The 114,878-nt window shown below is 43.1% G+C and overlaps 12 protein-coding genes, 1 non-coding gene and 1 pseudogene across 17 annotated transcripts; 8 read left to right on the forward strand and 6 right to left on the reverse strand.

The window, feature by feature from the left end:
• Window positions 1–26,190: 26,190 nt before the first annotated feature.
• On the reverse strand, window positions 26,191–51,039 carry tbcd (tubulin folding cofactor D). 2 transcript variants are annotated; one of them, XM_056406093.1, is made up of 39 exons: window positions 50,436–51,039; window positions 50,283–50,333; window positions 50,076–50,173; window positions 49,784–49,885; window positions 49,513–49,659; window positions 49,044–49,099; window positions 47,703–47,835; window positions 46,910–46,955; window positions 46,253–46,385; window positions 45,737–45,879; window positions 45,590–45,650; window positions 45,389–45,463; window positions 45,122–45,216; window positions 39,626–39,782; window positions 37,284–37,341; window positions 37,164–37,193; window positions 36,761–36,846; window positions 35,993–36,073; window positions 35,665–35,738; window positions 35,399–35,516; window positions 35,081–35,141; window positions 34,954–34,976; window positions 34,831–34,862; window positions 34,650–34,712; window positions 34,499–34,557; window positions 33,803–33,884; window positions 33,599–33,717; window positions 33,418–33,509; window positions 33,045–33,185; window positions 32,257–32,340; window positions 31,630–31,788; window positions 31,329–31,467; window positions 29,000–29,121; window positions 28,528–28,605; window positions 28,355–28,441; window positions 28,196–28,283; window positions 26,809–26,918; window positions 26,585–26,669; window positions 26,191–26,491 (listed from the first exon to the last, which is right to left on the reverse strand). In XM_056406093.1, the coding sequence occupies exons 1-39, from the start codon at window positions 50,608–50,610 to the stop codon at window positions 26,471–26,473; spliced, it is 3,564 nt and encodes a 1,187-aa protein (XP_056262068.1). In that variant the 5' UTR covers window positions 50,611–51,039; the 3' UTR covers window positions 26,191–26,470. The 2 variants fall into 2 exon arrangements, with proteins under 2 accessions (XP_056262068.1, XP_056262067.1); XM_056406092.1 differs by having other exon boundaries at window positions 26,191–26,494.
• znf750 (zinc finger protein 750) lies at window positions 40,600–45,068 on the forward strand. Its single transcript, XM_056406095.1, has 3 exons — window positions 40,600–41,320; window positions 42,777–44,059; window positions 44,164–45,068. The coding sequence occupies exons 2-3, from the start codon at window positions 42,798–42,800 to the stop codon at window positions 44,750–44,752; spliced, it is 1,851 nt and encodes a 616-aa protein (XP_056262070.1). The 5' UTR covers window positions 40,600–41,320; window positions 42,777–42,797; the 3' UTR covers window positions 44,753–45,068.
• arl16 (ADP-ribosylation factor-like 16) lies at window positions 50,515–56,004 on the forward strand. Its single transcript, XM_056406099.1, has 6 exons — window positions 50,515–50,600; window positions 54,139–54,295; window positions 54,625–54,680; window positions 54,792–54,908; window positions 55,014–55,129; window positions 55,295–56,004. Exons 2-6 carry the CDS (start codon window positions 54,220–54,222, stop codon window positions 55,458–55,460), a joined length of 531 nt encoding a protein of 176 aa, XP_056262074.1. The 5' UTR covers window positions 50,515–50,600; window positions 54,139–54,219; the 3' UTR covers window positions 55,461–56,004.
• Window positions 51,572–54,131, reverse strand: fn3krp (fructosamine 3 kinase related protein). Its single transcript, XM_056406098.1, has 6 exons — window positions 53,859–54,131; window positions 53,476–53,627; window positions 53,246–53,337; window positions 53,006–53,088; window positions 52,781–52,903; window positions 51,572–52,670 (listed from the first exon to the last, which is right to left on the reverse strand). Exons 1-6 carry the CDS (start codon window positions 53,997–53,999, stop codon window positions 52,332–52,334), a joined length of 930 nt encoding a protein of 309 aa, XP_056262073.1. The 5' UTR covers window positions 54,000–54,131; the 3' UTR covers window positions 51,572–52,331.
• Window positions 55,820–66,067, reverse strand: epn3a (epsin 3a). Of its 2 annotated transcripts, XM_056406096.1 has the most exons (11): window positions 65,137–66,067; window positions 62,620–63,334; window positions 60,310–60,428; window positions 59,782–59,859; window positions 59,237–59,350; window positions 58,620–58,703; window positions 58,183–58,312; window positions 57,734–57,892; window positions 57,550–57,624; window positions 57,224–57,460; window positions 55,820–57,081 (listed from the first exon to the last, which is right to left on the reverse strand). In XM_056406096.1, exons 2-11 carry the CDS (start codon window positions 63,176–63,178, stop codon window positions 56,801–56,803), a joined length of 1,836 nt encoding a protein of 611 aa, XP_056262071.1. In that variant the 5' UTR covers window positions 63,179–63,334; window positions 65,137–66,067; the 3' UTR covers window positions 55,820–56,800. The 2 variants fall into 2 exon arrangements, with proteins under 2 accessions (XP_056262071.1, XP_056262072.1); XM_056406097.1 differs by lacking the exon at window positions 59,782–59,859.
• Window positions 66,068–69,085: 3,018 nt separating this feature from the next.
• rasd2a (RASD family member 2a) lies at window positions 69,086–70,422 on the forward strand. The gene is made up of 2 exons (XM_056407584.1): window positions 69,086–69,657; window positions 69,822–70,422. Exons 1-2 carry the CDS (start codon window positions 69,108–69,110, stop codon window positions 70,331–70,333), a joined length of 1,062 nt encoding a protein of 353 aa, XP_056263559.1. The 5' UTR covers window positions 69,086–69,107; the 3' UTR covers window positions 70,334–70,422.
• Window positions 70,423–72,498: 2,076 nt separating this feature from the next.
• Window positions 72,499–77,332, reverse strand: rsad1 (radical S-adenosyl methionine domain containing 1). Its single transcript, XM_056407013.1, has 9 exons — window positions 75,934–77,332; window positions 75,690–75,823; window positions 75,399–75,603; window positions 74,954–75,319; window positions 74,199–74,262; window positions 73,970–74,117; window positions 73,721–73,775; window positions 73,486–73,589; window positions 72,499–73,167 (listed from the first exon to the last, which is right to left on the reverse strand). Exons 1-9 carry the CDS (start codon window positions 76,084–76,086, stop codon window positions 73,014–73,016), a joined length of 1,383 nt encoding a protein of 460 aa, XP_056262988.1. The 5' UTR covers window positions 76,087–77,332; the 3' UTR covers window positions 72,499–73,013.
• A 407-nt stretch (window positions 77,333–77,739) lies between these two features.
• On the forward strand, window positions 77,740–79,451 carry LOC130188567 (GTPase IMAP family member 4-like; annotated as a pseudogene).
• A 917-nt stretch (window positions 79,452–80,368) lies between these two features.
• Window positions 80,369–83,778, forward strand: btr02 (bloodthirsty-related gene family, member 2). 2 transcript variants are annotated; one of them, XM_056407994.1, is made up of 7 exons: window positions 80,369–80,517; window positions 81,897–82,169; window positions 82,259–82,336; window positions 82,419–82,667; window positions 82,751–82,898; window positions 82,997–83,023; window positions 83,129–83,778. In XM_056407994.1, the coding sequence occupies exons 2-7, from the start codon at window positions 81,900–81,902 to the stop codon at window positions 83,671–83,673; spliced, it is 1,317 nt and encodes a 438-aa protein (XP_056263969.1). In that variant the 5' UTR covers window positions 80,369–80,517; window positions 81,897–81,899; the 3' UTR covers window positions 83,674–83,778. The 2 variants fall into 2 exon arrangements, with proteins under 2 accessions (XP_056263969.1, XP_056263970.1); XM_056407995.1 differs by lacking the exon at window positions 80,369–80,517 and having other exon boundaries at window positions 81,695–82,169.
• A 311-nt stretch (window positions 83,779–84,089) lies between these two features.
• On the forward strand, window positions 84,090–86,574 carry cldnk (claudin k). Its single transcript, XM_056407996.1, has 2 exons — window positions 84,090–84,468; window positions 85,456–86,574. The coding sequence occupies exon 2, from the start codon at window positions 85,655–85,657 to the stop codon at window positions 86,300–86,302; it is 648 nt and encodes a 215-aa protein (XP_056263971.1). The 5' UTR covers window positions 84,090–84,468; window positions 85,456–85,654; the 3' UTR covers window positions 86,303–86,574.
• Window positions 86,575–88,078: 1,504 nt separating this feature from the next.
• hgs (hepatocyte growth factor-regulated tyrosine kinase substrate) lies at window positions 88,079–101,823 on the forward strand. 2 transcript variants are annotated; one of them, XM_056406809.1, is made up of 20 exons: window positions 88,079–88,695; window positions 90,688–90,772; window positions 90,888–90,963; window positions 91,127–91,219; window positions 92,110–92,227; window positions 93,010–93,062; window positions 93,441–93,509; window positions 93,660–93,784; window positions 95,958–96,069; window positions 96,287–96,385; window positions 96,465–96,560; window positions 96,721–96,759; window positions 96,864–97,028; window positions 98,621–98,834; window positions 98,916–99,088; window positions 99,176–99,316; window positions 99,606–99,783; window positions 99,924–100,060; window positions 100,158–100,340; window positions 100,476–101,823. In XM_056406809.1, the coding sequence occupies exons 1-20, from the start codon at window positions 88,659–88,661 to the stop codon at window positions 100,599–100,601; spliced, it is 2,319 nt and encodes a 772-aa protein (XP_056262784.1). In that variant the 5' UTR covers window positions 88,079–88,658; the 3' UTR covers window positions 100,602–101,823. The 2 variants fall into 2 exon arrangements, with proteins under 2 accessions (XP_056262784.1, XP_056262783.1); XM_056406808.1 differs by having other exon boundaries at window positions 88,080–88,695; window positions 95,958–96,075.
• Window positions 101,824–101,871: 48 nt separating this feature from the next.
• zgc:103625 (methyltransferase-like 26 B) lies at window positions 101,872–103,391 on the reverse strand. The gene is given in 7 exon segments (XM_056406962.1): window positions 101,872–102,092; window positions 102,179–102,248; window positions 102,331–102,420; window positions 102,422–102,490; window positions 102,673–102,773; window positions 102,775–102,855; window positions 103,326–103,391. Coding segments are annotated over 7 exon segments (576 nt in total). The 3' UTR covers window positions 101,872–101,993.
• Window positions 103,392–103,622: 231 nt separating this feature from the next.
• On the forward strand, window positions 103,623–107,268 carry mrpl12 (mitochondrial ribosomal protein L12). The gene is made up of 5 exons (XM_056407211.1): window positions 103,623–103,791; window positions 105,067–105,265; window positions 105,357–105,419; window positions 105,630–105,767; window positions 106,421–107,268. Exons 1-5 carry the CDS (start codon window positions 103,733–103,735, stop codon window positions 106,535–106,537), a joined length of 576 nt encoding a protein of 191 aa, XP_056263186.1. The 5' UTR covers window positions 103,623–103,732; the 3' UTR covers window positions 106,538–107,268.
• Window positions 107,269–107,714: 446 nt separating this feature from the next.
• On the reverse strand, window positions 107,715–107,786 carry trnae-cuc (transfer RNA glutamic acid (anticodon CUC)). The gene has a single exon. It is a non-coding gene; the product is annotated as a tRNA-Glu (tRNA).
• Window positions 107,787–114,878: the final 7,092 nt, after the last annotated feature.

Below are 114,878 nucleotides of genomic sequence, written 5' to 3' on the forward strand. Positions count from 1 at the left end.
TGAATTTAATTACCATCGTGATTACAGCTGGCTTCCTGTAAATTAAGGAACCGAATAAATCGTTCATAAACTGTCACCAGAGTAAAGTCATATTATATTTAGCTGCAGTGTTTCTGACAATGTTGTTATTGCTCAGTTCATATGACGAGTGAGGAATGAAAACCACACCACGCATCTCAGACAACTCAGCGGTCATTTCAGAATATCAAATGAGGATACTAATCCCTATTAAAACTTTGACAATTAAACGTTTTCTTTATGACACAAACCCCTCTGAGCTGTATAGCTCAGCTCTGTTTCCAAATGCAACAAGAGCTGCAGGGACTTGTAGCAGCGGGGTCCGTTAACCATTGAGTGCGTCTGTAAACATAAATTAGTTATCACTCAAATCCTGAATCCTGAGTGTTTTTTTTAAACAAGATGTTTTACGTGTGTCTGGTGTTTGGCATGGGAAAGAAACCAGTCTGACGAGGAAAACCAGGGCAGTTTGTAACTGCTACTTTTCCTCTCTGGTTTCTCAGGACTTGGTTGTGGCTGTTTGGTGATGGACATCTCGCTATAACCCGGCATGCAGGGTACATGTCCCAGCATGGACCACGCGCCACCAATAAGGCCTCACAAAGTTCAGGTGCAGAGTGCAGAGGGTTTTTAAAAATGTACAATAGATTCTCTCTCTTTAATAAAACTGCTCAAACTCTCTGCAATGCATCTTCCAGACTTGAGATTGAGCAATGTTGTTGTGTTGTTTGTGTAAATGAGTCATTGCGTTCGTTTGTCTGGTTTCTGTCGTCCTTGTACCGCACGCTGTCTGGATGAGGTAAAAGAACCACACGGCGTGTCCGAACATGATGTCGGAGGAGCCGTCACAATGACACCTGCACGGTTACACCAAAGTACCTGTAAGAGTTTCTCGATCATTGTACCTGTTATATTTGAAGATTAAAGGAGATTCCACCAACATTATTTAAAACAAAAAGTTGTTTAAAGCTTTTTGTGGCTCCAGAACGAGGCGAAAGCTCATAAATTGCCTTCCGTGATAGCTTATAGTCCGCTGATGACGACAAGTTTAAAAATTAGAAATATCTTGGGTTTTGGAGCAGTGAGTTTGAGGCATGGCGGTGTGAGGTTACATGAGCTGACTAAATCTCTGACCAAGCTAATGGATGTCAAGTTGTATTGTGGGTAAGGTAGTTTTTGTTTTAGTCCAACAGTGTTAAAGTGGTCTATGCATCATTTTAACAGTAAGTTGACAGTAACATGTTACTTAACTGTATTATACTGTATCATGTGTGCAACAATGATTTGTTGATAAGTATTTCAGCTCTTAGTCTGCACACTGACCTTTTTTGATGGACTTTAATGTCACAACTAGATCTATCAATCATTTACGTCAATAGCAAACATTGAGATTTGCTGTTCCAACATTGTAAAAGGAGTATTTTGGCTTTTTAAATGTCTGCCAGACAAAACAACCCATTTGAAAACTTCTCTTTTTCACAATCATTGACATTTTATAGACTAAATGATTCATCGACAAATATAATTAAGAATGAGTCTGTTGTGAACATAATATGTTGTTGCAGCCCTTCTCAAGTCCTGGTTAAATGACTATAGATTACGCAACACATACTTAATCTCCTCCAGGACTGAAATTAATCTCTTCCAAGAAGAGGGTGTTTGCCCTTTTCTTGTTATTCCAGTTGCTTGATCACTTGCTGTCAGTGTTTTTTTCTTTTCTTAAAAGAAGCAGGTTTAGCTCTCTCACCCTCCACCTGTCAGAAGTTTCACTGGTTGTGGGAGTGGAAAGTGGGGAACGAAGGCGGGAAAATAAATAAATCAATGACATTTTGAGGAGATGGGGACAGCTAATCATACAGTGTGCTCAAGTTTTGATTGAAACTTGGCAGAGAAGCTGTCACATCACGTTTAACAGAGAAAGCTTCAGATTTAACTAGAGGATGAGGTGACACTTGTGAGTTTTGTAGTCTGGGATCGTCGAGTTTATTGGGAGTCAGGGAGGGGGAGGCTGCTGAACTCTGAGGGGGAGGGGAGGGTTGTTGTTTTTGTCGTGCCTGTTGTCCCAAACTCTTGCTGAGTGTGAGTCGCTTTTTATGCCCGGAGCTCGCCTCCAGGTGAAAAAGCAGTCATAAAGTAGATTAGGCTGCTGACAGGATGTGATGTTTATGTGTGTTTGCATGTGTGTGTCTTCGCCTTCCCCTCTTTCCTTAACTCTTGTTTTTCTTGAATGTTTTCACTGTGGTAAAACAAGAAACCAAGCTTGTCAATAACTAAACAAGAGAACAGTTTTTCTGTTTTTTGTAAAACAGCAGACAGTGAACAAACCCATTGTTCTTTCCCCTCTGGGCTCCAGAGGATCCTGTGTATGCATCCATTTCGCTGAGACCGTTGGTGTTGGTGGCTGAAAGCTTGTCTGGAGTTCTCACAACCTTCCCCTGTGAACCAGTTGGATGAACACCGAGACCCCTGCTCTGTTACAGAGCTAGTCTCAACCTGTTTCTTTTACTCTCCTATCTTGGACAGATAAACTGTAAAGTCACACAAGCATGTCCGATATCTTGTGGTATGCAAAGGCAGAGGCTGATATCATCGAGAGGCCGTCCGCCTGTCATCGTCCCTCTCTGGCTACTTTCCAGACTGTCAGACAAGGAGCTGAGCTCAAACCTGCATGAACATTTCTCTTCGTAAACAGGAACTAGTGTCTTCCAACACCTTGCGATACTTTATTGCTTAACCCTTGTGTTGCCTTCGGGTCATTTTTTTGAATCAAATCAATCCCCCTCCTCCCCCCTTAGGATTAATTTTCAATGTTCAATGTTTTTGTTCTTTCGGTTCTTTCACAAAACAACAAACAAACATAAAGTGCCTCACACTTAAACTTGGAAATAAATATTAATTCTAATTTTTTTTTTTTAATTTAAAAAATTGTCAAATTGAACCCAAAGGTAAAAATATATAAAAAATACAAAAGGGTGAAATGAGGGGAAACAAAAAATCGGTGGAAAATGAGGTTAGGAGGGGAGGGTGGATATTGATCAAAATGAAACACAAGGGTTAAACAACATCAACACACATTCCAGCTGTCAATCATGAGCCCTGGTTAGTGGTTGCATAGCTCATCGTGCAGTCCATACATCAATTGAGTGTGAATATATATGTGGGAGGAGGTGACATGTTAGAAGTCTGCAGCAACTGGAGCATCTCTCTCAAAATTCCCCAAAATTTTTGCAAGCCAGGGAAGACAAAGCCTGTCTTTTGTTTCAGCCCTGTAATGGTGATGTAGAGCTCTAACGTGCTTGTGGGAGGAGAAGAGAAACAAGCTGACATCCAGATAGAAGAGGAGAACGCCAGGAAACGTCACGGTCGTGTTCCTTGGTGTTATATTGTCAGCAATGTGAGGAGATTAGTTGCTGCCAAGGCCTCCGCACTGCGACATGCTCAAGTCCACGTTGAATTAGTCCCGATGCCTTCAAGCTGTTTCCAACACCATGCTATCAGCTCCTTCGTATCCCTCACTCAGCAGCAGAACCTTGAGGAACCACAGTGCTCACAGGAGGAATTTGGGTCAGAGCTCATTTTGACAGGGCAGGTGGGCAACTCTTATGAAAGCAACATCATAAAAGTGAACCCAACTGCGCTCTGCTTTCGAGTTTCACAGAGATCAGATATGGATTAGGCCAGCCGGTCCAGGTGCCTTTGAGGCCTCAGGATTAGCCAATCGACTTTGCAAGGGAGGAGGAGGGCAGGGAGCAGCACTGAGGGTGAAATGAGGCTCACTGAGGAAAAGCAATTCTTGCCTTTACAGCAGTCGCTTTCTACCGGACGACTACCGCTCCACACATTAGCCTCGCTGATCTGATTCTCATGGCTTCTTGTGGAGAAAGAGCTCACGTCCCTCTTGTTTCTTCAAGGCCGTGTGACATGAGAGATCCCTTGATGGGGACACTCATTCTTTGATTCCCTCGATCAGTCCAGGATGCTGTACACAAAAAGCTTCAGCCATTAGGCTCCCTGATGCTGGGTGACAGCCATGATAGACCCAGAGACTTTGGGGGGAGAGAGAAGCGGGAGCGCCTTCTTTTGTTAATGCCCAAGTTCCCTGGCTCACACAGGGAGCTCCCTCTCTCAACCCGAGGACTCTGGCGTAATCCCTGTGCACCGCTTTGGCGCTCTCTTGAACACTGCAGGAGAATATTTAAACATCTGACTATCCAAATAATGTTGATTTCCCGCAGGGCGTGTCGATCTCTGTGTCTCTGAAACAAAGCAAAACAGAATTTTAGAGAGCTTCAACATTGCAGGAGATGTCGTCTGTCTTTAATCAGAGATTCGGTAATCTGCCAGTGCAGATGAGGTTCAGCCAGACGCCTGGACATTTCCAACTGTTCGCTGAAGTTGTGTTTTTTAGTCTTTACACTTTGAGGATGAGATCTTTTCGGTGATATCTCCTAGCCTCCTTAGCCATGTGGTTTTAAGGGTTGAAAAGTGAACAAAGAACGCTGCTTATAACCACTTGAAGACACATTTTAAAAGTGTTATTTACATGATTGGATGCATTTCTATTTCCTCTCAACCTGGTGATGGCTGCGCCGGTGGCTCCCAGCTAGCGGTGCTAATAGTGCAAACAATGCAAACAACGGCAAAAATGCTGGGAAAACTGGTCGAAGCAGCGTTATCAGCTGTGACCGCCATCTGAGAGCAGAACCAGGAGGGTACACTCACATGCACTCACATGCACTCACATGCACTCACATGCACTACCAGCACACGCTCCGGGTGCTCGGATAACAAAACACACACACAAAGAGAGACTTCATTATTTCTTTCCGCTTACGCTATCAATACATAACTTTTAGGACTCAATCATTAGTAGATGATTACTTAGCAAGATGGAGTTGTTCAAATCTGCTCCAGCTTCACCAGCATTAACATTAAAATGCTGCTTTTATTTTATTCTTAGTGTGTTATGTTTACAATGAGTTATTTTAATCTTGACACTTGAATCACATTTATCTTGTACCCTTTGTAAACTTACAAAAGTAAAGTTTGGATGCAGGACGTTTCCATGTAATGGAGTATTTTTCCACTTTGGTATTGATATTTGTTGTTCCACCGATGCACAGCTGACACCGACAACAAGCACATCAATTCACATCACTAGCTCATGTGTTTGCATAGGGAAGAAAAGGAAATGCAGGCGAGGAGAACAGTTGGCCTCCTGTGTCCATCCAGAAGCAATGTTGTATATTAGCACATGGTTTGCAACAAATTATTAAGAACACAACACTCATTAAACTAAGCACGGTGGCTCTTTATGGAAATTCTGACCCAATGGTCTGGTTCTTGGAGCGCTCATACAGAGGGGTCTTTAAGATCCTCTGGCACGCGTCTGAATGCATCTCATTCTGCATGCAATGAGAGCTGGATTTCGGAAACCCCGAAATCTGCCGGTGGAGTGGTCTGCTCTGAAGGCGACACTCGCCTCATCTGCTGATTCACAAGCTGGTGACTGCCGTGGTCACAGGTGACAGGAGGTGGCAGATTGATGGGAAAGGTAGTGTTCAGGGGAAACCATATGAGGGCCAATGAGGAACACAAAGAGTTCATGTTGGGGTTAGTCGTAGATACAAACACTCAGTCCTGAGGTTTTCAGACACTGAAATCAAGACACACAGAAGCACATACTTAAAACGTGCATCTTATTGTTTTACATGTTCCGCTCCAGTGCAGTTATGTTTTTATGAGCCTATCAAGAGTCTGCAAGTGATGATCCAACTGTTTAGTATAGCTCAATGTAAAGGAATAATGAAAAAGAAGCAAGGCTTAATAGACACATGTCTTGTGTTGGCTCCATCTGTTGAATATTGTCTCCAAGATAAGCCTGTTGCACAAATATCATTTTTACAATGATGTTTAATCTAATTCATCTCAAATGTGCATGACACAGTTGCAGTTAGACAAACTCCCAAAAAATACCAGGATGTCAGAGCTGTTTCTTGTATCTCAGTTTCAGCTTTGAGCAGACTTAATGTGTCGGGTATTAAATTAGGTTCCAGTGCCTTATTTAGGTTCCTGAATCGTGACTGCAATAGCTGCAAAGCTGAAACTTTCAGGCATTGCAACTAAATCTGCTAGTAAATCTGTAAATAAGTAATATTCACTCAGCAGATTTACTGGGGAACCTTTGTTTAAGCTACAGCTTTTTAAACTTTACAACATCTTTTCTGGCAAGGAGCAAGCTGGTTAGCCCGGATATGAACATGTCATCATCATCAGTGCTTGGTTCACTGATGAGGAACATGGGAGAAAACAATGTGTTATCTGGGCCAAGACATTGCTAAACACTCACATGTCTCCTTTGTTTTGTGGTCTCAGAAAAGCATGGAGGACCTGCTGAGACACGAAGCATTAATAAAAAGCAGGACACAACACACAAATAACCTGTTAGGTCTGTATCTTGCTGTATTCATCTGAAGGTTATGTCAGGTAGTCTGCCAACAGAGCTTGTGGTGAAACAAAGAGACATTATACGTTGCACAGGTATCCAACAAGCAATTATCAATTATTATCAATTATTCTCGGTGAATGACTAACCTCTGACGAATACAATAAGGCATCCAGTCACCATTCATATTAATACTGTTCGTGAACAATGAGCCATTAAAGGAATGAGGCTTGGTCGAAACACCTTGGATTAAACCACCTGATTATTACACTCCCACTAAGTGACTCCGCTGAAAGGCCATGTCCGCATCAGGAGATTATTTCAAAACTGAAGCAGGGGGCGCTGAACGCAGAGCACGTAAACATTCAGTAACCTGGATGAGGTTGAAAGCGGCTGATGTGCTGACTGAGTACAACATGGAAGCCAGATCAGCTGAGGGATCATGCGAGCTGGGCATTGAGTCTGTACTCTGTGATCTTATTATTGTGCTTCGTGTTGCTCGGCACTCTGCTCCACTCTTTGCTTTAGACAGGCTAAGTGGCTCAGCGTCTAACACACACACACAAACACACACCTGCGGAGTTGAACCAGCAAGTTGTTTGGCCGGTTTGTGTATCTGAGTCACACAAACACACACATATCTAGATCCTCCCATATACTGGCTGGCACACTCCACACGCACTCCCAGGGTCATATGTCCTCGAACACCGACACGCTTCAGCAGGTCAAAAGTCGCGTGGAGCCACATGTGGAAAAATATCTCACCGCAAAGCACAGAAGGGCCAGAATGTGAAGACAAGGGTACGATAGAAGTCACACTGATGTCACGTCACTGGCAATCACACTCTCAACAACACATAGATATTTAATCTAATTATATTTAATAACTCAAAGATTTAAGAAGATCACGAACTCAGACCGTATGTATTCTAGTCAGCATGTACCTTCAAATTAAAGCTTTTGTTGTGTGTATGCCTGCTGAGTATGCCCTCATGTCAAGGAGTTCATATTATTGTCCTGCCTGACACCTGTTGAAACACAGGAGACTGTCATGATGAGACATGCATTTATGCAGGTGAAGAGCTGCAGCAGGTGACACCGCCACAAGCACACACCCACACCCACACACACACACACACACACACACACACCCTCTCACAAAGGAGGCACGAGCAGAGTGCTCAGAGCAACACTGTCCAAAACAAAGCTACAACTCCATCAAAATCATGGCTGAAATCCGACTGATCATCATCAGAAATCAAACATAGCTCACTTTCCCACAACCTACACAACTATTTAACACTGTGGAACATTATTAAATGCATCATGTGTGCCTTAACCTGAATCCAGATGGATTTGGGAACTGATAATATATCCATGAAGCTTGATTCAATGTGCTTTTACATGTGTCTGACAATGTGCAGCCCAGACTCCAAGCAAAGCTAAGCAGCTTGTAGCCCCGGCCATTTCAACCGTATGATCAAAATCCGAGGAGCCTATATGTGTGCAAACAAAGCCCGCGATTCAGCGGTGGACTCGCTCTGCACCTCCACCCCATCCCGCTCTCCTCTCGCCAAGCCTCAGATCCACCAACAGCGGGGAGTTGTACGTCGCACAATGCTCCCATTGTACGTGCTGAGGTAACACCGCAATTGTTAGAATCTTTCCCTTCAGGTGAAAAACACACCCACTTTTGACTCCCAGTGACATCTTGAGAGGTTTGTGGCTTTCGGTTGTGTAGCACCAATCAGATATAATGGGGGTAAATGTGGGTGTTACCTGAGGTTGCGGCTTGAGCCCCAACTATAGTGAGTTCCTGTTTGTATCTTCACGTGTGTCTGTGTGTGCGGAGGTGCAGACCACAAGCTTTGAGTGACAGATTTAATAACAGCCAGATATTACCACGAGGTGGGTCGGTGATCTGTGACGAGAGAACAGTCCACCGGAGAAGTTTAATAATCCCTCGCTGCCAATGTTAAACCCCAAATGAGAAATACTTTTTCCACCAGCGGGCCATTCTAACGACGCATAACCAGATGAAAAGAGAACATCTATACTCTCCAAGATTGGGTTTCTCATTTGGTTTTATTTATTTATTCTACTATTCCCCTGGACCGTCTCTTATCATGCGGCGCTGCATTTAACGACAAGGACGTCAGGCCCGGCCTCCTCCCCACGCGCCTTACACATCCTGGGGAGATAAATCTCAACCATGGCTCTGTGTTTGGGAGGGGCCGGTGAGGAGGAAACACTATGGAGGCCTGGGTGGTTCCAGCTGGTCCGCTTCCAACTCTTAGTTGAGCCTAATGCAGCCTTGTGAGGAGCTTTCATCCATTTAGGAAACATCTGGAATCATCTGCCGGTTGAATGAAAGCAAGCACATGCATGTGTGTGTGTGTGTATTTCAGGAGGTTTTCCAGGAATGTTATCACTGTGTAAAAGATTAACCTCACTGTCCGGCAAATAAATTAAAGAAGCTCACTGGTGAATTACCAACAGATGTTTGGGCTTTGACATCATTTCCAGTGAGCAAATTCCTGCTGAGCATCAACAAGTATTTTACAATCAGTCCCCTCCTCGTTACTCAGGAAAGGACGGCCCACCATGTAACTGCGGCATTATCTGCTGCACAGAGGAGAAAACTGAAATCTCTATACGCTTTATGCACAAGCACATTTTTCCTCAGGCATTTAAGTTGTCAAAGACTTACTTACAAGAGCTGCATAGTCAAAACCAGGTACACGTGTGTACTGCGGTTATTGTATCCAGGTGAGCAGACAAAGTCTGTGGTGGAGCAGCGTGTCTCTCCATGCCCGAGCCCAGACATCAGGCCTGAATGTGTTGACAGAGGTCAAAAGTCACACCTGTCGGTAAAACACCTCTTTCTCAGCGCACGAGGCGTCGCCACCTCAAACACTCGACACTCATAGCTGCCTCTGCACACGAAAACATCTTTTGTGTCAAGGCTGAAGAATGACAAGTGAAAAACATCACGAGTGCGTCTCTTTGTGGTGGAAAACCTCAGAAATGTCAGCTTTGAAGTAAATTAAAAGAATGGCCCTGTTTTCAGTTTTTGGCCAACGTGTTTTTTAGCACATTCCACTTATATTTAAAAGCCCATAGTATCCTCTTTATTCAAAGTTAACACATGAAATATCCCAAAGCGGTTGAGATAAGTGGCTTCTCAAACCACCACAACAACATACACACATATCATGCACACAACTCTTCCTCTTTTGCTCCTCTATTTCATGTACAGTGTGTAAACACCCTAAAAGATAACAGACAGACATTATAATCTGAACGTTTTTACAGCTGAATTTCCCTCTGCAGACTCGGTGTGTAGGGAAGAGAGTTGCTGTGTTTGGACCGGGGAGAGGATGCTTCGGTCTGGCTGCAGCGACACCAGGGGATGTGATTCTTGGGAGTATTGCGGAGGATGTTTTGCCTCCTGTGTGATGACTCCTGACCCCCACCTTCCTCTCTCAACCTGCTTCACCTCTGTCCCATTGTAGCTCTTCACAAAAAGGCTGCATGTTGTGCATGCATTCAGTCCACCAGGAGATAGCACTGCCGCCGTCTCACATCAGAGCAGCCAGCCTCTGGACTCATTATTGTTGAGTGAGTCATTTGACCCCCATCATGTCCAGCATCTATTCCATAAGTTCATATGTATAGTCATATACATCTCGTCCCGTCCACATTGGTTGGCCAGCTCTCCGCCTGTGCATGGCTGTTTTGTTAGACTTGCGTAGCTTTCTCGCCTGCTAAGACAACACGGTGTCGTCCTGAGGGTGCAACGCGGCCCCTGCTGATCACACTCCGCTGACTTGCGCCGGTACCGCTTCTCATCTTCTCTAACGCGCACTGACACGGCCCTTTGAAGTCATAGGGAGCAGCGTGGACCTGGGACCGGCCCCAACAAAAGCAATCTGATCCTCGGCTGACGTGTCCAAGCATGCCTGTGGCCCCCCTAACAATGGACTAGGACAGCAGGGGCCCCCTTTGCAACGTCTGTGTGTACCTTGGAGTGGACCTGCATGTTGTTCATGGGGGAACTGGACACATGAAGGATCTGATGAGAGAAGCTGCTGTTACATGCAGATCTTTATAGATATTAGTGTTATCTCGACTGAGAGTTGATTCCTCCTTCACTTTAGATTGTTTCATCGTTAAAAAAAGACTTCATCATTTAAAGTTGACCTATACTTTCAGCCTTTTATTTGAAATATCTTTATTAAATAAATACCCAGGGGCTGGATCCTGCATAATTTTGTTCTGTTTGCATGAATTAAAAAATTGCAACTTCTTTCTAATGTTCACATTGGCAGCTATTGAAAATTGTGAAAAGGAATATTAGTTGAATACAACCTTTAACCCCTCTACACAATCATGTTCACAGTCCCTTACATAGCCCAAACAATTCAAACTATGTACTCGTTCAAGTGATTGGCAGGTGCATTACAGCCTAGCAATGTTTTTTTATTTTCATTCTCACCTCGTTCCCACAGTTTTTAACAGATTAGTGCTCTTGTTGCCTGCAATTAGAGGTTTAAAGCGTGACACTTGTTTGTTTTTAGAGCAGTGGGTCTTTGGTCAGGAGACTCAGGTACGGTAACAACCACAGCAACCGACGTCTGTAAACCCAAATCTCTAAACACACATGTGGAAACGTATGCAAAGCTAAGCTTCAACAGTATTTGCATACAGAGTAACAGGAACCTTGAGTCACAAGACTGGCATGCTTTTCGTTATCTTGACTTTGCGGTCTTTGATGTGTGTGCTTTGCATTTACATTTGCTGATATGTATGCGTTGGACAAGTTACAACAGCTCAACACAGCTGAACGGTTTGTTCTGGACTCAAGGTCTCCTCCTGGACAGTATGAGTGAATAAAAGCGCGTCTCCTACCCGCAGCAGCAGTCCCTATCTATGTCTGGGACCATTATGGACACAAGGACATACAATAACTCGTTTATCAAACAAGTGGAAACACTTGTAATCTGACCTTCACTGCCTCCTCTAGAATGATTTGCCAAGAAAATTGTTTGGTATTTGATACAAATCCATATTACGTAATGTTAAAAGACCAATGGAATAAGTCAAAATAAAGAACAAAATATATTTTTTTATGAAATAGTTGAGGAAGAATCTTTCAGCTATAATCAGCCAACGTCTCACTGTAGAATCTACCATTAACTATCTTTTGACACTGCAGTCTTCAACGTCTCAAACAAGTAGTTTCTGAATAAGCTATCTGTATTCACTTCACCTTCAGTAAACCGAAGGCTCTGGCTGGAAGGTATGCGTTCACTCTCACCATGAATTAATCCTCAGGATATGGAGCACAAACCTGCCTCAAACGTGTCAATGACTGCCAAAAAAGACCAAATCGGGCAACCCGTGCTCAAATCAAATCCACTTTTCTGCGTTGGGATTACTCAACACACTGGCACGAAGGGCAACACCTCATTCACACCTAAACACTTCCTTGTTTGTCTTCAGAGTTAACACCAATGCGAGAGTGCAAATGATGTACTATTGTCAAAACTCAGCCCAAGAATGACCTCAGCGCAGAGCAACGCAGCAAATCCATCCACGACATCTGGTTCACTTTAGCTCCAGCATCAACAAGTGCTTCCACCTCCATAGCGCATGCATTTTCTCTCTCTTGCAGAGCACACGGGAATCACGGAGGATGATGTGCTGCAAAGCTTGAGAGCATAGCACCCGATGTATATTTCATGAGGCATTAGACGCCGTTTTATTCATGCTGGTCTGTTTTGTTTGGGAGACAGAGAGCTGAACAATAGATTCACGGTATAGTGATGGAGGATTAGAATACCTACAGTCCACAACAGCTCACAAGCACTCTTTATTCCCTGGAGGGGCCCATTCATAATTGTATTAGGTGATCTTCTGTGAAGGATTTATTGTACATCATTCAGAGGAAGATTTTTGCATGATAAAAAGTCATGTTTTGGCGGCTGGATGAAAGAGGCGGTTCAGTTGTGGACTGGAAGATACTGTAGCGTGATGAAAACGGACTCACTTTACCCGGGCGCTGTGCATGTTCAGAAGAAAATTACACATTCAATGAACCACCTTAACATTGACCTAACCCCATGAAGCTGCTTCTGCTACGGTCTCTGTGTCCCGAACAACGCTCCCTTTGTTCCCCGTGTGAGGACTGAGGAGTGAGAAATGAAGGGGACCACGGTCCTGCGCTGTAAATCATTTGAAGCAGACGGGGTCGCAGGTTTTGGTTGTAGTTTATAACAGCTCGGCATGCTGAGTATCACAGCCCCGTGAGCTCTTTTCTCTCCGCCAGCTGCAGAGCTCACTGCAGGTAGCTCAGCAGAGAGCAGTCACTACTCGCTCCTGTGGTATTTATATGAACGCATGAAGTACTTCTCGACGGAGGATTGAGAGCTGCCATACATCTCCTCGTACATTCCAGTGGATGAGTGCTTGATGACAAATAGTGCCTGTGGCAGATTTTAAAGGAGTGTTGTTTACATCGAGAAAATATATTTTTCCTTTGGTTGCATTCAAATGCACATCTAAATGACTGATTTTCCTTAAAGCAGCTTTTCATTATTGTATAAAGGATGTTTGAAGCACTTCAGTTACACCAGTAACGTGTGTTGTAATTTGAAGGCAATCTTCTTCTTTTTTTCAGTATGGTTTTCTAATTATAATTGACAGTGTAAAATCAATACACATACTATATTGAACCCACAGTTACAGTGAGAGGTTTTCCTGTTATGGCTGCGATGCTGTCACAATCACAGCAGGCAGCTGTTTTCAGCCAAAGGCTTTAAAAGAGAACCTCCAGTAGGCTGGTGAAAACTAGAGCTAGAGAAGACTGAATATTGGACTTATGTTCACCTGGTGAACAGAAACAGGACCAAAAATAAATGCTAGCTTGATGAGTAACTACGTAACTAGTTAAATATCAATTCAAAAGGTGATACAATGTCATATTTAGTTGAACTGCTTGTTTATGCTAGCCCCGTGGTAGAATTCACAAGTTCACAAGTAGGTCTACTCTTGTGTTTTAACAGTTGAGAAGAGAAAATAATTTTAAAAGTGTGTCCTTCCTGCAGAGACGGCCAGAGAGCATTTACATTTCCACAAGAGGAAAGTAATGCTCTGATAAAAACATGTTAAAAACTAGAATGGGCACTCGGTAGAGCGCATACCTTCGCATATCACAAGATTGGGCATTGAATTATGAAAATGTTGGCATTAGTTGCATGCCAATTGGACAAAAATGTATCGTGCTATGGTAAAAAAAGAGTTTGACCTTTCCATGACCTTGACCTTGACCTTTGACCCGATTGATCCCAAAATCTAATCAAATGGTCCCCGGATAATAACCAATCATCCCACCAAATTTCAGGCGATTCGGTTCAATACTTTTTGAGTTCTGCGAAAGATTTTGACCTGTTCATGACCTTTGACCTTTGACCCGATCGATCCCAAAATCTAATCAACTGGTCCCCGGATAATAAACAATGATCCCATCAAATTTCATGCGATTCGGTTCAATACTTTTTGAGTTCTGCGAAAGATTTTGACCTGTTCATGACCTTTGACCTTTGACCCGATCGATCCCAAAATCTAATCAACTGGTCCCCGGATAATAAACAATCATCCCACCAAATTTCATGCGATTCGGTTCAATACTTTTTGAGATTTGCGAATAACACGCATACAAATAAATAAATAAATAAATAAATAAATACACGGCGATCAAAACATAACCTTCCGGCATTTTCAATGCGAAGGTAACAACTGTAAGAACACATGCACATCATCTATCTGCACGTACCTGATAATCGCTTTACGCATTTAGACCCTCTTGTTCTAAACAAAACACTGCCTCTGATTTTAATATATTTCTCATGTCTTAGGTCTCTAAGAGATTCTCCATATTCTCTTGTTACATTCCAGTGAATGAGGGGTTGATAACACATATAGTGCTCGGGGCAGAGCGTTTACAGCTTAGTTTCTAAATACTTTCTTTGTTCCATTCAAATACAAATATTGTAAGTGTCACTTGTGTTTTTGTTCGATACAATACTTTATCTCTCTAACTTTTGTAACACGTGGCAGGTGTTAGTATCCCATTCATCATACGCCCTAGAAAGGTAAACATGTACTGGCAGTAGAGAAGAGAGGGGGGGGAGCAACATTGAGAAGAGCAAGAGGCAGCGACACAGAGAGGGAAAAGAAATAAAAAAGGAGCAGAGAAAACAAAGTGAGCAAATCCAGTTTGTCCATATGTGATCCCATCGCCACAGCAACGCTTTGTGCTCGCAGCGAGCAGCTTGTGAGCTTTGGCACCGACCGACTCGTCTCCCCGCTTCCTAACTGCCTCCCTGAAAAGACGAGCAGGCGAGCTCGAAAAAAGGGAAGCGATGAGCGCAGGACACAAAATGTGATGCGGGCCGACGTGGAGAGAGGGGGTGAGGGAGAAGAGGAAAAATGAAGAGCGAGTGGGGGATAGGGATGTGATGAAGTGAGTGGAGCCTTGAGAGGGGAGTCAAAGGACATTCCTGAGCCAGCTGTGGGTTGGAGGGGGAATTCTCCCTGAACGCCTGACAAATAAAACAAGACGTAGGCTATTTCAGTGTTCCGAGCAAAAAAATAACGCTGGAACATCACGGCGAAATGAGGGGGAATAAGACATTTTGGATGGAAAAAGAGTCAGCTAATGAGAGAACCAGCAGGCTGCGTGGTCCTGGAAGGCCGGCCTGGAACCGCAGTAGTCCAGCGGTTAACCTTTCGCTGCCTCTCCCTCTCCTCCAAAATGGAGGCAGAAGCTGGCAGCAGCGGCGATTGTCCTCCTCCCTGACAGCGCACGCATTCCTCTTGCACAAACAGGTGGTGGGGCTGTTTAATAAATACAGGATTTGATGGAGGGAGTCAGCAAAGGAGGAGTGGGGGGGGGGTCAAAGGCCATCGCAGACTGTAAACAGCAGAGTTGAGCAGCCATAATATGGCTCCTGCTCTTCAGGGGATGCAGCAGAGGGGACGCTACTCATAACTCCTCGTTAATGACTCACCCATTCAGACTGACTGCAGATGGTTCACTAGATGAAGTGGTGCTCGTCTACACAGCGATGAGGTTCAAGGATGAGCAGTTAAAGTAGTGAAGTTCAATAATTCTGGCGGATTGGCTCAAAGGCTGAACATGATATTTCCTCCAGACCACACGAGCTAGACCGGTGCTTCCCAGCCGCTGTTGTCCGTCTGTCGATGACGATCACATTGAAATGGATTTCAAAGAGCACGTTATCTAACACGATTACTTAAATATGGATATTGGGACACACTTTTTTTTTTTTTTACAGTTTAATGTGTCTGTTTGGTTTGCATTTGAATAGGAAGTAGTACAAGTGGACATTTTGAACATTTTACTTTTAGCAAACTGGTTGATCTGTTGAGTACTTTTTGCTAATCGTTTTCACACTCAGTGCGTTTACATGATGGTATAATTCGAATCTTGCTTTAGTCGGACTATGCTATCTTTTGGGGGATCTGCCGTTATCCCAATATACATGGCAGTGAGTAATTCGAATCATTGGCCGAAAGCATGTCATATCCGATACGATAGGCTGCGCTGTTTTCATTACAATTCGTGGTGATACAGCCATTTCCGCTTGACCTCTTCACCACTACCAACAACAACCAACAACAACAACATCAACATTTCGAGAAAGATGGCGAACAGAGAGCAAGGTGAAGCATAAATTCTGTCTGCTCTTCGGTTCAGAAATGTGTTGTGGCTCTTGTGTTCTCCATAGCGTTGTTTGTTTGTTTTCTGCCAGCCAGGCTCCCGGCAGTGACAACTTATCGACTCTTTCGACTTCCGGGTCACGACATGGGAGGGAGGAGGGCGGCGGGATCTCAAGCATGCGCAAAAACGCAAAGTCCAGTTCCTAATCCAATTCACCGCTACATGCCGCGATAGTCGAATTATCAACCGGATCGGATCGAGTTATCCAGGGGTGTTAATCGGATCGTAGTCGGACCGCACATAGTCGAACAAAGGTGTTTACATGAAACGGATAATTCGATTTCAGTCCGACTAAGCCAGTTATTCGAATGCATGTAAACACGGTCGCTATAAGGGGAAGTGGTTATACTTTTAGCTAATGTTGCTTAAAGGCACAGATAACCTGAAGATAAAAGCAGTCATTTAATAAGAAAGTGGAATCACCCGTAACAGCCCAGAGTTGTGATCTAAATGCCATTTGCCCCCCCCCCCATTCATAAGACAAGTAAACTCAGAGTGGACGTCAGTGGGCTCATCTGGATGTCGGTTTCTTCAAGATACCGTAAAGTGATAAACATTTGGTTAGTTTTTTAAAGGATGAAAAAATCATAAAGGACCACACAGTAGAAGAAAGGAAGTTTCTGCAGCACTATAAGCCTGATGGTTTATAGTGCTTGCATTATGTTGATCTTCATGGATTTCTTGCCATCATGACAAACACTTCTCGTTCCATCCGCATGCAGAGACTCGCCCTTTCCCAACAACCAGCGTGGAGTGTCATCGTGCAGGTCGGCCGGCGGCGTTGAGCTGACAGCCGGCGATAAAACACGACGGACTGGTTCTCTTGAATGAAGGCGATGGAGCGACTGCACCACCTGCATGACAGCACTGACTAATTGGTTTCATTTCTGGTCATGAGAGAAGATGTTGTGTACGTGATGGATGTCTTGCATTCGGACTGAACGTGTAAACCCCATTGCGTCACCGGTTGTCTCGTACCAGATTGGAGGCCCTGCGGTGGCTCCGAAGTGGAGAGGAAACACATCCACTGCTGTGTTGAAAGCACTTTTTGTGTCATGCAGCGGGAAACCGGGGCTTTCCGACGAGCGGCGCCACCCGGGGACAGACTTGGTGGCTGTGTGTGTTTGTGTCAGCCGGCTTCCACATCACAGACGGCCTCCCGCCAACGCCTTTGTGATCTTCCCAACAGCATGCGAGCCGGCCTGTGCCCCTGCACGCGCTCGTTCCTTCCTCGGTCTGCCCCCCCACCCACCCCCGACCACATAGATGAGAGAGGAAGAGGGATACTCATTTCACAGGGGGGGATCCCACATCCTGCAATTTCATCTTCTTGTCTGTCTGAGGAACCTTTGGAAAATATGATACGTTACTTAAAGGGGAGAAGAAAAAAGCGACGGCGTAGAGTGGACGTCAGTGACAACACTGCAGCTCCTCAGACACTGGGCACATTGTTTTTTCATCAATAAAGTACAGATGAACAGAGCAATGTGCGCACTTCCTTTACACTGTCAAAAGCCACTTCCAAGAGTTGAGTCACTCATTTGGGATGACAGCTGCTTGTAGACCGCTGCCACCGCATCCAATGTCCTACTCCTCTCTCTCTCTCCCTCCCTCTCTCCCCTCAGCACTAGAATTAGTATGCACACTCTGCGCCGCTCTTGCAGGGTCAAAAGCATGAGTGACGCAAATCACGGCTGATTCCAAAGGCGTCTCTACAAATGGCAGTTGTGCGGTGATCGTCTCTGAACCCGCTTGAGGACATTAATGTGGAGAGGGAACGCGCCTCATGGAAACAGCCCCGGTGCGGCAGAGGAGTTCAGGCTCCGTATCCAACATCACTGATGGAAATGATTAAGTATATTGGAGTGTAATTCCACCCCCCTCGGTCTGGCTCTTAAAATAGAGAAATAGAGAGAGTAGGGCGGCTGGCCCGGGCGGATGTCTGAATTCCTCTGATTGGAGCAGAGCAGCAACTTGTTATTAGTCTGATGTCGACCCATGACCGCGCCAGCAGGCCTGCCATGTGGGGGAGAGGGGCATGGCATCACTCACTCAGAAAGCCCTCTCCCCTGCCAAAGCTCCTGCTGCCTCTTGCGTTGCCAGCCTGTGGTTTTCTGTGTGTATTATATATTTTCAAAGACATTCCTTACATTTGAATGGAAACATAAACATGTGCTAGCAGCGGACCCAGATCACGGGTAGATTCCAACAACACAGGACGGGGATTTGAGAGCCATGTTTCGGTTGGTTCAGCACCTCTAAACATCTCATTTTATAAGCAAAACGTGTGTGTGTGTGTGTGTGTGTGTGTGTGTGTTTGTGTGTGTGTGCTCTACAAGTGTGAGTGAATGGCAGCTTTGTAACTCGTGTGATATTTATCATGTTAATAACCCACACACGTCTGGCACAGTGTAAGCGCTCTGGTCATTGTGTTCACTGGAGGCTGGAGGGAAATGAGGCATGAGCAGCTGAAGGATTTCAAAGGGAACGGAGGTTATGCCGAGTGCTCCAACCACCTGAAAGTCACAGCTTCCAGCTCTGTAATTTGGGCCGCTGCTAAAAGAAAAAGCGATACAATAACAGCAGAAATGTTTTAAGAAGTAAAGTACTGGCGCTCTGTGGTGCTAACAGACGGGCGGCTTTTGAACACAAGATATTGATTAAGACTAAACAATGGCCTCAACCACACTTCCGATGCTAAAACTCTTGATACAGAGACAAACAAATGGATTTTTGAACTGAGGGAAGGCGTTGACAACATACCCAAAACCCCCGATGGACCAAACCACAAAAGAGGTTTGTGTTTGTAGCGGTTGAGATCTGTTCAGAAGATCCAAGGAAAGAGCAATTTGAATCCTTCCCAATATAGTTCTGAATGACTCTTTGACTTGAACTCTTCTGAACTCAACAATCCTAAAGCCCTGAAAACAAATATATATATATATATATATATATATATATATATATGTAGGCTATATATATATATATAATATATATATAAGCACGCAGGAATGACTCTTTGACTTAACAAATATAAATATATAGGAATATGGAATATGGAGGACACAACTGTGATGAAGTTGTCAACACAACAAGAAACAAAGACTTTAACAGCCACCGTATCATCTGACTTGAGAGTCCTGTGATGCTCGTCGGGCCCCGCAGACGCAGAGAGGCCGTCTGTTGGCACGTCACAAGTTCAAGAGCAGCCACGGTTAATACACCCGACGCATGCTGCCTGCTGATCACATGCTCCAACCACAAACCACTGCGCCGGCTATGACCCCGGGTGTTCACGCTGCTAATTTGGTGGCCTTTAGATTTGCAAGGAAAAATTGGCGCAAACTTTTTGTTTCAACCATGCAAACTGGAAATAATCATCTGAGACCGCCTGGCTGAGTCCTGCAGATCTACACACAGATATGGAGCATGCAGGAGAGGGAAATGAATCACAGACATGGAACGGATGCTAACTGATGTGACTCCTCTGTTTTTCTAAGTAATGAAAAGTCATCATGACTATTTTAGTTTTGCGTGATATATATATATATATATATATATATATGTCTCATGTGATTCATCAGATAAAGTCCCCCCCACCACCGCGTTTACACTTCATTTCACATTATTTATGAATTCATTGAACTGAATGTAAAATGTGTGGCCAGAGTTTTTATGTTCCTCCTGGCTGCCATCAGCGATGTTGATTTCTATTCTCGTATAACGTGGACATTGGAATATTGGGTAATTTCTTTGTAATCACAATAAAAAAGTATATACCCGTTTAAGCCAAGACCTAATAATAATAACAAAGTCATTGCTGTCAAACACAATTTCAGAGACGTGGGATGAACTCAACCTGACCAAGTGCTGGGATGGTTTTATGATATTGTAGCAATAAGCTGCAATCCCAGTGTTTCTGACTTCTGCCCAACACTGCAAGCAAATCCAACTGGATCCAGAGTTGACCCTCGGATAGGACTGCCCAGAACAGGACTGCACTATGCACAGTTGTTTTGGATAGATTTTTTTGTTTTTGGCAAACCACAGTTCTGGCCTCCTCCAAGTTGTACCCCAGAAGAACATCTGCAACTCAAGACAACTTGGACTTGGCCCACCACCATATACCTATCCCCCACCCCGAGGCCCTTTCCTTCCATCGCAGTAGTCTCCAGAGCACCCACCTCCCTGCTGAGTCGGCCCTGATCCCAGCGAACAGCCGCTAATCTGAGGGAGAACGTTGGAGAAAGTCTCCTTTTAATTATCAAAAAACTCAGAGCCGGGTTGGATAATAGTTTCCAAATGGTGAGCTGGGGCAGGACCGGGTGCAGGAGGAGGTGGCCCCTGAGAGAGCGCAAGCTCAGGAGGAGGAGCAAAGAGATATGACTCCATCTCAGGTCCTGACCTTTGGCTGCACCCACGCTCATGTGCTCAGCCACAGATTGAGACCAGATTGCCTGCGTTAGCCCAGGAGATCACCGAGTGACAGAATAATCTCAATCCCAGAATCGCACACAGCCCAGTGGAGCCGTCTTCCCCACAGGGGCTATCGTTGGTGGCTGTGGATACCTCATACACGCCATCTTTAACTGAGGCTGATATTACTGATCGGGTGGCACCTCTCCACTCAGATCGTTATTGTGCTGGAGCGAGCCACTCTGTCTGTCTTTGAACCAACACGACCAGAAGCCTGTCAGCATTGATCTACACAGACAAGTTGAATGAGTGAGAAGGATAATCCTTCATGCGCCGTCCTCCTCTCTATTCCCAAGGCGCTCAGGGGGCTCGACAAAGACACAGAGGTCTTACAGCCCGGAGGCTTCGCGCTGAAGCAACAAATAACAGAATCACACAAAAACAAAACACAAGCTAATCTACATGGCTCCAAACACATCACACATGCACATGCATTCACACACTCGGACTACAAGACCACCCCTGAGAGCTGACCCGGCCCTGCCCCCTGCCGCTCAGTGCTGGCGTGTGTCCAGAACAAACTGGGCCTCTCCATAGGGAACGGCGGAGGCCCGAGGCCGTGCTGCTAAGCAGGCGCCGAGGGGGCGGCAGGCTGCCTGCCAGTGGTCAGTCGCTGCCGGAGCTTCTGGGAACGGCGTCCCGCTCACTCTCACCAGCCGGCTACTGGGTTCGGGGCCGGGTGCAGAGGTTGAGGGAGACGAGCTCCCCTACGACCGAGCAGCTGGATTCACTGTCATGGATGAGCTCATTTTGGCCACCGTCCAAAACGAGAGTGCAATCCAGGCCCCCGACGTCTGAGCCGTCTCCATACAGTCGGTCTCTCGCAGCAGCACAGTCTCAGCGGACAGGACCGCAAAACATTGAGAACTAGTTCAACCGAGGCCAGAGCGATGACAGGAGCGGGAGGTGCAGCTTAGAGAAGGGTGTTTTGGCAGCAGGGAAAGAATGAAAAGTGTCTTTTGGGCTAAATGTAGCCGTGTCATACCCATAACCAGGGTCATGTGAAAAAATAACAACAAATCTTATTTGCAAGAAAGACCTTGACAACTCCAAGTCAGCAGCCCCGAGCATCTTTCAAGAAAGGAACACGAGTCCGTCAGCAGGCCTCTCCGTGTAATGTCCACCCCAACGGACCAGCTGGCCCACGGAGAGCCTCCTCTCCTGCTCTCTTCCTCAGCGATAACGCAAGAGCATCTGCCCTCACTGGTCAGATATACATAGCACGCACACACACACACACACACATTACAAATATACATCAAATGCAATAAGGAAGGAAGGCTGTTTGGAAGCGACCTGCTCTCCATCAAGGCCGGCCGGTCCTCCAGAAACACACCAAGGAAACTGTGTATCTATAAAACACATATAAAGCATATACAGAGTGCCCATTGTAAAAAATGTAAACACATTTTTTTTTAATGGAAGAAAATATTTAGCAGTGAGACATTATCACGCTTTACCCAAACCAGTTTGGTCGACTTTTAACAGACACGTGTTTTTCCGTCCCGCGGGGAATCAAGAGGAACAGCGAAGGAACAGAGGTCAACAGCTGAATATGTCATTTATATTCAATTAGCCACATTATTTAGAAACTAAAAATCAGTGTGCCGTTCATATAAAAACACACACTGCCCATTAACCTGTGGTGTATAAAAGGACAGACTCTTAGTAATTAGCCCACATTCCCAAACGTATTCGGCTGCCTCCATTCCACAATGACTATAATTCTAAACAACGTGGTGATTTACAAGGCAGAGAACGCATGCCTGGTGCCGGCTGATTACGGCTTCTTGGAAACGTATACAGACCGTGGTTTCCTGGAGGGAGACCGCATCAGCTGTCGTATTCATAATTATAGCATTTCTGCTATTTCTAACAATCATGCACTTTTTTGTATCTCTGCTATTTCTACCAGTCGTGTAATTATCATATTCATTCACTTTTACTGGACACTTTGTTTTCTGCAATTTCCCGACGTTCTCTTTACGGGTCAAGATCCATGACGGGCGTTACACTCTGAACAGTGTCTGCAGATTTACTTCTCCACCTCACTTTCAGCAGGAGCTGAACACGCAGTCACCTTTCTGTCGACAGCTCCCTTTTTAAATCACATACGTGATATGATCAAATGTAATCTCTCAAAACTATGGCAAGTCAACCGTAAAAACTATGTATGTTAATATGTTTGAACTTCATTTGGAGGACTGTAAAGAGCGCTGGACTCAGAAGCCAATCCAGTTGTAACAGCTGCTCCACAGTACCCTCACTCCATAAATTTAGGGCAATTAAGGCCTGAGCTCCACTAATGAACCTGACCAACAAGCTGGAGGAGGGCTGCTGCTCCGACACCAGGTGTTGAGGCCAGTCACAGGAAGTCTCAGCAGGAGTAACACCTGGGAGCAATAAACTCCTTCAGCAGACAACAGCTCCATCTCAGGGCGGCGCCACAACGGAAATACGATAAAAGCTTCCGTGTAGAGAACATATAGTGAATAATCACCGTGATGGAAACCGTTTAACCGCAATTAGGTGCACGTCATAAGTACCGCTAAACTGTGATCAGGAACAACTTACATATGATTGTTCAAAGAGTTTGCAACTGCATAATTCCCAAATTTCTTTTATATTTATAATATATAAATTATATATATTATATATATAATATATTTATTTATATATATAATATATTGTATATATATATAATATATATATATATTATATATATATACATAGTATAAAGTAAAGTAGTCTAAGTAGTTCCAAAAATGTATTCAGATATAGAAAATGAAATAGCCGTATAAAGAGATGGTTATCTGGAGGGGAATTAGACGAACATTAGCCGATGTGTCAACCACAAGTCGTGGGTTGCTAAAGGGGAAATGATTAATCATAAAAGCTGCTGTAACGCTGATACCAATCAGTGGACCATGAGGGATATTAGAAACACAGTTTTTATCTGAGCAATAACAGTAACAAGTTTTTCTGTTTTGGTAAAATTGCACAAGTAGTCACGTTGTCTACCGGCGGAAGAGAAACAAGGTTGAAGCATCATCAGAGGAGCTCTGGCAGGTCTGTAATCTGATGTATGTTTGGGAGATGCGGCTATGATCTGATCTGTTTATAATATAAATAACAGCAATGCTACCAATGTGTGTTATTTAATTTCAGAAGGAATTCAGTATAGAAATAAAAGCACAAATCAAATCTTAATGCAGTATCAATATTAACAATGCCGTAGACACCCTGACCGTGTTGTGTGGACAGATCTCACAACATGACTGCCCTCTCCACTCCGTGATCATTCACTTGGGCAAACTGCTGTGGGTACCACTTCATCTCATAAGCAGAACAGTGGAAAGGGAAAAGAGGTCTTTTCCTAATATCACACCAAGCTGAGTCAATGAGGGAGAAGTCCCCTCCCTTTCCCCTCTCCTCTAAAAGGCCACCATTGTATGTGAAGAATCGCCATGGCTACTGCCTGCGAACTGTAAGCCTTTTAGAATTATTAGCATTCCTCTCTACCCCGAGCACTGTAGCAAAACTACTCGCTTTACCATCAATCCGCCTTGAGAGAAACACACCATTTCTTTTATTAGAAACTAAAGGAATTTCCATCTGGCCGGGAATTAATTAAAGTCGAATTATGGGCTGCAGCATTATTGGACGAGCCAGACAAATTCAACAACACCCATGGAGGGTAAGAGTGAATGTGGCCTTGTTAATGAGCACAGCAAGAGGCGAGCACAGCTCTCTGCAGCTATAGGCCAAGATCGCCATAACACAGATAACAAGGTGACTATTGATATGCACAACACAAACTTCTTTATCCCAAATGATGTTTTGCAAAATGTGTGCACGCATATTCTTTTAGCACCATCAGCATCATCACCAGTCCTCCTCAAACACCCTCTATCTTTTCTTCTTAATAAAACAAACGTGGCACTTTTATTTAAAAATATATACTTGTTTTCAAGTACTGTTATCTGTATGTTATTTAACATATGTAGCTTTTATTATATGTATATATATATATATATGTTTATTGTTTTTATTATATCTGCATTGTTTTATGGCTGCATGTTGGTGTAGTGGCTAGCACTGTCACCTCACAGCAAGAGGGCCGTGGGTTCAATTCCCGGTCGTGGCGGTCCTTCTGTGTGGAGTTTGCATGTTCTCCCCGTGTCAGCGTGGGTTTCCTCCGGGTTCTCCGGCTTCCTCCCACAGTCCAAAGACATCTCAGGTTAATGTGAGAGTGAATGGTTGTGTGTCTCTATATGTGCCCTGAGATGGACTGGCGGCCTGTCCAGGGTGTCCCCTGCCTTCGCCCTGTGTCAGCTGGGATCGGCTCCAGCGCCCCGCGACCCTAATGAGGATGAAGCGGTATTGATAATGGATGGATGTATTCTTTTATTCTAGGTCTAAGTTTTTTGTGATGTGCCCATCAGTCAAATTCATACTTATAACCAATTCTGATTTTGATCATGTTAAGATTTATATTACAAGTAATATGAGCAGTTTCTTATGGTGCAGGGATAATATCTAATGAACCTTATAAACAGTTGATTGGAATTGATAAAGTAAATCCACAAGTTGGTGAAGACACATTTTAACAGTGTTTGGAATCCGTCAACGCACACTAACACAGTCAATACACACCAACAGTCAACACGCACGAACACACAGTCAACACACAGTCAACACACTAAAAGCATGCAAAGCATTTTTCTACCCAGTTTTATGAGTCAATATGCGCGGCAGTTTTCATGGGAATGGATTATACCTAGTTAAATGAATCATATTCCAGAAAAATGTAATGCAATATAGTGATTACTCAGATGGGGAGTTCCTGCAATGTAGGAGAAACAACCAGAAACCACCGAATTCTGAAAGAATGTAACATTTGAAACGTTGTCAGTGTAAGACAGGGAAGCAGGCGGAGACAATGTGGCCACTATTCGACTGTAACCAGGACACCTGGACCGATGGTGACACAACAGGCTCTGTTCCACAGGCCAACAGGGAGGCTCCGCTATCAGGCCTGGTACTCCTCCAGCGCCTGGCACCTCCACCGATGCAGAAAAAGTAGGTCTGCGTGGGACCCGAGGGGAGCAGGGCCCGTGTCATTCCACGGGGCGTGCCAGAACGGCTAAATGGCAAACCATTTCCCTGGAGGACACGCTCACTACAGTTTCAGTTTCACGGATCTGTGTTGTTCCAGGCACAGGTTACAAGGAGTAGTTTCCTGAGAGAAAGGCGGCATGCGCAGAAAATGACAATGTAAGCGCTTTACGGATGTGTGTGTGGGTTTGGAATACCAGAAGAGAGAGAAGAAAATCCAGCACACTGATTATTTGTACTGACTTTAACAATAATGTGCAGACTTCCTGAAGGGAAGGAGCAAAGGGCTAAAGCATTGTGAACAACCTAAGTGAGTACGAGTGAGTGAGAGTACGCTGCATTTTATTAGTTGATCACATTCAACAGAGTTCAGATACCAGAGTTTTAGATCCGTCAAAAAACATTTGGACGTGCGCATCAAAATAACTTTGTAGTAACAATAGCAGATGTTTGGATCCCATCTATTGATACTGAAACTGCCCGATCATTGTGTGGGTTTTTTTTGGCAGACGTACAGACTAACGATCCAGGCTTCAGAAGAGCAGCTCATTGCGAATGATAACGGCCCTTTGTCCACATACATGACCGATGACCGCCGCAGGTGATCAGGAAACCTGGGCAGAGCTCTGCTGATGAAAGAGAGTGAGAGTTAACTCAGTCCAACATGGTGATACACGTACACATATCAGCTGTTTGCTGACGAAGGTTATCCTGGTTACCTTGGTAACAGCCTGTGGCCTGGCCACTCCCAGCCAGTCACAAAGCTGATTCCTCTGGGGGCGAATAGTGGCAAGGTCACTCTCCCTGGAACACACACCCAGCACAACAAAGTGTTACAGATTATATATATATATATATTAATATATATATATATATAGATACATAGCAAAAGCATTTAACACTGAAACAACATTTAGTAACCGCATCCAACGTGACAACTAACCAGTTAGCATCACTGAGCAGGGTCATGACATCATCCAACACTTCTGGATCTATGACATCATCGTAGGTCAGAAGCATCTCGTACATCTGGCTGGCCGTGGTCTTTCTGATCTAGAGTGTGAGAGGAACAGTTAGTCATGTGTATGTTGGAGCTGATGTTACATACATGACTGACGTGCCGTGTGCAGCCGTGGTGGCGGCGTGTTGAGGCCGGACTGACCAACACGTTCACCATGATGCTGATGTTGAGCAGCTCTATTGTGTACCACGTCAACTATGTCAGGTAAGGAGGCGATAGACCGTAAACTTATCATTCTAAATGAAATGTTGATTGCAACAATGTAATATTATAGAATAAAGACACAATCAGCATTTAGATTGGGTCCCTGTTCTACTCGCTTTTACCACCCAGTTCTGTCTGCAGCCCCCCAGGGTGACGGCTCCATTTACAGCAGTAAAGAAAGTGCTTCACCTATTGCGTCTGCAGCCAAAACAGAAGGAAAATAGAACTCGTGTTTTCCCCGTTTGACAGTTATTGGTCGACATCCCCCGGGTTAGGGTTAGTGCTTCGTAGTTTCTATCCCCAGTAGCAGAAATAATGGACGGGGGAACAATCAAAGTAACCGTGGAAAACGAAATGCAGTCCGTCCTGCGTTGTTGGAAGTCGCTCTAAAGAAAACAGCCAGTGGGCCAGTTGTCTTTTTGACAGCTGTGCCAACATTAATACCATTTGGAAACGCAAGGGAAGTTGACCGTTGCCACTTTAAGAGTGTTAGCATGCCAACAATGGCGAATAAGCATTCAACACAAAGTGCAACTGAGGCTAATGGGAATGTTAGTCGTCTTGCAGTTATTTGATCATGAACCAAAAATACATGACAATTTAAAACCTCGACTCGATGATGGAGCTCGACAAAAAGGGATCACTAACGTTATGACTATTCCTCCTGACGGGGCACATACATGTCACAACCAAAATTCACGTCAATCCAGCCACTAGTAATTGAAAAAAGTAACTCGTTGTTCATTTCACTCAAAAGCACAAATATCAACCGTATGGTTGGGGTTCGGTCAGGGGAACGCCAAAGCCATGAGGATTAATCCTCTCGAGAGGAGCCGGTGTGTGTTGAGCAGGACACTTAACCCCGACTCTGCCGACGGTGTGTGATTGTAAGTCGCTCTGGATAGAAGAGTCAGCTAAATGAAATGTAATGTAATATTAGATGTTAAAATATCTCAGAACGAAGACACATTTCACTGGTATTCGGAGAGTGTGAATGTTTTACCGTCAACCAGAGTGGTTAAATGTTCTAATGCTGAGAGACGGCTTGTCAATGCGTATATAGATCCAGGCGGGACAGGTGAGTATTCCTGTCCTGTGAACTTACCACAGGGAACGTATGGCAGAGTAGCATCAGCAGCTGGGACAACACTCTCTTCCTCACTTCCCCCGGGAACTGGATCAGCCCACAAAAGCTGCGCAGACGCAAACAGAACAGTCATCAGCGCAGTTCAGAACCGAATAAGTCACGGCGATGGAGACTTACACAGAGATACAGGCGCGCAGCTTGGAAATATCTTTGGCCTTCCTGAACTCTTTGCAAAGAGCCAACAGGTCCAGACAGAACTGATGACTTCACGAAAGAGAGGACAGAAAAACACAATCTCTCACACATATCATTCATAAATATTTCCTTTTTTAAGCTTCTGCACCACTCACTTCTCTTGTGTCGTGAAGATTTCAAAGCAGCTGTTGGCTAGCATCTGATTGAGCATCTTCAGCAAAGGAATAGACACCCTAAAGAAAGAAACAGAAAACACTGAACTCAGTTTATTATGTTCGGGGTATTTTAAACTATTGTTACGGTTGCATTTTAAGTGTATTTGTTAAGAATGAATCCCTAAATGTATTAATAATATTGACAAAAAACATGAGCGAATAAATTGGAATTATACACACACACACACACACAGACAGTATATCACAATTCAACCACAGAAATGTGGCTAAAACCAAAGTGTTCCATCAAAAGTAATAATGTACATAATCATATACAAGCAAATCACAAAATAAAAGCAAAATGAAAACATTGCAACACATAATGATGAACAATTCATTCAAACTAAAAGACGGACACATCACAGTCCAGTCCGAGATGGAAAGGGAGTCACGCATGTCGGCGTGTGTGTACCGGTCATTGCGGCGATTGTCTCTGAAGATGCTCAGCAGCGTTTCTCCAAACGGCGTCAGAGCGGCGCTGTCGTCCTGAATCCCTCTCAGGTAGTCAAACAGCGACTGGGAGGAGAAATGCACCTGAATGGACGCAGCAGAGGGGAACAGGTATTAATGTGGAGCAGCCCAATATTCAACTGTTCATTGTGGGGAGGTCGGTTGTGAGCCAGGGCTGCATACATTCATATGTTTTTGTATCTACATCACAATGACAACTTGAGTCGTAAAAAATAACATTTTTTCGAGTTGAAAAAGAGTTTACGTTAAAAAAGGGACGCTGCAGTAACAGAGCCATGTTCCAACATGGTGTGCTCAACCGGTAAATAATAGTTAAAAACAGAAGTAAACATTAGTTTGAATATAAATGACTGATAAAAACAGAACATGTGGCTGTAATAACTAACTGTGTATGTGTTAGAACCTGGAGGCCATGAAAAGAAAAACAGTAAAACATGATATCATCGGGCAGCAAGAAATAAAGTTTCTTGTTGCAACATAGCAACAAAACACAGCAACACAATGTGCTAAAAACAAAGTTGCATGGAAACGTTGTGTCTGATATCCTAATCTACACTTTAAGCCATTTGGAAGAACTTTTGATATTGTATTTGCGTTCCAATGCCTACAAGTTACTTCAAGCTTTTATAATTCATACTACCAGATATAATACACGTAAACACTTGGTAAAGAAGACGTTTTCTCATCCTGGGACTGACTGACAGTTTCCGCTGTTTGGCTTCTGCGAGGCCTCATGATCTCTCTACACTTCGGCAGGCCTTCAAAGAAGTTCTTGGAAAGTTCATGGATGCTCCATCTCTCTCTGGCCTGTGTGAATATGTGCCTGTGGTGTGAGAATGGTCATCTTGGCTCATGTATGCATGCAGCATTGGCTCAGTGTCCAGCATGCAATCCAGAACAAACATAATGAGTCCCTTCCCGTCCTTGAGAATCTGTGGCAAAGATATTGGAGGTAAAATCAAAACGAGAGCCAGATGATCGTCTCCGATGGAATATGTTCACGGCCTTCGTTGGCAGACGAGTTGAACTTCACGGCCGCGACTACAGGCTTTAAACTTAGCTTTCTTTTTGTTACGTCCACTAAAACTAAAAGTTAAAAATAACCCAACCATCACAAATCTTTATGAGCAGGACAATCTTTCCAATGATTGGTTTTAACAGGTCACACTGGAACAGGAGGGGGAGCTTGCTGAGCCCCTGTGGGGCCCCTGTGGGGCCCCTGCTGAGCCTCCTGAGTGATTCTGTGTAAGGGGTCAGGAGGGGAAAGTGTCAGACATGCTTTTAATCTGTTATTTACCAGCGCATAGTGAAGATTAAAATGATGGGAAATTCTCGCTTGTCCGAACCACGAGGGACTCGTCTGATCAATTTGTTCTGAATAAGTCGGGATGCTTCAAGCTCAGGTGGTTGCTACAGTTTTACGAGTCGTGACATGGTGGAGATAAGTCAGAGTTACACAGCCTGATATCTGTGATTAAAACAATATAGAAAGACATTCTAGAGTATGGCATTACAGTGTAAAGACTAAGACTTCAGAGGACACATGGCTCCCCCTGTTGGCCGACATGTAACAGCCACAAGCTGACGGTTCCAACTCGATACAGGCAGCAAGATCTACCGACAAGTCAGGCCTTACTGTGTGATACATGTGAATATCTACAATGAAATGTGGTACGTCACAGCTTGTTGGTAAGAAAGGTACAGCAATATAACATTTAATGTTTCCCTTATTTGTCATTTTCAGGTGTTCTAAATGTTATGCCAGTGGTGAAATGTTCAAACAGCATCCTTAAAAAGGGAAATAAAATGCTAAAATCAGCTATAATTTCTACTAAACTCTATACACTAGATTGTTCATCGTGTGAACTTCTTGATTCTGGCCTTGAAATGTGAATACACTCATGGAAACCTTTACTAAAGCAACTGTAGGTTAAAGTGAAGTTGAACAAAAAAAAAGATTTAATAACAAATTAAATGTCATTACAACATAAAGTGTCTTAATAAGAAGAAGGGAAACCATGAAATGGATAATCTAGTGCTCCTTATCATAGAGTTTACAATCTGCTGCAGGGATGGAAAACCCCTATTTCAAAAACTGTAGCCTCATCTGGTGTTTTGAGATCTTGTGAAAAGACAAAGCATATGAATGCATTCAGCGACCACCTTGCCCACATCCGTTTTCTGTTTTATCTTTCAAAGTAATCGCCCATCTGTACATCCTAATGCTCTGAATTGACCATGTTCTACTCCTCTTAGCACAGTTGGCCTACCGTGGTCTCGGTGATCCCTCCCACAGACACAGTCAGGCCCAGCAGGGTGTGGTACTGATACTGGGGCAGCCCAAGAAGTTGGGTGATATACTGGTAAGCTTGTGATGGAGCGTTCCAGTTCAGACTGGTTATGGTCTCGCTGAAAGACATAGCAAGTGGAGGGAAAGATCATCAAATATCTTTATTTTATTTTTTAAAAGTCTTTGCGAACACAATGCTGATGAAACTTTCATATTTTATGAATATTTGACAAAACAGAAAAAACAGTCCAGCCCACTTGTTGAGGGCAGCGGTGACTCACACAGGGAAAATGCTCAACAGCTCCTCCTGCTGTGGGATGTGAGGTACTGCAGGCTCTGTGCTGTGGAGGAGGCGCAGGAAGACGTAGCCAGCGTGGGCTCTGTAGCGGTCAATCTTCTCTGCTGCCTGCTGGCTCAGGCAGCACATCATACACTTCACCCTGCATGCAGCAAAGTGGGAAATAACGTAAATAAATGCAATCATTTATTGAGCTTAATCAGAAATTCATGTAGGCGCCACTTCACTGAACTTCACCAAGGTACAAATTGGCTCTTGTGTTCTAACGTTTACCAACTTCTGAACCTGTTTTAGCTAGTGTTCTGGTGACAATAAATTCATCAATATTAGACAATAAATAAACCCAAAGGAAAGAGTGTCTGTGTGAATTCATTCATAATCAAATAAAGTAAAAGTAAATGCTGCATTTTCTTTTTTTTGCCCGTTCCTTTATTATCACTTAACAAACTGCATGATCCCAGTTGGGTGGGCTAAGGTTGAGGTATTGTGGCCACAGTGAGAAAAAAAAATGACAGTGAAGACTACGGTCATAAACTGACTGACATAAAAACGTGTATGTCACCAGCTGGTGACATTTAACTCGGCGTGGAGTTCTCCATTTGCTACTCACAGATCTGGCTGAAGGATCTCTGGAGCGCTGCTGGCCACCAGCAGAGTCACCTCCATCAGACTGGTCATCGCTGCCTCTCTCACCCTGGTCACAGCACAGAAAGAGTGAAGACTTTATGGGCTGGAAGCTTCCCTACACACACTGACCTGGGTCAGTATGATCCGACTCCTTACATGAGCAGCAGCTCCTTAAACAACATCTTTTCAAACAAAAATGACAAATGATACGTTTACACATACAAAACACAAGATGGCACAAGGACGCATGACGTCATCGGAAGATCATGTTTTAATGTCATTGAATTTGGCAGTTTCCTTGTCAAATTAGTTTCATGGCCGCAGGTTACACTTTGTTTATGCGAAATGTTAATCAAGATTCAAATGTCACACCCAGAAACATGTGCACGGTGGAGAGAAATCTCTCTCTATAAGGTGTGGGCTGAGAAAAGAAGTAGAAAAGTGGATAAAAACCGAGGAGATAAGGACGCAAACAAGGTCGATTCACGAGAAAGAATGAAGGAAAGAAAAAGACGACTAGACAGTGTGAGAGGAGGTGCCCATCCCATGAAGTAAGGACAAGTGACAAGCCCGGTGACATTCCTGGCGAGGCAGCAAGCATGGCCTGGGGCTACTAGTGAGACAGGCACGCATGTCATGTCTTTGTGTCCCTAGGTGGAGGGACGGAAACACACCGGAGGCCTCAGGCGGGGGAGCATTCCTAAAACCTGAGGCGCACGAAAAGCACATGTGTGTTTTTACGAAAGTACGATGAAAGGGAAGTTCACTTACCAAGCGCCGACGTCCCCTCTGCTGTCTGTCGTGTAGTCGTTCATACTATGAAGCAGAGCGCCGTACACCTCTGCTACATTCTCAGAGCAGAGAGCAGAGTCTGGGGAGCCGTTGGCACAAACAACCACCTTCCCACACACTCTGATCATTCGAATGTTGAGGGGTTAATGGGGGAGAGAAACAAAAGGACGGACACGTCATTCAGGTCGTGCAGGTAGTCAGGCGGGTGTTTATTTTAGCATTGCTGCCGACACCACAAAGAACAAAGGAGAGACCGAGGGTCCTTCAGAACATAAGCCGGAACCACAATACCTACATTAAATAAGAAAATATGAAATAAAATGAATAAATACAAATGTTTATGGGAACTCACTGAGCAATTGCTCTGACTGCATCTCTCCTCGACTCTGTAAAAGTCCCCTCCTTCTGGCTGACAGTGCACATCTGCTTCAGGCCTCCAAGGATCTAAAACACACACACACACGCATGATATCTATATACTGAGGCAGCGAGTCCTAAAATGGCTAGACAATGTAAACATCCTCCACACAGACCTGCTCCAGTTTGCTGTGGATCATAAATCCTGGCAGACAGCCGAGGGCAAGGGCAGACCCACAACGAGTGAGCATCTGGTGACTCTTCAGCCCTTCAATGTACTGAGATACCAGGACATCTACAAACACACACACCATATAGAGAGTACCTTCAAAGTCAGCCCCAGTATAACGAGTGGAACAAAGAAATACTATCCAGCTCACCCTGCATGTGTGAGTCAGCCTTGCCCGGCTCGGCCTGGTAGTACTCCTCACACAGCGTGGACAAGGCTGACACGACGGCCGCCTGCAGACAACAGAGGATGAAGCAAACAGAACAACTAATCGTCTTTCTGAATGAAAAGCAGCATTATAATAACTAATAGTGGCCGTCTTGACTTACAGTTTTGAAAATGATGTTCTTAACCCTTGTGTTGCCTTAGGGTCATTTTGACCCGAATCAATATTACACCCTCCCCCCGCCTTTGGGTCATTTTGACCCGATTCAATGTTTCACCCTCCTGTTACCTTTATATTTACTAACATATTTTACCCTTTGGGTTCAATTTGACGCCAGCAATTAAAACCTCCAGAAAATTATTAGAATTAATATTGTTTTCCAAGTTTAAGTGTGAGGCACTTTATGTTTGTTTGTTGACTACCGAAAGAACACCGACATTAAACATTGAATGGGGTCAAATTAATCCTAAAGCCGGGGGAGGGTGTAATATTGATTCGGGTCAAAATGACCCTAAGGCAACACAAGGTTAAGAGAAAATACTTCTCAAACGTATGTTAAAGAGCTGCATTTAATTTAAAAAAGGTGAAACATTTAACGACTATTCAATTGGCTAGAGAAAGGGAAGATTTGTATTTTATTTGATCCACAATGTTAATTGCATTTTATAAAGAAAAGCTCACCATATTTCCGTCCTTCACACTGCTCTTTATGGTGTCGTCAATAAGCCATTGCCATGCAGCTGAAACAAAGTGTCACAACTTTAGAAACTTTGAGCCGAGACGTGGAATAAAAAACTAATATTTAAAAGCATGAAAGCAAGAATAAATTTACAGATTACAGGGTCGTTCTTCAAAGGCATTTTGGACAGCGACAGCTTTTCGATAAGACGGCACACTGTAAAAAATAAATAAAACTGATCACATGTATTATGTGAACTTAGCACATTGCTTATCATCCGTCCTCATGTTGGTTGCTTTGTGGAAGCCAGTTTTCTAATTGCTGTGTGACTTACTTGCTGGCCTCATTAGCTCTCCACCAAAACCCCTAAAACAAAGGCAGAGTTGTGATTAAAACCAAAATATCTTTTACATTTTGAAAACATACTGCTAATATAAATGATATCCTTTCCACTAACCTGTACTGTTTTTTATCATTAAGCTGAAAGTAAGCCAACAAATGAACATCAGCAACAGGGAGCATTACGACCTCATTTTATCCAACTTCGAACAACATTATTATTCAGCCCGTTTTGGTACACGTACCTTCTGGTGAATGTTCTTTAATGCATCCATACATTCTGAAGAGATGATGTCCACCACAGTCCTGTCAGACCAATATAAAGGGACAACATGTGAGACTCATTCAAATTCAAAGCAACAATTCATAGAATGGAGAAGGGAACAACATTATTTAAAAAACCTACAGTAGCTGCTTCATGAGCAGATATACAGTGTTCTCATTTTTTGAGCTACACGGTTTCATAGCTGCCTCGTAAAATGTCCCTTCTTGTAAAATGCTTAAGACTTTTTTTTGTTATGTGCATAGACTAGTTATTCCACTAACTGGGTATTAAAGTCTACCTGTTGGTCTGAAGGCCCAGTTTGTACAGAGCGTGTGTGATCTCTGCACATGCTAGGATGGCTCCATGGCGACCGTGGAGGTCTAAACCAACTGCCACGGGCAACAGCTGGGGCAAAACTGAAAAAGAAAAACAAGGGAGAAAAACTAAAAAGAGCAAATCTACTCAACTAACCATTATAGGTTTTTGACAATTTCCAAAAGGCACGTCTCATGAGCAATTGTCTTTCTCCATTGCCTGTGGAACAGGTACGGTGACATTGTCTACCTGTGGTTGCCATATAATCAGGTGCTTGAGGCGTCAGGTTGTGGAGTGCTTTAGTGGACAGCTCCCGGATCACTCTGGAGAACACATGTAGAGAACACAGCATTTTGGGTAGACCAACTATAACTCCATATTTGGTGACATTTGTGAAGACGGGCAAATACGTCAACTAATTTAACATAAAGTGCACATTAGCCAGAAAGTCTCGTTATACTATACACGTAGTAAGAAACCCAAAAAACAACAGAAAAGAAAACACAGGACATGCAAATGAACAAACACACACGTGCACACAAACTCACATCCAGAATACATAAACACAAGTACGTACCCGTCCCAGTGGTTGATCTTCATGGCTACCAAATGATCGATCATGGCCTTGGTGTACTCTGGGAAACTAGCTACGTAGACACTTTGAAAACAAAATAAACAGCTTTAGCTGCATCGCTGCCAACTGTAACCATAGAACATCCACTTATCGTCCTTTTCTACATCTGTATTCGGTTTTCTTTGTTATGTGCCGTTCATAACCCGAGGCTAGCATCTTTCTTCATGTGTTCTGCTCCAATGTTTGTTCTACTGGTGGTGACACACTTACGCCAAAGGTGACACTTTACTGAAAGGGTTTTTGGAGCTTTTCTATGTTTGTTATGTTGCATTTATATCTTAAATGCAGGAAATGCACTTATAAAAGATGGCAAAAGTTTATAAATCAAATTTTTTTTAAACATATTCTTCATGAGCAGTAAACTGCACAGCTATAGCAACATTAGCAAAGGCTTTGTTCTAGGGAGGATAACAAGCTTCACATTTCTGGGTACTTTACTAACTAGAAATCATGTAAGGTCTGCACACAACTCCCAAGTGTATTTTTCTCTTTGGCCAGTAGGACAGGAAGATGAGAAAAAAAAATCTTTTGGCTGCAAGTTCAGCCATGAAGTTGGACTGGTTTCTATTTGTCACTTCCTTAGTCAATGAGGAAGGATGGGACACGAGCTGTTGCCACACACTTCATTGTTTTGGCTCTTGTAGCATCTATTTGATTATTGTGCGACTAAGACAATACGACTGCCACTGAGCAGAATACACAGTTCCTTACCTGATGTTCAGATAGCAGTTGTTGAGATTCCCAACAGCAAAGTAGTCTGCTGCAGTCAAGATGTCAATGCCGTGAGGAAATGTCCCCTATTGACACAGAAGCGAGCAACAAAAGGCTGAGACGCGTCAGAGCATTGTGTAGGAATGACCCACGTTGTTCAACACTGAGCAGATTCATCTGAGAAGGGACATGAGTGATTTGGTCCTAACTGTATGTGATGACCTACGATATAAAGAGAGATTTATGGCTCATGGACAGTCGTCATATCGAATGTCTGCCGGTGCCCTGTAGCTGTATTGGGAGGTTGTCGCTTTGCTTCAAAAGCTTTCACTGACAAGTTTGAGCAAGACCCGGGTGACTGGCAGCAAATAAATATCAAATCACAGTAATAGTAGTCACAAACCTGTCTGCCAACATTCTCCTGGAAGGCAGCCTGGGACAAAATGATATAAAAAATTAAAAGCCGTCATGTAACTGAACATCTTTAATGAGGTTGCAGTAGGATGTTGACGGGAGAACTTACAGAGGCAGCTCTGCGGCAGTTGACATTTCTGTCGAACACAGCCGTGATCACCAAAGAACTGAAGGGGAAAAACACAAAGTGTGAATTAGACTGGAGAGTATACTTCAGATAAAAGTGGTGTACATAGAATTATCCACCGAATGCAACAAAAAGAGTGTTTTCAGTCACAGAATGCTTACAAAATAAGTTTAAAGGGGAGAGAATGTACAGAAAATGCTCCTATGTGCATTGGTTTATGACAGTTTAGTTTCAATATTTATTTATTCTCCTTATTCTGTAACTAAAACTTTGGTCCATTATCTTGCTTCGCTATCATCCCTATGAGCAGCTTTAAATGTAGAAACCCTATGTGTGTATAGCCCTGTCCTGTTAGAGCCTCTCAACATCTTAATGATTAGTTACAAACCAATGACTCAGATTAAAGTGATGTTTAAATCTAGATTACATCACCATGAAACGTTGATTGAGGTGCACAGGTTCCTGGAAAGTTTTGGAGTGCAGCAACATTATGATTAACCAGGAGTCTGCAGCAATACTGCAGGCTGGGTGTGAGTCTGTTTTTCACCCCAATATCCTCTCCACACTGCCTCTACAAGTCTCAGGAGGGCGTGTGAATGTCAGTTATTAAAGGGGAGCCAACTTACTTTTACATCACAGCGTGACAGCCTGAGAATAACTGCTGTTGGCCTTGTTTGCTCTCCTCCCATATTCCCTGTCTCCTAACACTCAGGCCTGGAGCTTTACTAACTGTCCCAGCCCTGAGGACTTGGAAACAAAAACTGTCCTGATTGCACTCTGGATAATGCCCTCCAGGATATTTTTTATTATGTCTGTTGTTGCTACACTTAAATAAGCGAACAGAGATAGAACTGTGTGTGCCTCCAAGTCACTTAGTCACACGTTTCAGAAAGTAATTTTTCTGTAAATGTCATCAAGTTGTGATGAACAGAGCAGGAACCAGCTTGTCTGAGCTCGGTTGCCAAACGGCGACCGAAACCTACAGCAACAGGCGAAACCTGGCAATCCTGTAGGCTAGGGAAAGGGAGGGTGTTGTCACGACTGCTGATGGTAATGGTAGTCACAAGGGGTTCAAACTGACACTGCAGAGCTGGTCTGCACAGTCAGAGGCCACAGGTTCATACATGCACACCGAGAGAAAGGAGAGGAGGAGGAGGAGGAGGAGGAGGATATGGCACCCTTGTTGGTGTATAAATGTACATGTTTTAAGAGGTTACTCATTACTGTTCAGACTGGCTCCAACTTCTGGGCCGAGAAAAAGTCCTTCTTAGTCATTATTTATTTTAATCTACTGACCAAAAAAGACCATTTATTTGAATTCACAACAGCTAACAAACTGCACATAAAACTGTTTATTGACCCCAGCTGCCAATACATCGTAAGCCCCTTACAGATATGCACCCCTGACGATAATCTGATGGTTATTTAAAATGTTACATGTCGCATGTCTGAATGAGCAACCTGGTTACTTTTATGCTGAAGTCTTCACGGCAATGTAAAAACAGAAATGCATGAACGGATAAATGTCCATCACAATGTTTTACATACAGCGCGTCAGCAAACGGGAATAAAACGAGTCCCAACTGCCACTCAATGCTCGTGTGCTGTGAGTTATCAACGTTAAACTTGAAAATGCAAATAGGTCTCCCTGCCTCTCTCTGCCAAATATCCCGTGAGCATTCAGAGCTTTTTTACTTTTAAACCAGAAGTTGTCATGAAAATGAATAGAAAAAAGCCAACAATTAAACAGGCACATAAAGCCAGCAAAGTTAAATATCACATGTTTAAAACATGGCTATGCAGATTACATTTATTTTTTATCTGAAGTAACTTAAAATGACATTGTGTAATTAAGACCTACCGCAGCCAACTTTAATATAAAGAAGTACAAAGAGGGCCACATATCAGCTGGTTACGTGGGGACATGCACGACAGATGCAGCACAGAAAACGTTGGAGGCAGTGAATGACTTCCTGAATATTAAACAGTAGAGGAACATATTGAGAGTGGATGTACATACTGGTGGGTGATATTAATGACGGATAGTGGGCTTGTCACAAATACATTAATGTTTGTACGGCTCCATTGATATTTGACCGGTAAGGAAAGATAAAAGGATTATGTTGTTGAGGGTGACAATTATGGCGTACGGGTGATGTTATACTGATGTAAAACATTGCTGTCAAAATGTACAACACATTCACAGGGAGAAAAAGGGATTGTATTATCAACAAACTAAATTTAAATGCATACAAAAAGCGTCTTCTTTTGGAGCCAACCCTGACTTTTCAAATGAAATATTATCACAAGCTTTTGAAGATTACCTGGAAATCTGAGTGACAAAAGGCTCGAGCTCTTTGGGCTCGTACGCTCTGGCGAAAGACCAGCACACGTAGCAGGCGGCGTCACGCACATTGGAACCAACGCTGCACGCCCCCCTCTTCTCGTCGTAGGTCAGGGATTTGACAATGAGTGGCACAACTGAAAGTAGACAACAGACATGGATGACCAACACAAAGTCTTGAGACCGCAACCAGTAACGACTAGCTGGATTAAGGTCGTGAAGTCAATGTTTACGTTGCATAAACTAGGCCTCCAACTGTGGTAAACCTTGTGGACTATAGTAAAGACTTGCATATAGAAGCGACAAAAAAGTGTCATAAACTGTTCATTTGGAAGAATTTATGAAAAACACCACAGGTCCAAGCAACTACCAAAATAATAAAATTAATATTTTAAATCACAGATTATCATCCGTAAGAAGAACATGGCTGATTAATCATTGTCAGACTATTGGAAACCTAACTGAATTCCCAGGTAGTGCCTGCCCACCTGTTCCTCTCCCACTGTGAGAGCGTCAGTGAAATAAGTGTTCATAGTCCTTTAATACTGGATCATTGTGTTGTATCAGGGGAAAGAAAAGCACAATGCCAATAACACTGTTAGGACTCGGAGGCAGCGTCGGAAATACACAAGGGGAAAGGGTAAAACTGCCGCTGAGAAATATTTGTTTGCCCCTGATATCACGAGGAGAGGGGCGAGAAATGCCCATATAATTTCGATGATTTAATAACGTTTTATTTGTGTTCATTGTTGTGTCTGTCCCATCTGTATTGGCCGCTCTAGGTAGGTACATACAAGACAAATCAATAAATATAATTTTGAATTATTAAAAAACAAAGAAATAAGTTATAATTGTTAATAGTTGAATAAAAAAATGTAATAACAATAAATAACCAGAAAGAAATACGAATAAAATGGAATAAGATTGTCTGATTTATGTTTTCTGCTTGTTATTTGTTAAAAAAATCTAAGAAAACACTTTGAATCTGTAGAGTATTGCCTAATAGTATTATTGTTGCCATTTGTATGACAATTGCTCAAATACTGTAAGCCTAAATAAGTATATTTATTATTTTTGAACAAAAGTTAAATATTATTTTTACAAGTTTCAAAAAGTGCCCCCAATTTCTTTTGAAATGCCCCTGTATGTCAGTCAGTGGGGGCCAAAAATTGCCCCCTAAATAATACGTACATTTCCGACCCTGCATGGAGATCTTGCCAGCTTGATACTGGACACTAGAAACGTGGCACATTGGCGTAAATCAACATGATTATTATTATGTATTTCCAGGAATTGCAAGCCTGTGAGGTCCTTTCCTCAAAAGACAGAGATGGAGCAGGTAAGAGAAAGAAGGAGCGAGAGCCCCCACCCAACCCAGTCATGTAAATCGTCGCTTAAGGCTTGACTAATATCAGGTACATCAATGTTGCCTGAGGGCCCTGCTGTTTGGCTGAAGCCCCACCCACTAGTTAAGACAACATCTCAAGAGAGAGGATCTCACCACACAACTAACATTAGCAAATACAGCACACACACATCATACACATTCACAAACACACGCTGAACTCTTTGCACATATTGGCCTGAACGTCCTGACTCGTGCTGGCTGAGGACGACGGAGCGGCTCTCTGCAGGCTGAACACTCAGGAGGCGACTGCTGCTACAACCAAAGCAGGTAATGGCTTCATTTGTATCATCTCTCATCCACGCAAGAGACATTAAGTTAAATTTACTAACTTACAAGCACTTCGTCAAAGCCTTTCTGTGTTATTAGAAAAGACTGCTTTTGAAAAGCTACCATGAACTAGTTTGTATCATAAAGAGTTGAGAGGAGTTGCGTTTCCACCTGTTACCTATGGATTATAATTAGCCCCTACTTGCACCGTCATGGCTGATTCACATGTCATGCTAAAAGTCGCCGGCCTCAAAAGAAGACTTTCTAAAAAATTACACCATCTTTAGAGAACCAAAGCTCTCTAAAGATGGTATCGTTAGAGATACTTTGTTATGCTTTTAGAATATTTAGAGCATAAAGGGACTGAGTTGACAACACACCAACTGAGCTGAAACCAAATATAAACTTTAGTTCAGTCGAAAATCTGAAACTAAATGTTCTGGATTATATTCACAGTCAGAAAGAAACATGGTTATAAAGGGAATGTTTGAATGAGTTGCAGTCCTTTGGAAAGGAGTGGCTTTGCATGCTCCAACAACTGGACAGAAACTTGAGTGACAACTTCTTGCGACAGCGCATGACAAGCAGGTTCCTCCATGCGGCACCCAGCAACACTTAACTCACAGCTTTAGGTGATGTTTCATTTCAAAGGGGAAACTAAAGTGTTTCAGATGCCTCCAACATCACTGTTTTAACTAAACGGCTGGTTTCAACCATTGCCACTCATGCTGACCGGTACATTACATGCTATGGAGTTATTAAAGAATTATTGATCATATTTTTGTATCTCCAGAGCTCATCATATGATAATTAGGAGCTGAATGCATCCCGCAGGTGTAGTCATGGGAAGCAGGTGGCTCGTGGTTCCCACGCCGACAGCACAGTTTATTCAGGTTGATAGAGAAAGCAAGTCTCTGCATGCCCTCCGGGTCTGCAGAGACGGTGTCAGTCAGTGTGGAGTCTGCCCAACACCTGCCTACCTCGCGCCTGAGCAGCTCCCACTTTATGGGACGGACGAGTCGAGTGATATCAGAACGGATAGACAGGTGGAGGCGTTTGTCGGCTGCTGATGCTAATCAACCAAAACCACACGCAGACAGGAGCGCACCTATGCAAACATGTGGGGACACTTTTGCATACAGGAGACATGTTTTCATATTGAACTATTTCTAGTCCAGTGAGCAGTAACAGTTGCAAAAATACGTTAGCCTGAGGGTGCAGTGTTTTGTGTAGCTAGAGATTTTTCTGTGTAAGCAGCTTCAAGATCACAAAAAAACCCGTCGCAATGAAAGCCCCCTCCTCCTGAACCAGTCCAACAACTCTTGTAGCCTATTAAGCTCAGTGGAGATTTGGTACAAAAAGCTGCAATGATTCATGAGTTTCTTGTGTAACAAAAAAAAAAACACACCATCCCACCGTCCCACTAAACTGTAATGTGGTGTATTTTTCCCTTCAGAAAACTTCCACTGGTTTCAAGATGGAAACCGCTCAGGAACGCAAGCCAAAAAGGCCCCACTACATTCCTCGACCGCCCGGCAAGCCTTACAAGTACCATTGTTTCCAGTGTCCTTTCACCTGCAATGAAAAGTCCCATCTCTTCAACCACATGAAATATAACTTGTGTAAGAACTCCATCTCCCTGATGTCACAGAAAAATGGCCAGACAGCCCGACAGGTCAAGCCTGTGGTAAAGGACGTCCCCGACCAATCTAAGGACTGTCCAAGCCCCCTGCCAGCAGCTCAGAACAATCGTCCTGAGAAAGCAGGTACTCAGGCCAACAAAGCTGAGAGCGCCGATGACACGGAAGAAGTAGACGTTGGGTGTGACAGTCCAGTCAATAAGGAAAACCAGAGCGTGACAAAATCAAATGCAGTAATAGAGGGAGGGAACAGCAATGAGAACACGTCTGTGCCACGCCCATCTGCTTTCTCCCCCGTCACACCCAAAAGTGACGGAGCAGAAGCCTTCATGTCACCTGTGCAGCAGCCAGAGGATTCACAAGCTCCTGTTCCCACTTTCAACCACCCAGGCTTTCCATGGGGCACGATTTCTTCATCCATTTCCTTAAAACCATTCTCTCCTCCCATGGTTCCTGAATACACTCCTTATCTCCTGCCTGACCGGCCTCTGTATCCACCATACTACCTCCCGGCAAACCACCATGCAAATGAGCCAAACGCTCCCTCTTTCCCGCCAGAGGTTATGAATCCGCAGAGGCCTGTGGCGCCACAGCCCATTGCCCCACCTCACGCTGCCCTCTTCCCCCCATACCCATACAGATATTGCCACTCTCTTCACTCGAACTCCCCTGTGCATTTTACCCTGTACCCCCATGAGCTCTCCATGCCAATCACAGGACACAGATATCTTCCTTTGGATTTGTATGGCCCGGCCCTTGGGCCAAAGGATTATGACTTATACATGCATTCTCGGTCCAGTCTCGACAGCCTCCACACATCGACTAAAGAGGAGAGCAACCATGGGCAAAGGGGCGACAAGGAAACCCGGCTGAGTCCTAAAGAGGGCTGTTCAGCGCTGGGCTCCCCTGACAGACCCAGTCATGCACACATCATCCAGAGACACACAGAAGCCCCACCCTACACCCACAAGAGTGACCCACAGGCAACCGCCCAACCAGGACACACAGCTACACCCGTTGAACCTTTCAAAACCGACATACGGCTTGAGGAGTCTGCAAAAACCTTGCTGCAGTTAAGAGCTCTGCATGTGGATGGAAGGTGAGTAAAAATCCCCACATTTTTATTCGTGGTTTAGTTGCGCCGCAGTGTGTTGTTTTTGCAATTATTGGGAATTAACGGTGGTCGTTATTTTCACCTTTCAGATCGGCCGAGAGCAACAGATATTTCTCTGTGCCTGTTTCAGAGCCGTGTCCGAAAAAAACACCAGACCAAGACAGTGAGAACAACAGAGAAGATTTGACCCCCCTAAACCTCTCAACAAGGAACCAGGACAAAGAGAAAAGTCCATCTGACCACAGGCTGAGGTGCTCAGAGACAGAGGACTTAAACAGGGAAGAGTTGCCTCTGAACCTCAGCCTGCGACCTTCTTATAGCTGCCCTGTTCACAGCTCGGCTCTGGGCACTTCAGAAGATCTGGAGCCGAAACCAGAAACTGAGCTGGATGAAGAACCATGTGACCAGAGGCAGTCTGCCGCGCTGGCACTCTGTCAACTAGCCATTGCAAGTTCTGCTGCCTCTTCTTCATGTGGCTTTAACACTGCAGATAGACCTTCAGAGAATTACACAGACACTGTTAGTCCTGGCTCACCAAAGAAGACCAAGCACACAACTATAGCTAAAAAAACGGGTGTGAAAAGAGCAAACAGTGGCCAGGCGGGTAACAAGTGCCATAAACCAAAGAGAGCAAAAGCACCAGGACAGGCTCTGAGGAGGAGGCCGCGCTGCTGCTGAACTCTGACTGGTGTCATTACTTGGTGTGAAGGACGGAGTATCTCAAGCCTTCAACACTGCATGCCTAACCTTTAAAAGATCAATTTATTGAACAAAAGTCAAATGCCAGTAGCACTGCCACAGGATCAACTGTAAGAAAAGAATTGTGAAATGCAAAGACTTGATGTGCGTACTATGTCTCGTTCCCACACTTGATTGTGGAAGGTGAAAAGCATTTTTTATAAGGGATGTTCATATTTAAACCTGTACATTTTTGGATGATGTGGTAATGTATTGTAAAAATGTTGTACAAATAAATCACCAGAATTGACTTTTATTAGTCTGTGTATCTTATGATAAGTATTTAAATGTGAATGTGTAGTCACATACCATCTGTCAACCTGGAAGGAAGCAGCAGGCCTCTCCTACCAAGTTCTGCCAGAGCCAGGCAGCCTCCGTGCCAAGCGTTGTCCGTTTCCTGGAAGCTTGAGAACACACACACACAACACGGGTGAAAACATAAAACACATTGGTGGAATATTGGGCTGCTTGATAAATTGCGACGGGTATTTGGAGACAATTCAATTTAAAAAATAAATGCAAAATGTCATAACGTAGTTGATGGAGAGCGCTAATATGCCCCTCGCATCAACCTACCTGAAGCAGTCTAGCACTGATGCAACCACCTCATCTGCCAGCTCCTTGGGAAGCCTCCCAGTCACCCTTCCAACGCTGGAGGGTTAAATGAAAGATTATTGCAACACACAAACTCTCTCATATGAGCCGCCTTGGAAATGGAGAATAAAAAAGGCAATAATCAATGAGGATGACTTAGAGGACATATGAACAGACAGTTACCCCTTTGCTGCAGACCAACGCACAATTGTTTCCTTGTCTTTCAGTCCTAACAGCAGTTGCTCTGTAAAATAAAATGCTCATTACATTTTCGGAGCAGAGATTTCACAATAACAAGCGATTTAAAACACAGTGGAGGCTAAAACTGACCAATTACAGTCTCCACTTCCTCAGGAATGTCATAGTCCTCCTCCATATCTTGTGTCTCCACAACAGGAGTCGGAGCAGTAGCCACTGCAGTCGATTGGGACATGGAAAGGTTTGCCGCTAGTGAGCGGCTGCCTCTCTGGTACCTAAAAAACATGCATTTTAACTTTTTAAGGCACTTAGCTCTGTGACTGCCTGATCTAGCCACATCTCATGACGGATATATACATTGTATTGTGACACATACAACAAAAATCACTTTATAAAAATAGCTGGAAGGTGAACTGCAATGAAGCAATGAAAACTGATTAGGGAACCATGATTGGATATGGGAATACTTTTGTTCTGCTATTACCAACATTGTTTGATGCTATGCACATTTTCGATCAAACAATGTTTTCGGCAAACACACACTGGATTTGTGTAAAATATGTAGTCCAGATAAATGATGCCTGCCAACTGTGGTTGGAGACTGAGTTTTTGCAGCATTAGGTATAATGAGCTGGTGTTCGGTCTGACCTCCAAATGGCCAAACGGGGCTTCAGGAAGGTGAGGCCGAGTCTCTGGATGAGTTTGATACCAAGCTTCCTCAGCATAGCCTGGCTGCTCTCTGAAAGATTCTTCTGCTCCAGACACTGCAGAATTGCAGGAGCTGGGAACAAATAATGACATCAATAATATCTGTTAAATACTGTTAAAAATGAAAAATTATATATTTATGTTATCGGTATTTGGCTCGAGGCTTACAGTGCCTTTTTGTTGTGAAATAATATCACTATGTTGACAATTCAAAATGTTTTATATTTGCATAATTTGTTTGCATATCACAGGTAAACCAACAACAGAATCAGAACTGCTATTGACAAGTTTCCCATGTCAGCCACGTCTCTAGAAATGTGAAGTAGATAGCCTAACAAAGACAATCCTAGATCATATATAAGTATTAGAAGGCTTTGTTTTTATACCTTTTAAAGGGAAAAATCTCCTTATGTCTGCATTTAAATACCATAGGCAAATTTGGTAATTTGTGAACAAAAATAATGATGTTACCATTAGACAAAAACAACTGAAAAAAGACAAAATCACATGATTTAATAACTGCTCTTTCGGAAATTCTATTTTGGCTTTAACCTCAACTTTAGAGATTAGAGTAGATAGATATGACAGGGAACCAACCATACTGTAGGAGGTCATCTCTTTTTCCATGTTTGAAAAGCGTTGCCTGGGGGACATAAACAAGATGACCAAATCAGTTTAAGTTGTACGATGGCAGTGATATATGGGAGGCATCACATGTTTATATTGCACGAGCAAACTGAAAAAATACCCATTACTCTTAAAAGCCGAATTCATAAGAGCTAACTTCTTAACAATTTAGTTTGACCTTAAACCTTGATTCTTTGCACTTTGCACACACAAAAAACATGCATCTATGGGTCCTGTAGGCTTGTTGACTGAACACGGAGAGGCAGTTTTGAACGCCTTAAGCACCACATAGGCTGCCAGGTTAATTTAAGTACAAAAAAAAGCATTCTAAACATGTTATGCAAGTTTATGTGCCAATGATATGATGTAATGTACTTGCTTGAGGGCTGCATTAAACTTAGCTGACATTAAATAAAATCTTGCTCAGGATTTGCAGTGAGAACAGGTGTAATGTGAGAGAGGGTGAAAAAAGTGGATTTCATTGGGACTAACTGCTCTTTAACGCCATTCTCATTTGATGAAGAACCGTTTAGCTTCAAGCAGTGAATTAAAATTACAAATCACTTGAAACAGCAGATATGACACACGCAGCAGGTGCATTACACACCTGCTAAAACCACTTGAGGTATTGTGTGAGACATACCAGTCATGTCGGCTCTTGTAAACTATCCTCTGTAAGAGTACACTGGCTGCAACACACACGCAGACAGGTGTACATGCAACGCTACAGGCTTGGGGGTGATCAGTGAGTATGTATGTTTACCAGAGACTGCAGGGCACCATCCAGCACCATGATGTCTCTCATTGACTGATCATTGGTCTGGGATATAGTAGTCAGGCTCCAGTCCAAAAAGTCTCCGAGACACTTCTGTATCACATCAGGGCGTGTCATGAACCTGTACAGGCATGTAGAGAGAGATACATAAGCAGTCAAAGGTTTCATGTGAATAAACTAAATTCAGACGCCAGTAAAGAGTCAAAGAGCAACGTGGTCCTCTACTGGCTGAAGAAATAATTACATTTACAATAACCATCTGGATTGTATTTTATATTTACTGCGATGTGCCATATTTTCATAGAAACTTTTGTAGATCATGATTGGCACTTGCTTTACATTATAGACAGAGCAGACATCTGTCCTTGACACATGCAACACGCTTTTGTTATTATGCCAAATGCACTGAGAATAATGATGGATGTGTTTGTTAACGTCGGCATATTTGCACTAAACTTTAGTCCATATTTTACTTAATACAACTTGTGGGGAACATTTCAAATGTCACTTCTTCCTTAAATATATCCCAGAGCTAGCATTAACTCAGCAACATCTGGAATTAATTCTTTACTTCCTCAACCCTTTGGGGGAAATTTTGAGAGCAGGAGGCCAACAGTGGAAAACAGGGCCAAAGATACACTCAACTATGTCACGGAGGAGGAGGAACTGATTTCATTTTTATATATGTAGCATTAAATCATGGGGGTGGAATGACACAGATTTTTCGATGGCACTGACTTCATCAAGAGTCACTCTTTCATTACGATAGTATTTACACATTCATACTAGTCTATCAACATCAGGAATGCCACTGCTCAGGGTTAGACTTTGGGGAGATTGTGGCTGCAAAAACATATTCACGTTTTATTCTGAATAGCTGTAATAACTGATTTCCGTCTTCGCCCACTCGGCTGGGTGCGGACGAAGATCATGTTCCTTACTCGCTTTAACAAAGAGATTCCAGGCCGTTAGTATTGTTGGGTGAGGTTCCCGTTTAATTACAGATCCCTAATGACAATACAACTGTATATATATATTAACTTCCTGGTCTCCCTCTGGTGTTTCTTGCGTGTGGTAAAAAATGTGCGATCTCCCCATCACCCACACATCATTACCTCTGTCAGTTGCACCTGTGCGCTATATATAAACTACCTGCCACACTAATACACACTGCCATCTGTGGTCAACCTGAGATAGGCTCCACACCTCAAACGTATACTACAGACATAACTAATGGCTCCTACACCATTGTTTCATACTGTCATATTTTTGGATACAACCACAATATGAAAATAGTATGCATTACTTGTGTGGTGTTCATGCACTTACTTTGATACCAGTACAGATGCAGCATCCCGAGGACTATCGCTGACAAGTAGATAAGACTGGAAAAAAAACACATGTGTTACTTGTAGTGGTTGATAACACGACTGCTGCTGATCATCACATTCTTAGATGTTGGAGTAACTACGAACAAATCAACAAACATTACCCAGGCTTAAACAAATCATAAAGCTTCTGGAGTCTCTGTGGTTAACTTAGTTTCTTTTGACATATTGATGATTTGTATTGTTGCTGTAATTAGGGATGTATCACTACCTCTAAAACCGCAGAGGGTGCGTTATTATAAGTTACACTGTGTTGTTACTGGCAAAGAATTACTGCTGTCAAATATTTAGAAAGTATATTCAGAAGATTCACAAATCCTGGAAACCACTACAAGAAGCAAGACCTAGAGATACGGTCTCTCTTATGTAAACAGCTAAATGCAATCAAAATTGTATCATATTTAACTTGCCTTTGCAATAGCAAGAATGCGGTCCATGGTGGGCTCTCTGGCCTTGCCGCTGTCTGACTCCAAATGACCATCCAGACGATAAAGGTCAAACGGTATGAGGCAAGTCATGGACAGCCACAACAACAACATGTAGCGAGTTTCCCAAGTCTGGAATGAATAGATGGTCAAATGCAATATTGTTCAATATTTGCTGAAGGGAAGAATTCATAGAGGTTTAACTGCAAAGGCCTGAATGGTCATGTTTGCCCTTGATAAGTAAGACTAATCTCACCTCAGAGTCGATGGGATCTTGCTTGGACAACAGGTCCAGTACTGGCTGGACATCTGCCACCTCATGGGGGAGAAGCTGCATGAAGATTTTGTAGCCTCTGACCTGCCCAGGAATAATGAATACAATAATGAATACAAACACACAGGGGGCTGCCTTACAAATCCAGATTACTGAATTATCTGGGTACCTTTTGTGTCAGTGAAATAAGAGTTATGGGTTTTACTCTGTCGTGGTCTGGTGAGTATTGACTGGTTTATATTACATAGGTAACATGAACCTGTTTATGACTGACCTTGCAGATGATGTAGAGAAACTTGAAGGCCAGATGAACCAATGAAGGGGGAGATGTTTCACTCCTCACAATCTCCAGTATCATGTTTAGCATCCATTCTATAACAAAATTGAAGTCGCAATAATAAATAAATATACACACAAAATTATACACATTCTCCAAGTGAATATATTGTACCAATACAGTTCTAATTAAGAGACCTTGTACCTAAGTGTGGATCCAGCAGATGTGGCTGCTCTTGATATCGGTTCATTATCACTGGGGAGGAAATGTGCAATGTGATGAATTAAAATTAGACTAAAAACAACTCATCCAAAGCGCCGATACATTTAGTTTCTTCTTTGATGATGATTGTCTCACCTAAGAACTTCTGTGTCGTGGCCTCGACTGTCCCAATGTCGCCGTGGATCTCCAGTAGGCTGGACAGGAGAGCTCTGGTCTCACTGCTCTCACTGAAGCCCCCCAACGCACACGTTTGAACGATGGAGTCTACTCCTTCACCGGAGGATCCATTCTCTTTCTCAGGTAAGGCCATTGTGCCCGTCGTCCACCTACAAATAGCCTTTTCTTTTCAGAGGCTGACGTTGGTGTTTGTTGTTATGAAGTTGACGTTAGCTAGCTAACTAATATTAGCATTGACGAGCAACAATAACCAATGTGAATACAAAAAATAGTTTCTCCCGAAACAACATGTATGAGTTTCAATTAATAATGAATAGCTTCGACACTAACTTGGTCTCGAGGGTATTCACGTGGAAATGAATGCACGCAAACTGAAATTAATACCACGAAACAATAGCGGAGGAGTGGTCATGTCATCTTTCTTATGTGCGCAGTGGTTGTGCTCGCGCCCTCCTACGGAGAGCGAAAAGGTTCATACGGTCACGCGCATCGTAGGTCACGTGATTCACCAAGCGCTCAATGCTGTACAATACATTGTTTGCTACTTTCATCTTGTGCTTTTTAAACTTGTACTCTACCTTTCAGAGGACAATATTGTACCTTTTTTTGACAGCTACCGATAACTTGCCTACAAGTTAGTTTTCAGATCTAGATTTTACAAAAAAGTGATCGTTTTATTTAAAATAGTTACAATCTAAAAAGAGTATATCAAAAATGTCAAATTAGCTCAACCTCAACCAACTATACAATTTAGGTCGTTTTACATGCTAATGCATCAATAATAATGGTCCAGTACTGTAGTAATATAATGCTTAAAGGGCTAATTCATGTTTGCTGATATAAATGTTGTAGCCGACATGACTTCAGCTAGAATTTGAATCCATTACTTTTATTTCTAGTATTTCTAGTGTGGATTTTACTAGTTTTATCTAAAATCATTGAATGCATCAGTATACCATGATTACATCAGTGTAATTTCCTAACAAATGTGTTATGATAAATAGATTACTAGTTCAATGGCACAGCCTGTACCGTTGTGATTTGACAAGTTCATAAAAGAATGTTATTTTATCCCTGAGAAAACATAAAATATCTAAAGTCTGAGTATGTTTAATATCCTGCAAAGTGCAAATACTTACACAATACAAGTATACATATCAATATAACACCACATATACAAGGAAATTAGAAAAAACAATTAATATAGCTAGGTTCTTATGTGTATGTTAAGTGATTGCCGGGAGGAAATGTGTATTAGGCTACAGCCTGGAAGAAGAAGTTGTTGTTCATTTAAATGGCAGGAATTAAACAATATGAGGGGTAAGTAGTAATCTAAACAAAGTATAAGCGAACCAAAAGCATACTCTGCTGCAGATCAAACAGGTCAGAAATACCTGTAATGCGTTGCTTGATCTTCCACATGTAGAACATATTGAAATAAAAACCAAGACGTCTTATGTTAGGACAGAGTGGAGGTCTTGGTGTTTGGTAACCCCTTCCCTTTTAAACGGTTTTGCAAATTCAGGTTTATTTTTGGTTGTCAGCAACCTACACACAAGTCAGGGAAGGAAATTCAGAATTAAAAAAACACCTACAGAGTATATATACTTGTTCAAACATAAAGCTATATTTCATATGAAGCAGGATGGTATAGATGAAGCCGACAAGACAACTATTTTGCTATGTTGATTCTGTCCTGTCTTACAATGTGACAGACATTACAATGTCAGAATGTTATGTCTCTTCAACAATTAGTCACACTATTTTTGGTCAAACTAGCATCTGGCAATACATAGATAACACTTGGTTTGAGTTTAAGACTGTGAAGCGTGATACAAGTGAATGTGAGTGCCATTATTTCAGTAGTTTCTTCATTATACTTATTGAAGAGCCCCTGTAGCCCCCACCAAAGTGGTTCCAGTGATTCAGATAGTGGAAGAGTTGGTAAAGCTGGTTTCTTTTTGCGAAGCCCGGTGCTTGAGGAATCTGTTCATGGTACGCAGAGTAAAAAGAGCTGTTGAAGCCACCAAACATCCCTGCAATACCCAGCTCATACTCTGAATGGCCATAGAAGGCGGCTGGGTCAAAGAGGACTGGGCCCTCTGCACACTGCGCCACGTTGCCTCCCCATAAGTCTCCATGGAGGAGAGCAGGGTACATCTCTACATCTGTGAAAAACTGAGGGATCTCCAACTGCAAATAACAGACATACTATGTAAGTTGCTGTGTCAAATCATGGATACAATCATAGACACTAATGTAAAGTATGTTTTGATTATGAGGGGGTCAAGGGGAGGGTGCACCTGTAGCTTGGCCCATAGTTCTCTGGCCTCCTTGTCTCCATAAGATTTCTCCACCATGTTAAGCTGGTGCTGCAGCCTCTGCTGGGAGTAAAACGTCACCCAGTCATCCTGCCACTCATTTTCCTGGGGAGGTAAAGTACAAATACAGTGAGGACAACAGTCACACCTTAAAGACATTGAGAGTACATACTATATAGTATACAGACATACTACTTTTATTTTTACCTGAGGTAGATATCCACAGCATGTAGGTACACTGAAGCCAAATTTTGTAATAACCGCCACCTCCGATTGTCCAGCTCCTCTTCCTGTGAACAGTTAAATAAGTTATGTTTGAAGTACATTTTAACTAATCAGCAATTAACTTGTTTAAATTGTAAGAGTTAGTCGTTATTCACTGTAGTAATGACAAGAGGATGAAATAAGTGTGTGTGCATTTACAAAAGTTAAGTTAAAGTGAATTACCAACTGTCTGCTGCTCTTTATTTAATTTTTCCAACTGTCTTTTGTTGTGAAGATGCAGATCTGCCAGCTGCTCTCCGAGGAGCTTTGAGTACCTAATTGGATTTGGGAAAAAAGTGTTTTCTTTAAAAGATCTATAAAAAGCACAAACTATACTTGCAAAAACAATACGTTCCTGTTGACCTTTATTCTACTGATACAGTGCTGAACACATTGTATGAGAGATATCTTACTTGGTAAGACCTCTCATGTCCAGATGCTCCATCGCAAATACACATCCTCCCGTTTCAAGTTCGATCACCTTCACAGGCTTGGGTACTTTAACAGTTTCTGTCTTTAAAATGGCTTCCAAACTGGCCATCTCCCCATCAAACATCAATTTGGCCTGAATCCAACAAAAACACATATAGGATGGTGAGGAGTGCAGTAGCACATACATAGTCACTACTTTGCATGTGCGTATTAAGTAATTGATTGGTCTCCTTCGTAGCCTATATAACAGCTCACACAGTGCCAGTCAAATACTATCTGGCTTTCAGAGGGTGCACATATGAAAAGCCAGACACCAGCTAAGCTCACGTCACTATAATAATATAAAACAGTGATGATAAAATACCTCGCTCTTGTGATTTATCTTCACAAACACTCTCCCAGTGTCAGTATCATAACTCTGGCCCTCGCTGATACATCCTCCACCTGAGTGACCAGTTGACTTCAGCATGGCGGTGCCCAACGCTTTCTTTAGCTTAGCTTCCATTATTATTTCCCACGACCCACGTTTGTGTACGTGCAGTGTAGTTTTTATTTTACTTTTCCCTCGTATGGACCAACAACTGCTGCGGTCTTGTTTTTCTTCCGTGATATCGACACGTGATTTCTTCTTCGTCCTATCACAGTGGCGCATCATCGTCATGTGATCGTCGCCATGGTGCCAAATGAAGCGACATCGATGAGTGTCCTGCTGCTGGAAACCCGAAATGAGCAGTCATGACATTTGTCTGCTTCTTGGAGCGACTGGCGTCGGAAAAACTTTGTTGATGAAACGTCTACAAAATATCCTTTCTCCACCTGAATGTTTTGATCTAGAACAAAACAAAAACGGTCTCTTGAAAGTGTTGTGTAGCTTAACTGACGTTAGTTAGTTAGCTTGCCAGCTAGTTTAGCCTGATAAACTGCAATATAAGCTAACGCAATGATTAACTGTGAAGCTAACTAAGTATTAACTCACATTACATTTAAAAAATACACTAACCTAAATAGCTTAGTTTTATATAACCGACCAAATATATAATATTATACAAACCGTTTTATATAGCTATGTTTCTCATCTGAAGCTAAAGCACTGGCTGCTGGGGATATGTTTCCTAACAGATTTAGTTTACAGCTTAGTTCGCATGGAATAGATAAACTGGGGGAACCTCCTTCTACTCTACCTACAGTAAGTAACATGGGGAGGTACTTTTAATCCTAGTTTTATTATGTTTGCAGGTTCAGTTTTGATGAGACGGGTAATCCCTGTGATGTCTCTAATCTCTTCAAACCTCCACAGGTAGGAACCAACCTCACAGACCTGAAACTGAAGAAGAAAAAGATGACACTAAGAGAGCTGGGAGGCTGCATGGGCCCAATATGGCCAAGTTACTTCAAAGACTGCTCCTCTGTCATTGTATGTTTTTTGGAAACAAGCTGCATCTATTTATGACATTTGGGAGAGGTAGATAAACTAACTGTTGGAATAATTTTCTCTGAATTCTGTTTTGTTTTCTCCTAGTTCATAGTGGACTCATCCAACATTGCTCAGATATCCTCGTCCTGCATCCAGCTGCTGTCAGTACTTTCCGCTCTGCCTCTGCACAGCGCCTCTGTGCTTATTCTGTTCAACAAGAGGTAACACTCATATACACGTACACAACAATCCCTACTTGCCATACCTGCAATATTTCAGTGTCTGCCGTTGGAGCACAATATGTGTCTGATAAAATAATTATCTCTCTCGGTGGAAGCTGTTCATGCCTTTGTATATTCTCTCTTTTTCTTTCTACCCTTTTCCAGTGACATGCCATGCACTATGAGTCTGATAGAGATGAAATCACTGTTTAGAATGGATGACATCGTCGCATCTGCTACTCAGCCAATCACAATACTGGAACTCAGTGCCCACACTGGACTGGGACTTCAGGAGGTGCTGAGCTGGCTGGAGTCCATCATAATCAAGTGATCATAAGTGTGTGGTTCTACTCTCACGTGACTTTGGATGATGACGTCAAGCCTTTTGGCAAGCGATGTCACCAAGTATCTCCTCAGAGTATTTAATGATGTGTTTAGTGTTGGACCCACTGAAAAGCCGTTGCTGTATTTGTGTTACCATATTCATATGGTGACTGTAAATAAGGGTAAATGGGGAAAGAATTGTGATATCGTTGCAGGAGTGAATGATTGACCATTTTAACATTTGTTAAATCAACACTGTTGATCCTACCTCACGCAAACTATTGTTTATGTATACTGGTGACTTTTACTAATTACATTATGCACAGATTAACAAGGAACAGCTTAGATTCATGACTGACAACAGTGTGATCCTCATGCTCCTCTAAGTAAGGACTAGCTTTTATTCTGAAACCAAATAAACCAGCAGGGGGCATACAGTGCACAACAAACATTGTAAATGGTCCTGAATGTGTGCCTGAGATTTGACATGAAATGTGTTAATGACATAGGTATTGAGGAAATACAAAACAATAAAACCAACTGAAGAATGAGGCAGTCTTCCATTTATACCCTTATATTTGATAAATCAGTGGTTATCACGCGATCAATAAAACTCATGATTCATACATTTTCTAATGTTGCCTTGCTTATAGGGAACTCTGAAGTACTTCCAGTCCTTCCAAACTAAATTTCATTCAATTAACCACAGAAATTAATTTCACAATAGTAAAATCAAGTACACATCGATGTTTATCATCAGTTATGGTCCAACTAAGGCTCAACAAAGGGAACGTATTGATGCGGCAACATTTCAGGAATCGGACAGGTCTTTAGCCGGGGTCTCTTAAGAAGAAATGCATTGTATACACTTGTATATGACAGCAGCTATAGCCAGCTAAGCCAATCAAACACAAAGCTGAGTGAGCAAGAGATGTGTAGACTACTTGGAAAGCTGTAATACATGTGCCTGGTAATTGTGGCTAAGTGAAGCTACAACCACATATTATCACACTGCTTTTGTGTTTTTTTTCTTCGGAATTTCAACAGGTTGCAATATGTTATGGCCATAAAGAATGTGTGCACGACACTAATGGTTTCTGATACAAAGGTGTTCTTGTTTGTATCCTCTGATACTGGATCATTGACGAGAGGAGCAAGACCGATTATTGCTGTGAGGAGCACAACCAGCTTGCATCAATCTAAGGGTTCCCGTATTATAATACAATATAAAAACTAAGAATAGGGTTGTCATACAAGTCCTTAGGGCTCAAATTCAATCTGCAGTTAGTTATATTTGGAGAGCATAACCTAATGGCATTCCCCTTTTTTCTCCAGTTTAGTTGATCCTCATAAGAAAGGGTTCTGTGCAGCATGTGATCCATCAGTGCTGGCCGAAGAGAAGGGCAACAAGGGCTCAGGGAGGGTCCCTGGCAGGCCAGGGTGGGTGGGGTGAGTAAGTGACACAGGGAGGCTGGCAGGCTGGTGGCTCATAGGCAGGGGCAAGGAGGCACTGCATGGAAGAGAAGTGCCCTGTGGAGCTGAAGAGAGGGAGCTGAAGCCCATTTGATTCAGAGTTAGTTTGGGCTGCTCAGCTTGGAATGGATTGCTGGCTGACGGAGCACTGAGGCCTAAACAGAAAGACAACAGTTATTGAACATAATTAACACAGAACTGATTTAAATCTAAGTTGGCAGCTCTCAAAGCGTTTCTGGTCTTCCCCTGGGATCACAACATGAGTGTTGCATCTACAGTCAATAATACAAGAAGTACCTGATAGGAAGGGGTTCATGGTCTTGGCTGGAGGATTTGCTGGGATCAATCTGTCCAGGTCTACTAAGGATGCCGCTGTGGGGCCCAGGAAGGCCTCGGGTGTCCGGCATGTACGAGGGCTGGGGGCTGCCAGGCTTTCTCCGAAACGTGACAGGTCAAATATCTCAGGACTGCTGTCCCCTCGCCCATTTACATTCAAATGACCTCCATCCATGGCCTCATCAAACATATCCCCATCTAACAGTGGAAAAAGAGCAAATGCGAACAATGCAAGTGTGGGATGCACAGCATCCCAATGGGAACAGTAGAAGGAATGTATTGTGTACCTGAGGGGCTTCCAGGTCGCGGACACGGTTCCCCGATGGTTCCTTTGAGGGGGAATGGATCAACTCCTGAGGCAGCTACAAACACACCAGAATACAGTTTACTTTGACTAAATATGTAAATGTTAAACAGTGTGGCTTCTCCTATTTATTTGACATGGCTGAGCTGTATGAGTGCATGTATCACCTGTGTTGGCAGAGAAGGCCCATTCTCGGCCTGTGGCGTTGAAGTTGCTCTGCTGGTCGTCCCAGGGGTTGACCGGGGGCTCCCACGGTGGTGGGGGGCTGTTGGACGTTGGCGGTGCCATCCAGGGAGGATCTACTCTCGAGGTGTTGTTGCTGCTTACTTTAGTAACGGAGAGGTGAATTAGAGAGAGAGAGATAGGCTCCTGTTCTGGCATGTGAGCTGAACACATTATACTGTGAGCGTGAAGAATGTTGATGTTTTTATTAAAACACTCTACTTTGATGTACTATTATGGTATATCTGGTTCTCAAAACACCTGAAATGAATCAGTCGGCATATGTTTCAGTTCTCTAAGAGTATTTTATGACTATATTTGACTCCATATTATTTCCAACTTGGTTGTTTTAAACGCTCCGGCTTTGGCCAAGGTTGGCTAACTCCAGGCTCACCCAGGGAGTCCCAGGGGTCTGTGCTCCCCGGATGAGCAGCTGCCTGGCGTGGGGCATTGTTCCATCGGTGGTCACTAGGAGGCGGATCTGAGGGCAATGCGAAAACATCTACCAGGTCCATGAAGGCGGTCTGACCACAAAAACAAGAAAAAAATGTGTCACTTCAGTACATTGCTTCTCTCAGATAGTGCTCTAATCCGTATTGACAAAGTTATAGTTGAGTTTAATTGTTAATGAATTTAGATTTTCACAGCGAATTTTAATGGTTAAGATGTAAACCTCGATTAGACAACATAATCCTGCCCATCATTATTATTATGTATTCTAATTTTGGCCCTTGTTCTATCCATGCATGTTCTCAAAACCACAGTAAACTAGATTGTATGGTTATAGTTCATCACCCCCATTGAGATATTCCATACCCCAATAAATCATACCCCGCCTTTAGTCTCCATCTCACGTGTGCTGTCCTCCAGAGCTTTCTTGAGCACTGACTCGTCCCCTTGGCGACTGATTTGCTCCTGTCAACAGATAAAGACACATGGACGCCGTTGGGCATGACAGCTTCCAGCAAAATTCCCATATTGTTACATAATATATTTATGACTACACGACTGCTCACGAGCACAAAAGCCAATGTTTCAGGGCAACGTATGACCCAGATATGTAGATGAGTGCAATGAGCACAAACCAGACAATTGAGCGGTCAAAGAAAGGAGAGAGCGGCGCATCAGTGTGATCGCTAACAGAGCCGCTCTATTGTGGCGGAGAGAGAGAGGACAAAGACAAAGAGTGGAAACATGTTGCAAAAGACAATGCGACAGAGTGATGGGTACAAAGGTTGTTTTTTTCTTTCTTTTTTAAATAGGCAAAACAAAAGAAGCCGAAGGTAAGGAGATACATTCACGTGACACGTTTATGTCGGGTGAAAATCAGATCAAATAATTAAACGTATCCTACTACTTTAAAACAGTGGAGGGAGGAACACATTACATTATTTAAATCCCAGCATCTCCAAAACAAAAAGTGTCTCTTTGGCCCCCAGAAAGCCTACCTGCTGGTGCTCCTCCTTGCTGAGGCTCAGGGCCAACTTGAGCTGGGTGTCCTCATCCATATCCACTGCAGCAGGTGCAGGTTGGACTGGCTGTGAAGAGGGATTAACCAGGAGCTGAGGGGGGGATGGATGGATTGTATTTAGTCAAAAAAGGGTAACTAATGCTTGGTCAGGCTCACTGTAGAGTACGTTGCATGCAGGTGTCCCAGGGAGGGTAAAGGGGGTCAACCCCGTTGCCCTTCCCTGAAACAGGAACGTGTTTGACATGAGTATCTCATACTACTGGACTGAGAGGAGAGATGTAATGGTTAGTGGAACAGAAGGATGAAGCCTCATTGGATTAGTCGCCGGATAAAAATGACACGTCCTTTTTCTGTTCAGAGGTTAAGGCAGGCCACAGAGCGGGAGAAGTACATGCAGCTGTTTCTCACAGGGGCGCACACTGCAGTGAGGCTGGTTTCAGTGGACAGAGCAACAGGAGATGTGTTACAGGGCATGAGATGCAAAGGAAGCGTCATCCCTTCCTGGTCCCTGCATACTTGTACCTTCTGGGTCTCCTTCTTGCTGAGCGTCATAGCCATCTGGAGATGGGTCTGTTCAGCAATATCCACTGTAGAAGGTGGCTAGGGTCAAGCAGGGAGGATAAGAAGGAAGACTAATCAAAGGGAAAAGTAAACGCTTGATTTTACTGGAATGATTCTTAAAGAAATCTAATGATTGACGGTGATTTAGAACAGAGGAGTATCACAGAAACTGCTGTGCACTATATTCCTGTAATAGCCAAACAGAAGTCGCAGACGGCTGCCCTTGCCATGGAGACTCTGCCGGGCTGTAGATGCATAAGAGTGGATCAATGCACACATCCTGTCTGGCTTCTCGCTCTCTCTCTCGCAGCGTCCTCTCTTCAGCATTATTCACACCATAATTGACCACATCAGAGACTGAGATGATGATATCATTTTCGGTTCAAGCTTCTGGGAAAGGGTGGCTTCGAAGAGATAGGCAGGAGGAGCGCCTCACCCATCATGACTGTGTGTGTGTGTGTGTGTGTGTTTTATCTTAGTTAGAGGTACCTTTTCACTCTCTTCTCGGCTCATAGCCAGGGCCAGCTGCAGCTGCAGCTCCTCTTCTCCACTGGTTGTCGGTCGAGCTTGCTCAATGTCTGGAGTAAATCGAGGAGAGGAAGAGGAGGCTACAGAGGAAGAGCAGAGGGGATCGGGTGTTAAGTAAGGAACAGAGAGCAGAGGAGTGAAGGCAATAAATACAAACAGATGGATGGAAAACAAAGAAAGAAGCGCTTAGGGGTGATTTTGCTGGCACTGTTTTCGCATCTTCATTTTGTTCGGAGCCTTGGCTGGCATTGCTTGCCACTGCCGGCCTGCATTGAGAACAATGGTGCTCCTGTGTGGAGAGTTAGGGTGGTGGAGGGGCAGAGGAATAGATGGGTTGGAGTAGAGCCCACCTTATTACCCTGAATACTCTGGGTGGGTCCTGGTGTGGAGGAAGGGATGGGGGTGGGGGGAGGCGGTTGCTTGCTGGCAGTGTACCAGTCTGGGTGTCAGGCTGTCGGTCACAAGGCTAAACGAGGGAAGCATGCCACACATTGGCAAAGTTAGGCCTTAGAAACTAATCATTTCCACTGTGCTGCCCCTCAATATCCTGCGTCTGGGCTGGTATGCTTGCAGGCAACTAGCCGCTGCCAGCCTCTTGACCCCCACCCGTGCCGTCAATCAGCATTCAGTCCAACACGCCAACTATCCCTGTGCGCCCGTGTTCTGGAATCTCCAAGAGATCCAGCCAGGGCAAAGCAAGAGAATTTTAATTCCTGCATTTACACGGCCCAGCACACACGTCTGCAGGTGTGAAATTGTTATGATTATCCAGCCAGAAAGCTTCCTTTTGCATTTTGTTATTACAGTTAGTATACTTTTTTTCCTGCGTATTGCAAGCCTATTGGATGTGGTGACTGCTCATGCCAGATGTTGGCACTGGCAAGCGGTCTGGCCGAGAAACGAATGCGACAAACATTCATCAAGTGGAAAGTGTATTGGTGAAAAGGGACTTTTGATGGATTATTAGAAATAAAACAAGAGACCATCTGTGGGCATGTGGGAATAATAAACACCATAAACCACGCAAAAAGTATCCGATACACACCAGGCATTCATAAACGCAGCTACTTTGTCACGATATCTTTTGAAGTTTGAGCTGTCTGCTGTAGTAGATGAGTGAATGACATCAGATGTCCAAACCCCCGCACAATCACGGAGGGATTGCGTAGGTCTAATATTATCTTGCCACCTCACCAACATCTCTGCAGTGGCGGAACAGATCATATTGTAAAGTAAACACGGTGCTCAGTTGTGGTTTCACATTATATTAGGATAACCCGACACAATCAGTGTGTTTACATGATGGTATAATTCAAATCTTGCTTTAGTCGGACGATGCTATCTTTTGGGTGATCTGCTATTATCCCAATATACATGGCAGTGAGTAATTCGAATCATTGGCCTTTGAAAGCATGTCATATCCGATACGATAGGTGGCGCTGTTTTCATTACAACTCGTGGTGATACAGCAATTTCCGCTTGACCTCTTCACCACTACCAACAACAACCAACAACAACAACATCAACATTTCGAGAAAGATGGCGAACAGAGAGCAAGGCGAAGCTACATCCCTTTACTATTCTTGCATGATGTTAATAGTGACATTATCGTCTCTTTCGACTTCCGGGTCACGACATGGGAGGGAGGAGGGCGGCGGGATCTCAAGCATGCGCAAAGACGCAAAGTCCAGTTCCTAATCCAATTCACTGCTACATGCCGCGATAGTCGAATTATCAACAGGATCGGATCGAGTTATCCAGGGGTGTTAATCGGATCGTAGTCGGACCGCACATAGTCGAACAAAGGTGTTTACATGAAACGGATAATTCGATTTTAGTCCAACTAAGCCAGTTATTCGAATGCATGTAAACACGGTCACTGGGCCTCCTCTCTTTTGTGAATCTAGTTTAGCTGACACGACTCTAAACAAGACAATGAAAGGAATGCAGACCTCCAACGGCAAGCGATTCAATGTATACTCATCAAGGCTCGTCTGTTGGAACGTGCTGCTGGTTTTGAAATAGCATGAACCGCAATGAGAAACCACAGATGAGAAGTGATTGATCGTCAGGTGTCAAAAACTGTGCCGAGACTAGAGATATGTACCTGACGGTGTCTCCACAAATGAAAAAAAGAGCACATGCGAATGTATGTGATGAACTTTGACCAATGATAGGTCACATGGCAAAGAAAGCAGTCAGGTGATAGTGTGGATGTTAGATTCCCCTGATACGCACAGTGAAAAGAGGACGGTGGGCCCCTGCACCTACCATGCTCATCCCCATGGACCCCTGCCGCCTGGCTTGTGCGACGCCCCGGGTACGAAGGAGGATGTGACCCAGAGCCCAAGCCACTGGTGGAGCCCGCCATACGCGTCTTGGTCTTCATCGCCTGGCTTCTCTCCTTCTTCAGCTTCTCCTCGTCCTTCAGCAGAGCCACCAGATGCTTGGCCTTCTCCCGGATATGGGCACCTTGGTCGAGTCCATCCCGATCCATGTGCTGGAAGTCTCTCAGTGTCTGGATGGTGTAAATGTTCTCCCGGCACTCCTGGGCCACACGCTCGGAGCCTGTTTTGATCAGGTAGTCCAGCAGGGTCATTGCCTTATAAACATGGCGCCAGTTCTTACCGTGGTCGTTGAGCCGCTTCCAGATCATACCCAAAACCTCGGTGAAAGCCACTGCATTGAAAGTCAGGTCTGCGATTTCAGCCATGAGCGAGCAGGGAGGACCCCAGGGGTCATTGGAGGTGGCCTCACGGACTTTGATCTCGGCCTCCGTGAAGTTGTTGACCATGTTTTTCACCTGCCGGCGGAGCGATGAGGGCTGCATGATGGCGGTTGTGTTTTCCCGGGCGATAATCAAACAGCAAGCCGGCCACTGTGGTGCCTCAGGCCAGGTGGCTGCTGGGAGATCAGTTCAGTGGGGAAATGTCGCGATGTTGGCCTTCTATTGGGAACTTCAGTAATGTCCACGAGTGTGTTTCAGCTGGAAAGGAAAGATATATTTATAAGCACTTTTATCCTTGTGTCAAATATTCACTTTATAATAGATAACACACACACACACTTTAGTACTGTTACTCCTTTTGCATGCTGTTACTAACAACACTGGGGACTATAGCTGAACTCTCACACATATTTTCACTATAATTGTGTTTGGGAGGAGAGAGAAACAGCTCAGCGCCTCCCAGGGATGTGAAACGCAACACCTGGGCTCAGTTTCCCCTGAAACAACTGGAAGAGAAATGCATTGTTCCTCATTTTGCAATGATAAGCTTGACAGCAATTTCCTCAATTCAATTGATACAAATATTGTTTCCCTTCCTGAAAAGCAAATATGAGTTTGGACCGAGGGACTTCAACTCAACCTGCCGCTGTAGAAATGTGGTTTATACACCACCACATCAGCAGGAGGGCTTCAAAGCATTCAAAGACTCACACAACTGAAAGTAGTCCAACAGAATCACTAGTGTGTGTGTGTGTGTGTGTGTTTGTATATCTACACATTCATGCAGCGTATGGTGTACTTTGCCCAGGACATTGGACTGCTTCTCTGTACACAACAGAGGCAGTGAGGCAGTTGAACCGATAACTTTCCGCTCCCAGATCCGTCTCATATTCAAAGAACTGAATGAGTCTAGTGCAAGCATTTCCAAATATTAGGGGGAAATGGGCTTTAAATTGGTAAATAACTACCCCTGACTGGTAATACTGTATATGAATAAGATGAATATGCCATGTTGATACAGTAATACATAATGTACACTAAAGACATTACAGGCTGTGTGGAGCATGCTATGAATAAAAGGCCGGCCTGCAATGTCAGGCCCACTATGAGAGAGCGTTGTAGGCTGTAAATGGATGGTAAAGTGTTCGTAAGAGACACAACGTGTTTGTGGTGACTAAGTCCCATTATCTCCTGATCCCCGGGGTCGCTTGGCTGGAGACTGTCTGAGGAGTACCTAGATAGTCAGTTCCTGTAACTGGAAGCCGGTAAAGTGGTGGTTTTAATGAAGCTAATGGCAGAGAGATAAGTGTTGTAACAGGAGAGATCAAAGGCCATATTTATAATCTTGGAGGCCTCCATTACTGGTGCCCTCCCACCCATAATGAAGATACATTCATGTTGTGACTTATTGTTGTAGAAATTACTATCACACCAGTCAAACAGATAAGAGGGGGGGGGAGGGGGGCAGCACTCTACCCTCCACTTCACACAGTTGTTCTTCCACACAGAGCACACATTCTGAGTTTCCTGATCTCACACACAGGTATGAGGACTATAACTTGTGACCTTGAGGTGGGGACATGCTGGACTCAACTCACAGTGTTTACTTTGTCTGCTTTCCACATTCGCTTGTTTAATTATGTTGAACAAGCACACGATCGTGTTCAGAAATGCAGCAAAGTAAAAGGCGAGCCCATAATTAGGGAGCATTCTTTATCCATAAGGCCAATTATAGGAAGCAAACTGATCCCGGATCAGGCCTACATGCTCGTATGTGTGTTATTCAGCCCTCCAGATGTGTGTGGCCAGGCCGTGGACTCGAACACCGACCCCGCTGGAGGAAAACACAGCTTTGGATTCAACTTGCGTCCTTCCTGTGTCCCAAACTCAGACGACCGGAGCCATTACCGGGCACGTTGCATCAACCGGGCGGAGCGCGGAGGTGAAGTACGAGACCGTGACTCAGCTGTGCTTCCGAGTTTGAAAGTTGAAGCCTCGACAGAATAAAAAAGAAAGAAAGCGGTAAATCGCCACGAACCGCGATTCCCGTTCCCTCTTACCGTCATGTCACGGCGCGTCAGCGGGGTCCCAACTCGGAGAGGCTTTGGGTGGAGGAAGAAACGCCTCCGCCTATCGGCATATCCCGTGGAGAGAGCAACTCGACTACAACAAATACAAATACCACCAAAAAAGGTATTCAAAGCGCAGAGGAAAGCCGTGTGTGCTCAGCCCGTATCCACAAGCACCGTTTAGTTATCAAACTAAAGTTGTGTGCACATCACAATCCTGGCTTGCAAATGACACAGCCCCCCTTAAAACACACACACGGTGAAAATGGATGGAGAGGGAGGGAGAGAGAGAGAGAGAAAGGGAGGAAGGGAGAAAGGGAGGCCCGCTCCGTGCATGCAGAGTCAGACTTAACCCTTTCACCGCCAGATGGAAAATAGTCTGAGCTCACTGGAGCAGGTGACCAGAGCGCGCGGGTTGTGCCGCACCATGAGGCTCAGCGTGCACGCGCAGACTGCGGACACACACACTGTTAGGACACATGTGCTAATATTACCAGCTCTCGTTTAAGAACAGCGAGCCTTAATTACATTTCAGCACCATCAGCTTTGCAGAAATCATCAATCAGCAGGTAGTTTAATATTTAATTATCAGAGAGACTACACAGGCAGAACATATTGGGATATTACAGTTCTGCAATTACCATGACATGAGATACAGTGGGTGTAAACCAATTATTGTAAAGCCCAGAGCCTTTAAGGTTCCATAGTTCACTGCTGGTAATTTAGTAGAGCGAGTGGAGGTCCCAGAAGGATTCAACAATGGAATGCATTACCTCTTCAGCTGCTTCTTCGTTGCATCTCTGCTCTTTACTTATTTATCACAGCTAATGGGATGTTGTCTGAAGTCACATGCATTATACATTATACTCAATATATCTTGTATTTACGTGGGCTTGTATTCCGTTAAAATCTCTGCCGTCTACTAGCGGTCTCCATGGAAGTCCAGAGGGATCATATGGTGACGTTGAGTGTGTAATGATTACCTAAAGCTGAGAGAGAAGCAGCAGGAAAGAGCAGTGGGCCTTTCGGCTGGTTGACTGAGCAGGAAATACAGGAAATACCAGCTCCACCTTGAAACAACAAAGGCATGTGTGTCTTGGAGACAACACATGCAAAGTGAACAAAAATCAGAAGTTTATCAAGCAGTGAAACTACCTTTTAAAACAGGTATTTCCAGTTCTCACAAAGAGTTCCCATACACTTGTATTGTGGGAGGACACACTGACTGTTTGCTGCTCCCCGTTTAGTTTTCATGTGACTCTCAGTGATCAGGTTGGTGGAGCCAAACCTTATATACCACCTCCAGCCCTCCTCCTCCCTGTCTTGGCACCCTCAGTCTTTATTTCTCCTGAAAACAGATGCCTGAACACTCTTTGTTATGCCACAAAGGCCTGATGAGGTCAGTGTAGGGGGGACATGCAGGCGAGGTCTGGGAGACCAGAGGGGGAGGAGGGAGGACCTGCTACTGCACGGAGGTGACGTCACGTAGTAGAGGAAGTCGGACTTCTCTTGTGTTTGTGTGAATTAGAAAACAACACTATGAACTGTGTGTGATCACTGATCTGTCCACCGGAGGGTCCTGTTCCTGGAACGCTGTTGGACGACTCGGTCACTCTTTGCTGCCCTCTAGTGGGTTTATGTTTTTTTGTCTCCTGGTGGGTCGTGTTATGTTTTCATCTGCTTGCTTCTGAGATATTAAACTGTAGATTAATACCAGGGCCACTCAGGTTCACTCCACATACAACAAAGTGTACTATAATTCAACCATTAATACTGCATTCATACTGTAAATGTCAGATAATATTCTTATAAACTATTCTTGCATTTAACACACTTAACCCACTTATCAGCATGTTGTGCTTGTCTGCACTGTAGCTGTATGTTGTCTGTGTTTGATGCACATATGCTTTTATTTGTCATGCCTTATTTATGATTTATGTAAATTATCTACATATATTGCATCATGTATTGTAGCATTATGTATATTACTTATATTCTACATGGTCCTTTGTTTTGTACTTTTTATTGCATGTTTAGAGCAACTGTAACGTACCAATTCAACCCTGCAAGTGATTGATTATAATTGTGATCCAATACCTACCATAAAGTGTCTACTTGACTGAATCGTTTATCAATTTTCTATCTTTTTTTCAATCACTTATAGGGCGGGAGGGGGCAACTCAGTATGATGAAAAACTAACACATATTTACATTAAAAAAGCTAATATAAGTGATTTTTTTTTAAGAAACATAAAATATCTACAATCAAAATTCAAGCTTTGGAGTATTGGTTTGGTTTCTCTGTGCATTAGGAAATAATCTGAAAATATGGCTCATAAGATTTGTTCTTCCACGTTTGCGTGGTGTTGCAAATCTCCACAAAGAGACCAGTTTGTGCTTCTCAAACCAGTCCAGTGAAGTGAAATGACTTCAGATGATACAGTATGGGTCTTTTTGATGGTATAGAATATAGGTGGTAGTCTAATAATTTCTAATACAAACCAAATTGAACCTAGTGTGAAAGTGGTTTCTGTACGTTCACGCGTGTCAGTGCATACATCAGCCGTTAGCCTGAGGTACTGACTATAAGGCCGTTTGGTAATAATATTAATACACAACTGAGCCCTTCATCCAAGGAAACTATAGTAGTGGCAGGAGCATTAACTATTGTCTTTTGTTGACATACATTTTTTTTAATATCATCTTTTCTTCTGACCTTATTAAAACCAAAATGTAAAGACACATTAGCCAACCTATAATAACATCTTTAAATGAATCTATGCAGGGGTTCATCAACCCTCTGTTGATTTACCACATGTGTTACATTGTCTCTGAACTGCACTTGAGATGAGATTCTCCATGGCAATCATGTGCAACCGACTCTTCAGATTTCCAAAGAAAGATGCTATTTTGGGCTGTTCATCCGGGGTGACCATATCATGCACAAAGGATGGTTGGATGGGGGGGAAAGAAGTTATTCAATATGTTCTGGTTCCATCAATGATCAATGTGCTGTTCATATTTAAATCAGGTGTCCTTCAACTTCCACATAGAACCAAACCTTCACTCTCAAATACTATATTTATTGAGGAACATGAATGCATTCATGTCCTTCAGAGCGAAATATGACCCCAGCCATGTTTTTATAGTGGAACATAACACCAGATTGCATCACCTGCAGGCTTCATGAATCCCAGAGTGAGCTGCTTCTCCATCTCGACTCAGAGTGTGTCGTGACTCGTGATACAGCAAAAAAATAGGTTTTCAATAACAGCGTTATGAAAAACGAAATCCCATTGTCAGGCTGCGCATGATCGTATTATTGTGGCATGTTGGGAGGACACTGCGTGAGGCTTATATTAACATATAAATACTAGATAAAAGAAGGAGGATATGAACTGAAAACGTATTAATGGTTATTATCACCATGATGCTAAAACACAGTTAATTAGTGCTCAACCCTCCAGTATCCATGACAACGGATTTTTCTGGCAGATATCTGGACACTGAGTCCATTATTCATGTATGTATTTATCCATAATGATGCATGAACACCTAAACGTGAGGTGCCTATAAAGTACATTAATTAGGTCAGAAGAGATGACAATGTTTTATTTTAAAAGAGTTTTGTCCCGGGACAAAATGTTCAAAAGCCTAATATAAATTTGATTTAGATATCATTTGTAAACACATTTGGTAAACAGCTCTTTTCTATATTTCCAGACCAGTAAAACTGCAATAGCGTACAGTGGAGATATTGAGTGATGTGTGTGTTGCTTCTCGGTGCTTCTATAAAAGGAGTGTGTTCCTTTGTGGAGACGGTGACGCAGACACTGCGCTGCAGGGTGCTTGTGTATAAGAGGGGCCGCTCGGCTCCGTATCGGCGCACACACACGGGGAAGCAGCTGGGCTGGTAAGATTGTGATAGCCTCGTCTCGGTGTCTGGAGACGCTTGAACGAACATGGAGGTGAACGCAACTGAGAAGATGTACCTTCCCGTTGATGGCATCCTCGAGCTGTTCAACTCTCTCACCGGACACCACGAATCAGACATTACGCACCAGGCTCCTCGGAGCGCAGCCCTCAGCCCAGTGCCGCAGCACCCCAAAGTCTCTAACATATCGAAGACGAGCATGGACATCATCAACACGGTGAAAGGGCGCTTGAAACAACAAGATAAAAGAGCCGTCTCCCCAAGCAGATCCTCCAGTTCGGGCAATAGGCAGGTTTCGACCGACCGACTCCCCAGAAGGTCCGTGGATCTGCTGGAGCTGGGTCTGACCAAGCGCAAGAACTGCCTCAGAATAGTTGTGCTCGGTGCGCCTAAAGTAGGTAAAACCAACATCCTCCACCGGTTCTTGGGCAAAGACTTCGAAGAACACTACGAACCAACAGCAGAAGACTTCCACAGAAAACTCTTCCACATTGGAGGGGAGGCGTATCAGATCGATCTGCTGGACGCCGCCAGTGAGAGGGACTTCCCCGCCAAACGGAGGTTATCCATCCTGACAGGTGAGCCCTCGTTAAGCATCACTGCAGTTGTTTTAAGTATCAATACGATGTTTAGAAAGAGAGAGAAGTGTGCATTTGTGGTGTTTTAATAACTTGCACATTAAAACGTGAAATGTATCCCGTTGTCATTCATTAATCAAGTGATGCTCTCTTTCCGTCTCCAGGTGACACCTTCCTGCTTGTGTTCAGTCTGGAAGACAGGGAGTCCTTCAATGAAGTCTGCGTGCGGCTCAACGAGATCAAGGACGCCAGGGCAAAGTTACTGAACTTAAAGCATCCCGAGAGAGTGCCGGTCGTGATATGCGGAAACAAAGCGGACGTGGCGGCACCGAGAGCCGTCCGACGGTCAGAGGTGACGGAGATACTCGGCGAGGACATCGCGTTCTTCGAAACCTCGGCGAAAGACGGCACCGGCATGGACGGGGTGTTCCGGGCTCTCGCCACTCTGGGCGGACTGCCAGACGAGACGAGCCCGACGCGCCATCAGATCATCTCCATCCTCAGCTACAAGTCGATGTGCATCGGCCAGCGAGGCAGGAGAGGGAGCCGGGGGCTCGGCGCGCCCTGTGCCGCCGTGGACACGCTGGCGCGCCGCCCCAGCTTCACCAGCGACCTGCGGCTCGTGCTGCGTTCAAGTACCAAACACAACAAACCCGAGAGGTGTCAGATTCAATGAATCGTGCGTCTGCTCGAAAAACCAATTGTAGTAGTATGCTGCAATGTCATATTATGTAAGGGGTTATACTCTGTTGCACCTGGCTGGACCAGTGCTTTCATCTTTTTGTATGTAACTGTATATATATATAATATATATATGAGCCAATAAAAAAAAATTTCCAATTGTCAAAAGTGCCTCTTCTCTATCATTCAAACGGGCCAGTGCAGAGATATTGTTTGATTGTGTTCACGGACTACAGCGATCAATTTTTTTCGAGTGATGATGCTTCAGAAGAGCATACGTGTGTGGGAGGAAGCTCCTCGGTGTGGGGAGATGACTCACAGTGACCTTAAATGTCTTCTAGTATTTGTTACCGTACACATGACCGTATTCACATTCACATCCTCCCACTGTGCGCTGACTATGGCATCGAGGGCCGAGGTGTTACGATGCCGGATTAATCAGCGGCAGTAGCCGACACGCTGACGGGTCGCCATGGTGTTTGGTTGGGACAGCATTGCGAATGAAGTAGGTGGAGGTGAGAGACGTATTGGACTCCGTGGATTCAGCACCATGGAGAGAGCCCACATCAAACTCTGCTCCACCACAGAGTAGAAAATAAATTCCTTAAAAAACACTCAGCCTTTTCTTCCTTACATATCCAACCCACTCTTCTGGTTACCAGGACACATCGATTGTGTGGGCTCTTCTTTCACAGTGTTCTTGGTTTGTGAAAAGGATGGTTTGACTAAGACAAAGCCACAGTTATTGAGCAATGAACTGACACAAAGCTACGATGTTCACTTGAGCTATTTAAAGTGTGGCAACGTATGACACCCATCAGTGTTTGAAATGTATTTATACAGTGTAAACTACAACCATGTGACTGACGGAGGTGATGCAGAGGAGTCATCACGATGAGCCTCGTGAATCATAGAGCAGAGCTGCTTCTCCAGAGCGTCGTGATCGCTGCAGAATTCAAGTAGTACGGCTCATAGCAACGTCACAATTTCCCGCATGCATACGTCAGAATGGGCAGGCAAGTATCTTAAAGCGGCTTCTGTTCGGAGAAAATAGTGTGATGATTATATGAATATAAAAAGACATAAACAACAGGGTTGAGAACAATGTTCACAAATAAACTGGATCAGTATGTGTTTATGAATCTCTCTGGCTGGAAGAGCGATAGTTCTCACCAGAAGGTGAGAGGACTTACAGCAGCGGTGTTCATCACTTATGTGTATATATATATGATATATATACATATTCTCTCCTGTGAGATCTGTCGTTTTGATGATTTGTGGGGAGTTTAATTGATATGTTGCTGAAGGAGCTGGTAAAAATTAATCCACATCAAACTGACACTCAGGAGAAGTCGAAGCACTTGGTAACTCGAGAAAAAACGCCTGAGACGGTTATTTGTCTTTTGTTAGTTTAGTTTGTAGAGTTTCTAAGCAGTGAGATTGCCAGAGGAATTTCCTTCAAAGATCTGCTCAGACTCAACTGAACATCGTCTCTCTTTCTCGCTCTTGACTCTGTCATTCGTGTCACATTACAGGCGATCTCCAGGAACATTCAAAGAAAATACTTGGGAAAGTGTTTAATCTCACTACTAGTTTTGATAAATCTATCGATTACTGTAGCAGCTCCATGGCCACTACCCGTGGGTTTCCCCCTCCAGCACCAAGGATCAGCCCGGAACCACGAGGTTTCGTTGAAAGACATGATTTATTCGTCAGCAAACAACGCACAAGCAGACCGCACAACCTGCGCCTCTGCTCACTCTCCCGTCCCTCCAGCTCTGCTGCCCTTTTATACAAGCAGCATCGGCTGCTGACTAATTGCCAATCAGTCAGAGCAGCTGACTGATTGGCAACCAGCCAGCAGCCGAGGCCAGATTGGGGACAGCTGCCACATATACTTTCTCAATTAATGAAATTTTTTTTTTAATGTTGAAATCGATAAAACAGTGTGGTTCACTGTTTCCTATATCCCAAGATGACGTCCTTAAATGTCCACAACTATTCAGTTTACTTTCATAGACGAGTAAAGAAACCAGAAATATTCACATTTAAGAAGCTGAAATCAGAGAAAATGTAGATTAATTAAATGTAATATTTGACAACTAATCGATTAATCGTTAGGAGATTACGGACCATTCAAAATAAAATCGCTGACAAAGATTTGTTGTCAATTTAACCCTTTATAAGATGGATCAGTTAATACATTAATGTTTCAAAATTGAGTTGACATCTATTTAAAGAATAAAACACAATTCCTTGTGTGCGGGGAGAGAAATAATTATGTTTAGAAGACAGTAATATGACAGAGAAATGTTCAGCACAAGCAATAACTGTTTTATAGCACCAGGAGACATGAAAATATATATTCACCTCTCATGTTCTGGGTCTCATCCAAACCAAAATGGCAGAGTCAATATCAAATAAACGCCTGTGGGGCCGGTTTAATTTCTCTATTAACAGGTCAAATAAGAGACTATTCCCATATCAGCTGCACAGCAAAGTAACTTACAATGAATACAATGTGAAAACTGGCAACGCCTTAAACAAGTCATTTAATATTTAACATAAAACTAATGTAAACATCTGCCTGTTTTCAGGATTCCCCACCCTCACCCTCCTGTTAGTCCAACACAAACAAACCTTCTCTGAAGTGCTCTGCTGTGTTAACATTACTCTCATCGAGGGCTGGAGGTTCGGCTTTCTGTTCGTCCATCAGTGTGGTGAATGTCCCTTTGTAGCCTCGGACTGATTTGTCTTTCCAGTTCCACCAGTAGAGCTGGCAGTATGCTGTCCAGTAAGACCAGTCCATCCCAGGAGCAGCGCAAACCTCTGATATAAAGGAAAGGAGAGAAGAAATGATAAGAACAACTTTTAGTTGATTAATCAAGTAATTATGGTTTTTAAAAGGAAAAATGCCAAATAATCCCCGATACCAGCTTCTCAACTGTGATGCCTTTCTTTGTTTTATATTAGTTTAAGAATGCTGATAAGTACAATGAGCTGTATGATTACATCCACTTTGGGCTTTGGGGAATTATAACATGCAATTTCCACAATTTTATTAATTTAAATAAAGCAAATAAGTATCTTTACATAAGTGAGAACTCTTTTATAATTATTAGAAATGTATTGTAAAATGTCAGTCACCTGTCATCAAGAAGGAGTTGTCCACTCTGGAGCAACTCCTGGACGTCTCTGGATGAGCCAAAGACTTCCCGGAGACCCAGTTGAGGGCTAAACATCTCCCAATGCTGTGAAATAACATCACGTGATCAACATTACCACAAGTACCAAGAAGTGCTGAATGCTGCACCGACAGAAAAGATCACACAGACACTGTAAATAATTATGTTCAGTTATGTCATGCAGGTAAAAACCTCACCTCGTGATTAATGCCTTCGTTCATTCTCATTCCCATAACCAACACCTCCTCCAATCTGTAAAAAAGAAACAACTTTCATCGGAGAACTTCTCGGTGACTAGACTTCGATGTTGACAAGGACAGCGCGGCGTGAGTACGTCGAGACTGATGATGGCGTTTTTCACAGGAACAGAATGTCTGGAAGAACAAGCCCATGTACAGCGACCATTGGGGGACACCTGTGTTGTGCCTGTACGTGCAACAGCTCACAGTTCAAGATGGCCGAGTTGAATCCGCCTACGTGTGCCATGTCCTCTCTGCCGGACTTCACGGATCCAGACGTCAGGCTCCAGGGTCTGGGTCCGCGCCTCCCGATGGACCCCCCCCTCCCCCAGAGGAACAAAGCGCCCGTGTGCTCCTGCCACAGAGCAACATGTTAAAACTAAACTTTTCGTACGATATCCACTGATCAGGGCCTCGAGTCGAGGTAAGAGCTCACCTGGGCCGACGCCGATGTACTGTCTTCCCTTCCAGTAGCTCGTGTTGTGGTGACTCGCTGCCTTCTGCGTGACACAGTGAAGCGTTATCATGACATCTGCCTTGTTGTTGGTGACGTCTCACCAAAAACAAAACAGAAAAGTATCTCTCAAAATGTTTTGATTAAGAAGCAAGCCTTTAACTATTTATTATTATTAATTAATATATAAATACATAAATAGAAATGTATATATATATATATAAATGTATATGTATATATATATATAGAGAGAGAGAGAGAAATCTTAAGTTTTCCTAAAATCCATCATTAGATTTTAACTGATATTCTCCATTCTTTCATCTACACTGTATTGTCTTATTCATACACTCTGTCACATTCATTGAATGTATTTTAACTCTAAATCTGTCCTTCTGTACACATTACATCTATTGCATCTGTCCATCCTGGAGAGGGATCCTCCTCTGTTGCTCTCCTGAAGGTTTCTTCCCTTTTTTTCCCCCTGAAGGGTTATTTGGGAGTTTTTCCTGGTCCGATGTGAGGTTTTGGGGCAGGGATGTCTATGTGTACAGATTGTAAAGCACTCCGAGACAAATTTGTAATTTGTGAAATTGGGCTATACAAATAAACTGAATTGAATTGAATTGTCTTAAGTTATTTTTTTCTTACACACATTATTGTACTGCATGTTTTCTCCTTACTCCTTACATAAAGCCCTCTCAGCCGATGCGTGAGCTGTCCCTCTGCTGAGGACTTACATGTCTTGCGAAGTTAGAGACCTCATACTGCAGGAGGCCGTGCTGGTGGAGAGTCCTCCGCGCACACTGGTACATCTCCGCTGTCACGTCTTCAGTGGGCACGGTCACCTCTCCTGCGAGCACCTGTTTGAACAGCTGGGTGCCTCGCTCCAACGTCAGCTGGTACAGAGACACGTGGTCATCGCACACCTTCAACAGCTCGGACAACTCGTCCTCCCAGGATTCAACGCTCTGTTTGGGCCGGCCAAACATGACATCCACCGACACCCTCCCGGGGCACAGCCTCCTGGCCTCTTCGACAGTTAGCAAAGCCTGATGAGAGCTGTGGTCTCTTCCCAGAATTTTCAAATCCTCATCCTGCAAAGACTGAAGGATTGAACATGTGATATGTGCAACTACACGGTTCATAATCTAGTCAGCAGTCTTCTATCGATCATATATTCACCTGGACCCCGATGGAGAAACGGTTCACCCCTGCACGGCAATAGTCCTCTAACTTTGACTTTCCTACAGGAGTAGGGTTGACCTCCAGCGTGACCTCCGCTTTATCCGAGAGATACGCCCGGCGTGAAACAGTTTGGAGGACAGCAGCAATGGTGGAGGGGTGAGCCAGGCTCGGAGTCCCACCTCCAAAAAACACTGAGGTGATGCTGCGGGGAGAAAATAAAAAAACGAGGAGTGGGTGGAGGCTCGTGCTGAAGGCCGATTTCACGTGGAAGAAAGACAATCCCCGTACCAGGAGACCTGACTGAGCTGCAGCAACGTCTCAGTCTCCCGCTGAAGGCACTCAGTCATGATGTGGTCGTTGTCCTCTCTGGATATGTACTTGTTAAAGTTGCAGTAGGAGCACCGCCTGAGGCAGTATGGCCACTGAAGAAGAGGAAGAGAGGAGTAAGGTGACTGACATGCTTGGGCAAACGCTCTAGTATTTGCTATACATTACATTACACATCTGTATTTTTGTTGTTATGCCAGCTCACGTGCACATAGAGGGACGCCTGCTTTGTGGGACATGGAGAGCCTGTCCGTTCACATCCATCCTCCTCTGTGATTTCTCCACCGGAAGTCTCAGAGAAGCAGCGCAGAGCAGGAGAGGCGGCGCGTCGGCTCGCGCGCAGCGTGTGTTGAATCATTCTGTCTGACGGCACATGTCACCTGTTAACCCGTCCGTCTGAAGGTCGTCCTTCACTCGGACACGTGGTCCCGGACTGCGGCAACACGAGTCAGGCTCATTCATAAGATAGACATTGTATTCAAGTTTTCATGACAACGATGTGGCCGAAGTGACTTCAAAGTGGCGTAAACTCTGGTTTCTGTCTGTTTTCTTCCTGGTTGCTGTGACGTCACTCCAAACCGGAAATACACGGGGTTTCCTCTGTGTTACGCGGTTTTACCACACAGGGGAGCTTTTCCACTGGCGTAAGAGTTGGGCCTCCCGTTATGGACAGTGTACTTTGTACGCATTCAAACTGCAAAGTAAAATACTTTATTGCACAGTTTGAATTGACTCATTTCTGCAGACTTGGACGTGTTTTTACCTGATTTTAATCAGATGTATATACATACAATACTGACTTCATTAATATACATGGGAATTTAAGAATATACAAAAAGAATACAACTGTACATGTTCCAATATTGACAATATTAAAATATGAATAATACAGCTCTTCAAATTGTACATTTTGTGGTTCCCACACGTCTCCCAACAAGTCTACCAAATATCAGGTCACGATGTAAAAGTAGCCTACTTAGGTTTTATGAGGCTAACAGTAAGCGGTCCTCTTAGGCATCCGTTTTGGCCCAGACTTGTCTAAAACCTCTTAAAAATAACTTGTAAATAGCTTGTTAAGCTGTTGTTACAGAAGGGATCCAAAAACCTAAGTTAAGTTCCATAGGCCCTATACAAACAACCACAACACAGTGTTCATACATATCTGAATATTAGTCTTTAATGCATGAGGCTGGTCTGCAGGTTTTTGTAAACACTGTTATTTATGGTTGCAGAGATAACTAGTCACAACAAGTCACTCGTCTAATTTTAGAATATAAACATGTGCTCTACTCACATAGGATGAAACTAATTTAATGAGCTTTTGATTTTTCTGATGCCAGGAACAACAACACTGTCTGGTGGACTAACAGAGAGAAAACCGTGGAGTCACATTTTAAATCGGGGTGTTTTTAAATCTAATTTTAACAAACGATCAACTTTGTTTGAATGTTTATAACATAATTAAATCAGGCTTATAGTTAATTACATGTTTTATATGTCTTAAACTCACCTCTGCAGTCTGGCTTGTCATCTTCAAATAATTACCTCTGATCAGCACTTGTGGTGGATGATGATGATGAAGATGATGATGATGAAGATGGTGATGATAGATAACTTATATGATGTGTGGTTATATTCAAATAAAGACCACCACAAATAAAATACATGAATCCATCATCACAGTTTTACCAAGGATGTAACTGCAAAAATATAAAACACCATAGTTTATTACTTAGTCTCAGTATTTCATTGAGAATATCAATAATTGTGAATGTACTCCCTCCCAGCATTCAGCCCTGAGGTAATGTTCCATGTAATAGTAAATCTGGTACCAATCAGAGAGAGAAAGAGAGAGAGAGAGAGGGGTAGAGAGGGAGGTAGAGAGGGGGGATCAATGTGTTTTCATTGACTCTATGCAACCCTTATGGTGATGATTACAGTCCAGTGACAAGCTGGAGAACTTTGTGATAACCCAAATTAAAAGAGTGACTCTGTGCTGTAGATCTGCTAAATGGATAAGAGGAAGAAAGGTGAGATAACAGATTTAACATATCTAGGGGAGTTAACAAATATGTTTTTAAAAAGGTAGGGTTTTTTCAGTTTGCATGCCATTTAGCAGCCTTCGCAAGTGTTAGTTTTGAGCCACACTGTCAGGATGGCGGTGTCGGTTTGTTTCTCAGTTCACAACCTCTTTGACTGAAATCTGTCAACAAGAATGTAATCGATTCGATTGCCATGACATTTGGTACATAACTGTGTGTGTGAGTATGAATCCTGATGACTTTGGTGATCCTCTGGCTTTTCTTTGAGCCCCTTTGTGAAGTTCATTTTGAGTGAAATGTTTGATGGATTGCCGTGAAATTGTTGTATAGCATTCATGCCATTCTCAGGATGAACTTAAATTACTTAGTTATCCTCTGACATTTCATCTAGCGCCCTCATCCGGTCAACATTGTCATTTTTCCGTCAGTCTCAGCAGCACTTCTGCATTCTGTGCTGATTAGCAAAGGTTATCGTGCTAAACTACGATGGTGAACATGGCTTTATACACATCAGCATGCTAACGTTGACTTTGTGAGCATGTTGCCATGCCAAAGTAAGCCAAGATACAATGGCAAGAGAAAATACAGTAACACACGTACAATGCTTTGAACATTTACCTGGTGTCATTCTCTAATTAAAATTCACTTTTTCACAGCATCTCCTACAGAATTAAGGCTTATGGTGGTCGGCAGCAGTGGACATTCACAGTTCCTACTGACAAATCACATCCTTGGGAGGAAGGCGTTTGCTAAAAATGTCACCAGCATTTCTGGCAGCATAAAGAATACCGGAGAGCTCGCCGGTAGACGGGTGGCTGTGATCAATGCACCAAACATCTACGACAATGATATATCTCAAGTCAAGAGAAAAATGGAGTTGAGGAGGTCGAAGTGATTGTGTATTCCTGGTCCCCATGCCTTTCTTGTCACCTTTGACATGGAGAAAATCTCCATAAATGAAATGAGAACCCCCAAATTAATGAAGGAACGCTTTGGAAGACACTGTCTGAGGCACTGCATGGTGCTCCTGGCCTGTGATAGAAACCTTGAGGGAACTGCCCTGGAAGACCGGGGCCAGGAGACCGACTGGCCCCTGAGAGAACTGATCGAGCAGTACGGAGGACGCTTTCACATTATTAGCAAGAACTGGAGAGATCGCAGCCGGGACAGAGAGCTGCTGCAGAAGATAGAGAGGATGGTGGCCTCCTTGGGAGCGGTCTGCTTCTCCAGCAGAACCTTCCAGAGGGCAGAGGACTGTGTGAAGAAGGAGGTGAAGAGGCTCAAGAAGCAGAGGACGGGAGAGATGGAGAAGTCGTGGACTGAGATGGAGAAACAATCCATAGCGGAGGACTTGTATCAACAGAAGGATGCCTACACCGCCAATGTTGGCGCAGAGATCCGAGCCAAGGCGGAGATGGACAACGGATGGCTCAGAACCTCCCTGGCAAGAGGACTGGGTCCGGGTTTTGTTGTGGGAGCTGTCATGGGTGCACTGTTTGGGTCCATAGAGGGGCCAGGAGGGATGGTTATTTATGGGATCATAGGTGGCGCAGTTGGTGGATCAGCAGGAGGAACGGCCCAGGTATCTATAGAGCACATGGGGGACAGAGTGGCCCTTCTTTCCAGACTCAACTTTAACTCCATTTTTATCAATCGCTTCTTTTCCACTCCTCGTCCATGACAGTGTGATATTGACTGAGTATGGCCTGTTTTTCAGGAATAAATGGAAAAGAACAAAATATATCACGGGCTCTTTGAAATCAAACTGTTGCTTATGTAGCTTCCAGGCTAACTTGATACCAAACTATATAGGGAATTATGAACATTTTGGCATTAGTTGCATGCCAATTGGATAAAAATGGACCGTGCTATGGTAAAAAGAAGATGTTGACCTTCCCATGACCATGACCTTTGACCCGATTGATCCCAAAATATAATCAAATGGTCCCCGGATAATAACCAATTATCCCACCAAATGTCATGCGATTCAAGAAGATGTTGACCTTTTCATGACCTTTTCATGACCTTGACCTTTGACCCGATCGATCCCAAAATCGAATCAAATGGTCTCCGGATAATAACCAATCATGCCACCAAATTTGATGCGATTCAAGAATATTTTGACCTTTTCATGACCTTTTCATGACCTTGACCTTGACCTTTGACCGATCGATCCCAAAATCTAATCAAATGGTCCCCGGATAATAACCAACCATCCCACCAAATTTCATGCGATTCCGTTTAAATTTTTTTTTAATGCGAATAACTACACGGCGATCAAAACATAACCTTCCGCATTTTCAATGCGAAGGTAAATATACAACTCCCTTCGGTTGAGACTGAAACCTGACCTACGCAGCCTACAGGTGGTTTAGTAATGGCCAAAGGTAAATCTCATGGCTGATTTCAACTGTACATTTGTAAAGTGAATAATTGAAGGTGAGGCTTTTCACACAGCATGGGAGAGTTTTTTCCTTCTTAAGCGTGTTTCATTTAACCTCCAACACTTCCTGGTTTCTCGCTGTTGGTTAAGTTAGTTGAGTAGCTCAGATAACATTCAGGGTGGAGTATGTACTGAGAGCACCTTTGTCACTTCCCACACACACGCACACACACACACACACACCTTAGTGCACCTGTTCAGTGTAAATCATTAGCAGTCTACGTACCTGAAACTGTGAATAGAAGCAGTACCGACCGACTCTCCAGACTAGAGAGTTTTCTCGACAGGATTTACCTGGAGAGAGGTAAGACCTCACTTTGCTCAGTAAATATTTTACACTACGCTCTGTTTTTCCTTTGAAAAATACTTTTTCTGTCAGTTAATTCAGACGTTAAAATCATTCATGAACTTGCTGTATACTCACCAGTGTGTCTACTTGAATGTCAGAACAAAACGTCACATTTCAGGAGTTACTGCTTTGTGTTGATGCTGTAACTCCCCAGTGACGTAGATGTATGGTCGCTACCTGTTTGACAACATTTGTTACACCATATGTGTTCATGCTTCTCTTCTCTGTTAGTACATCGCTTCGATTACAAAGAAATTCCTTTTCCCTGAAACATCTGTGACAACTACAATACGAAGAGAAAACAATCGGAGGTTTATGCTTTATTATGTGAGCTTTTACCAGTGAAATGAATGTAGATTTAAATAGAAGTCATGTATCCTGTTCTCTTTGTGTCATTACATAATATGAGACGAGTGCCGTGCTGCTTAAGAACATGACGTACCATTTGTCCTCCTAGTCTGAATGCTGCATATCTGAGCTGAAAATAGTTCACATATTATATAATTGTGTAGGCAGTCAGTGAGAAGTATATGTATAATTCAACATGGAATAGTTGACTTGATAGTATGATGCGCTTATCAAATGTGCACTTTGAAGCTTTGAAAGGTAGTCATGTAAAAATATGTTCTGAAATAAAAAAAGTAACTAAAGTAAATTAAGAAAATGTGTTGGGAAAAAATAGATTCCTAAAAAGACAAGATATTGTAAAAGATTAGATCGGACGTTTCCAATGTTTTTTCTAACTGTATAGAAGTAGTTTAAACTAACTCCACTTCAACAGCTACAAGAACATGCTACCTACTTACTTACTTACTTAATGTCGGAAGGACTATGTTACAGGGGAACCTGATTTAACATCTTTATTGTCATTGCACACGTTGCATAGTAATGTCATAGTAATACAAATATGATTTAAAACTACTATGTACATTTGGCTGAGAATACTTATGTACTGTTATTTTAATAAACTAATACATTCAGGACTTTCACCTGGAGTGAAGTATTTTTTAAATATAATGTTCTATTTTCCACATGAAAGGTTCTGGGTATAATAAATATACAAATGCTCCATTTTAAATAATACCGTTAACACATATTTATATATATATATATATATATTATATAACATTAATATTCCCAAAGAAATGTGAATACACTTAAAAAATAATATAAACAATTCCTTTTGTTTGTCAAATAATGGGCACTCCTCAAGTCAAGTTATGGTTATTTCTGTGTTTAAACATTTAACATGTACTCAAGTGCAAACATATTAAAAAAACAAACCAAAAAATTAAAACAGCTTTCTCATACTTTGTTGACATTGTAATTTTCAGAGTATGGCCTCTACAATTAGCCTTCTCCCCGAGAAGCACTTCCTGTGCTCTCTGTGTGGAGACATCTTCACCAGCCCGGTGACCACCCCATGTGGACACAGCTTCTGCTCGTCCTGTCTCTGCCAATACTGGACACGACACCAGTCCAAATACTGCCCCAGCTGCAGGAGACTGTTTAGCGACAGGCCTGACCTCAGCGTCAACTACATACTGGCAGAACTCTCAGATAACTACAGGAAGGATCGACCACAAGCTCCACCTGATGAGGAAATGGTACTTCATTGCATTTGTCAGTAATTCAATCATAAGTGGCAATCTGATGATTCATGAATGTAGTTTACATGTGTATGTCACTGTTACAGGTTATAGATGTTGAGCAAATGATTCAGGAGAGGCAGCAGAAGGTAGAACGGTTTAAATATGCTCTGGAGTTACAACAGGTGCGTTGAAAGCCTCTACATCATTGAATCTGTTTAACAAAAAACGTGCATCGTTGACTGATACATGATGGCGTCCAATCAGAACTCTTACCTCAGAGAGGTGCGAGAGAGCCAGAAGGTCTTTTCTGCCCTCGTCCACGCTATGGAGAAGAGTCACAAAGCCGTAGTTGACGCAATTGAGGGGAGAAAGAGAGAGGAGGAGAAGAGAGTGGCAACACTGGTGAAGGAAATCGAACAGGAGATCCAGGAGCTGACGAAGGAGAACACTGACCCAGATCCCCGGATTGCTCTGAAGAATGATCAAGATGACGATACGATCCAAGACACCGTGGTAATCACCTGCACCTTCTGTAGACAATGCCACGGTATTGGTGACTGGCTTATATCGGTGAAAACTGTGTTTCTGTCACGCAGAACGTTGCTCCCACGATGTGCCCCTCTGAGATGAAGGATTGGTCCAAGGTTGTTATAGAAGCTGACCCATGTGTTGGGGTCACCAGACGAGCACTGGCAGACATAATGGAGAAGATTAAGGTAGAAGTCAACAGGCTCTCCAAATCTGGTGAGTGAAGCAAGTTGTGTCTTGTGTGTTAAATAATTCATTCATTCTCTAATAAATAATAAATATTTGTTTTCTTTCTTTTGGCTCTCCTTTGACAGAACTGAGGAGAATAGAGAAGTACATAGGTAAGGCTTTGAACACAGAGAAACAAATATAAGGATTCTCTACACACAAACACAAACGTGGATGATTTGACCCATTCTTGGCGTTTTCTCCTCCCTCTTCCTCAGTGGATGTCAATCTGAGCGCCAAGACAGCCCACCCCTTCCTCTCCGTCTCGGAAGACAGAAAACAGGTGAGCCATACGAACAAGCTTCAAGAGGTACCAGATCACCCCAAGAGGTTCGACCGTGTGGCAAACGTGCTGGCCAAAGAAAGCTTCAGCGGCGGGAGGTGCTACTGGCAGGTGGAGGTGGGGGGGAAGATGGAGTGGAATCTGGGTGTTGTCAGACAGTCCATAAACAGGAAGGGCAAGTTCTCCGTCTGCCCTGCAAATGGCTTCTGGACTTTAAGCCTGAAGGCTGGAGGCCAGCTCATTGCCAACACCTCTCCTGCCACGCCGTTGGCTCTGGAGCAGAGACCCAGGAAGGTGGGCGTGTTTCTGGACTACACTGAGGGCCGCGTGTCCTTCTACTGCGCGGAATCCGGAGTCCACATTCACACCTTCACAGATACATTCACTGACAGGCTTCATCCATTCTTCAGTCCCGGTCGCCTGCATGGCGGCAAGAACGATGCTCCCCTCATCATCTCTTCTAGTTTCTGCAGCATTTAAACATCCAACTTTTTCATCTTCAACACATCATGTTTTTCTTTTAATATTTATAATTCTCCAGTATGAATAAAGTTGCTCTGCATGTGATTACCCTTCCAGTATCAATCCAGTAATGTGAATTATATCTATTTAAGTACAACATCCATGAGAAAAACTACAATGAACCACACTTACTGGTCAGAACAGTAAACATGAGGTTGAATAAGGACTGACTCCCTACACTCGGAAAACTTCAATGAAAGCCATAAACAGATTGAAAGGGAACGAGGAGGTTAGAAGAAAAGAGAAGACTCTCATAAATGAACAAGTGAGTCCAAAGGAAGAGAACATGGGTTGCGGAGTTGGATGGTCGTGAGGGGCTGTGGGGTTGGGACAGAGGTTGACGAGGAGCAGGGAGGGAGGGCACAGCCAAACAGCAGGGCATTGTGTTCGTACGCCAGGCACTGGGAGACACACTCAAACACATTCACTCATTCACACACTAACTCAGTCGTCCACACAAGCACATGCTTCTGCCCACCGCCACACAGACTTGCGCTGGCATCTCGGAGGGCAGCCCCATCTCCAGTCCAGTCCCGGGTGTCCAAGCTGATCGACCCGCTCCACTTCAGCTCACCTGACCTCTGAGACCGAGCCTCCGCTTTCCTCCAGCCTTCCTGGGGACTGAACTGAATCCTCAGGGCCGTCGGTCATCCACACCTCCGGGCATCGCAACGGATCAACACAAGTAACGGACCGGCAGCACGAGCCTGCGGGCCGAGGGGAGCAGCAAGAGTCCAATATCCTTCTTTTGAGGTAAATATCAATAGATTTCAGAACAGAATTTCAAAATAAATGAGCGTGAAAACCAATACATTTGTGTGAAATGTGATACGTTTAATGAGATATAAAGACTGTTCCTAGTAGTTATTGTATTATATGTTTAGCTGTATCACAATTTAATGCAGTATTACGTAAATAATCTCAGTTTCAGGAGCAAGTGTATAAATCACGTGTGCCTCAGTTGAAATAATTTCCTCAATAGACAACTACATAAAAAGCCGTAAGTTATATAAAAGATAAGGCATATATTATTAAAGTGGGGTCTTCAGGGGTCTTTGTAAATGTGTGCGCAATATTTGGGACAGTGGGAGAATGTGTGCTTGTCAGACTGATTATTCTGGTTTCAAGGATTCATATGATCCATTGTTATCTGCCCACTTAAAAAATCAGACTGTTCCACTTTACTCATATCAAATCAAATAACACATCTCTTGAATTGGGATGTATTGGATACATGTTTAACTAAAAGGGGACCAAATGATGAAGCTTATCCTTTTGACATTTTCTCATCCGTCCATGTCATGAAGCCTTCTATGGATTAATTGCGCAAGGACAGAATTGGTGAAATGTGGATACTGAGAGCAGAGATAAATAGATGACATAGGTCTTCCTGGCCCACTCTGCAAGCCCTCATGAAAGATGCTTGTGTTCAGAGTCTCCTCATGTTTTTCTGAGATAATCCACTCACCAAGCAAGGCGTAGCTCGACACCCACAGCTGTGTCAAAGACAGCTATTCTCTGTGCTTCTCATTGGAATCCACTAAACATGGCCCTCGCTGCCTGTTTCCAAATGTTTACGATAAATATATGCTCCAGTAGTCTTTTCATACTTCCCTAATGTCATGCATGTTGTTCCAAGTGGTAGGAATTTAGAAATATGTTTGTATGTGTGAGTTTGTAGCACTCTTTGTGTGATGGATAAAAAAGTATCAAAATTGATTCTTCTGTTCTAAATTCCAGGATACTTGTCCTTGTGTGACCCAAGCTGAAGTCCACACTGTCAACACCTGAGGACTGAGGATCCTACAGTGGAGCACAATATTTCCAGCACTGTAGACTGTCACATTTCTTTTTGGGACTATAAATTGTCCCTCGGCAACAAACAGAGACTGAAATAAAACAGAGACGAATCCATCTGATTTAAACAACACCTTTCATCATGGCAACCACGGGCATGCAGCTGATGGGCCTGATCATGTCCCTTGTGGGGTGGGTGGGTGGGGTGATAGTCTGTGCCATCCCCATGTGGCGGGTCACTGCCTTCATTGGCAACAACATAGTGACGGCTCAGATCATTTGGGAAGGCCTGTGGATGAATTGCATTGTGCAGAGCACGGGTCAAATCCAGTGTAAGGTGTATGATAGCTTGTTGGCTCTGCCCAGTGACATGCAGGCAACCCGAAGCCTCACCGTGTTCTCCATCCTGATCTGCGGCCTAGCCCTGTCTCTGGGGGTCCTCGGAGCCAAGTGCACTAAGTGCATCGGTGTAAACAGCCTCAAGGCCCGTATTGCTCGCATCTCTGGCATCCTCTTTGCCGTCGCAGGGTTCCTCTACCTTGTCCCCATCTGCTGGACTGCCCACTCCATCATCAGGGATTTCTATGATCCACATGTGGCGGCCCCACACAAGCGTGAGCTCGGCCCTGCCCTGTACATCGGCTGGGGGGCTTCATCCTTGCTCCTCATTGGGGGATCTCTGCTCTATGCCGGGTCAGGGCCCCCTGGCCTCCCAGGCTCTCCCACCTTCAGCAGTGGAGAAAGTAGTCCTCGCAGGGCACCGGCCTCTCAAGTCAAAGGTTACGTTTGAGCGTCCAAAATATCTGAATGCCCTCAAGTCCCTCAAATGCACCCCAAACGATGACAAACCTTATTCCTCACCATCTGATTTTGCTCCTTGTAATTATTTTATATTTAATGTTATTCCAGTTCGTCTTTTTTTCTGAAAAGCCACAGGAGGCTGTTTGGCGAAAATTGAACTCATTTTATTATTTCATACCTGATATTCTTCAATAATACCTTGTTCTCTGTATGTTGGTGTAAAACACAATAAACGTTTTGGTCCTCCAAATTCTCTACTGAAGCAAATGGTGTGTGTTCACATTTTTATGATAACGGATATAAGATCTTATAACTGCATGTGTTCGAGAGACGTATAATAGTTGTAATAAGAAAATCGTTGTTTTTCTCCTTCATGTAAACACTACTGTGGTTCTACTGAGTGGAGAAGAACAATAGAACAATGGGGATGTGTGTACTTTTGTTTGTGGTGCCATATTGTCTAGAAGTGTGTGTGTGTGTGTGTGTGTATTTGTGTGTGTGGTACTCCATCTCCTGTCTTCCATCTCCTCTTCCTTGTACCAGGGACAGAGAAAACACATCTTTCTTTCTCAACATAAAAATTATGGGATTCCTTTAGTTAACAACGAGTACTGCAAACTAAACACATGTCTTAGCACAAGTGATCTCAAAGTACTTTTTACTAGTTTTCTAGTCACAATAGACAAGCCATCCCATCAACGATCATGGATATCTAAAGTGATCAGATTTTACTGAACAAAGACACATATCAACACAGGATGTTGCAAGACGTGTGTTCCTATCTGTCAATATTTCTCTGAGAATCTCCAGACTCCTTTAAGTAAATGGTTATCCAGAGAGAGTTTAAAATACAATTTCAGTAAATTAACAGCATTCCAGATTCTTGAACTTTGGTTGCTGTACATGCTGACTCGATGCATGCAGATTCTGAATTTCATTTTCAAAGCGACATGTTTTTAAACTAGATTAACTGCATAGAAAGTTCACCTTGGTATTTGCTTTCTATTCGCTGTACACAGTCAAATAAGTCCGTCCTTTTCAGCAGAGGACAGAGCAACACAATGCCACTTTATAAAGCATTACAGCACCACCATAACAATGGGCACCAGTGTTCCAAGTGCTAGGTAGTGACTCATACATGACCTAAGTAGGCAATGCTGGGAGAATACAGTAAGGCCGACTGTCCTATTAACACTGCAGCAGGGAACACGCAGAGTAAGACAAGTGCAGTATATTCATATCTAAGCAGCATATTAAAGATAATATTAAATATAAACACTGATTTGGTGAGGACAAAAATATGTGTACTTTATGCAACCATACAGGACAGTGATGTCACAGACTGCGGGAGTACACCTGTGCTGCATCATTGGAGGTCAGGATAAAAACAGATTTTCAGAGTTGTCAAGTTACTCTTTTGCTAATTTTAACAAGCCTACGTTGTATAATGTGTAGTTTAATTTAATTTGTTTAGTTCGTTAATTCATCATGTTTCCTTACAATATAAACGTTGCATTTTAACTGGTATATATATACGTTTCATATTGCAGTGGAGTTAAAAGTAGGCAACACTATATTTTCTTCTGAAATAGAACTAGAAATAGTATTTTACTTTACAACTGTATACTGTTACTGTACATGTACTACGCATCTGTCGACATTATTATAACATGAATATGAATATCCAACGTTATATTTTCTTTTATTTCAGACTCATGAGTCCATATAGCAACAAATACAACCACGATATATACAATACAATATGAGGACACAGGTATAATCATTGCAGTAAAAAGTCACTTGTGGTTAAAAACATACAAACACTGTTTCCAGAAACAAGAACAATATCTTGTATCACTTAGTGTTTGGCTCAGTTAAGGCCTCATTTAATCGACATTTAAATGTGTATATAAATTCCTCAACACAGCATGGAAAGTGGAAACATTATGAGTCACAAACATATGACTTGTCCATCTAGGAAGCCTGAGCACACCTAGTTGTTCACGACTCCCATAGCAGTCTTGTTTATTCCTTTATCAGTCCCGCTTTGAGTGAGATGCAACACAATATTACACTGTAGTCACATTCCTTGAATGTGTAACGCATACTTGGCCGATAAAGCTGATTCGTATTTGTCTTTGTGATAACTGGACAATGTACTTGCTGTTGTAAATACCCGTCGCTAGAGGGAGAGAAACGCTCCCTTAACGTCTCCCCGGCGGAAGTGGGAAGTAGGAAGAGCCGTACAGCTGTGCTCGGTGGCTAACAGAGGAGCTAACAGGCGAAACCTCCGCTTCACTCAAAACAAGACGCCGCGACAGATACGTTGACACGTCGTATCCGACATGGGGAAAGGCGGAGGCACTTTTGAGAGGCTGCTGGGTAAGTTATGGGCTCATTCGTTGAGTTGGTGGTTTACGAGCCAACTGTGAGTCAAAGTGCGATGTTTTCCCAGCGCGTTGTTTTGACAGGGCTGTGGCTCTCGGGCCAGCTAACTCACTCCAGCTAACAGTCTCGCTGCGATTGTTCGGAGGCCCAGACTGAGCTTCAGCAGCCCGATTAAACTGCATTACAATCGGGTTGGTCCGTTGTGATTTCCCCCTCGCAGTCGCCCCAAAGCCGCGGCACCGTCTCCGTGTGTTCTCTTGCGCTGTTAGCTTAAATAAGAGAGGCTGGTGGTTTCCGACAGCTTCGTTATTTACGTTAGTTAGTAACAGCGTTACTGTGTAACTTGTGACTGGACTGTTTGTGAAAGCAAGCAGCCATTCGTGAGATACACTTGTGACTTCTACGTGTGGTCCTCCGTTAGCTCCCCAACAGGTTGATGAGCTAAACGAGTCCTGGTTTAGATCGTTACCTTTCTATCGATATACAGCTGGCACAAGTGACGTCAGGGGGCTTATTAGCCACGTTTGTTGTACATGTTGAACATTGACAGCCACAACGTTGAAGTATATTAATAACTGGAGGACACAATTACGTAATAACCCACTCATTATTTCCCTTGATTTTGACGGGGAGCTTGATCTTCTAGGGTAGAAATGAGCCTGCTAATAAACAGCTCTCTGTGCATGTTGGACATTCTTATTGTGATGGATGATTATCATGTTGTCTGTGCTCTGGTGTGTTAATGTGAAACACAGGAATTTAGAAATGTCCACCATGTACGCACTGTATCCACTTGTTTACAAAACTAGACGTTTCCACAGCCTCACGATCCGGTGCAAAGCAAAACAAACCTTGAGGCCCTCATCACTGGGTAGTGAACTGTAGCTGTGCCTTTTTACATATTCCCAATGATGCAATTGGTTGATTTATTGCCACAAAGCAACTGTCAAACAGTCTGAGGCCACTTCCCAATTTGGCTTCACCAAATGTCACAACACTCACAGTGGAACCAGTCATACAACCACGTTTTGGGAATAAGTGCAGGCACTCAATGATATTTAAATTTTAAAAAGTGAAATAAGTACAAACATTGTGTTAATCATCAGGCATCTTTTGAAACTAAGCTAAGACAACATTTATATTAGTTTACAATAATGAAAAATAGTTTTACCAGATATCAATGTTGCACAACACAAGGTTAACCAATACCACTTACATGTGTTTACTCAATAAAAAGACACATGGATGTAGTTCATTTATCTGAGAAAACATTACTGTGTGATTGCATATAATCAAAAGAAGCCTAACACAAGATACAGTACATCTTTCTATATATACATACACGTCATTGTCGTTTTATATGTATTAGAAACACATGTCACTATAACACAACAGTATTTAACATAATCACAAATAACAGCCTCCTAAATGATCTTAAAGCTCATTGAAAACCTCTGACAGTTTAAACAAACCCGCATGTAAAACCCTTCATGACGGAAGGATTTACTGCAGGACTGTTGCATGAGACTGTTACTTTTAGCTAGGTGTACTTAACCCTTGTGTTGCCTTCGGGTCAATTTGACCCGATTCAATGTTTAACCCTCCTGTTACCTTTATATTTACTAACATATTTTACCCTTGAGGTCAATATGACCCCAGCTATTAAAATCTCAAGAAAATTATTAGAATTAATATTGTTTTCCAAGTTTAAGTGTGAGGTACTTTATGTTTGTTTGTTGACTCCCGAAAGAACACCGACATTAAACATTGAATCGGGTCAAATTGACCCGAAGGCGACAGGAGGGTTAAATATTGAATCGGGTCAAAATGACCCGAAGGCAACACAAGGGTTAAGAGTGTAGTTGGTTACCCTACTTTATATCTATATATAGACAACGATCAGACAAACATGTTCTCCATGAAGCAAGTCTATAATAATACAATCCAATACCATTATAACAATTTAACCCTCTGTTCTAACTGCAGATAAAGCCACCAGTCAGTTGCTGCTGGAGACTGACTGGGAATCCATCCTACAGATCTGTGATCTCATTCGACAAGGAGACGCACAGTAAGTCATTCATCATATCATCAGCTGTTGAAGCTGATCTGTTTATTAGGTTTATTGTTACTTACATTATTGCCTTGAATTTTCTATTGAGCAATATTTGTGTTTGTTCCTGCAGAGCTAAGTCTGCTATCGGGGCCATTAAGAAGAAGCTGAATGACAAAAATCCCCATGTGGCCCTCTATGCTCTTGAGGTAAGACATGTTACAACTGTCTTTTTTGTTGTGTTAGTGCTTCGTGTTTTGTCCTAATTTCTTCACGTCTTTTGTCTTTTTTTGGAGAAAGCTTCTTTGATGAAATGTGTGTGACATAGAGGCATAGTGAGTGATTATGTGATTATGACACCTCGCCCTTCAGGTCCTGGAGTCAGTGGTGAAGAACTGTGGCCAGACGGTCCACGATGAGGTGGCGAGTAAACAAACTATGGAGGAACTGAAGGATTTACTCAAGGTTACACTTATTCTGTTCATGTCTTGCATTTCATAATCCTGTTCTGTTTCATTTCAAATATACTATTCTAGCTGTTCTTTTATCTTTCAAGTCTCAACATAAGTTCTGAACATAGATTAGCATGAGTTCTGACACTAGTTTAGTCAATACTGTCTTTTCCTGGTTACTATCTTTGCTGACAAATGTGAACTGAACTCAGAGTTGAGGATATGAGCTACTAACGATTATTTTATTATCAGTCAACTTATGCTGTTTGACTAGCAGTCCAAAATCCCAAGTTTTTCAATTTGCTATGATAATAAACTGAGAAAAGCAGCACATCCTCATATTTAAGCTGAAACCAGTAAGTATTGGGCAATGTTGTTTGATCCCTAACATCCAAAATGATAAATTCTGGGATTCTTTTCCAGTTTATTTTCTGTTTATCTAGTCGTGCACTATTTGTTTCACACCTAAATGTGTTTAAATAATATATAAATGATATCAGTGCCACTATGTATTATGTAAAAAAGCAGTGTGAAGTTTGGATACAGTGTTTCGTGACAGACGGGGTGATTTGTCTCACCATATCTTGGCTGGAAGCTTCACCATGTCAGGCAACAGGCTACATAACAGCCTGACGAGCAATATTTGATTGGCTCTTTGCTGCGTCATGTGACACAAGCTCCTGCAGCTCATGCTGGTTTCCACTTCCTGATGATGTCATAGCCTTGTGACAGGAGTGTTTTTTCAGACTAGAACAAAGGACTTCTCACCTCTGTTGTAGCCAAACTCAATGCTGTTTGAAAAGCTCACTGGTACCAATGTTCTTGGACAACAGAACGCTTTATAAACGAGGGATTGCCGAGGCTTTTTATTTCATTGTGTGGTTCTTCTACCACCAGAAACAGACGGAAGCGAATGTAAGGAATAAGATCCTGTACCTGATCCAGGCCTGGGCTCATGCCTTCCGCAACGAGCCCAAATATAAGGTGGTCCAAGACACTTATCAGATCATGAAAGTGGAAGGTAAGAGGACACATGCTGTGTTTGACTTTGGTTTCCTCCCACTAAGCTTGGCTGAAAGGAAGCTCAAGCATCTCTGAAAGAATAATTACCCTCATAAATGTTTTCCAGTACCGTCTTAGCTATAATTAAATTTAGAAAAAATGTAAATACAATGTTAACCATATTTGAATGACTAATGCTCTATTTGCACGGGACTAGTACAGCAATGGGGCCTTTCGTAATTTGTTATAATTACACGGAAGTCATGAGCTCCTATTAGTCCCGTGTGAATCCGAGTCTCCGTGATTTGGATTCATATTTAGTTGCAAGGTGTTTTGCTCTCTTTTTTTCTGAAGAGACCTTTCTGTGTATTCTATAAACATTATTTTAATTTAATATTTGTAATAATTATATCATAAAGTATATTTTTGATGAAAGTGAATGTTCTCATTCACTGGAGATAATGTCAGTAAATGTAAGTAAAAATACACTAATATTTAGCAAATGTGTTGCATGAAACACAGAGGCTTTTTTAGGGTCATTTCTAAATCTCAAGTGGTCTCCTGGTAATATTAGTCTCGTATGAATATGGCTTAAAACTGAACGGAAAGCTCAACAATATTAAAAAACATTGTATTACAGAACAATTTTGATTAGAATCAAAAACTGGTTATTGCCACGTGTGTTAAACATACAGGGAATTTGGCTGAGATTAATTGTATTTAGTTTCATTCATGTCTTGTAATGCGCTGCTAGTACCATAATGTAACTTAACAGGTCTGTTTTTTCTTTCTTTTTCACAGGTCATGTGTTCCCCGAGTTCAAGGAGAGTGATGCGATGTTTGCAGCTGAGAGAGTGAGACCATTTAGTTGTTCTTGTTTCGCTGATGTTAGAGTTTGTGACATCTGTCGCTGATATTTGGATAAGGATAAGGATGTTTACTGTCATTGTAAAAACATACAAAGAAATTAAGTTGGCGACTCATCAGTAAGTACAGCAGCAACAGGTAAAAACATGTAGAAAAATGTTAAGTGAGGACATTTCTAATTTAAAACAAGACATAAAAAATAAAAAAATGATTAAATAAAACATAAACCATAGGCATCAATGGTTTAAAAGTGATCAATTGTAGATTTGGAGCTGGTTAGGAGCTGGTTATTGGCACTGAACTACTCAGAAGAGGTGATGTGAGCACATCTGTCCTCATGTGTGACGCCTGTCTGCTTGGTCCAGGCCCCTGACTGGGTTGATGCTGAGGAGTGCCACCGGTGCAGAGTCCAGTTTGGAGTTATGACAAGAAAGGTAGGCAGGGGCTTTGAGATTTTATGGTTTCCTTTTATTCATTTGTGTGTGTGTGTGTGTAGGTGAATTTGTTGGTGTGTGTGTGTGTGTGTGGAGTAAATGTTGGTGGCGCATGTCCGGCAGTTGACCTTGATGTGTGTTCTTGTCCAGCACCATTGTCGAGCCTGTGGCCAGATCTTCTGTGGCAAGTGTTCGTCGAAGTACTCCACCATCCCAAAGTTTGGCATAGAGAAGGAAGTGCGTGTTTGCGAGCCCTGCTTCGAGCTGCTTAACAAGTGAGTCGCCACGTCGGTCTCACAGTGTGAAGTGTGGATGGTGGTTCTGAACAGTGTCTCTATGTCTGAAGAGCACAACGTCATGAGCTGCAGTATGACTAGGGATGGGAATCGAGAACCGCTTCTGTTTTAGAACCGGTTCCCAGTGAACCGATTGTTTGGGATCGTCAGCCAAATTCCTTAACGGTTCTGCTAACGGTCCTCTGTGGCGTTGCGCATGCGCGAACTTTTTTCGTTTCTTCTTCAGACTGCAGCAAACATGGCAACTAGGCAGAAGAGTTCTAAAGTTTGGCTCTATTTCACACGACAAAATGACAACTACGCCACTTGTAACGTGTGTAAAAAGTCTATTTCGTCGAAGGGAGGAAATACAACAAATATGAATAAGCATTTGAACACAGCATGGAATTAAATGACAGGAATGTCACGTGTTCGATGCAGCAGCTCAGCTAACGTCGGCGCTTCATCTCTTTCTGTCCAAGGTAAACTCCTCAAAAGTGATCACAACCACTCACTGTGTGAAGCCATTTGCCTTTATTGTGTGGAGTCGATCAAGTTATCTTCTGTCCCTTCGTTTGAAGCACACATCTTAGCTCCGGCATTGGCTAGTGAGAGTGTGCTCACCTGTGTGCGCGCATCACGGCTGAGCGATGCGCGCACCACTCGCTGTGAGCGCTGCGCGTGCAGACAGCATTTAACAGAGCAGTGCGTGCGCTCTGATCGCTCTTTTAATGAAGTATCGATTTAAAAAAAATGCTAATTCACATCGTGTTTAACGTACGGGTACTTCGTTAGTATCGCTACACCGTGCAGCGTGACAGCAGCATATGTAGCGGACTAACATTCAAGCTAACCCAACTTCCCAAACGCTGTGGACATCTGAACGCTGATTGGCCGAGACGCGACACGTCTCATCAAAGATGTTTAGTTGCGAAGAGCACCACTTCACATTTTCTCCGCGTCTCACTGCAATCTCAACGGCAGCGGGCCAGGTGAAAAAAATAATAAATCGGAACGCGTCTCTGGTATTGTTCAGGGGGCCGGTCCAAATGGGGAGGCGGGCCGTAGTTTGGGGACCACTGGGCTACAGCTAGCACGTCTTGTACACCTCCTCATATCTTTGTGTTCAGGCATCCTCCACCCCACCTGAGAGAGTGTTCTCCACGGCTGGAGACACGATAAGTCCTGAAAGATCGCGTATCCTCCCGGAGAAAGCAGACATGCTTATTTTTCTGCACAAGAATTGTTGATGATCCATACAATTGATGGTTGCACACTTGGTATTTGCCACTGCTAGTTTCATTTTTGGCAGCTCAGTTCATATACCCTTTTTAAAAAAGGAAGGAGCACTGTAATTTCTAGGAACCTGTTTAAATTAAACAGAATACATTTTATTTAAGTTATGTAAGTTTTATTTTAAGTTCAAGAGGAATATGTATAAATGTTTTTGGTTATTTAAAAAAATGTAAATGTGTATGTATACATACTGTATATGGTGTGTGCAGCATTATAGAAAATTATATAAAAGAAAATTAATGTAAATAAACCCATTTGTGCTCTTTTTTTCCACCCCTTGCCCAATAAGAATCGATAAAAGAATCGATAAGGAATCGAATCGATAAGCAGGAATCGATAAGGCATCGGAATCGTTAAAATCGTATCAATTCTCATCCCTAAGTATGACACTGTCTGTTATTGTGTTGCTCAAGTTATATTCCGTCTACTTTGGTTATTATACTTTGTTCCTGATCACTGTACGCCTCGATAGCTTCTTGGTTTAGGGCAGAATATTTAAAAAGATTCAATCCAGCGTCTTCTTTACTCGCCCGTTTCCATGTGTTTTTGTGCTTGTTTATGTTTCACAAGCTCCCCGAAGTGGTTTGTTTGTTAGCTATTTATAATGAATTCTATCCGAATTTAGACTTTGCTGATTTGGTATTTAACACTTAGATGCCCCTGGAAAAATATAACTCATTCTCATCAGAAGAACACATTGAGTTGCAATGGTCTATGTATAAACTCACTTTGAGCAATGCTGCAAAATAAGGGTGTTGGTATATGAATGACTCGATAGCAACACACATTCTAGTCCGCTATAATTTCATGTTAATGAGATTTGGTTGACTGACTGACTTTGTACGTTTAAACCTCCCTGATCCCTTCTCCTTCCCAGCCACCCCACTCTCTCTCCTCCACTTAGGAAAGCTGAAGGGAAAGCCCCCACCCCAGGCCCTGTGGAGCTGCCTCCTGAGTACCTGACCAGCCCGCTCTCTCAACAATCCCAGGTAGAAGTAAAAAATGAGATGGCCTTGCTGATGGTCTAACTGGTTATAGTTGAAATGAATTTTGTGGAGGAAGAAAGTCCTTATTTAAGGTCTTCCCCCAGACGAAAACAGATCTCCACCGCTTCAACGTAATCTGTATGGGCTAATTTTTTTTCTTCATACATTCATTATTGTAGGGCTGTTTCTAGATCCTACCAATGCTCTGCTCTCTCTTTAGATGCCTCCCAAGAAAGATGAGGCAGCCCTGCAGGAGGAAGAGGAGCTGCAGCTCGCCATTGCCCTTTCCCAAAGCGAGGCGGAGGAGAAGGATCGAGCGGTGGGTTGCGCAGCTGAAACTTTGCTTTGTATTTGTACTCCTAAGAGACAGTGATGCATGCATGTGTGTGTTCCTACAGAGGCATAAGAACTCCTACTCGATGTATCCCAAAGTGGATCCCACTCCAGTGACTTCCTCGGCTCCACCGGTCAGCACGCTCTACACTCCTCCTGTGGTGAGACCTCTTCTCCTGCTGCCTTTCTCTCTGGCCCAATTAATTATTTACCACACCAAACAATGTTTTGCGTTATTAAATAAACTCGTCTGCTGATTATTGAGCAAATTCTGGAAATTAGTTTTGTCACTGACCAATGTGAACGATGTGCTCTCCTCAGAACTCCTCTGCTCCATCAGCTGAAGATGTAGACCCTGAGGTACATGTCTTATTCTTCTATTCTGCAATACCTGCCTTATATAGACTAATGGGAACTTTACATCATGCTTGTAATACTGATGGTTATATGTCACATTATTCCAGCTGGCTCGTTACCTGAACAGAACATACTGGGAGAAGAAGCAGGAAGAGGCTCGCAAGAGTCCCACCCCCTCAGCTCCTGCCCCTGTGCCATTGGCTGAGCCTCTTCCACCAATCAGTCAGCCAGTAGAAATTCATGTCCCTGTCCAGCCGGTCAGCATAGTGGAGGTATGTTGACATTGTCCCGAGAGCCGATGTTGGTTGGTACAGGGTTTTTCCTGGGTCAAAATGGGTCTTCGGTGCTCCCCAAAAAAATGTTTATCGCGCTGTGCGCGCACGGTCTCTATTGCTATATCACCGTAATTAGCAGACATCTATGTATTTTTGGGGTTTTTTTCCCCAGAAATAATGGAGGCAATGCTTGAGGAAATCATTTTGCTAAAATAGATAGGCTAATAGATTGACAATTAGAGATGCACCGATCAGGTTTTGGGGTGCCGATCACCGATCACTGAAATCAGTATCTGCCGATCCGATAATACCGATCGCGGTGTTGATTGAAGCATTCTATTTATTGTGTAGCATTATTGCCTAGGACTATGAGGAAATACATATATAAAGCAACTCAAATATTAAAGAAATTACAGATTTCTTTAAACATTTAGGACTTTTACTTTGAAAAATGTCCTAATTGATACATTAAAATTGTTTGATTGCTATTATAGGGGATTTAAGATATGTATGGAACACATCTGCATTATTCATTTCCTGGAACTCTTGGGGAAATCTATATACAGGACTTTTTTAACATACAAAAGTCAGACTTATTTTTATAAACTCTTCCTTGGTACAGTAAAAATGTTTTAATGTTAGCATAATTTAAGCTAAATCTCAGAAACGATCTCTAAAGATACAAAATCAGTTAATTGTTTACTTTTATATGCTAGTGTATGATTTGTCGTCATCTTATTTTGATAAACGGATGTTGTTTCACGTGGTTCTTTCCGCTAACTTTGCAAAACCGGATGTTGTCACATAAATCCTTCTGCTAACTTTATCAAAACCCTCGCACGCTCCCGATCGAATGCGTTTACCGTGAGCATCAGTCTGTAGGGGCTCAGACATGTGAGAGTCGGCTGAGTTGACCCAGTGATTCAACTCGGGGGACGGGGACGCCGCTCGGTGGTGAGGATCCCCTCGTGGACCTCTCACTCTGCGGCCCTCGCCGGGCGCATCGTCTCCGTTGCGATGCGCCGGGATTGAAACGTCTGATAGTTCTCGCAGATGTTACGTCATCTGATCGGCCGTTTTGAGAACGCCGATCAAAACCGATAATGGTAATATCGGCCGATATGGATCGGCGCCGATCAGATCGGTGCATCCCTATTGACAATAGTCCAGGTGTATTCGTGCACGTCGGGCTGTTGAGTGAGTGATCAGCAGCTGGCCGCTCTGTCCATTTGCGCACCACCTCACAGTTGCGTATTGATCAGACAAGAAGACACGCTTATCAACTCGATTACTATTGATCAAAACAGAACGAGGGTTCGGCTGTAGCCGACTTGAAACATACTATTGAGAACATATTCGCTGACATGCACGTGATGAACACAGTTTTTTTTTTTTTTTCCATCGCAGACTTTTTTTGCCTTAGGCGCTCGGGATTCGTCATAGGCGTTCGGGAAAACGGCTTAGGCGCGCGCCCAAATTTTCTCTATGCAGGAAAAACCCTGTTGGTATGTTTTATTTTGAGCCGAACTGGAGTGCCCAAACCACAAATGACTCTTCGTGTTTTGCCTCCCTGTCGTCCCCGCCTGCAGCAGCAGTACCAGAACGGGGAGTCGGAGGAGGACCACGAGCAGTTTCTGAAGGCTCTGCAGAACTCCGTCACCACCTTCCTTAACCGCATGAAGAGCAACCACATGCGCGGGCGCAGCATCACCAACGACAGTGCCGTGCTCTCGCTCTTCCAGTCCATCAACAACATGCATCCACAGCTGCTGGACATCCTCAACCAGCTGGATGAGAAGCGATGTGAGTGTTAGCTGTGTGTGTGTGTGTATCCCAATGCTTTGTCCAGTCCCTGAACTATCGCATCACGTTTGCTCTCCGCAGTGTACTATGAGGGGCTGCAGGACAAGTTGGCTCAGGTGCGCGATGCTCGGGCAGCCCTCAACGCGCTTCGGGACGAACACCGAGAGAAGCTCCGTCATGCCACAGAGGAAGCGGAGAGACAGAGGCATATCCAGCTGGCGCAAAAACTGGAGATCATGAGGCAGAAGAAACAGGTGATGAAATGAGGCTCTCCGTGGAAACTGCACATGTTGATACACTGTTCATTACCTTGCTCACGAGTCTTTGTCTTTGAACTGCAGGAGTACCTGGAGATGCAAAGACAGTTGGCCATCCAGCGTCTCCAGGAGCAGGAGAAGGAGAGGCAGATGCGTCTGGAGCAGCAGAAGCACACGATCCAGATGAGGGCCCAAATGCCTGCGTTCTCTCTGCCCTACGCTCAGGTACACACTGCATGCGTCATTGGGATTAGCAGGGTGGTTGAGAGGGAAGCTCCCTGTGCGACACGTTGGCAAGACGCATGCTTTATGTCTTCATGTTGAATGACTGAGGACCACAGCACTAGAGTATTTACGATGCTCTTTGTAATTCCAATCAGCAGTACGATGTATTTATCGGTTTTGATCATAAAATGGAAGTTTAGACACCATATTTACCTTTTTTATAACTCCTTTGAGATTAAATGTCTGATTTATATATATATATAATACGTCTGCTGTTCTACATATGCAGTCTTTGCCCCCCAATGTTGCGGGAGGGGTCGTGTACCAGCCCGGTGCTCCACCCAGCTACCCGGGTACCTTCAGCCCTGCAGGTTCTGTGGAGGGTTCACCTATGCACAACGTCTATATGAACCAGCCTGGGCAGACTGCACCACCACAGTACCAGGCCATGCCCAGTGCTGCCCCAGGTGAAAAGACCTACTTTTGATAGTTTCACATATAGAAAATCGACCATGTTCGATTGCTGCACGGCAAAAATATTTAGTCGGGAAACATTTCTCGGTGTGTGTGTGTATGTGACCGATTAATTGTCCTCTCTTCCTTCCAGAACCCAATATGGTAAATGCATACGTGTACCAGGCTGCAGGCAGTAACGGGCAGCCTGCTCCTCCACCTGGTCAGGCTCCGCCCACAACTAGTCCACCCTACTCCAACTATCAGCCCACACCCACACAGGGCTACCAGGTCTGATTGACTCACTTTCTTTTCATGATGAGAACTACAGCCAAAATATTCAAAGAGAAATAATCAGCCCACTCGATATTGTCCTTGTTCTATGCAGAATGCTGTCTCTCAGGCCCAGAGTTTGCCCCCGATGCCCCAGCCTGCCCCCACCAACGGTATGGGTTACGTGGGCTACCAGCCATACGCCATGCAGAACATGATTTCAGCATTGCCAGGACAGGACCCCAATATGCCCCCACAACAGCAGTACATGCCCGGCCAGCCGCCCATGTACCAACAGGTTAGCCTCTTCTTCTAGCCTCCTTCTTGGATAATGATTTTATTCTTGATTTCTGCTTCTTTTTTTATATATATATATATCCTCACCAACCCTCTTGTTTTTTGTTTTTTTTACCTTTACCATTTTTCTTGCTAGGTTGCTCCCCCTGGCGGCCCACAGCAGCAACAGCAGCAACAACAACAACAACAGCAACAGCAGCAGCAGCAGGTCCCTCAGGATGTGCCTGGCAGTACAGAGGCACAGCTCATCTCCTTTGATTGAAAGCCTGCATGCTGCAGGGTCTGACACACTACACCCTCTCGCCTCCTTTGGTCTTTCCCCTCACTATTCAGACTTTCCGCCCTCTGGAATCACACACACCTCCCACCTCCTACCTTGCTGTGATGTCGTGGCAATGTAAACTATTGTGATGATGTTGCAGAACTGTCGCTCTCCTTACCTCTCCCCCACTGTAGTATGGGTATGCAGGGTGAAGCTGCAAGAGAGGGCACCTTAACCCTCTTTCGCCCTCTTCCTCCCTCTTTCCAGCTGATATGTATGTAGTATGTCCTCATTATATGACTAACTGAAGGTCAGAAATAGTCAGTGGTATTAAACCAAAAAAAAGGAAGTATGATAATAATTGAGGACAAAAAGGAAAAGACATAACCATCCTTTGTCTCCTATTTTTCTAAAGCAAAATCTGCATGTTAAAGTTTAATTATTTTCTGAAATTGAGGTGAATTATTGCAACGTATTCTATCAGTTTGGGCAGTGATTGAGAGATATCTTTAAGTGCTGAGATTGTGGGTGCGATGTCTAGGGAGAGAAAGCACAGTCAAAGGCCTGACGCGTATGGCTCCAACTCAGATCTCCATCATGGTCACAGCGTGCCATTGCAGCTGTAGGTTCCATCCCAACTGGGGACGTCTTGCTTTGGCATTCATTTGTTGTGCACTGCTTGGATTAACAAGTGTCTTCATGTACTTTCTTAGAATAACGAAACCTATTTCAGGGATTGGGCATTGGGGGAGCAGTGTTAGAACATTAGCTGGGTGGTTGTTTAATCCTCAAAAATAGTTTAATACATTTAATAGTTAAAAATGACACAGCTCGTGACCATGAAACAAACTACAGTCGCTCTAGTAGCAGCCTGCATCTCTTTATTAAAATGATTTGTGTTGCCGATGCAAGTAAATTAACCTATAAAAACCTCCGGCCACCCCTTGACGTCTGCATTGGGTTGCAACTGTCACAGATGAGGACATTTACGTCGTAAATAAAGGTGGGCGCTCGTTTCTAACTTGTACTTTACTCTCCAGAAATGTGGAAATGCTAGCAGAGCAAACATGTGCCGCATGTATGTATGTATCACGCACCCAATCAGTGATTCCTGTAACTCTTCAGTTGCCATCTGTGAACTTCTTTATTGCATCATACTGATCTGTCTGACTTTAAAATTAATTTTAAAATTATATTTAATAAATATCTGGTTCTTATTGTCCACTTGCTTCAATTTTTTTTTTTTAGGATTGGAAAAGAAAGCGATGTGTGGGTATGAGAACATTTATTCATGTAAATAAAGTGTTCCATGCTACCTAAATTCATGTTTCAGAGGGCCATAACATGACATTGATAAGTGATAAGATGAAATGTACTTTGACATAAAACTAATTATTGTGCATTCCAAAAGAAAATGAGCTTTTCTTTGTGCACTTTGGCTTCCCAAAGTTTTCTGAAGATGAGGCATTTGTAGTATTCTGCCATCTCAATCTAGAGATAAAAAACAATAAAGGTGGACAAACTATATTGAGGTTATTACCAGGTATTGTTACCTGGTGCTGAAGCATGTGACTCACCATGCGCATCCCGCTCCCATCGGCCAGCTGTCTCAGCACATCGATGTCTGGAAGACCCCACTATGGATTCCTGTGTAAAAAGGGTTAAACATGTCAGTCTATTTACACCCAGATGCATATTGTTGCATTAGAGTATGTAAACGGCCACTCACATTTGTCGAAGCTCTGCATCCAGGTGTTCATTACAACGTGGTGCAATGGTGCCATCGTGATCGCATACACCTGGAAAAAGTTTATATTGTTTCGTTGGCATCCAGGTGGACAGGCTGAAGCACATTCTGTGCATGGGTTGCAGCAATGTATTTCTTAATACTGAAAGTGAGTATGCAGACTTAATCTTACATTTTTATTTTTATTTGAAATAAATAAATCACATGCTATTTCATATTCACATAACTGGAAATGCATAACCTGTTGTCTACAAATCTCGCTGTCACACACTTGACTGTATGACCATATAGCTATTTGGGAGCCTTTTTCTGTCGGACACAAACCTGACCTGAGACGACGCTGTGATGTCTGATAGCTGCCAGGTAACAAAGGACATCTTCTGGGTAAAACGTATGACATGCCGCCCAGTTTCAGGGCCCAGCTCTTAAGGCGAACAGCTGCCTGTGGGACTGGTCCTCCGGTACATCTTCAAGCATTAAACACAGACTCTCCCTGCTCCTCGCTGCCTGAGGAGACAGCAGAAGGACATGTTACCCTATCATTTAGTATGCCTGTGGATGCATTGCTTTTCTGTCTCAGAGGATTCTTCTTACCTTAACTTATGCTGTTTGACAGAAACTAGCTGCCAAATGGCATCTTGGTGGACACTGATCGTGGTGGACTGTAACAGCAGATCGTTGCAGAGATTATTTGGTTAAGAGGATTCCCTCTCTGCTCCTCCCTGTTAAGCACTGACTTGTACAGTACAGATATGACACACAAACACACACACAGTTTATACTTTTTCCCGGGCGCTTCACCGCAGCCCACTGCTCCTTAATAACTAAGGATGGGTTAAATGCAGAGAACTAATTTCCCCTTGGGGATTAATAAAAGTGTATATTTAATACGTTTGTCTCTGGATAGCAATGCCGATCAATATGATAACCATCATAATGTGTGTGATCATATTGCATGGTGATGTATTGTATCATACCTGAGTATGTTTAGAACCAGTGTTGACTGTCATCTGGTGTTCATAGTAGAAAAACTGCAGCAACATGGTTGATTTATATATATATTATATTTATACTATATAATTAATATATATGAATTTAGTTCGTAGTATTATCGATTAATACACGTATTGATCCTTGCGCTATTATCTGTATGAATATCAGCGTATGCACAGTTATTTTTTCTTTTCACACGTCCCTTATGGGTTCCCGTAGGTTTTCTAGGAGTTCACGCAATGCATTGCGGGTAGGTCAGGAGAATAGAGGCAGCAGAGAGGACGCCATGTGCTTATGAGGCAGAGGGAGCGAACAGGGACCCGGCTGTGACAGACTTTGCTTGTTTTATTTTTAAGAGACACCGGGGGAAACGGCTCCACTTAACGTTAGCATGTACCGCACCAGCCGCTGCCTCCAGACCGCGCTGCGGGTCGCAGCGACCTCACACCGGTACGTAACGTTCGCGGAACAAGCACGTAAATGGAGGCAACGGTCCATCAGGATCCGACTGCCTGCATCCTCAAGGGCAGACAGTCTGTGGCTGCTGCCGTTTACGTCGGTCGTGAAACATGCCGTCGACTCTGCAGCTCGTCTGAATACAGACGCTGCATTTAGTCCGCAGCCGTTTGTTTCAGACACGCTATGTGAAACATGTTAGCTAACGTTGGTATTGGCCGTCAGTGACGTCAGCTGAGCTTATTCAGGCTATAACTAACTGTCTAAACGCGACGTAATGTTATGCAGTTGTTCACGTGAAACACGGCGTCCTGGTGCAAAACGTTTTTTTTTTTAAAGTAGCATCTATTTGATGTGCTCCTCTTCGGAGCGACTGACGTCACCAAGGTCAACCTCGCGTGCTCGTTGGAAGGCTTGTTAGTTTTTGCTGTTCGACTGACTGCAAGCTGCATCTCTTCGCTTGCTCTCTTACATTAACTACAGGTTGTATGTTCAGGAACCGATCGGGTTCATCTGTGCGTGACATAAGAAGAGGCAAAGGATATATATGAGGATCACTATCTGCTGAGCAACAATTATGTCAACTGCATGTTTTGACGCCAACGATTATTATATATCACGTGTTCTTCCATAGAAGTCACAGACAACTGACAGTTTTGAAGCTGCAACTCAGAAATTTTGATTTTAATTATATAACCGGTTATCGACATATGTACTCGGTCGTGCAATTAAACCATGAATAATGATATTGTTTTAGGTGTGATTCTAGTTCTTGTAATTTAATGAATTATTTTACCACTTCAAGCAAAATTACAATCTTTCTAGAAAGAATAATCAATTGAACTGGTCTGTGATAGGTGCACTCATGGAGACCCACTTTAAAAAAAAATTGGGGTGATTTTTAGATTGAGCATAAACCACATAATGTGTCAGCTAATCACATGAGACAGGTGTGAATGCATTATGATCCAGTAATTTAAGATGCATCAGGATTAACTTGTCAGTGGTACATTGTGCATTCATTTAATAATGTTGGAGTTCATATCTGCCCAAACATCTATTGTACTGAGACAAAGATTGGTTGTTTTTACCATACTGACAGAAAACCTCATCCTTTTCTAAAGCGGAGCACTTTTTTGATAAACAGTTTAAGTTTCTGCATTTGTCAGAATTTAAGATCCCTTCTGATGACTGCTGCACATCTGGATTGGCTGTGTCTTGTGTCTTGAGATCTAAGGACCTCAGCTAATCAATGTTCTCATTTTCCAGGCAACAGCTTCAGCGACAAACGCCAGCCTTGTGTGCTCTCAGACTTCTGAAGACCAGCTCTGCCCTCCACTCAGACGCCATCGCCATCCCTCCTCTTGACGGAGCACCCAAACGGTATTCCCCGAAAATACAACAGCTCGTCGGTGACATAGCCAGCCTCACTTTATTAGAGGTGTCCGACCTCAACGAGCTGCTCAAGGTTTGTCGACAAGCCACTGACTCTAAACCACGATACGTCCCGTCAGACCGCTGCAGCTCATTTTGAGTGACAATCTGTTGTTTTTTTGCAGAAAACTCTGAACATTCAGGATGTTGGAATGATGCCGATGGCTCCCTCAGCTTTACCTGCCGCTGTAAGTACAGAAAGTAGATGATTTAACTGTAACACTTAGGCAAAATAACATCATCTGCTACCACTCCCTCTATGAACTACAACTTCAATAAATTACCAAAAAACACTTCTTTGACATCGGATATTTATTTAAAAAAAATATATATTTACAAATTTCTTGTCAGTTTAGTTAGCAAATTGAATGTATATTGTTTTCTCTATCTGAAACTAGGTTGCAGACGAGGAAGAGGCACCAGTCATAAAGGAGCAGACTCAGTTTACAGTCAAATTGACAGAATTTAAGGCACCTGAAAAAGTTAAACTGATAAAAGAAGTGAAGAACTGCATCCAAGGCCTGAATCTGGTGCAGGTAAGTCTCATCATTGGTGCTTAGTGCTTAATATTGAGCCATCTAAAGGTGACCGGTGGAGGTTCTGACCACCGCTAACACTGAGGAATAATGTCTGCTGATGGACAGCAGGTGGTGGTAAAGTGCCAATAAATGCCGAAAGCAAGCAAACGCATTGTCAAGGGCTGCATGTGGGCACACTAGAATATGAACAGTGCAAGTTTTTAAATATTCTTTAAAACATTTAACATGTTTGTTCCACCTTAAGATCACACACACAATGTGTTAAGTTAAGAAACCTTGTTTACAAGGAAACTCCACATTGTGCCCTTAATATACATTTAGACAGTTGATCCAATGTGTGTATGTTCCACAATAATAAAGGTTTGTAGTGCCAAAAGTAGACTCACAATAATATATGAAATATAATAAAATATATTTGGTATCCCAGATTACTTATGGTGTTTGATGTAATATCTATGAAAACGAGAGCGTCATTATTAATCTAATAAAGAAGGAATATTTCAACAACCACGATCGGACTCTAATATTAGTCTCTTTTTTTAAAGGTATATTATTGGTTTCTATACCATGTAGCACTTTGACTCAGGACAGTGTCCTAGTTCCTGTTTCCACATCACACTAAATCTTTTCATCTGTCTTTCCTAAACCAGTCAAAGAGACTAGTGGAGTCTCTTCCCCAGGAAATCCGAACCAATGTATCCAAAGAAGAGGCGGAGAAATTGAAAGCATCCTTGGAGGCAGCGGGCGGCACCGTTGTCTTGGAGTAGCTCTACGTGCCAACCTGTTGTCCACCATTTTGCTGCTCATGCATTTAATTATTCAGTCTATTATTTTCATTTTTTTTTACATGACAAAGAGGAGCATCCTGGGAAACAAAGAAATGCCTTCTGACATTAATACTGTGTCAACAGTATCAGATTGGTCAGGACAACGGAACTTTCCAGGCACACAGCCTGCACAAATAGCCACCCAGCTGTTTGCGTTTCTTTTTCTCTGTTCTTGTGTCTTTCTGATACTTGTGAAGCAAACAAGCGACAAATACTGGCCTGACTGACGAGTCAATTTGTGTGTGTGTGTGTGGTTACGTTTAACTTTTCACAGATGAAACGGTAATGCAGTCGGGACATTGTTAACATTCCCTATGTTGAAAAACACCAGATACTGTATCTAGTTCAGGATGGCAGAGCTGAGTCCTTATTACTTATAGAATTGTTAATAATGTGATTAAAGTTGAAATATCCATAACTATTTGCACCTTCTCTTACATGTTCTTGAATGATGTTATGCAAAATATTGGATATAAAAAGTTAATGACAAGGAAACTGTAAGATCAATTTAATGCGTGTTCTGTTAAACGTATCATGAAGCACTGACTGAAAAGTTAATTGTGACTGTAAAGGCAAGAAGTGAAAATGGTAAATTACAGTAGTTTGCATCCTGTGTTCTGTTCTTTGACCACTAGAGGTCAATATCTTTTAATAAACCTCAGTTTGAGTCACTTCTGTTACCTGTTTAAACCATAGTTTGTATTGATATACGGTTTAATCTCCCAATTGATTGACATGTACACAATTCCGTTGCTGTCTGGAAAAATAAGAAACTAGAACGGGCACTCGGTAGAGTGCATACCTTCGCATATCACAATATTGGGCATTGAATTATGAACATTTTGGCATTAGTTGCATGACAATTGGACACAAATGTATCGTGCTATGGTTAAAAAAAAGATGTTGACCTTTCCATGACTGACCCGGTTTATCCCAAAATTTTCTAGATACTACTTTACACACACGTTTGAAATAGAAAGATAACTTGCATTTGAATGTGTAGATTTAATGTATATCCTTGCGGTTGCGGCGGGTTTAGTAATCATAAATTGAATCAACTCCCTGTCCTCCCTGCAGAACGTCGTCTTCGGTCCTCGAACATTTTACAAAACAGTCGTTCCCTGACCGGGAATCGAACCCGGGCCGCGGCGGTGAGAGCGCCGAATCCTAACCACTAGACCACCAGGGAAGTTGTGAATTTGCCGCATATTAGATCATTATATACGCACCCAAAATAAAATGGTGCCATAATGTGTAGGTTAGAATATATACCTAAGTTCATCAGTTTTAGTGTTTAACTTTCACAGTAAGACTGCATGCACACTAGAACAACAACCATTTTGACGTTGGTGTGTAACAGCCAGTCATTGGGCCAATTCCAGTGCCCTGGTCCACCTCAATGAAACACAGCCATAGAACACATTTAACCTGCAACGACTTGTCTATAATGGCTGTATGGGGTCTTTTTCCTGAAACTGAAGCTGCTTCAATACTCAATGTAAAGGCCCTGTGCACCCATGGTAAACCCACACCGAATATTTTCAATAAGGTCACCCTTTGGACCGCTTCCACATGAGTGCAGACTGGATGGAGGAGATATTTTGTGATGAACTTTGTACTGTTTGACCTGATGCCACTGATTTTAAATTGACACCAGTCGGTGTGTCTATTCTCTATATGGCTGTGTTTGACTTTACATTTTCAAAAAGCTTGTATTAGGACAGAAGGAGGGCAATTTGCCCAGAAAAAATTAAAAATGAAATATCTCATAAACACTCATACTTAGGGACAATAAACCACATGAAGAGACATTTTGAACAGTATATTAACCAGCAGCTTGAAAATCGAGAGTGAAAAATCGAAAGTGCTCTGTTAAATGCCAAATCCCAATCACAAATAATGGCAAAATGGCAATACAAATGTAAGTGGAAATATATTAGATACAAAATTGCAAGACTTGTTTACAAACATGCAGGAAAAAGGAAAGCATAACGGCCAGCACACATTTTGACTTGTCATAAGCACAGGTTGTACTTATAACATTAACGATGGTTTATTCAAGTGTCCTACTGAGCCATGACAGTGTCCAGGACCTGAAACTGAAGCATAATTATTACCTTCGCATTGAAAATGCGGAAGGTTATGTTTTGATTGCCGTGTATTTATTTATTTGTATGCGTGTTATTCGCATAACACAAAAAGTATTAAACCGAATCGCATGAAATTCGGTGGGATGATTGGTTATTATCCGGGGACCATTTGATTAGATTTTGGGATCAATCGGGTCAAAGGTCAAGGTCATGAAAAGGTCAAAATCTTCTTTTTACCATAGCACGGCAAATTTTTATCCAATTGGCATGCAACTAATGCCAAAATGTTCATAATTCAATGCCCAATCTTGTGATATGCGAAGGTATGCGCTCTACCGGGTGCCCATTCTAGTTAACTATATAATGCTTCAGTTTCAAGCATATGTACATAAACGGAGGTTTCAAATGTCAAAATGAGAAAAGGGCAGATTATCTATCAAAACAGATGAATAAAGATGATGTGTATGAGTCGGGACACAAGAAGCCAAAAGGCAACATCACATCCAAGCCACTCTGTAAAAAATGGTTTTCAAATACTGATATAAAAGAGTCTTCTTAAGTCTTCTGAAAAGACAAAAAATCGATGTAATTCAGTTTTAGAGTCATGGGAGCCCTGCATTGTTATTGATTTGGCTTCAGGCTGCTTTATGATGTACCACTGCATTGAATCAAGTTTAATACAACATAACAGAGAAACTGAAGCTACAACTAGATGCAATCAGAGCAGGTGATGTGGAGCAATACATCATTTCACTTGGGTGAAATCTAAAAATGTAGAATATCAAATTAGAAAACTCAGTTTTCAGCCACCTAATTATCTTCATCATAATGTCCTTCAAGTAAATGTAAACTGAGTCTTACATAAAGTTTACATTTGAAGACGTAGACTTGTGTGCAGTAATAAAAGAAAAAGAATACTGTTATTGGACAAGCATGGGACAGAATGAATCACGAGGCCCCTCCCTCTCCAGGCGGCCCACACCCCTGCTGCACTTCATTTAAAACCACGGCATGCTTCAGAACCCAAACAGGCGTGTGGGCTTTAAAACTACCGGAGGAAAAATTCAGCAGCTTTAAAAACTGTTGTTGAATGTTCTTTAAAAAAAATCTGAATAAGAGTATAGACATGCGTTTTGTTTTTGACCTCATGACCCTTTGTGTGACCTTGAGATTGACCTTTGATAAGTCCTTTTCAGAATGTGCAGGTTTAAATAAAGGCCGCTGTCCACGGTGCATTATAGAAAAGTGTTTAAATATATATATACTAGTAATTAATGTCCATGTTACTCAATTTTGGATTGACTGCTTCATTTTGTTCACTCTTTTTTCCACAAAGACTAATTCTATATGACGGTTTGCCATCTGATAAGATGAACAGGTCAAAGGTCGTTTGTCTTTCTACCACAACGTCTTGCTGGGGGCCTTTTGTAGTAAATGTGTTACATCTTGACAGTGTGTGTCGTTAGTCTATATCTTAGTTTATTGGTTAATGTATGTTCTCCAACAAGGTTTGCAGGTGGTTTAATTGGGAGCCCAGCTGTCCAGTGAGTGGATAGATGCTTAATGACATCAAGAAAGATATTGTGCGTGTTTGTATAATATTATAGCACTTTTGTACTTCACATTATTGACATGGACTTCAGTCATAACCTGCATAATGCAGTGCTGTTACCGTACTGCCACCAGGATGCAATAGCCTAAATTAGATGTAAAAAACAACAACATCTTTTCAGCACTGACATAATAAATAAATTATTCAACAAGAATGTTGTAGTTTTATAAAAAGATGTTCCCTCTCTTATATTTTTTAATGTAGAGCAAATACTAAGTAGTGACATAATTTGAAATTCAGGGTTGGGATGGTGAGAGATTTAGATTTGACGTCACAGACAGATGATGCCGTCACCTTTTTTCTGCTCATCATTCAGTTTAATTGGCCAATTTTTGATGCATTCAAAAGAAAGATAACCACTCTGAAGGTTACTCATCCTGATAAGGAATTGGCTTTGAAATATTTCAGTCGTCTCTGCAGGATGCAGAACAATGCCAAGTTTCCGGTAAAGCTCAGGAGAAAGTAGATGATTTCTGAAAATGGGAATATATTCTTTTATGTCGTGGAAATGCAGATAAGTGGTCTATTGTTTGGAGGGAGGGTATGATTCATAAAACTCTTTCTTACATGACAGACAAAGTTTGTTCCCCTCCTATTATGTGCTATATGCAGGAAAATACCTGCAAACTGACGCATTATAATTTTTATTTATTTATTACATGTCCAAAAGTGTGAAAGCAAAGTGAGCATTTCTTCAGCAGAGTAAATGTTTCTTGCATGAGTTTTAAGCCGAGTGATTGACTAATTCTCAGTTTATTATTCATTATTATCTTGACAACCCTATACTCAAAGTGAACTTTTCAGAGGTAATGCGGAAACAGTTCTCTGGTGCTTCAATGGCTTCTGCTAGAGGCGCATTGATCCCTGTTGGCAACATTTATCTCTCTCCTCTGTCACTGTTTATGTACGTATAATATCATCAAGTTTTTCAAAATAAGACACCTTTTCTTTGTTCCTGCATAGGGGGGCTGTGCCCGATCATATGCCAACCGCTTCATGTAGTTAGAACAAGATGAATAATCTCAAAACTGGAATTTGGGGTGAGTTTGTGTGCAATGCACACTCTCTCGTGATTTCTCTGGCTGTATAATTTTGCTTGGGGAATCTCCCTCTCGACACTCTGACCTGTGTGTTTTATTCATGTGTTGAGAGAGGAAAACACACCTTGGCACGTCATACTTTGTGTGACTCCTTGTTGCAGTATTTCAAAGAAACAGCGGGGCTGGGCGTTATCCGAGGTGGATGTCGCCTTCACTGTTGAGAACACAGACACGACTGATGTGTCTCGCAGTATTTCTATTGTAGGATTGTTGCTCTATCTGAAACAACTTTTCACTTGCAGAAATAATGATGATTTGTGTGCAGGGTCTTATTCCCGCAGGCATCCGCCTCATCCCCCACACAGTCTTCATCTTCTTCATATTCCTCGAGCAACTAAGGCAGCATTTCGGCTCAGTGGTAGTCTCCTGAGGATGTCGTGAGGAACAGTTTCATCGTTGAGGCTGTTCTTCCACTGCCCGCCTAGCAACAAGAACCAAGAGGAAGTCACAGATTACACAGATTACAGTGAAAAGAAAAGGCATGTGTGGTTTTTAACGGTAAAAACCCGACTTGTGTTACATAACCTGTGATGAAATGGACAGCATGCATGTACAATCTAAATACATCTCACACAAGGGTTGTGAAAAGAAGGTTTAGTAAAGCCAGAGGCCTTTAAAGTTTATACATCAACTCCTGTTGGGTTGAATTACACCTCTTACTACGAGACCTTCTTTGCCCTCTGGGGGACAGTGTTACACAGACAAATAGTCCCATGTGCCGATGTTTACTATGTATTTGTTGTTGTAATGATGCAGAATGTTTCCGTATATGTACCAGACACTGTTCGGTGATCCTTGGCTAAAGAAGAATGTTTTAAAGTTGGTGAAGGAAAGTCACAAGCCAAAATATGTTAAAGAGAACGTCTCTAAATATTTCACTTGAAATGCTGCAGTTTTTGTATTCAATAAAAGAATCTGCTTCTGGGCCACCTTGTAGATCATTTGTTTCTTGACTGAGGCATGTTATCATCTATCTGCCTGTCGGGTCTCATCTCTCTTAAACAGAAATACTTAACCTGTCTGGTCCACCGTGGACAAGACTGAACAGCTACCAATTAGTAAGAGTTTTATATAATATAACTTTGCTTTCCTGAGGACAATCAGCAGCTTTTTGCGAAAAAAATCTTACATGGACTGGAGACACAGATTTAATTCTAAGAAAAGATTTGTGAGCCTTGGTTAGGTTGCAGTATGTGGGTTGGTGGCTTCTTTCATATCATTCCAGGTGTTATTTTCCAAGTATTACTCCCTACAATCCACCAAATTGCGCTTTAAAAGAGACGTGATATTTTCCCATGCCCCACGGTTTACGCTCTGTCTCTACCGATGCCGGTGTTTCAGTGGCGGGCCGTGCATTTTCTACCTAGGCCTTCAATGCCGTCTTACTACAGCTGAACAACCTAATGTAAGATTAGTTCACCATGTATTTATGTATGTACATGTGTATATGTTGGAGTTGGACAGCGACACACCACCTGGACGGTACTCACTGGAAGAAAGACCGCGGTAGACTTTTACTTTAACTCTATAAAGCGTTTATTCAGAAATCAGGATACAAGTAGGCAATCATGCATGGACCCCCCTCCTGAGCTCTGACCGATGGCCTCAGCGCTGGAAAAAGGACGCCCGTTCGGAGTGTTCGGCCATTTTGATAGCCGATCGGACCAGTTTTGATTGGTCAGGAGATAAGGGGTGGGGTTTTCTCATTGGCCCTTGGTCCTCTGCTTCCGCCGTTGTCGCTCCTTCATTGGTTCTTCTCGTCTGCCAATGAGTGCATATGTTGTGAAAGTGTGAGAAAGGAAGATGGAATTCACATGTAGCTTCCTTGACTGAGCTGGGGAGTTTCCTAAGATAATCTTATCTCTTCCTAGGTGGGATGCGCTGTGGCGAGAAGGTCGTTCCCAGGATATTTACAAAGGGCCAGTGTAGGTGTGTGTGTGTGTGTGTGTGTGTGAGAGAGAGAGAGAGAGAGAGAGGGCTGTGGTTGAATTCGGATATTAATTGTCAAAGCTGGACCTTTCCTTATCTTATCTGCGCTCAGTAAATGTCTCTGTGGCTCTCCTGTTCATGAGTGTTGCTTTGTTCTATTCAAATCTAGGGTGAGCGTTGGTGCATAAAGTTCTTTCGTGTGTCACTGTTATCTTCTTTGATCAGTTCAGGCGCCGGAATGCCCTGCTGATGTTTCTAACTCTCGTCCAGCGTTTTTCCACTTTACACATAACATTTATGCACAATACACTACTAGGCTATGCTAAGCTATAATATATATTCTTTACAAATATATCAGAGAACCTATCTATCCAGTGCTTGAGCCTGCTCTATCCCTCCACCCCCCCAGTCTACGAGTACCTAGGGTACACATCCTGGTTACCATATTCTGGTTCCCAGGACTCTCCCAGATCCTCAAGTAGACCTCAGAACAGCGCTCGAGTCTCCTCTATATACACACTCTGGTTCAGTGCTCCGTGACGTCACGAGCGACGTCACAGCACAGAACCAGAACGCTGCGTTGTGAGAGCCAATCAGCGCTGAGCTGCTCCGCTGTTGGATCTAATTGGCTGCTGCTGCTCTCGTGACGCTGGATGCGGAAGTCATTCACACCGGGGCGCTAGATGTTACGACGTGTGTGGCATTTCCACAAGAAGTATAACGTAGACAAATTGGTTATTTATTCCGTGGCGGATGGCGGAAAATATTTTTCCACGGAGCAAAGTAACGGAGATAAGCCACGCCCCCTCAACGACGCGTATGACGGGGTTAAACCACAAACAGTCGGGCGAGTAAACTCACGCGAGTAAGCGCTGTCAGTTCTGTTTGTGACGGGTTCACACACACATGATGACCAGTGGATCTCCAGGACCTTTCCAGGACTTTAAACCAAATGTCCATAATTAAACATTTTGTGAAAACTCTGTGTATACATGAAAAAGTGAGAAGATATAGTGTGCAAAAAAACTATTTAATGGTGAGACAGTCATCATCTGTGGTTGTCATGGAGCTCACTCAAAGAGCAGCATGATGTCATTCTGGTATTAACACATACTGCATTGCATTCGTCTTTTTTGGTGCACGTTCTGCTTTACTTTGTAGTGCAGATGCAGACTTGTGTTTGTAGTTTCCTCGTTATCAGGCACTCTATCAATGAAAGATTACAGACTACTGACCACTGTGCTGGAAAACATCCACTGGGGGGGGACACACACACACACACACACACATGCATATAAACTATAATCTTTGTTTCTGGGAAAAAACGAAGAGAGAGAGAGACCACCAACTGACTGAATTTGAGATTTCAGAATGGAACTGCGTGTACATAACTAAACCTGCAAGGAAACATTTATTTCTAGCTCTGATTCTAACCAGATAGGATGCTCACTGTGTATGTGAACACATATGCTTTGTAGAATCCTTGAAAATGGTTTCGGTCTCTGAGTTATCAAACCGAGCACATTTCTCTCTCACACAGAAACACGGCC

Source organism: Pseudoliparis swirei, chromosome 23, assembly GCF_029220125.1.
Source record: "Pseudoliparis swirei isolate HS2019 ecotype Mariana Trench chromosome 23, NWPU_hadal_v1, whole genome shotgun sequence".
NCBI lineage: Eukaryota > Metazoa > Chordata > Actinopteri > Perciformes > Liparidae > Pseudoliparis > Pseudoliparis swirei.

What these genes read in the sequence shown, in the direction of transcription:
- cldnk (XM_056407996.1), top strand. Translation starts at nt 85,655, where the DNA reads ATGGCAACCACGGGCATGCAGCTGATGGGCCTGATCATGTCCCTTGTG.
- rsad1 (XM_056407013.1), bottom strand. Translation starts at nt 76,086, where the DNA reads ATGATTCAACACACGCTGCGCGCGAGCCGACGCGCCGCCTCTCCTGCT. An exon ending in GTTTCTCCATCGGGGTCCAG is followed by an intron (nt 75,320 to 75,398) that starts GTGAATATATGA and finishes TCAATCCTTCAG; the next exon opens with TCTTTGCAGGATGAGGATTT. An exon ending in CAACTCGGCCATCTTGAACT is followed by an intron (nt 73,776 to 73,969) that starts GTGAGCTGTTGC and finishes TCTTTTTTACAG; the next exon opens with ATTGGAGGAGGTGTTGGTTA.
- epn3a (XM_056406096.1), bottom strand. Translation starts at nt 63,178, where the DNA reads ATGCAGCCCTCATCGCTCCGCCGGCAGGTGAAAAACATGGTCAACAAC. An exon ending in GCAAGGAGGAGCACCAGCAG is followed by an intron (nt 58,704 to 59,236) that starts GTAGGCTTTCTG and finishes ATCTGTTGACAG; the next exon opens with GAGCAAATCAGTCGCCAAGG. An exon ending in CATGAACCCCTTCCTATCAG is followed by an intron (nt 57,082 to 57,223) that starts GTACTTCTTGTA and finishes CTTTCTGTTTAG; the next exon opens with GCCTCAGTGCTCCGTCAGCC.
- fn3krp (XM_056406098.1), bottom strand. Translation starts at nt 53,999, where the DNA reads ATGGAAGCTAAGCTAAAGAAAGCGTTGGGCACCGCCATGCTGAAGTCA. An exon ending in GACATGAGAGGTCTTACCAA is followed by an intron (nt 53,338 to 53,475) that starts GTAAGATATCTC and finishes AAATCCAATTAG; the next exon opens with GTACTCAAAGCTCCTCGGAG. An exon ending in TAAAGAGCAGCAGACAGTTG is followed by an intron (nt 53,089 to 53,245) that starts GTAATTCACTTT and finishes AACTGTTCACAG; the next exon opens with GAAGAGGAGCTGGACAATCG.
- mrpl12 (XM_056407211.1), top strand. Translation starts at nt 103,733, where the DNA reads ATGTACCGCACCAGCCGCTGCCTCCAGACCGCGCTGCGGGTCGCAGCG. An exon ending in ACCTCAACGAGCTGCTCAAG is followed by an intron (nt 105,266 to 105,356) that starts GTTTGTCGACAA and finishes GTTTTTTTGCAG; the next exon opens with AAAACTCTGAACATTCAGGA. An exon ending in CCTCAGCTTTACCTGCCGCT is followed by an intron (nt 105,420 to 105,629) that starts GTAAGTACAGAA and finishes ATCTGAAACTAG; the next exon opens with GTTGCAGACGAGGAAGAGGC.
- rasd2a (XM_056407584.1), top strand. Translation starts at nt 69,108, where the DNA reads ATGGAGGTGAACGCAACTGAGAAGATGTACCTTCCCGTTGATGGCATC. An exon ending in GAGGTTATCCATCCTGACAG is followed by an intron (nt 69,658 to 69,821) that starts GTGAGCCCTCGT and finishes TTCCGTCTCCAG; the next exon opens with GTGACACCTTCCTGCTTGTG.
- btr02 (XM_056407994.1), top strand. Translation starts at nt 81,900, where the DNA reads ATGGCCTCTACAATTAGCCTTCTCCCCGAGAAGCACTTCCTGTGCTCT. An exon ending in CTCCACCTGATGAGGAAATG is followed by an intron (nt 82,170 to 82,258) that starts GTACTTCATTGC and finishes TCACTGTTACAG; the next exon opens with GTTATAGATGTTGAGCAAAT. An exon ending in ATGCTCTGGAGTTACAACAG is followed by an intron (nt 82,337 to 82,418) that starts GTGCGTTGAAAG and finishes GCGTCCAATCAG; the next exon opens with AACTCTTACCTCAGAGAGGT.
- arl16 (XM_056406099.1), top strand. Translation starts at nt 54,220, where the DNA reads ATGAGCAGTCATGACATTTGTCTGCTTCTTGGAGCGACTGGCGTCGGA. An exon ending in CTCCTTCTACTCTACCTACA is followed by an intron (nt 54,681 to 54,791) that starts GTAAGTAACATG and finishes AAACCTCCACAG; the next exon opens with GTAGGAACCAACCTCACAGA. An exon ending in AAGACTGCTCCTCTGTCATT is followed by an intron (nt 54,909 to 55,013) that starts GTATGTTTTTTG and finishes GTTTTCTCCTAG; the next exon opens with TTCATAGTGGACTCATCCAA.
- tbcd (XM_056406092.1), bottom strand. Translation starts at nt 50,610, where the DNA reads ATGGCCTTACCTGAGAAAGAGAATGGATCCTCCGGTGAAGGAGTAGAC. An exon ending in TCTGCTGGATCCACACTTAG is followed by an intron (nt 50,174 to 50,282) that starts GTACAAGGTCTC and finishes ATTTTGTTATAG; the next exon opens with AATGGATGCTAAACATGATA. An exon ending in GAGATCCTTCAGCCAGATCT is followed by an intron (nt 31,789 to 32,256) that starts GTGAGTAGCAAA and finishes TGCTGCATGCAG; the next exon opens with GGTGAAGTGTATGATGTGCT.
- znf750 (XM_056406095.1), top strand. Translation starts at nt 42,798, where the DNA reads ATGGAAACCGCTCAGGAACGCAAGCCAAAAAGGCCCCACTACATTCCT. An exon ending in GCTCTGCATGTGGATGGAAG is followed by an intron (nt 44,060 to 44,163) that starts GTGAGTAAAAAT and finishes TTCACCTTTCAG; the next exon opens with ATCGGCCGAGAGCAACAGAT.
- hgs (XM_056406808.1), top strand. Translation starts at nt 88,659, where the DNA reads ATGGGGAAAGGCGGAGGCACTTTTGAGAGGCTGCTGG. An exon ending in CTCAACAATCCCAGGTAGAA is followed by an intron (nt 96,076 to 96,286) that starts GTAAAAAATGAG and finishes CTCTCTCTTTAG; the next exon opens with ATGCCTCCCAAGAAAGATGA. An exon ending in CGCTCTACACTCCTCCTGTG is followed by an intron (nt 96,561 to 96,720) that starts GTGAGACCTCTT and finishes TGCTCTCCTCAG; the next exon opens with AACTCCTCTGCTCCATCAGC.